Source organism: Barbus barbus (genome assembly GCF_936440315.1).
Source record: "Barbus barbus genome assembly, chromosome: 32".
NCBI lineage: Eukaryota > Metazoa > Chordata > Actinopteri > Cypriniformes > Cyprinidae > Barbus > Barbus barbus.
In genome coordinates this window covers 14,176,773-14,320,951 of record NC_136760.1, presented here as the reverse complement: position 1 = coordinate 14,320,951, position 144,179 = coordinate 14,176,773, and the positions used below count along the sequence as shown (strand labels likewise).

The following is a 144,179-nucleotide window of genomic DNA, read 5'->3' as shown; positions in this document are numbered from 1 at the left end:
ATTAGTAAATATAAGTCACTACAGACTTGTGTCAGTCCTCAGTGATCTCTAGGCTATATATAGATTATAGACATATGATTTTATGGATAAGTGTTTCTGCAATGTTTCAAATCTACATGTCCTTTCCAACTCAGCAACTCATTTATCATCTAGAATGATTTTTCCACTGTCATTCATTTGCTCTGAACTCATAATTATTATATTTTTGATTCCACTTGAAGGGCACAGAAGTCTCCTGAGCTATGAATGAAGAATTCTGAATAACAAAAAACTTGCACATACTGTTGCAGCTCTTTGCTTATGCGTTGCCACATCTGGGACATTTTAATATTTCTGGCAGTATAACAGTGTGAGGAATAACACCTTTATTCAATATTTGCCTAGAATTGATTATTAGGGACATTAAGTTTATAGGGTTAAATATGGTGGTGACTCATAAAATGTATTCAATATCAAATAGAAAAGTAGCTGTAAATAATACACACAATAAATGTAACAATAAACACTCTGCAAGGACACATTTTAAAAGGAAGATAATACATTTTGGTATTATTACTTTTTCAAGTTTTGAAAATCTGAATGACTAATTGAATTGAAATGAAACCAAAATTGTGAAATGGCTTAGTGGTGTTATGCGTCGGGTGGTTGTGGTAAATAAGGCGCTCGAAGGAATCAAACAAAAGGAGTATTCTTTATTAAGTGGCATCAACACACTTCTAGACATTAACTAACTTAAGAACGGACAGAGGACTAAGGGAAAACTCAAGACTTATAAAGGGATCGGGCAAACAAGGAAACAAGATAATTAATCTAACACAGGTGGGGAAGATCATTAATTAACAAAACTAGGTCAGGAACTAAAACAGGAAGAACCAAATATGGGCAAAACCAAACTGAACAGAAACGTAACAGATATCGCCCCCCTCCCGGAAGGTGCGTCCCGCACCGTAACAGTAACATCGGGGAGGGGGGGTGGGCGCCCTGGGGGCTAGAACAGGGCCAGGACAAGCAGGAGACTCGGGAAGCCTCCAGGGCGGATCAGGAGACTCAGGGAGCCATGGCGGGACTGGAGACTCGGGAGGCCATGGCGGGTCAGGAGACTCAGGGAACCATGGCGGGACTGGAGACTCGGGAGACCATGGCGGAACTGGAGACTCGGGAGGCCATGGCGGGTCAGGAGACTCAGGGAGCCATGGCGGGACTGAAGACTTGGAAGGCCATGGCGGATCAGGAGACTTGGAAGGCCACGGCGGATCAGGAGACTTGGACGGCCATGGCGGATCAGAGAGCTTGGACGGCCATGGCGGATCAGAGAGCTTGGACGGCCATGGCGGATCAGGGAGCTTGGACGACCTTGGCGGATTAGAGGGCTTGGACGGCCATGGCGGATCAGGGAGCTTGGACGGCCATGGCGGTATTATTCCTTTGGGAGCCCAAGGTGGATCAGGGAGCTCAGTGGCCTTGGCCCTTGGCCCGGCCACACAGGAGGAGACTATATGCCCCCCCCAAAAAATTTTTTTTGGACTGTTCCCCTCTGGGGGCCACACTGGAGGAGCAGGCTCTGTGGGACGCTCAGGAGGAGCAGACACTGGAGGGCGCTCTGGAGGAGCGGACATTGGAGGGCGCTCTGGAGGGGCGGACACTGGAGGGCGCTCTGGAGGAGCGAGTGCTAGGGGGCGCTCTGGAGGAGTGGACTCTTGGGGGTGCACGGGAGGCGCGGAGCTGGACAGAACCAGCGGGGAGACGAAGGAGAGCTGGACGGGACCAGCGGAGACGCAGGAGGGCGCTCTTGTAGCGCGGACACCTGAGGGTGCTCTTGCAGCGCTGACATTCAAGGGTGCACGGGAGGCGCGGAGCTGGACAGGACCAGCGGAGACAAAGAAGAGCTGGACGGGACCAGCGGAGACACAGGAGGGCGATCTTGCAGCGCGGACACTTGAGGGCGCTCTTGCAGCGCGGATTCAATGGGACGCTCTTGCAGCGCGGATTCAAAGGGGCGCTCGGACAGCGCGGACTCATGGGGTTCGGGATCGGCACTCATGGCCGTGGCTTGAGAGCTGGACTCTCGGGGTTCGGGATCGGCACTCCTGGCCGTGGTTCGAGAACTGGATTCTCGGGATTCGGGATCGGTGAATTCTCTAGGGTGCTCGGGAGGTGTTGAGCTGGACGGAACCAGTGGAGACAAAGGAGAGCTGGACATACTCACAGCCCGAGCCGGAGCAGCATCTTGAGGGTCTCTCCCTCCAGGGAGCTGGCGAGGGCGAGAGGCGCAAACGCTAGCACAAACTCCACTGGATCCCTGATGGTGTGGGCCAACTCAAAGAATTGCGCCAGTTCCCCCATATTCAGTGTAGGTCCGTTCTTCTGTTATGCGTCGGGTGGTTGTGGTAAATAAGGCGCTCGACGAAGGACTCAAACAAAAGGAGTATTCTTTATTAAGTGGCATCAACACACTTCTAGACATTAACTAACTTAAGAACGGACAGAGGACTAAGGGAAAACTCAAGACTTATAAAGGGATCGGGCAAACAAGGAAACAAGATAATTAATCTAACACAGGTGGGGAAGATCATTAATTAACAAAACTAGGTCAGGAACTAAAACAGGAAGAACCAAATATGGGCAAAACCAAACTGAACAGAAACAGAACCGTAACAAGTGGAAATGATGGCCATAAATATTTGTACTGTAATTTTAATGTTGTAATGTAAAATAAAATAATAATAATTTTTCTAAATACACTTTATTTTACAGTTAAAAATTACAATACTGATATTTCTTATTTTGATTTTATTCTATTATTTTTAATTATTTTTATTTAGTAATAATAACACATCTTGTCATAATTTATCAGTTAATTATTATTATCATTTTACAGTCATACTGATAATATATAATGCAAATGTTTGAACAAATTGTGCAGCCCTACAGCAAACTTGTTTTTTTTTTTAAATTGCATAGAAATTTAGAAATTTTGATCCACCCCACCCCCCCAAATTGTGCAACCCCATAAACCCATAAGAAGATATGAAATATGTCAAATGTTCCCCAGAAAAAGGGAGCTTTTTTCCAAGCACATTTGAAATTATTCTAAACTTTCACTGACAATACAGTGTGACACTGAAGAATAAAGGTTTGGGTGAAGCAGATCTGGCAAGCGGCCATATTTGTGTAGTTTCTGGAACGTGAGACAGCAAAAGCTCCAGAGGACGGCTGTAGTGTTATCATGGCAGATCTACCACAGAGCAGGACTGTTCCAGTGCTCACTGTGAATGTTATAAACCCCTGAACTCTCTCTCTCTCTGATTGACTAGTCTATAAATAAAAGCTTGTAAGTGTGAGAGGGTCACACGCAGTGTGTGGTTAAAACGCATTCCTGGTGAATCTTGGCTGAACCCAGATTTGCTGTTCGAGGTTCCAGCCGCAGAAAACAGAGCTTCTCTGCTGGTGACAGATGGAGAGGGATGGAGGGTTCGGCAACAGCTCAAGGTGAATCAGAGGACAGGCCAGTGAAAAACCCAAGAGCAGGGAGTTACTTTCCTGCTACAGACGGTACACCTCGGCTTCTCTCGCGGCGACAGTGTGATGTAAGGATGAGACCTGGCACTCCTGTCCTTTAACCCCCTCTCTTTCTTTCTCACTCCCACAAAAGGAGACGAAACAGTCCTTTGATGGTGACAATGAAAGATGGCCGATACTAAGGAAAACACTCGGCTATGATTGATCATTTGATGCATGGCCTCAACAAAAGTGAAAATGGATGATAAATGCACCAGCAAGCACACGGGGGTAGGAGGACATGTGAAAAGAAGCAGCTAATGGAAGCATTGAAGCAATTGGTTTGCAAACTGGTGCTGGACACACTTGTGCCAGCCTGAAAGGATCATTAAACATGTGCCGAGATACGTGCCAACAATAGAAAAAATAACAGATGAACTGTTGGATTGTTGAAATGTAATGCCCACTAGGCCACAAGTTTGTCTAAAGGCATTTTCATCCATTAAAAAAACTCTTTTGGGTGTAGAACTGTTTCCTTATGTCACTAATTAAATGAGAAGTGTGTACTTTTTTAAGATTTATAAGAACTGTCTTCTGTCATGTTTTAATATACAGTGCCCAGTTTGTGTACAATGCCCAAAATCCAACAGTAATCCATACATACATATCACAATAAAGGAGTTGTTACCTCTGTTTCAAAGTTCAGCAGCAACCCATTCACCAGTGATTTGAGTTTGGGGTGGGACTATCTGTTGACCAACTGGAGAGAGTGTTCAGGAAACCTGTTTGAAACATTTATTAGTTTTGCATTTCTGATTGTTGATGCTATCGGTGCAGAAATTACACACTTTACCGAAGTTCTTTGCTTGGAAAAAGTCAAAGTTGTTGTTACGAGTACATGGAGAAATACTAAACTGTAGTGATGGTAACAATCTTGGAACTGCTTTATGGTCATGCAGTTCTGGGGAATGATCCAATCGTGATAGTGCTCTGTAAAGTGGACCTCACAAGAATTAGAAATTTGGCTAAATCAAAGTGGTTAAAAGGGGGTTCATTAATTTTACTCGGGCATGGTTTCTGTAGAGTTATTAATAGGTACTAAGCACACAATACTGTCCAAACCAATAATCACATCACATTTATTTTTATAATAAACATTGCAACAGTCATTTAAATTCATGAGTTTTGAGCATAATAAATTATATTAGTTTAAATATGCAATAATATATTTTATATATATAGGTAAATATATATATATATATATATATATATATATAATTATAATTATAATGATTTATATAAATGCACATGGATGTATTATATTCAGTATATTAAAGTATGGTGTTATTATGTATAATAAATCATAGTAATCCAATGTTTTAATGTATATCTCTAGAGCTAATTTAAATTAAATGTATAATATATTTTATATAAATTTGCATGTATTACAGTAAATAAAAGTCTTTTTTATTTATTGGCATACAAAAAATATGATTAAATATTTTTATGTATTTTATATAGTTAAATATATATTTAAGTTTAAATAAATAATAATATATTGTATATAAATTCAAGTGGATGTATAATGCATATGAAAGTATGTTTATTGGTTTTTTTATTTGCACAATTATATGAAGATATAATTGTGAAAATTAGATTATATTAATAATAATTTATAATAATTATACACTTTTAATGTAATTTATAGTAATATATATTATACATAAATTCACAGGACATATAATATAGAGTATGGAAGTATGACAGTTGAATTGTTTATTTATTTGCATGATTATGTTAATAATCCATATTATTTAGTTCTAATGTAATTTTGTTAAATATATAATTAAATTTAAAATATACAGTAGCACTCATTTCATAATAACACAATCTATGAAAATATTTAACTGACTATATTTATATTTTATACTTATATAACTATATATTTTTTTATTTTCACAACTATATAATGTCATCATATTTAAACCTGCATGACACATTTCCTGTGTTTAAAGACGCATTTCAAATGAACAAACTTTTACCTAATGAGAACGCTGCATAAAGACCATGCAAATCAGAACGTGGCTATATAGAAAATGAATGGATGTGCAAAGAGCCCAGTTTTTTTTAGTTCAGGTATAATCGACTATGACGACCAAAACGTTCTGGTCTGTGTTATTCAGAGTTCAAAGAGGTGACAGTTTAACGTAGAAAACAATGAAGCAGAAATGATCTATGTGCTGCGGTCTCCATGAGAGCAATGCTGAAACCATCTGAAACCGTGCCTCTGTATCTGCCTCGGCACTTCCCCGAGGTGGACTGTAGTTAACCCCTGACCACGACTCCTTTCACTCCTTGTTCTGACAAATCAGGGCCTATAAAGTTGAGTATTAAAGCCGATTTATGGAGGAGAGCGTCTTTCATTGCACCACCTAAATAGTCCCTGAGGCTCCTGAAGATCTGAGGATGCCGTCTCACACCACGTTCAGAGCACCATTATGACATCGGCACGTATCAGACTGCTTTGACGCAGACATAAAATGCAAACGAGCGCACCGGGGGGGGGGCTTCAGTTCAAAGAAACAGGGACCTGTCCTGATAATGTGTCTCCGCTTTTCACAAGCAGGCGAGGTGTCACGCGACATAATACATCCCATAATAACTGAAAGTGTGAAATGCGGCTTCGCAGATTGCAACTGCAGACCTAATGCCAGTCACAAGCGAGATAAGAGAGGGTCGGATGGGAGGGGACAGACTGAATGACTAGACTTGGACCGTCACCTCTCTTGTTCCTTTGTGTCCTTCTGTCCCATCTCTACCCCCAGCCCTGGTTCAACCTGAAGGGCCCCAGGACAATTCACATCTCCAGGTCTGACAGGAAACAAGGGCCATGGTGCACAATGCTTAATGATGGCACTTAGCAGGTACCTCTTCAGACGGCCCTGTGCCAAGTGCCATAAACGACACTCTTTTCATATGGAGCCATTCCCCCATTTATCCCATTTTCCCTGCTGTTTCTCTTTGTAAATTTAACTGAGACTTTGCAATAGCTGTAACACGTAATAAGAGCTGAGAAAAGAAACAGATGCCTATTTTATATGAATTTGCAGAGTTTTGGAAATAATTTTAACCCTAAACTTAAAGCACTGTTTGTTCTCTATAATACCTCAGAGTTTGTCATTTTGTGAGAAACTTTTAAACTGCACTTTAGGGGTACAACAGCTTGTCACTAGTGCACAAGTCTGTTAAAATATGAATCTGGTTTAACTATTTTGATTAAGTTAAAATAATGGGGAAGCATATGTTGACTTGACTAACTGATAATATCATCTTTCCTTGTGAAAAAGAAGGACTTCAGTATATCTTACTATGTAATTTCATAATTACTTTCATTATCTTATATCTATGTTTGAAGTGTGCTACCAAATATACTGACAAGCATTTTTGGCAAAATAAAATATCTTTTCTATTGAAACTTGTATGTAAAGTGTATTTGTAACTACACAGTTGCAGTTTAGTACATTTAAAATATAGTCATTTTGAATACAATATCAAATAACACACTGCAGTTAAAATTATAATCAAGAACTTTATCAAGAACACTTCAAAATAAGTGTACTTTTTTGAAGCATGACAAATTTTTTTAATTAGAATTTGGCATTATTACAAAATGTATTACAAGTAAAATGTAAACTATTACAAGTGTACTTAAGTATGTTAAGAAACAGTCATGAAAATGTGTTCTATTTAAGTATGCTTTGTATTTTATTAATAATGTTATCTGCAAGTACAGTTAGGATTTGAAGCACACTACAATTGCACATTCAATACAATTAACAGCACTTTATTCACTTTGTTTTAGTTAAGCATATATTACTGCTCTGGTACTAATATGCATGTTTTAGGGGCTAATTTGTATAAAAAATATGGGGATAAATAGTTTTTTAAAGGTATATTTTTTGCACATTTTTCTGACAGTAAGTAATATCGAGCAAATGAGAACTCAGAACTTATTACCATTATGGAGGCAATTTAGCACATTAGAAAATGTTTTAAAAGGCAGTTGCTTTTTTAAAAAGCCCAAGAAGTTACCAATGGCCTGCTTGTAAAGTGCTCCGTACATGATGAAGATCAAGAAGGGTGAGAGACTGGACTCGATGAGTGCTAAATCACGCTACGGCATGAGAGGATGAAGCATTGCTCTTTAATAGGCAATAAATAAGAATTAGCATCAGTGGGGTTATGTTCAGGTCAAGAGGGGTCTGAGCAGGGCTGTGGAGTTCACTGATAGACTCCCTGGCCCTGACTGGATTCCCAGCTGTGAGCGCCAGCGGCCCTCATCTGTCCCTGTCTGTCTCAGCATGAGCTCATCTCAATGTTCCTCACCACACCTACCACACCTACCACACTCCTGCTACCTCCAACATCTACACCGGCCAGAGAGTGGGGTTCAGAGCTTCCCCTTCAGTCCCCTTCACGTAGCTGGTACTTCACAGTAAACATGAACAGGTGACATCTGCTCATTTTAAAAATGTCAATTCAAGGATTGCATGTCCTGATACTCAACTGATACCAATTGCTATTCATTATGCAGATATTAATGATATTATTGTCATTGGTTATTAATTGAATGTAAAACACTGTAGCAAAATTTATTCAGTCTTCTTAAATGAAAATGAAATTAAAATAATTTTTTTTAAAAGGAATAAAGTTTTCATAAACCAAAATGTAATAGAAATGCAATAAGTAAGCATTTAAAGCTTAATGAATTGCAGAAAATTATGGAGAGAATAAAAAAGGAGAAGAACATTGGAATGTTTATAATGCAGTATTTTTAAATGTTTTAAAAGAAGTTTCTTATGCTCACAAAAGATGCAATTATTTAATCAAAAACACAGTACCAATATATAAATATAAAAATATAAAATATTAATAAATTTTAAATAATTGTTTTCTGTTTTAATATATTTTTAAAATGTAATTTATTTCTGTCAGCAAAGCTTCATTACTTTTCAGCATCATTACTTTAGTCTTCAGTGTCACACGATCCTTCCGAAATCATTCTAATATGCTGATTTGCTGCTGAAGAAACATTTCTGTGAAAATCATATTTTTTAACAGCATTCATTTAGAACAGAAATCTATTATACAATTCTTTATTGTTACTTTTGATCAGTTAATTCATCCTATTAATTAAAAACTTGACCCCTAAATTTTAAACAACGGTGAATGAAATTATTATAATTAATTTTACGGCATATATCATGAAATAAATCCACAGTCATAAATAACAACAGCACTAAACTTATATTGTTGCAATATTAATTGTTATTAATTGTTGGTTTTAATGTCTTTATATTTGGGCTCCCATAAAAACCAATAATGTGAGAGTGATGACTTGTTCTTACTTCAAAATCTGATAAAATGTTTACCAAAAATAGCCATAACCAAATTCAAAGATATTATTGAATCATTAACCCCCTCTCAATGCATTTTTCATAAATTTGGAGTGCCCAATATCTGTTTATTCTCAATCTGACCTCAGCAAAATCAGAACTGTAGTTAAAGTCATGAAATTTCTTCAAAGTGAAGCCTTTCAGGTCATGCATGGAGGTTAAAAGTCTGGTTCAAGCTGCTGACACAGTCCAGGCAGTGATAGTGTACAGAAAGACTCAGCACTGAATTTTGCTGAATTAAAGACAGGCCTGAAACGGAGGGACAAATGCGGCACTTGTCAGATGGGCCGGATGAAGGATTAGGTGGTCGAGGAGCCAAGCAAAGCTATCCACCATTAGAGTTTTTCTCAACTGATAAGTTACACTTCCAAAGCAGCCCCCGTCGCTTCAAACCCTCAGCGTACAAGTAATAACTCATCGTTTTTGATCATTAAGTCAGAAGATGGTGTTAGAAAGCATTCAAGCCTCCCCAGTAGAGCCAAACCGTGTTTTCTTTTTGCAATGACGGATGTCGAAAATAAATGGCGCTGCTTGCTCGGTCTGGCATGGGAATGAACCCGAAGAGTATCGGAGGAGAAGATAATGGTAGGTTGGATGAGGGTGAAATGTTGCGAAGCGTTCCTCTTGTGAAGGAGGTAATGGGAGATAGAGGTAACTCTTTCAGCATATGTGTGTCTGTGTGTGTGTGTGTGTGTGTGTGTGTGCATGTGTGCACACAAATGTCACAGACACAACACTCTATATTGCCTCTGCCCTCCCAATGAACTGGGTCAATCTTCCTCACTTGCTTTCAAAGTCCATAGCAGCTGTTCATAGACAGTCTTCTGATGGGAACAGCAAATTAATCATTTTGCTACAAGCTTTTTGTGAGAAGCTCCACCGCTATCTGTTTCCACATACCGAAACGACTTCACATACCTCTACCTGCGATATTGTGCTCTTTACAGGATTAGCAAACTCATTACGGACCAGACGCTTCAGTGAACCTTGAGAAATGTCCTCGTAAAGTACCCTCAGTAAACAAAAGCGTCACGTATCTAACGCCACTAAAAAGTCAGAATGTTCAGTTCCTTATAATGGATTCAGTTTATTTAAATTACATTAATAATACTTGATTTTGATTGGTCAGTCATAGCATTTATTTTGTGTTTAACTGACTATTGTTGGAGGCAACTGATTTCCTAGTTATGCTACTTTTTTTCTTCTAACATAAATCATTTATTTATCTACGTTTACCTATGTGAATAAGTGGGATAATATCATAAACCCCGAAGTAAGATGGTAACACTTTTGCCTAACACTAATGCATTAACTAAAATTAACAATAAGCAATTCATTTGTATTGTAATTCATACAGTATTTATGAATCTTTGTCAATGTTATTTAAAAATACAGCTGTTGCATTGTTAGTCCAGTTAAATAGTATTAACAGATACATTTTTTTAATAAATGTAGAAATTAACTAACATTAACAAATGTTTTAGAATTAGTTTTCATTGCAGGGTCATAAGGCTAATAAAATAAACCTTGTTATTAACAAAAATGTACAGTTTTAAATACCAGGGCATTGCAGTCAGTTCAGATTTTACAATGAGATACTTGATGTAGAAGCTATTGTTATTTTAACATGTCAGTGCATCCCTATGAGGACAGAGAAAAACAGCTGCTTGTGTGTTAGCAGGTAGGGAGTGAAGGGTAAAAAGTCAGCAAGGGTTCATGTGCAGGCCAAATGAATGAGGACGGTGGAGGGGAGGACATGACAAAATGAAGAGGTAGAAACCAGCAGCATCAGGTGTTTCACTTTCCACTAAATGAGAGTTTCATGAGCTCTCTTTCATTGCTCAGTTAAGGAAAAAAATGAGATTAAACAGAGAATCCCCTGTGTCTCTTATATTTCTATGGAGTTCTCAGTAATAGTTGTGTCCTAAATTACATAATTGTGCATTTATATGAACTCCACATATATAGTGGATGACTATTGTACACTTCTTCCAGGAGTTTACACTACTTGCACAACTTATACTACACTGTATACTACAAAAGTGCATAAGTATGCAAATTGGGACATGTCTATAATGTCTCACAATGTGCAGATCTTCCAAAACGCCACAGTTGGAAATTTTGATACAAACAATTCCCTGAGCCAATGATCTGAGCCATATGATCGACATTAACTTAATAACTCTTTCCTGTCTTTCCATTGTCTTAAGTCTCATCTTTATTTTTTCTGTTAAGAGAAAAGTCAATGAGGTTACAAGGTATGGAAGTGCAATAAAAGAGCAACAAAAGTATGAGATCCCATCGATCACATCCATTGATTACACTATTGTGAATGACTTGTTGAAAGGTTGAAATGTACTTAAAATATCTCCAAGACACATACATTTGTACTTTAATTTTCAATGTAACACAGCGATAAAATATGAATATAAAAGCAATAGCATAAAAACATGTAAACCTGTATTTACAGGCATTTCCAAAAATCTGTCATACATTTCTCATTGCATTAAAAGAAAATGTTTTGTAATGGCATTCTGAGAATGAAACACTGGTCATTAAGAGATATGAACAGAAATGTTTTTTTGGGGGGTAATCTCAGCACAATAAACTGTCTGACAGAGGGTTTGTGACTTGAGAGAAGACACTAAACACAGAGACACACGGACTAGACTCTGTTTTATCAGCAGTGCTGAAGACTCTCCGTCTGCTCTCAGTCTCCTGAGGCCTGGAGGAATCAGACCTACTGCTTGTAAGTCAAGATGTGCAAATTAATACAATGATGTGTAAATTAACCTGCAATGCTTTTCTCATTCTGACAAGAAGAAACATGACGGGAAGATTCAGCAAAGAGTGCAAGATGACAAAAATATACAAATTTGACATTCAAAATAAGAAAATGTTATCCTTTGTCAAAACGAAGTCCACTTATAGTTTTACTGTAGTGTTATTTGATGTTACATTTAACGTTAATATACTTTAAATGTACTAAATTGCAAAAAACATATATTTAAATACAAGCCACTGATTAGCCCGAGATCATAAGTTAGTATATATCCTACAAGTTATTTGAAATAATTATGAATTGAATGAGGAGCCACTGAATTGTGGTTATTGACATATTTATTCTCTCATTCATAACTATACGACAGGGGAGAGGTTTCCACATCTTATCTGGATGAAGTTCGGCCTTGTTATGGCTCCTGTGACCTCGGAGCAACCCTACCTGTTCCACTTCTGAAGTGTGCAGGCATTTATATGAAATGGAATGTTACCCGTGTAATTATTTTCACAATAATTGTATCGCTGTTCTCCACAGAAGTTTGTGTTATTCGGGAAAGAGCGTGGGTGAAAATACTGCGACTGCAAAACAACTTGAGTCCTGACAAAGTTCATGGCTAGACTGAACTTTTGAACTTTCAGTGGTATGTGGCTTTGTGCTGGAGTTCAAATCAAACATTTAGGCTTGTAGCATTAAGATGCAGTAGTAGATTTTCTGAGGTCTCACAATGATCTCACAGGCTATCAGCCTTTGATTTGCCACTGAATGCCAAGTGCGCTGGGCTAAACATCTACAAAACGCAAACATCCCTTAAAGGAAAAAGAACATTGTTTTGTGTATGTGGTGTAATGTAATGCGTTTATGCGGTTTAAGGTTCAAAAAACACATTATTTTCCACATACTGTACATTATTGTTGCTTCTCTACAGTGGCATGCGAAAGTTTGGGAACCCCTTGCAGAATCTGTGAAAATGTGGATAATTTTACCAAAATAAGAGAGATCATACAAAATGCATGTTATTTTTTATTTAGTACTGTCCTGAGTAAGATATTTTCCATAAAAGATGTTTACATATAGTCCACAAGACAAAAAAATAGCTGAAATTATTAAAATAACCACATTCAAAAGTTTGGGAACCCTTGGTTCTTAATACTGTGTGTGGTTACCTGGATGATTGAGGGACTCAAACGCAACAATTAAAAAAGGTTCAAACATTCACTGATGCTCCTGAAGGAAACACGATGCATTAAGAGCCGGGGGGTGAAAACTTTTGAACAGGATGAAGATGTCCAAATTTTTCTTATTTTGTTGAAATATCATATTTTTCCATTTAGTACTGCCCTTCTGACGCAACAGAAGATACTTGCATGTTTCCTGGAAGACAAATGAAGTACAATTTACCTTGATCTTCACATTCAAAAAGTTTTCACCCCCGGCTCTTAATGCATCGTGTTTCCTTCAGGAGCACCAGTGAATGTTTGAACCTTTTTTAATTGTTGTGTTTGAGTCTCTCAATCATCCTCAGTGTGAAAAGGTGGATCTCAAAATCATACAGTTACTGCTGGAAAGGGTTAAAATATGCAAAAGATGCTGGAAAACTGAAGATTCTGCAGGACCTGGAGGATTTTTCTGAAGAACAGTGCTCAGTTTAACTGTTCAGAACAAACAAGGGACTCATGAACAACCATCACAAAACAAAAAAACAGTCGTAGATCATCCAGGTAACCACACACAGTATTAAGAACCAAGGGTTCCCAAACTTTTGAATGGGGTTATTTTAATAATTTCAGCTATTTTTTTGTCTTGTGGACTATATGTAAACATCTTTTATGGAAAATATCTTACTCAGGACAGTACTAAATAAAAAATAACATGCATTTTGTATGATCTCTCTTATTTTGGTAAAATTATCCACATTTTCACAGATTCTGCAAGGGGTTCCCAAACTTTCGATCCCCACTGTATGCCCAGTCTTGCTGAAACGTGCCGATTTTTACAATGCTCATCGTTCTGAGAAGCGAGGCCTGCTCTGATTGGCCAGCTATCGAGTGCATTGTGATTGGCCGAATACCTCAAGCGTGAGGCGGAAATGTTACGCCCCTTACTGTATTGTGATGCCATGTCCTGGCGTGATGACACTAAAACAATAAAACACATTATAAACGAGGCATTTGTTGCATCCAGTGGGGACATAATTACTGATTATAATGACTTATACTGCCTTTTTAAAAACATTACCACGTCTGTATTTGTGATCGGAGAAACGACAAACAACAAGCACTACTCTACACAGCTCAAAACTCGCGTTTGAATAGTCAATGGCAAATTCTTTAAATATGAAAACATACTTACAGGCTGTGGGTCAGAAGCGCCAGGCTGTCCTTGCAAAGTTGGAATTGCCCCACTTTATAGAAACAGCCTTTGAGCACAGCTGGCAGGCTACTCAGGTTCAGGAAATAGTCCTCCGTAAAATGCGCTGCATACACTCTAATATTTGGGTTGAACTGTTCTGGAACAGTGTTGTAAATACAACTTAACCACTGATTTCTAGTTGTGTCCTCTTTTGGAAGCCCAAACAAAGTACTTTCGCTTTCACAACGAAACACAGCGTCTCCAGGACATGGCACTGGGGGCAGCAACAATACTACAGCGAGAATAAAAATCACGCCCCCTATATTGCGTATACATTTGGGCGGTGTTTTGCAAATCTTCCCATACCGTGACGTAGACATGTGGGGGCGTGTTTGAATGAGCCATTTTAGGAGGGCGTGGTCGAGTCTTAACTTTTATAAAGAATATCTCTTTGGTTTTGAGACTTTAGTCTTTGCAACTTCAGGGATCTTATCTGTGCACAAACAGCTTGTAACACTCCGAAGAGGAAGGAAAACTTGAAGTCGCATCATATGACCCCTTTAAGATTCATTGCTGTTATTCATCAGAGCTGCATGAGCTCAGGCACATAAATCTTTACTCAGAACCCCAAAACCCAATTAGTGAGCCATTAATTTGAGTATTACAGTACATTCAAATTCAAATTTATTTGTCACATACATATACATACATAGTACGACATGTAGTGAAATGTATTGTACGACTGTCCAACAAAATTAAGAAAACCTCAAGTTTACAAAAATACAAATAGAAAATAAGTACAGTAAACATATATATAGAAATAAACTAGCAATAAAATAAAATAGAATAAAATAAAAATAGATATGAGAATAAAAACAGAATATGAAGAATAAAAATAGAATATGATTCTATATAGATTCTATAAAAATAAAGTGTATGTCAGTGATAAAGTGTCCGTGTGCTGTGCACTGCAGTAAAGTGTATAGTGAGTAAAAGGAATACTAAAGACAAATGGTATGTAAATCCCACTCATTTATCCTCACGTAACCTTCTACAACTGAGACTGACATTAGTGCAGATTGTAATTGAAATTGTGCAAGTGAAAGTGTGGGGTGATGTGATTAGAGTGGAGAGTGGTTAAGACTCCGAATGGCCTGCGGGAAGAAGCTCCTCCTCATTCTCTCTGTGTTCGCCTTCATGGAGCGGAAGCGCATCCCTGAACGCAGCAGAGAAAAGAGTCCATTGTTGGGATGGCTGAGGTCCTTCACTATCTTCCTGGCCCTGGTCAGGCACCACTTGCTGTAGATCTCCTGCAGGTCAGGGAGCTCGGTGTGGATGGTACGTTCTGCTGAACGCACCACCCTCTGGAGGGCTCGTCTGTCCTGCATAGTGCAGTTCCCGAACCAGGAAGTGATGCTGCCCGTCAGGACGCTCTCGATGGTGCAGGTGTAAAAAGTCTTAAGCACCCGAGAGGGAAGTCTAAAGTCCCTTAAGCGTACAGACGCTGCCTGGCCTTCTTCACCAGGGTGCTGGTATGACAGGACCAAGTCAAGTCCTGCGTGATGTGAACACCCAGGTATCTGAAGCTGTCCACTCTCTCCACTGGAGTCCCGCTGATCGTGGTTGGCTGGTATGACCGCTCCTGCTTCGTACTGAAGTCCACTATCAGCTCCTTAGTTTTGCTGATGTTCAGGTGTAGACTATTCACCTGGCACCAACTCTCCAGGTTCTTAATCTCCTGTATGTAGGCCGTCTCGTCGTTGTCTGAGATCAGGCCCAACACAACAGTGTCATCAGCAAACTTGATGATGGTGGTGGAGTTGTAAGTGGCCACACAGTCATAAGCGTACAGTGAGTACAGCAGGGGGCTCAGAACACAACCTTGAGGGGCTCCAGTACTTAGGGTGGTGGAGGATGAGGTGTGTTTACCCATCCATATGGCTTGCGGTCTGTCCTTCTGGAAGCTGGAGATCCATTGGCACAAGTATGTACTGAGACCAAGGACCTGCAACTTGGAGGTGAGTGTGGAGGGAATTATGGTGTTAAACGCTGAACTGTAGTCCACAAACAGCATTTTTACATAATTCCTTTTCTGCAGTCCAGGTGACTTGTTGTGGTGTGGAGGAGGTGTGAGATGGCGTCCTCCGTGGAGCGGTTATGTCTGTACGCAAACTGTAGTGGATCCAGTCTGTCTGGTAATGATGCAATGATGAAGTCTCTGACCAGTCTCTCAAAGCACTTCATCACCAATGATGTGAGGGCTACAGGGCGATAGTCGTTGAGGAAGGTGGACTGGGGTTTCTTGGGGACAGGAACAATGGTGGACTGCTTAAAGCATGAGGGGACTGTAGACTGTTCCAGGGAGAGGTTGAAGATCACAGTGAACACCGATGCTAACTGGTCAGCGCAGGCCTTCAGAACCCGACCTGTGATGCCATCTGGTCCTGCTGCCTTCCTGATGTTCATTCTCCTGAATGCTCTCCTCACGTCATGCTCCGTGATGGTGAACACGTTGTCCTCACCGGCTTTCTCAGCGTGCATGCAGTTAACACTGCTAGCGCCGCTAGCGTGATTAGCTGCAGCCTTGAAGCGAGCATAAAAAGTGTTCAGCTCGTCAGCCAGAGAAGCGTCTGCATTCTCCGATCTGGAGGGTGGTGTTTTATAGTCCGTGATGGTTCTGAGTCCCTGCCACAGGCTCCTAGAGCCACCATGTTGGAATTGCGACTCAAGTTTCCTCCCGTAGCGCTGCTTCGCCTCCTTCACTGCTCTGCGCACGCTGTAAGATGCAGCCTTGTAGTCATCCATGTTCCCGGTGATGAGCCCTGTGTTGTAGGCAGCGGAGCGGGATCTCAGGGTGTCGCGGATGGATTTATCCACCCACGGCTTCTGGTTGGGAAACGTCCTGATGGTTTTCGTATTTTTCGTATCATCCATTAGTTTCTCTATAAATCCCACAACCGCTTCCGTAAACAAGCTGACGTCATCAGAGCTGTGCCGGAACATGTCCCAGTCTGCGTCATCTAGCGCATCCTGCAGAGCGGCCACCGATTGGTCCGTCCAGCGTAGGACCTCCCTCTGCACCGGGGCTTCCTGTTTCAGCCTCTGTTTGTAAACAGGCATGAGGAAGATGGTGGCATGGTCCGATTTCTCAAACGGTGGTTGTGACTGTGCCTTGTAGCTGTTCTTGTATAGGGTGTAACAGTGATCTAATGTCCTTTCGCCCCTGGTGGGGCAGCCCATGTGCTGATGGAAGTTCGGCAGTGCACGCTTGAGGTTGGCACTGTTGAAATCTCCCAAAACAATGAGTGCGGCGTCCCGGTGCTGTGTCTGGTGAAGGTGTAGTCTCTCATGTAAATTCCATATCGCAGTGTCCGTGTCCGCTTGAGGTGGAATGTAAACGGCACTGACGATGACCGAGTTAAATTCCCGAGGGAGATAAAAAGGGCGACATTTGATGGTCAGAAGTTCAAGATTCAGTGTGCAGGAGCGTGAGAGGGGAACAATGCTTGCGCTGTCGCACCAGTGTTTGTTCACCATCAGACATACTCCACCTCCCCTAGTCTTCCTCGAGTCCAGCGTTCTGTCCATGCGGTAAACCGAGAAGAACTCGGCCGGCTGGATGGCGTGGTCCGGTACCGCTGGGTTCAGCCATGTCTCGGTGAAGCAGAGAAGATTGCAGTCCCGAATGTCCCTCTGGAACTTGACTCTTGCCCTGAGGTCATCGAGCTTGTTATCCAGCGACTGGACATTGGCGAGGACACTCGGTAAGGGAGCGCGGTGTGCGCGTGCCCTCAGCCTGTTCCTGACGCCGGCTCGTCATTGTTTATTGTGGTATTATTTAAATGATAATTAAGTGATTTTCCATTTAAACTGTCTTCATATTTGAGAATTTTTCCTTTGGGGATTTTATGTTTTGTGTTTGTTTGCTACAAATCTTTAAGAACTTTTTAATAAGGCAAGAAAATTAGTCTTTTCAAGTTTTATGAGTCTTTTCAGGGCTGGTTGAGTAACTGAGATATGTTTTAAAGAGAAACTGAAGCACTAATGTATGTTTGTTCAGGTTTATATGTAGGGATGCCGCAAACCTCAGAATGAGCAGCTTGAGGCCGCTGTGAGGCATGAACTCTGAGGACTGTTTGAACTTGTCTTAAAAGTGCGTCAGATATTGCCGTCAGAAGGCCATAATAGCAGATGTTGTCTCAGACAGTCAATCATTAGTTCCCACCTCAGCGGATCGCACTGTAATTGGTTGTCTTACGTCTTGTCTGGGTGTCTTGAGGTGTTTTAAGGTTGTGTCAAAAAAAAATGCACTTGGGAGACAAGTGGATTCAGTGTTGGTATAATTGCTGTTTTTGTCTTATGGTTGATAAAAGAAATTACACTTATAATAATAAGTGTATTACCAGAATATTACCATTTTCAAGCCTTTTTGCCAAGGATTACACAAGAAAACTCAAGTAGAGCGTGAAAAATTAATTTCTAATGTTGCATAAGCATTTATTAATGATAAAACTATCATTAATTACTTCACAATTAGTTAAGGTTGGTTAACACATTAAATAACATTTTAGCAGTAAGAATTACAGCTCAGATCCATTAGATAATATTAACAGACAACTTTTGATTTTGATAATGTATTAGTAAATGTTGACAAATTTTACATTAACTAAGATTAATAAATGCTTTGAAAAAGTTTTCATTGTTAGTTCTTGCTAATGTAGTTAACTAATGTTAACAAATGGAACTTTATTGTTAAATGTTAACAACAAATGTATTAAGTTCAGTTCAAATCATTTTAGGGAATCAGTTCAATCAGACAGTAAAATTCAAATAACCAGTTAAACACAAGATTGACTGATTAATTTGACCCGCCATAGTCGTTATGTGACTTTAACTGAATACCGCACTTAATCACTATGTTTTTCAACAGTTATACAAGTTAGACTGCTTTATTAGTTTTATTTAGTTTTTATAAACACACATTTGTTCATATATAATGTAACTGTAATTCAAATAAACTGCATTGATTGCAAAAACTGTCATCTGAAAATTATTGCCTGAAGTATTGTCCCTTAAATACACCTAGCTTCCTTTTCTTAGTAACTTTTACTTCAGCTAACTATTTTTCTGAAAGGTATTGTACACTACTTTAAATTATGAGCTTGTGTCTTGAAAAGCCACAATTTCTTACTAGTTTCCTCAACTGGATATAAAGCCAAAACAACCTCACTAATGGTTATAGTCATGCAACTTAACCTGAAAGCCACAGGTAAAAGCAATAAATCATCTTCACTTCGAATAGGCTCCTGATATTCAGCTGCCTATACTGGTCTTCTTTCCAGAAGATTTAGGGAATTTGTTTTCACTTGTTGGATGCTAGCATTGATGACCTTGGTGTTATTCTAAGGACTAAATGGTGCATGCTTACTGTTTACGCTGCTGGTCGAGTCAGAAACCTGAGTCGCGTCTGCTTGACCAGAATAAAGCCACCTCTTGAACTGTGTCGGGTGCGGATATATACATGCTCAAACATCATTACATTTGAGCACAGCTTCGTTCTCTGATACCTTGTTTGACAAAAGCTCATGCACAGAATCTCATCAACGAGAGAGGTTTTCATATCTTTGTTCGCTGTGATTTCAAACTTGTTGTGACTATATTGGATGATAACTAAGTAGATTTGGATATTGTCATGGAGAAAATGTAACTGGGGTTTGCCTGGGCATAACTTGACACCATGATGAAAGGGTGAGATATTATTGCTATGCAGTTGCTATAGGGTTGCTTACTGTCCCATGCATGTTCACCCAAAGATGTACTCACTCTTACATCACTCACTAAGACATTCAAACCGTTGCTCTTCTACATTTTTGGCCTGTGTGAGAATATTTTTGGTCAACTTTCTTTTATGGGTGAAGATATATGCATTCAAGCTTCACATTTTATTGGTTCTCCAGTTAAGGAGTTTTGGTTCCTTACCTGTCATCTTTGGTGTAATAGTAATATTATAATATTAAGCCAACATACACTTGTTACATATGCTGCCGGACACAGAGGTAAGTGTTAACACAGTGACTTTATTGACAGGAATCGTGCAGAAGATTAGTGGAGCTGGTGATAGGAGGTGAGTGCAGGTCTTGAGAGTTCGGCGAGATCTTAGGCGTGAGTTGATGAGGTGCAGGTACATGTGATCAATTACAAGGTGCAGGTGAAAGTGATTGCAATGATGCTGGAGACGGGCCATTCTGTGACATTACCTCCCCCTCCCGGAAGGCGTGTCCCACGCCGTAACCAAATACCGGGGGGGGGGTGCCCTGGATGTCGGTGGAGGAGTAGGACACTGGGGAGGCATCCAGGGCGGAACCAGAGACTACGGGAGGCCATGGCGGGACTGGAGACTCGGAGGCCATGGCGGGACTGGAGACTCGGGAGGCCATGGCGGGACTGGAGACTCGGGAGGCCATGGCGGGACTGGAGACTCGGGAGGCCATGGCGGGACTGGAGACTCGGGAGGCCATGGCGGGACTGGAGACTCGGGAGGCCATGGCGGGACTGGAGACTCGGGAGGCCATGGCGGGACTGGAGACTCGGGAGGCCATGGCGGGACTGGAGACTCGGGAGGCCATGGCGGGACTGGAGACTCGGGAGGCCATGGCGGGACTGGAGACTCGGGAGGCCATGGCGGATCAAGCGACATGGCGGCCATCCATGGCGGATCAGAGAGCTTGGAAGGCCATGGCGGATCAGAGAGCTTGGATGACCATGGCGGATCAGGGAGCTTTGTGGCCTTGGCCTCTGGCCTGGCCACCCGGGCCGTGGCTATATAGCCCCCCACCCAAAAAATTTCTTGGGGAAGTTCCCTGTGGGACGCTCTGGAGGAGCGGGCTTTGTGGGGCGCTCTGGAGGAGCGGGCACTTGAGGGCGCTCTGGAGGAGCGGGCTCTGGGGGACGCTCTTGAATCACGGATTCTTGAGGGCGCTCTTGCTGCATGGGAGGGCTGGACGGGACCAGCGGAGACGCAGGAGGGCTGGACGGGACCAGCGGAGACACAGGGGGGCGCGCAGACAGCGCGGACTCCCGGGGATCGGAATCGGCATTCCTGGCCGGGGTCTGAGAACTGAATTCTCAGGGTTCGGGATCGGCACTCCTGGCCGTGGTTTGAGAACTGGACTCTCGGGATTCGGGCTCGGCGCTCCTGGCCGTGGCTAGAGAACTGGATTCTCGGGGTTCGGGATCGGCGCTCCTGGCCGTGGCTTGAGAACTGGATTCTCAGGGTTCGGGATTGGCACTCCTGGCCGTGGCTTGAGAACTGGATTCTCGGGGTTCGGGACCGGCGCTTCTGGCCGTGGGCTGAGAACTGAATTCACGGGATTCGGGATCGGCACTCCTGGCCGTGGCTTGAGAACTGGATTCTCAGGGTCGGGGATCGGCACTCCTGGCCATAGTCTGGGAACTGGATTCTCGGGATTCGGGGTCGGCACTCCTGGCCGTGGTCTGGGAACTGGATTCGGGATCGGCACTCCTGGCCGTGGTTTGAGAACTGGATTCTCGAGGCTCGGGATCGGCACTCCTGGTCGTGACTGGAGAACTGGATTCGCATGTTGCAGGCGGCGGAATCTTCATCGCCACGGGTGGTGGCTGGACTGCAGGAACCTCCTCTACAGTTTAAGATTGTTGTAGGGAGCCCGGGGTAGTGGCAGGTGGCGCTCGGAGGAACAGGTAGTTATCCAGACCGCCCCAGAAGACGGTCTTTAATGTCCCATCCGTCCACGATACGTAGTGGGAGAGCCAGAGGAAATCCTCTACATAATCTTCAATGGGGCAGCCGTCCTGAGACATCTGGAGCAGTTCATCCTTGAGAGATTGGTAAATGCAGTCCATTATTCTGTGTTGGTCCGATCTTCTGTTACATATGACAACGGAGAGGAGCACAGGAGGTAAGCACAAACAGGTACGGAATTTCAGAGGTTACACTCAACAGGTCTGGTAGACGATCGGGAGGTTCACGTTGCATCAACGAGATCGGACAACACTAGTGGCTGAGGTGTGTGCTTTCATGTGTTCCTTGATGACGGTGATGAGGTGCAGGTGCGTGTGATCAATTACAAGGTGCAGGTGAAAGTGATTGCGATGACGCTGGAGATGGGCCATTCTGTGACAACACTATTGTATGAGAACTAAATTTTAACTAAAAGAACTGAAACTTAACTGAAACAATATTGAACTAAACTAAGCTACATATTGAGATTATTATCGTTGGTAGAGCTGCACTATAGCTGAAATGTAATTTTTTATAATTCATGAATTTTACAACATTTGTTATTTTCCCGTTTATCTGCTTTAAAACAGTCTGTATTTTATAAATTATTATGTAAATAATGTGACTTAAGTTCAATATTTACTGTTAGAAGTTAAAAAAAACAAAACAAGTATGAACAAAAGTAATAGTGATTCTTGTTTTACTTTTCACACCAATAAAAAAGGAACAAACTGCAAGACTGTTGAAAAAAGATCTAAAAATGTGTGTAAATGTTTTCTGGATGATGTACTTTATACCTAATGGAGGTTGCATGCTTCATTTGCTCTTTTCTTGTACAAGTGGCTTTTGCATGCTATTTTGAGCTCATTTTCTTCATCAGTGGTAAACCAGACCTGCAAAAGTTCCAGCTCACGAGAAATGGATAAATTAATGTCTCACTGAGGTCATGCCTTTTTTGTAAATGACTGAACTTTTCCTGACCCTGGGTACCCGTGAAAAGCCCCCTCTTGATTATAAATAATAGCAATGGGCTGCTAATAGTTAATCCGATTGAAAGCTGGAAAAGTCTGATATGATTCGGCAGGAGGGCAAGAGGGCAGCAGACGTGTAAATGCTTTTAGAAACGTTCTCATTGACCCTCGTGGTAATGAAAAAGTCATTTTCACTTCAGTGTTGGAGAGCCAAATCAGTCAGCACGGTTCACACATCTTTAACACTTCCCCTGTGGAGTATGTTTAGCTGAAATTACATGTTTTTGAATAAACCTATAACCTTCAGAATAAAACAGACATGTTATGTAACAGACATGAACAAAGCCACAATTCATGTGGATTGTGCTACTAAGTCAAATAAATATACTAAAATGTATTTGAAATAGATTTCTTTCATTTTAAGTTTACTACAAATACATTTACATAAATATGTACTTTTGGTATACTAAACTGGTATACTTAAAGTCTGCTAAATTGGAACAACTAGTTTTGTACTTAATGCACTTTAATTGTGCAGATGTAGTGGTGGAGTGCGACTAAAAATATATTTGGGGAATATCTGATTGTGTAAATTGGAACTATTGCAAGTATACTTAACGTAGATTTTAAATATCTTGCATTTAAAGACCAATATTATTCAAAGACAATACAGTCCTCATGTAGGCTTAATATTAAGAAATGTGCATTGTGCACAAATAGTAGTACTCCAAAACAAGTTTAATTAAAATGTATATCTCAATAAGTCTCGAGCAATATGTAAGTAAATATGTTAATAGATTTGAACTATACTTAGTATGAAATGAAAGTATTTAAAATATATTAATTTTTTACTAGGGAAGTCATATTTATATAGTGCTTTATACAATACAGATTGTTTCAAATCAGCCTTACATTAACAAACAGGACAATAGCAGTGTTCATTTTGAAGAATTCCTCAATTATAAAACAAAGCTCTACAGAAGATGATAATATTGTTATTCAACTCAAGTCAGTTCAGTGTTGATTCAGTTATGAACTCAGTAACAAAAATATCACAAAGTCCATTAGTTATGAAGTTGTTATGAAACAAGTTCATTTCAGCTATAAGCAGCTCTACAGGAGGAAATAGTGCTTGACTTCAAACTTTGTTCTCATCTGATATATCAGTGGAGTTTAATTGAAAATATTGCTGAAAAATACTTGCCTTCATTACTTTAAACGATCAAATGTTCAATATTTGTCTGATGGACAATAAAACAGGTGAACAAATCCCTTGAATTTGCAATGAAACGGGGACTTGAGTCATACTAATATTTAACAGAAACCAGCAAACCAGAAACACCTTATAAAAACATCCAACCAACCATATAGGAACACTAAAAACAATTATAAACACCGTAGCAACTGCAGTGCCACAGTACTGTGACTTTTGCACAGGCATCGCTTACATTTTGTGCAGAAAATGTAAAAAAAGAAACTTCTCAGCTAAAAATGCTCCTTTTGTCCTCTTCCCTTACGCTAAACAACAAGCAGTTCAGTGTCTGAGGGAAAACACCCTGCAATTACGCTGATTTACTCTGTGTTCAGTTCAAGGGAGTGAATAAAAACAGGCCTCTTTCATTTGCTTGCTATAAATTCTGTATATACGCACAAATTTAGAGAAAAAATGGCTCTGGGAATAAAAAGTTTTGTTGTCGCCCCTAGATGTCAAACAATAGGCCGGACAGACGTTCTTTACAAGGTGATAGGAGGAAAAGTTCAGCTATATCTCTCCCAAGGCCTGGACCTGCAGTGATAGGGTGGCTGAACATAAAGGTGTCAGGCCTGCGGCGGGACGCATGTAAATCAGCAGCAGAGAAAAGCAGAGAAATGGCCGAGAGAGGCATCTGCCAGCATCTTACCGCCTTCTCTGTCTCTCATGCCGTGTCACACAAGGACAAGTCCCTTCCACATGACCCCTGTGCGCTGGGAGACGCGACCCCTCCGGGGGTAATGAATTTGCGCAAATTTGCAACAGCTTACGTGGGACGCCTATGGGGGTCGTTAGAACAACCATACGGCAGAGTAATGAGCTTTCGAGACAAGCTATAGGACAACAATAAAGACAACTATACTGTAACATTTTTCGTTTGCATTATTACTCAAAACAGAGAAACAGCACCAGTAATAATAAAATAAAATAAAATAAACAGATGCATAACTTTCCTCCCACAGTAACACTTGAATGATGATTTCTATTTATCTACAAACATGTGGAAAGAAGTCTAAAAATTTTTAGTTTTTACTTATATTTCTAAACTTATAGTAAAAATGTTAAGGCAATCACATGTTAAGTGATAGTTCAGTAGATAACCCTGTAAAGTCTGACATATGATTTTTTTTATTTTATGGAACAGTTTATTGAACCTTTAGACATTTTGTTTTTAAATCATATGCTATTGTTAGCAAAATAATAATAAAAAGACTGCCAAAAAACAGACTTTTAAGGCTCACATATAGTGAGAATATGGAGCTCACTTTTATTCAGAGTCCCTAACTGCAAAAATATGCAATTTGTTGATATTTATATGGCCAAAAAGTTCTGGTAGCTTGTAATGATGAAATGAGATCTTTATACTTTCATGAAATGTATATAAATATCAGTTGCCACTCTATATCTCCCAGTAATCTTAGTAAAATTATTTTTAAATGTTTAGTTTCATGATCAAAGCTCTGTAGTTTTTAAAACATTTACAGCAATGCAATAATTATAATTCAGAGATGGACAAATAAACATTCCACAAAAGCCTGATTTATTATATTTAATACTCCCATTTTAACATGATTTTTCTAAAAAAAATAAAAAAAATAATGTATTGATAATCAAGTAAATCTAAGTTGCTTTGGTCCAAAAAATATTTGTCTTGAAATATTATTTTTATATTTACTCTGTATGTGTGCCATGACTTGAAGCTGGAATCTTTCACAGCTCTACTAAGACAACAGACGTTGTTCCACATCCATCTACTTCCAGACACAGAGAGCTGTTTGGATGTTTAATCTAATTGGCAAGGATTGTTTTCTGTGACAAAGATCTCTTCAAACTGTTTGACTCAAAACCATCATCCTTATCTGGACCCACATTTGGTCTGTTTCTTTAATGTCAGGGCCTCCAGGTACTTTGCATTTCATAATGCTTTAGTTGCCAATAAGATCTCAGTGTTCCTGTTTACCTAGAAGACCTTTTCAGGCAACATACGGATTCCACTTTTTACATGAGAAAGGATCAGGACATTGTCCAGAATGTTCAGTCTTAAAATTTGCATATGCTTTGCATGTGAATAAAATTCTACTATTAGCATCGACTTATTGCCAGTAATGAAAAGTCTGTTGAAATTTAAAAACTTGTTTTATTAAATAAAACCCATATGATAAAGAGCAACTAACTACATTATAAATATACATTATAAATATTATATTTAATACTCCCATTTTAACATGATTTTTCTAAAATCATGTTAAAATGGGAGTAATTCTGAATGGGAGTAGAATTACAGTGATCCATGAAAAAGTAGTGCCCTCGCTTTTGCTTTCTTGTATAGACTTATATACACATCTTTTATATAAACAAAATATAAAATATCCAATACATCACAGCTCATCTAAAAAACATATGTACAAAGTTTATGTTAGTTCAGGACTAATTTCTGACGTAACTACTGAACTTGGTGGGGAGATTGTCCACTGGGTAAACGGTCGGCCCAGTTTTCATTGTCGGGGGTCCATTCAAAAGAATCCAATTGCACTGCTGTGTAAGCTCAACTAAAAAGATCTTGAGTAACACTTTGGCGAATTCTTTGCCCACACACATCCTGGAACCGCCTCCGAAGGGGATGTAGTTAAACCTGGAGCCGTCCTCCAGGCCTTTGCTCATGAACCTCTCTGGTTGGAACTCATCTTTGTTAGGAAACACCTCAGCAACGTCATGTGTGTCACAAATGCTGTAGATGACGTTCCATCCTTTGGGTATCTGGTAACCCTGAAGGAAAATTAAAGAAAGATTTTGTGTGAAATACACCATGGGAGAACATTTAGAATATTAATGATCAAGCCTTAAAATTCAACTTGCATTCAGTTCAAAGGTTTTGAGTGCCACTCTGAAGCCTCCAGGGACAGGAGGGTTGATTCTAAGAGTTTCTTTAATGACACATCCAGTGTACTTCAGTTGTTCCAACAGCTCCATACTTAATGTATTTCCAGGTGAATACATGCCCATTTCAACCTGCGAATAAAAATTTGTCCATTAGCCCACACATTGCTTTAAACGTGCCTCCAAATTGAGAAGAACTCAAAAGTTAAAAGTTTTGGATCATACCTTCTCCTCAATCTCCTCTCTGACTTTCTGCACCACTTCTGAATTCAGACCCAAGAACATCACCAGTGAGGTTGCAGTGCTGGCTGTGGTCTCGTGACCTCCAAACAGAAGCTCAGTAGCAGCTTCTTTCATTGCCTGAGGGAAACACACTTTATTATTGATGTTCCCTGACTGGATGTCACTTACTTAATATCTGATAAGTCTAATGAGAAATAGTTACCTGCAAACTGAAGGGCTCATCACTTCTCCTGCTGTTCTCAATCAACAGCTGAAGAGCATCTTTGTGTTTTTGCTCGTTTTCATTGTCATCATCTTGAATTTTCTTCCTGATGTTCTCCTCGATTTTGGAATGAATGAAATTGCGTGCTCTCAGACCCTGCCAAACAAATTACAGGTTGTTATTTTCTCACGTTTATTTCACATACTGAAAACGCATCTTCAGACTGTCATTCTTCAGTAACTTACCCTGTACAAGCCACTGAAGGGAACATCAATAGGCAGGGAGAACAAGTTTTTGATCATTTCCTCAAAAGCTTCCACCAGTTCCTGCTCATCTGTCTTGATTTGCTCAGGCTTGAAACCGAGAAGGATTCTCATGGCTATACGAAACATGAGTCGCTTCATCTCTGGGTAAACCAGCACACATGTATCTCTTTGCAGCCAGTCTTGTATGGCACTCTTCACCTCCTCCTGGATAACTGGAATGTAGTGCTCAAGAGCATCTCTTGAGAATGCTCTCATAATGGCCTAAGCAGAACATTATATATGAAAAAAAAAAATCAGTGCATCTTCGCAAACATTTTTTTTCTCATTTCAATGCAAACAATGAATCTGGGGTTTACTGGAAAGTTTAAGATTGACACTGTAAACATGAGAATATTCTTGAGAAACCATCTGAAGTTCCTAAAAAAATCTGCAACTTCTAGGCTAACTTTTGAAGATGCCTCAAATATTCCATTGATCAATCAAAGAACATCTCAAGTGCCTCAAAACTTTTCAAACGTAATGGCTTTACAGGAGGAACGACTGACAAACTGACAAAGTTCTTGCAGAAGTTCCTCAGAGAACATTGTTGTAATATTGAAAGAAATTTACCAAATACTACAATTCACATCATTAATGTAACTTAATATACAAAACACAAAAATAGCATGCTTACCTTTTTCTTGTTTTTGTGTTGAGTGCCATGAACATTGGAGAGCGTGTCAGAGCCCAGTATAGTTCTCACTGATGCTGGCCACTGAACAGAAACCAGCTTGTGTTCGCCCAACAGAATCTGCCTCACGTTATCAGCTCCCATCACCCTGACAGTCGGGTTACCAAAGAGGTGCGTTTTATAGATGCATCCGTATTTCTGGCGCTTCATCCGGAGGAACTTCCTTCTCTGTGTGTAAGGAAAACGCGTTATTGGCACAAAGATTCCAAACGCACATTTTGCTCCACATTTATCCGTTATTAAAACAACAAAACATTAGAGGGCATCGCATTTAGCTACCAGATAAGCACATTCGACTGAACTTGTACAAATGGCACTAAAAGCGCACGCGTACCTGGAGGATCAGCTGGAGCGTTTCTCCAATGAAGGGTAAGCCCATGGTACCTGGCGGCAGGGTACTTCCACAGTTCGGATCGACCCGGCGAACCAATAACATCTCCCACAACTTAACCGCGGCGAGAAAGAGCAACACGGGGAGCACGATGGTGCAGAGAAAGGTGACTATGAGCGTGTACAGCCCCATGGTGAAGCGCGCAAAGATCGCAAAAGAGCTTCTGGAGAGGAGACGCGTCTTTACGCACAGACTGAAGGCGTCCTCGCTTGTGCGCCCTTATATATCCATTGCGCGCAGGTCTCCTCCTGTTACCTTCCTCAGATAAATTAGTTCACACAAAGTTCATCTTTAATTGTGGTGTCATCTCGCCCCGCCCACAGGGCAGAAGCTGCTCCAAACTCTGAACCATTTGTTATAGGCACATTTTAATACCACCTCCTGTAGCAGGCAGACAATCCAGAGATTTCACTTTGAAAAGGTGTTAATTCCCCCGACACAAAAGAAAGCATCCGAGGCTCTTTTGTTGCCAATATTCCCGTCGTTTACACTCATTGCTCTGGGCTTGTGTGCCATCAGAAACGCCGTAGAGGATTTAATTGAGGAGCTTAACTGTGAAGCTCTACTTTTACATTTTAATTCCCTTAAATGTCCCTCTTTTTGTATTTCTTTGGCGTGGGGGTCCTTAAAAGGCCATTACAGAGTTTAGAAAGCTTATCTACACGTATGGAATGGAAAATGGAAAAATATTTTTTAATATTAAACATTAAGTATAATATTTCTTATTACATTTTTATTATGCTCTCTGTAGATTTTGAGTTTCTATTTATATAGAAACCTATAGATGATTTGCTGTAAAAATAGTTGATTTGAGTCATTATTATCAGGTTCTGATTACAATATCAATATAGTTTTCACAATATAATAGTGAAAATCTGTGTACATCAACCTAGACATATTTAAGTTGTTGAGGTCAGTGATTAAAATAAGTTAGGACATTTGTCAGGGCTGTGTTGCTGGATCTGATCTCACATTAGACTTTAACCTGGAACCGTGCCATAGCTGTTATGCCCTGTTTTCATGTGGAGCAGAGTGTGCAGTAATATCATAAATATGATCATTGTCTCGCTGTGGGTTCAAACCCAGGTCAGCTTAAAAAGTGACGGAGCAGAGCAAGGTTACCAGTACATGAAGAGCAAACACCCACAGTCTGAATTACTGTTTTTACGACAGTCATAACCTGGAAAAAACAAGCTGGGAAGTCAGTCAGTTAAAGAGACAGGATGGCCCCAAATTTTTCCCTCTCTTCATTCTTTGATGTGTGTCTTGCCCTGCATTTCACCTTTCATCCTGTGTGATGGGATGGGGAAAACTTACGCGTGACATATCTATGTTTGAGGGTATTTTAGGCATGTGTCTGTGTAAGCAACATGTTCATATGTTAACCTATTACACAACCATTGCCATATTTATTCTTCGACATGACCTGACCGTGCCAAATGCCCTGAGCAAACCTTCAAACTTGTCCTTATTTGTGAATTTGTGCACATATGAGACTTGTTTTCCCTCGCCAGAGTCATAGCAGTGTGAAATGCTTTGACGAACCTAATAAACTCTTTTAACCTGGGCCGAAAGCAATGCAACCTGAAGTTCAAGGATATTTCACCGAAGAAAGCTTGTATAAATTCTTAGCTCTCAAATAGTGTTTTATTATTGGTATTTTTTTTATTTTATTTTTTTTATATCCAATATGTAAACTGTGATATTACCAAGTGTAGTGTTGTACTTTAATCCATTTAATCCACTGGAAACATTTGTGACCAAACTTTTCGGTTAAGTTGTTTATAGCTACATTACAAAAAGAATTGCCAACTGTAAATGAAATAGATTTTATATCAACATATAAAGCTGCTTAAAGCCCTCTGAAAGATGTGATACAGGCTATGTCACATCATGAACGGAATCATAAAACATGTCAATACACATGCAATATACATACAATTTTTAAAAGTTCTATTAATAATGTATCAGGTCTCCTAGAAAACACGAACACAGTTTTTTTTTGCAACCTTCCGTTGCAACTGTGCAATATTTATTAGCAAATAATAATAATAAATAACTGTAAATATAAATACATTTGGAAATATATGGAAAAGACTGCAGTTGGTTGCATAATGCAAAAACATGATGATTTAGCTGAGCTGGGAATGCTTATTGTGGGATTAAAACAACTACTCCTGAAAATAAAACTGAACAAGGAACTGAATTGAATCTTATATTGTTTTATTCTTTATCATTTCAGTCTAAATATATTCCCGTTCACGTTGCGCTGATTGTTATTTTCACCACAAAATTGAGCCAAATCATGCAGTAAGAGCTTCCATTACTAAAAGTATAGGCTACTCCAAAGGGAGTTGCCTAAACGCATTGCATCCACGCTGTCCGCTATTTATTTCTCACTTCGATGTTTAATAGCGATTTTGGAGAGTCATCTCTGACCATACATGGCACGGGTGAGCTGTAATATCCAGCGCTGTGTTTGTGTTGGTCTCTCAGTGCGCTGGTGACCCGCTGGTGACCCTGCAGCGCGGACCCTGACATCTCTGTGAACTCCTCAAGTTCGCCAAGCTCACTGTCCATCAAATAACGAGATACGCAGCCCGAGCAGCAGTAATTATCCACACTGCCATCTTCTGCGCAATCAAATCAAGGGCATCATTAAAGCCACTTACAGTAATGTTCTAATTGGGTCAAGATATAAACAGCCTTTCACTGGTGTGCGAGAGTAGATCGTCGCTTTTATCAGTTCCATCCTCATCATGGCTATATTTAGATATACAAAACGGCCGTGAAAAGTAGTCTGCAAGCTTTATAATGATTTCAAGAGAAGTTCGAAGTTTTAAATGAATTTGTCAGCAGTTTTCAGGACGCAAACTTTCAGGCAACCCAAATTGTTAAGAGACACTTTTATGATAAACATGTCAATTTAAATGTTTAATAAAGAGACAAATAATGCCGTTTTCGAGCAGCTGTTGTTACTGTTACCTCGTTCGCAAGCCTCTATTTAGTGCGCCCTTGCTTGTAAACTTTTTATGCTTGAAAGTGTACATATATTTATACGGAAAATGTACTTGAGGACTCAAGCCTTAATTAGGGGCGTTAGACCCCCCTCCCCCATCCCCACATAATTCGCACCTATGATGAAACGGAATCGTTTTCGATTACCATGTATAAAAATGTCTCTACCCTCAGGGTAAATTAGCTACTTTATATACCCTGCGATCATATAAAAATATTCAATGTCAGCAGCTATCAGATTATAACCCGCGCACCTTTACCTTTGTGTAGGATACGCAGCCTGCCGGAGCTACTCTAGCTGTTGTTGTTTACTCGCATTAAATGACTCACATTAGCGACACGTGGCACAGCTATAGGTAGTGAATTTGTCTTTGATTTATGAGTTTACATGACATATAGACCCGCGAACGCAGTTTGAACCGTGAGCACCGCAGGAGGGGGTCACCAGAGCACAGCCAAACAGTTCACTAAAGGGTCAGACTGAAGACTGACTTTAAGCTATATAACCTCCTGGAGTCTCATTCCGTCTTATGCATTTAAAAATACTGCTGCTATTAAAGGCTTTTTCCTTGCCAAACAAAAAGAAAAAAAAAAGTATTTCAATAAAATTCTGACTTTTTTTAATGTTGTCATTATATCTTCTGAAGACATTCTGAAGCTGAATTTTGTCACAAGCACTTAATGATATTTAAGCTGTTAAATTTCCATAAAAAAGTCATTAATTGCTGGTAAATAAAAGACTAATAGAATCCTAAAGAAAGTGAGGACACAGGAAATAATAATAATAATAACTGAAGAAAAAACTAATTAAATTAAAACTATTCCCAACAAAACATCAAAACATGGTTTGCTTTACAGAATAGAGTGAAGAGACATTTGTATTTTTGTAATACATGGAAAAATTGATTTTTTGACATTAGTGGAAGCTAGATTATAGGCACTAGTTTCGAGCATAACTGTAATGCCTCAAATAGGCTACCTACAAATTCCAAATGCAAAGAAATTCAACAATCATATGTTAAAATAAATAGTAGCCAATGTAACAGTAAATCTGCATTTTATTTGAATGTTACAATAATTTCCTCCTTCTTGGTACTGTATTCATACAGAGCATTCGAGTGCAATATGTTTCTAAGTGCACTCTGTTTAAAAAAAAAAATCTAACTAAACAGGTCTGAAAATATGAACAATGAATCTTATCTGCAAGGCTAGATGATGTGAAATGAACATGGAGTCCATTGGCAGGGTGAAGGACAGATACTGCATCTTTGGGATTGTCTTGGTAACCAGTTTCCATTCTGAGCTGCTGAGCATCAAGACTGTTCATGATGATCTTGGCCACTCCTCATTCCACCTTCAAATGGGATGTAACTGAAACATCCTGGTTTGCTCTCGGAAAGCGGTGAGGATCAAATGGAAAATGGGATCAGTCTCATGCATTTCACAGAAGCTGTATAAAACACTCCATCCCTTTGGGATCAGGAAACGCTGCACACTATATATATATAGTGTAAAAAAGATACAGCATGTATTTATTTGTGCAGTAATGCAAATTTTAATTTCTGACATTGATGGAATTTCATCCTGAACTCCACTTAGATAATTCCGTCTTCACCAGATCTTGCAGATATGGAACACTCTTATAAGTAAAGGTTCCATAAGTTTTTCACAGCGATGATGTAGAAGAATCGTGTTTGATGACAGGAGAAATGTTTGATTCCCCCAAAAAACCTTTCAGTGATCAGTTCTTAAAAGTTCTATTTTTTTCACTAAAAAACCTTTTGTGGAATGCATAGATTCCTTGGATGTTAAAGGTTCATGGAACCATATGCCAATAAAAAAAAAAATGAAGAGTGAATGTAGCTCTCCAAATCTGCGTGACTGAATGCCTTTGTCAAAATCAGTTCGCTCAGGATAGGTTCAGAATAAGAATCTTCAATCTAAGAACTGCGTTATGACTAAGAAATTGTTTTTAATTGGTTTAATGTCTCACTTTGCATTTATTCTTGTGAAGGTCCCCCAAGGAGTTAGTCCTTTATTTCAGCTCTTCACTGACATGGTTGTCGGACGTAACCGTCAAAAAAACTTTATTACGTGAGAAAAACAACTTGCAAAATAGATATAATTAAGAACATTTTTATCTTATTTCTTTGATTTATTGTATTTTTAAGCAATCTTTAATTGGCTGTTATCAATTATCTGCTTCAATCTGTTGTAACTTTCTTATTTAGGGCAAAAAATGTATATTATATAACTATAATATATATAGCGACATAAAGGGTACTTACTGAGTAGCAAAAGCAATGGATGAGGGAAGGGAAAAAATGCCACTTTTATTAAGAGTTTCATATCACAAAAAGAAATCTGGTTTTCATTTTAAAAATCTTTATCTATAGGACACAGAAGTGTCTGAAGTTGTTAAAACATCCCGTGTGATGGACCAGTGCAGGGCCCAGACCACCAGACCACCTCCATCAAGATTGAATTCCAACTAGAACTGATCCTTCTAGAGAAAATCCCAACTGGAATACTTCGGAAATTAAGTTTAGAAATATCAGCCATCATCTGTTCAAAAATAAGCATGACTTTAAATGCAGTAAAACAATTACATTGAATATTTAACAATTAACATTAATATTTAATATTAAAATAACATATACTCAACAACAGAATAAGATAATTCCCCAGAAAGAAGTTTAACATGGCTGGGTATCTTAATTTATTTTCATTTAAAAAAACATATATTTTAATTTTTTTTTTTAAATGAAACAATCTGAAGGGAACTCTTTCTATCTGAGGAGTTAATCTGTATATAGAGTCACAATGTTGTAAAGACATTAGAAGCAAAAAAAAAAAAAAAACAATGGATCAAAATGTATTTTTGTGGTGAAATTTTATTAAAGCACACAAATAAAAATGGGTGGACCTTGAAAACAACTGAAGTCACTTGGCTTTGTGTAACTCCAGGTAATGCCAGTTATTGTGATTCTGTTTGCCTCATGGAAATGTTGAATATCTGGGTGATATTTTACAGTAACTTTCATTATTAATTTGAACAAATTCCACAATGCATAACAGATCATTAGTTAATGTATATTCAAACACTTGTAACATCTGAATGTAAAGGAACTACTGATTTATTAACCATGTCTTTAAGTTATGACGGTTGTTTTAAAGTGAAACCAATATTAGTGTTGTTACAACCATAAGACAACAGAAAACTGAAATATGGAAACACCCTCAGATGACAAATGTTTTATCTTTACATTCCATTTTTCTCCAATTTTAATAAAATATTATGGTATATACAGTGGTACTTTAAATACATAAGCATACAGTTGCTTATTAAAAGGCAAACTTAAATAATCTTCAGTGCAAAATGCCTGCTCAGAATCAATTTTAAGAAACAAAATAAAAGCATGTGGATAAAGATATTAATCAGGAATTTTTCAGGACCAATTATTGCTTATTTTCACCTAAAAATGAGATTCTAAAGCATCTGAACCCACAGCTTTCATTTCACCCTGAGAAAAGAAAAAATTCTATATAATTCTGTGGTGTGTTTGTACAGTGAAATGCAGCTGACAATTTGAGATTCTTTTCAATAAAGAAGTGTAGTTTGTGCACATGAGCTGGAACAAAGTCTGCCAACGTAAAAGAAAAACGACATTCTCATGCAAATGTTTAGCATTTTTAAGTTACCTAATTTGAGTCGACTTCAACTCAAGGCAGACTGTTTCCATAGCAGTGTTAAATATATTTCAAAATATTTACAATAAAAATTTCATCCATGTTACACCAGGGAGAATTTCATCCAGGTTGCATCACCAGTCACATACACACCGCCGCTCTCTCGCGTGTAGTGTTAGGAGTCATTGCACTTTCACAATGTACAAAACATAATTCTCAACCTTTAAAAATACATTACAAAAAATTACTGCATAACTTCATCTGTTCACTTTTTTCTCTTCATTTTTGCACTGTATTTACATGATTAACCTACAGTGGTAAATATTTTGGCAGAAGACAAGGAGGATGCAGTCAAAATATACCACAGTACTTTGAGCGTTGTTACCTTACAGCCAGTTACTGGATTTCGAAAAAGGGCCAAAGCAAGAAGTATAACATGGTTTGTAAGTTACATTGTCAAACCCAGCCCAGTGTTTGGAGTTCATGTGAACAACTCTAAGAATGCTGGGACATTCCATTCACCAGACTTCTCAGCTGCTTCACCACTGTCTCGATCAATTTCTGCTTGTCACGGTCGTTCTTCCTGAACTGGGAGAAGATGTTGTTCTTTTTACTTGTGTCTTTCATTCTGGAAAAGCAAAATGAGGGGAAAATATTACAGTCCAATATATGAAGAAAATAACACAGTCCAGAAAACGGCTATTGTTATTATTTTCCACATTTTAGAATAATAGTAGCGTCAACTAAAACTACAAAATAATACAATCACGTGAATTATTTAGTGACCAAATTAAAACTATAGTATATTATGAACCAGTGTTATTTAAAAAACACTGATATGCTATTAGTTTTTGTTCATATTTTGAATCCATTTTAATTTTAGCTTAAATTTTAGTATATATATATTTTTACAATTTCAATTAAGTTTTACTCTATTTAGTTTTAGTTATTGTAGTACTTCATTAAAAACAGAAAATTTGCCTTGGTAAGTTCAATTTTTTTTTTTTTCAGTTAATGTTTAATCTTTGGACCACAAACATATTTTGCAACCCTTTTGATGATGCTAGTGATACAGAAATAACACACTTCTCTTTTAAACTCATATGTAATAATTACAACAATTCCAGTATAAATGCATATTTTTATGATATATATGCTATATCAGATGCGGATTCAATTATGCATATGCATCCTAAACGCATTTAAATACATGATCAAACAGAGATTTTTCAGTGCAGTAAAAATCATGAATTAGTAATGATGTCATATGTAAATTATTCAAATTATATTATTATTCAGCCTCTCTGTACTGTATGCATGCTGCAGTGGGTGTGGGATGAATAAATGATGATGAAATAATTTTTTACATGTAGGAATGCAAGAGTCTATTCATGCAGCATATCATATTACTATGGAGAGAGAGAAATCCATGTTGGATCTACGTACCCTCTGTTGACTCTGGCATTGATAAGTAAGAAAAAAGAAAGCGGACGAAGATTATATATTAGGTTAAAAAACAAAGCAGAGCGCCACTGTTCAAATCACTTATGTTTGAGATTCTGGTTATAAAAGTAACTGTTGTAAAGCACTCGAAGAAGCTTCAATTATTTCAGTGGAGTTTGATATTAGCATTTCTTCACTGAGCTGAAGGAAAGAGTAAAAACACTACATACTTTTCCAAAAGTGCTAGCGCAGTGGAGGGGTTCACCCGCAGGTATTTTGAGGTGGGCTGTCCGTAGTCTGCCAGGTACGTGGACCAATCCCACACCATGAACAGATCTAGAAGCTGAATGAATTACAACAACAACAAAAAACACAGTGTGTCAAAATCAGAACTTTATAACTTCTACCCCCGGTTTCACAGACAAGGCTTAAGCCTAATGCCAGACTAAAATCTAAGTCTGAGCTTTTTCAACAGAAAGAAACTTGCTCTGACTGATCTTAAAATATATCAGTGCCTTTATTTTGTCACCAGTAATGTTTTTTCTAAGGCATGTTTATAAAATTAACTTAAATGTCCTAATTGAACTCTGGCTTAATCCTGGTTTAGCCCTGTCTGTGAAACCAGGCCAAAATGTTTTTAATTTTATAACTTGAACCAGAACCAACAGAATAGGTTGTAACACACTGAAAAATAATAAAATGAATGTAATTGCCACTTGTTTTGATTTAGCATACAATTAGGGCTGCCACACTTCTTGAACAAAAGAATTTCCAAGGAATGTATACATTTTCAAAGATTCTTAAATACAATTTTACAGAGAATGCATACATAATTCAAGCCAAAGAAATATATCACAGCTGAGAATAAAGTGAAAAAAAAAAAATAAATACATTAAAAAAATATTTTATTCTCATGACTTTTCTAGGCCTGGTCAGGATTATTATATTTAAAGTATACTAAAACCATAAAACATTTTAATTAATTAAAATAAAATAAATTTGAACAAAAAAAAAAAAAAAAAAAAAGCATTTTCCCCCAAAATTTATTTCAGCTAGTGGCCATTTCTCATTTTCAGTTAAATTTGATGTAATAAAATAACTAAAACTTAAATAAAAATGAATCTTTTTTTTTTTTATAATTCTATAGTTTTTAAATATATAAAAAACATATAAAAAAGATTAAAAAACAAAAGTACTAAAACAGAAATTATATATATATATATATATATTTTTTTTTTTTTTTTTTTTTCAAAATATTAATAAAAACTATAATAGTATCTCAGTGATATTAAAATAACTGTTCTGGAAATTCACGGATATATATATATTTTTTTTTACTTTTTCTATAGAAGAACCCCAATCATAAGAAACAAACAATATTCAAGGCCCAAAAAAAAAAAAAAAAAGGAAAGTTGCAAGAGAAGTGTGTGAGGTCAAACACTAATGGTGGTGGTTAGTACTAGGGCACTTGTTGGGGAGCTGGGAGCACTTTAAATGCAAAAGGAAGAGAAATCCCTTCGTGACCTCCAGATAACCCACAGAGGATCTAATCCTGGCTCCACGGTGCTCTGGTCAGTGGGCTCCCTGCCACTTTGCAACTCGGATTCAAAGCAAGGCTTTGGACACATTGAACTTAATTTGCTGGAGAAGGGCCAGATCACGCTACCTCTATATATGCAAATCAATATCAATCAATGGGGGACAATTCCTGGATGGCTCGTTCATTATGGAGAGCCGGGAGAGGAGGGTTCAGGGGGCTAATAGCACTTCACACCTACTATGTGGTCCATATTGAGGAGGTCTGTTTTTCAGACCGCTATTTAGTGCTGTTTGCTGCTCCTGCTGGGCTGTGACAATATTGCTGCTAAACACAGCAAGACCCCGCGGAGCATCATGGGCAACAAGATTGTGCTTGTAAATGTCAATATTAGCAGACCTTGGGCCAGGGCGATACAGCTAAATCAATTATCCAAAACAGATTTAAATGCCATTCATGGTATGCATGATATAAGGTCATGCATTTCCTGGATACCCAACCAACGACTAGTTTGGACTGTTATGAATTAGCTCTTGATGAATATTCGCTACATGGTGGGATCCTAAAGTCCCAGACCACCCTGAAAATATCCAAGCAATATCTTAAGATTCTGCACTATATATACGTCACTATTTAGACATTATATACATTATTTGTGTGCCTTTATTTAGGATTATTATAATTCCAGAAAAGTGCATTCTCCCACAGGGCAGTCTAAGTGCACTAGTCACTGGAGCACTAATCATGACCTTTTAGGGATCTCACCACTACAGACTCACAAGCCCAACATGACCCGACAAAGTTCACAGTGAGTAATCTACAGAAAAAGTTCAGCTCTGAATATTTTAGTCAAAGATGAGTTGAAGGTTCATTTGAAGGGGACATATGTAACTATCAATTGCAATGAGCATTTATTTAGAGCTGCATTCTTCTGGTACAAGACAATGAGGGGTTTTAAATTGCAACTGACAGCATTACATTGACATTAAATAGACCCTAATATATACTGTAATACACCTTGTTTATATACAGTATATACACTGCTTTTCAAAAGTTTGAGATCAGTAATACTTTTTCCAGAAAGGAGGTATTAAATTGACTAAAAGCGACAAGAAACGCATTTATATTTTGAATAAATGCTGTTCAATCGAATGCTCTATTCAAGGAATCTTGAAAAATTAAGCAGAAGCAGTGTTTTTAACACTGATGCTCATAAGAAATGTTTCTTGAGCACCAAATCAGCATATTAGAGTGATTTCTGAAGGATCATGTGACACTGAAGACTGGAGTAATGATGCTGAAAGCTTTCAGTTTTGCCATCAACGGAATAAATGACATTTTACTATATATAAAAATAGAAAACAGTTCTTTTAAACTGTAATACATTTTCTCAATATTACGGTTTTTATTTAATTTTTAATCAAATAAATGCAGCCTTGGTGAGCATAAGAGACTTCTTTCAAAAACATAAAAAACAAACAAATTCACAGATCCCAAAGTTTTGTACAGTAGTGTTAATGGTGAATCATTCATGTAGCTCAAAACATGCAGTATGACACTAATAACTCCAGGGTCATTGTTTGATTCTTAGGGAATGCAGGAAATGGTAAGCAAGTAAGTAAATGTAAGAAACGAAGAAAGAAAACCGAATAGCTATAAATAAGAGAGAATATGAGCATTTTTGATTATTGCCTCAGTTCACAACAGAGACTTTAAACAGCGATGTTTTAAATGTTGTTTTAATTGCAAACTGTTGCAAAAAGTAGCTAGTTACTGGAAAAGCTGTATTACTGTGAACAACTGATCTATTCCCACGCTACTGAAAAAAAGAGTCAAGTTGGCATCATCGCTACTTTTAGATACTTATTCGCGATGCTGGTGAAAGCAAAGAACACAGGAAAACTTGGCGTGTTCAGAAATGTGCCTTCAGATTTTTTTTGTCTCTTTTAAGTGATGTAAGCAAGTGAATTTTTATCAGTATTAGTACAAACATCTGCAGCCATGCACAGTATCACCTACAAACAACAAGAACTTAAAACGTTTAAAACACAACGGAGTAAACAAGAGCCGCTCCATTAGCCGCTGCGTGATTGGCAGGGAGACTGTGACCTCTCTATTTGGTGTCGGTACATGCTCAAAAAAAAAAAAAAAAAAAAAAAGGCAGTAGCCTGGCATCAACTTTGTGTCTGACTGTGATAGAGCTCTAGGGCAGATCTGCGTCATAATGCATGATGTGGTTAGCTACACGGAGGGGTTGGGGTGAATAGGTAAATTCTGACGGTCAGCGCTCCACTCTCCTTATCTCTGACCTTGCCCAAGCTCACTCTGCCCGAATTGGAGCCAGAGCTCGCTGAGAGCACTTGAGAGAAGCTGTCAGCAAATCCTCCAAGAAACCAGGCGAGGATCAAAGCGGCGTCATGCTAATGGTAATCGAGAGGTCTTGGCGAGCGACCGCAGTCGTGACACGCTGAAAGACGTCACCCCGACTGGTGCGTGCCTCGCAGATCAAGCCAGAGCTTTCCCATGAACAGGTGGTGTATGTGATTCAGCATGTGGCTGGAAATTGCACCCAAAATACTGAAATTTTGTCATCATTTACTCACCCTCATGTCATTCCACACTCTATCACTTCCTTTTCTTCCATGGAATACCAAAGGTGAATTTCTGAAGAATGGACCCATTTTGTATGATGCAAGTCCACATTTATTAACATTTATATCATTTTTAAAGCGTATCATACATTTATAACATATTTCACATTTATAATTTTTTTTAGCTCTTTTGGAAAGTCATAGAAATGATACAGTTGAAGCAAATGGGAATGCAGTTTAAAATTTTTTTTTTTTTTTTTTTTTTTTTTCTCCATTCTGTCTCTGATGGAGTTTTGGTTCCCTGCCGCTGTCGCCTCTGGCTTGCTTAGCTGGGGACAATTCATTTCCAGCGATATCGTCGACCTGATTGCAATTTTTTTTTCCTTTTTTCATTTTACACTATTGACACTATTTCCTTTTTTTCTTAATATTGTGCAGTTGCTTTGACACAATTTACATTGTTAAAAGCGCTATATAAATAAAGGTGACTTGACTTGAATGCAAAAAATACATTTGTTGTATTTTCTATTCAGCACTATAGAAGTTCACCCAACTATGATGACTTGCGCTTCGGAGAAATGTGGTCCATATAGTGGCCGCTCTTTATAATGAATGTAAATAAGGACTCAGGCTGTCAAGATCCTAAAGAGCACCAAGAAGTATCATTAATGTGTTGTATATAAATGGTTTACTATATTCTAAGTCCTCTGAAGTCATACAACAGCATTATGTGAGGAACAGACCCAAATGGGAATAAGATTTAGCTTATCTTGTAATCATTGAAAACCTGATGTTAATGGCATTTAATTAAAAGAATCATAAAAGTAGACTGTTTGATTTAAAGGTATTTTGAGAAGATATTTCATGCTTTAAAGTGGAGGTGAAGAAGAAAGTGAAGAAAGAAAGTCATAGGTCTGAAACGACATGAGGATTTTCATTTTTCGGTGAACTATCCCTTTAAGAGCTTGAAAGTCCCAGTCCCCTTCGATTATTTGTTACATGGAATAGACAACTAAAATCAGGACAAGGGGGTGGGCAATTTATGAGAGAAATACAATTTTTTCCCCCTTCAACAGCATCCTAAAAACAGAAGGAATACTGCAGCATGTGTGATTTGAAGACACATTCAGCTGTCTGCTGAACATAAATAGAGGTATTAGAAACCAAAGAGATTTTAAACTGAGTGTTATTAACTCCACGCCCTACTAATACTTCCTTATTTGACATACATTTGTAGAAGAAACCTTGACATGATCCCAGTTTTACACCATTAAGCACCTCAGGCCCAGATTAAAAGTTCAAATTCCAAGCTGCACAAAAAAACAGGACCAAACGAAGAAAGAGCTCCTGATTGCATAATGAACCTCACTGCTAAGTGATTTCCCCTCCTGAAGGTAAGTGTGTTCAGGTTGGGATAATCCATTGGTGCCTGTTAATGCTATATGTTCTCCACCCTTCCCCTCAGCTCACTCACAGGGACTGTGGATCAAGATCGGTCATGTCTGCAGAGAGGTCTGTACCTGTCGGAGGTCAATGAAGGCCAACTGCAGCGTGTCCCCCTGGAACCCTGGCACGGGCTCTGAACTGGCAAACACTGTGAAAGGAACAGGAAAATAATATTTAAAAAACAATTAGTTGGCGTGGGTTGTGTAAAGACATCAAATTAAACCCCTGAATAATATTTACAAAGCATTTTTGTTACCCTGAAACATTAACCAAAACTTCATAAAGCCAACATATTGATCAACTATTTATTATTACTACATTTCTGAGACTAAAATTTCTAATGCCAAGTTGTCCTAAAACGTTTAAGCTACATCCACCAAACTTGGTTCAGACTTTCAAACTATTCTGACTTGTGTTGCTGTTTATATTTGTAACTTGACTTGACTAAGACCAGATGATCAAAACTAACTAACTAAATCTATGGTTTTCTAAAACTAGATGATCGTATCTATCAGACTGATATTAGTGATAAAACCAGCTCAGCTATGCTGAAGATCAATCAAGATCATTTCTGACTGTTGAATGCTGGATCAACCATAAGAATCAAGTATTCCAGACAGCTTTGTAATAGAGTATGACCATTTATGAGAAGAAACATTTGTGTTGTTCAGACAGTGAACTACACTGGTTTAAAGTTTGTGCACTTTTTTTTTTTGCATAGTTAAGCTGCAGTCTTCAAGTATACAAGAGGCAAAATTAAATATTTTAAGGACTAAATTCATGTTGCATGTCACCTCTGTCCTTTAGAGCAGGGGTTTTCAAACTGCGCAGCTATAAAAGCATTTCACATGTACGGGTTGAGCAGGACACAAATGCGGGGTTAATTTAACACTATACAAACATTTGCACGTGCTAGCACAACAGAATTTACAACATTTCCTATTATTTTCATGCCATGTCATCACTATATAGAGGGGAAAAAATGTGCCAAAGTTAAAAAATCTTTTGAAGAGAACATTTATTTAACATCGCAAAAGTACATTTCTGGCTCAAGTAAATTGGTCATTTCGGTTTTAAGTGTTTATTTAAAATGAGACACATCTGTTTATTATTTTTTACAGTTATGTCACAATTATTTTAATCTCCAAACTGTTTGAGATAATTCTGCTTCGCTTCTTATGCTTTGCAAAAAAAAAAAAAAAAAAGGTTTTGGGTTGTGAAGGCATTTTCTTCGCTGAACCCCGCGATGAGTTTAACAACACTCGCAGCGCGGATTACAGTTTATAGCCGCACCGGAGTGAGCGCATTTCGAGGTTTTATGGACATATTTCAAAAGACTCATTAACATCTGTAAATGAAGAAATTAAAACGTAAATATTAATAGTGAAATTTTACAGTGGTACTATAAAATAAAACGGTTATTTTACTTAAATACTTAATTTCTGCCATATTATACTTTTAATTATGATTAAGCTTATAGTAATGTCAATCATTTTTTGATCTCAAATATTTTGGTGGGTCTTGAAATAGATTATACTTGTCAAGGTGGGTCGTGGAATGGAAACGTTTGGGAACCCCTGCTTTAGAGCAAGTGCACGGAAGCCACGTGTGGTCCCATGAATCTGTATTTATGCTGGACAAGGCCAAACTACAAAAACAGCACTGGTAAGATTGGAGCTGGAGTGTTTTAAACATTTAAAAAAAAGACAGATTACTGTTTCAGTCTGAATGAAAGTGCATGTATGACCTTGATTACGTCCCAAACGTATGTGACCTCACTTTTCCTACACCTCCCTGTCAACTATCCACTGACACACTATAAATTACACGCAATTATTCAGATAAATCAGACTGTAAACTCACAACTTGGGATAAGTATTCCTATGGGTGCATCTTAACTGTCTGTGTTCTGACTAGCGTAAGATAAACTGCTGCTAATGGGACAAACCATTCAGACCTTAGAAAAGTGTCAGACATTCCCTGTCGTACCTGTGGGGTTGAACCCTCACAAAGCCTAGACATCTGTGACCCGAGGCAACAGATACGAGCATGCACACACACAGCCTTTCACTTCTGCTGACAGTGATGTAGCGTGACTGAAACCTTAAATGGCTGAGGAGAAGAAGATGTGATGCTAGAACCAAAGAACTGTCCACATATTAACATTATTGATGAACGCTGTGCTCTGACATCTCTATTGTGCCATTCAGAACCAAAGGGGCTCATGGATTTCCCCGGGGAGATATCAGAGATGAAACCTCAATGAGATCAGTTTTCAATTTTACATCAGACAATTTTAATCAGAAATGTTCCTTGAAAGAGTGTAACTCAGATAACTACTTTTGAGAACAGCTGATAATATCAATAATACCTGCTGCATGAATGCATCTAGCGTCATGCTGCGCTTCACAGAGCATAAGACTGACATGCCTGTCTGTTAAGTGCATTAGTCATATTACACTTTGAAAATGGTTTACGGTAATGCTCAAACTTTCAGAATGGATGTATTTTGTAAAAGGTCTGGTTTATTAATTAATGATTTACGGCAGATAAGATGCATTCAATAAATGATTACTATTGTTTTAGACCTCGCTTACAAAGCTGTTGCATGGCTTCAGAAGACTTAAAATAAAGCATATGGTCCACTTTTATAGTGTACAGGGACTACACTGTAAAAACCATCATAATTTTAAAGGTGAAGACTGTAAAAATGCTACTATAAAAAGGTTCTTTTACTCTATATGGTGAAAATTTGTAATAAATCTAATTGTAGTTTTTGGAAGTGAAAAAAAAAAACAATTCATCTCATAATTTACAGAGAAAAAACATAAACGGACATTGCCAGAATTCCCTGTGGGACACTTTTCATTTTAAATGTAATGTTTTTTCCTTGAAATAACTGTTTCTTCTTAGTTGTTCTATGCACATTAGCATTCTATGTTATATCTTAACATGTGTATTACCATGATTGTGTTTTGTATTTGTGTATGACACTGTGTGCACCTTGTATGTATTAATATTTACTTCAGCCTGGGAAAAAACTGCTTGCTGATTAGCTGGATTCTACATGTGGCTTTTTTTATTTGTCCCCCCCCCCCCCCCCCCCCCCCCCCAGTGTATTAGTGATTAGTATTTCAGTGGGTTGATATAATAATGTAATATAAAATAATGACAAAACCTTCATTACTGGGTGGACTATTGAAATGAACATGGAGGTGGCATGGCAAATACGCAATTATTAAAGACGCACTACTCACGCTCACACTGCATGACATCCAGGTTGAACTGCTGAATGGCTCCCATGCTGATCTGTTTGAGCTCAGTATCCAGCAGCATCTGCATCAGTGATGTAGCCAGGTGTTTACAGGCAGACATACACGCCGTCTGCGCCACCTTACCCTGAGGAACAGCACACAAACACACCAACAAACCGTTAGGACAGGTGTCCTCAGCTTCACACGGCATCAGTGCTTTTCTATCTCAAAGTCTTAATTAATTCAGAGTATGAACCAAAGTTAGTATCAGGGATTGTGCCACTCTAGGAACATAAAATAATGGATAATTTAGAAGTATCTCTGAGCAATTTCACCCTAAAATATTGCTCCAAGCCCATATGATGTTTTCCTTATATAATCTTCTCATTAAAAAATGAGCTAATAACAATACATAATTTAGAATCCCAACTAATGAATCAATACGTATTGTGCCTAAATTAGATTCAAATAAGTACATTATTTTACTGAATATGCACTATTTAAATATTTCAGACAATATAAATCATGTACAAAATCAGCAGGGGATCAAATCATTTTTTTCCCCACTGTATATTGTCTGTTTACCCACTGACAAATAAATGATCAGTCTATAATTTTAATGGTAGGTTTATTTGAACAGTGAGAGACAATAACAACAAAAACCCCCCAGAAAAATACGTTTCAAAAAAGTTAAAAATTGATTTGCATTTTAATGAGTCAAATAAGTATTTGATCCCGTATCAATCAGCAAGATTTCTGGCTCCCAGCTGTCTTTTATACAGGTAAGGAGGTGAGATTAGGAGCACTCTCTTAAAGTTGTCTTGGCCGTGTGTTTTGGGTCATTGTGATGCTGGAATACCCATCCACGACTCATTTTCAGCCCTGGCTGGCTTCAATGCCCTGACCCTGATGGTACATGGCCCCGTCCATCGTCCCTTTGATGTGGTGCAGTTGTCCTGTCCCCTTAGCAGAAAAGACAGCTGGGAGCCAGAAATCTTGCTGATTGATAGGGGATCAAATACTTATTTGACTCATTAAAACGCAAATCGATTTCTAACTTTTTTGAAACGTGTTTTTCTGGATTTTTTGTTGTTGTTATTCTGTCTCTCACTGTTCAAATAAACCTACCATTAAAATTATAGGCTGATCATTTCTTTGTCAGTGGGCAAACGTACAAAATCAGCAGGGGATCAAATCATTTTTTCCCAAGTGTAATTGTTCAATTGTAAAAACATGAAATAATAATTTATTCAATTTAACATTTATAATATGGTCACTTATTAAATACTGATCCAGTGACAATGTGCAAGCTATTGTGTTCAACTCAATTCTGTATTTTAAGAAAAGCAGAATTATATGTATTTCAATGCTGGTGTGACCATTACCTTGTGCATGGGGAACCAGAAACTATTTCAGCAAATAAGAACAAAAATATATACAGGCAATTTTAATCTTACTGTCACTAACACTAATTACAAAAGTGCATTATGATTCACTGCAAAAACAAAAAATGCAAATATTGCAGGCATTTTTTTGATAAAAGCTTCAGCAAATTCTGAAATTTTAGGGTGTACAAATCTGAAAGAAAAAAAAGCCAAATCCTGGTGGGACTCATATACAGTATATAGACAGAAAAATTGTGTAGGATTCATTTAAAAACAATTTCCAAATTTGCTATTAAATATAACTCCATTTCATTTTTCCCTCGAAACTGAAAAATCTTTTTCATTTTTCAAAATCAGTAGCTGCGTTTACCTTTTAAATTGCGCAAATTAAAATTGCTAATTGAAAATACGCCTAATGGAAACATTGGTTAATGGAAACGCCGTCATTTGGCAATACTTTTTTGTCGACATTTATAAAATATCGCCAAAGTTTTACGCAAATGTGTAATGGAAATACACCTACTGTAGCATATATGACTGCTTATTTCTATATTATTTAAAGTGAATGTGAATGGGTCTGTCAAGAACTAATAAAGACAAAAAAGGGAATAAAAGTGGTCCATATGATTCATACTCTATGTTTAAGTCTTCTGATAGTGTTATATCATAATATAACTTTGTTTGATAATATAGCATAATATAGCTTTGTATGTGCAGCTCCAGTCACCATTCACATTCAATTAATTTTTAAAAGATAAGCCTGGTTATTCTTTAAAAATTCCTCTTTTTTGTTCCACTGAGGACAGAAAAACATTGGGTTTGGAACAACTTGAGGGTGAGTAAATAGTGACAGAAAAAGTGAACTACTTTTAGGTGAATGTATGAAAGTAAGCACATAGATACCTTTGGAAGTGCACGTTTATTCATTTCCATAATTCATAAAACCATCCTTAACACCTAAAATCTAAATCAGTGGAAGTAATGACGCAAAATGGAGATGACAAAGGTTTTCCACCTCTTGAAAATCCACCATCTGATGGATTTAAATTGAGACACAAACACACGGAAACATCTAGTCTCACATCTACAGCAGTCGTTCATGCAAGCAGACACGCTCAAAATGAGCAGGGCTGTAAAGAGGAAAAAGGTGAAAGACCAGTAAAATCCGGAAATACCAGACGACAAACATTCAAACACACGTAAAACTCATGCAACAGCTGCTCCACCAGTACATGCAAAGAAATGAATAAAAAAATTCCATTTAGTTATTCTATCCAAAGCAAAAATTGCAAACAAATCCCTTCATAAAAATGAACCCCCTGTTATTATCAGTGATGATATCCATTAGACACCTCACACTATAAACAAGACTAAATATTTCACTTGTATTATTTTATGTCTAAGCAACATAAAACACTCAAGCACCACAACCAATTCTGTTTAACAAGCCTATCAGAATTAAAAAACCCCAAAACAATAAATTCAGAATGCATGGACATTATTCTATATTTCTAGAGATATAAAAACATTTTGAAAATCAGGACTATAAAAGCAGGCCCTCTAAAAAATTCATGACATTTAGAAATCTTTAAGATGCTCTCTGAGACCAAAAAAAAAAAAAAAAGAAAAAACACACTTAAAAAGACGCTTATATAAATGCAACTATTTTGCACAAAAAATGCAAATGTTGCACCACAAATATAAGTCCTAACCAGGTAAGAGGCACATGTTATTATATTTAATAAAAAAAAAAAAAAACACAAAAAATAGTTACTTGAAATAAATGAATGTTAACTGGAATAATATATATTTCAAATAGTTTCATTTATGTAGAACGAAAACTAAAATCCAAATGAATAAAAACTATATAGGCAGAAAAAGACTTATAAAACTAATAAAAATGGCAAAAACACTAAATTACTAAAACCTCAACTTAAATTAAAATGGAAACGGGAAATATAAAAATGAAAACTACTTCAAAATATTAATAACAACTATAATAGTATCTCCATGATACTAAAATAACTGATGTGCACTGGATTTGACTGGGCCGAACCCATCACAACGCCGGAAATAAAAACTGAACTGGAAATAGTGATTAACAAAATGGCTAGCCATTTGTCTCATCCCACTGTGTTAAAAAAACCATGCATCCCGTCTCATTAAAACGTGAGCTGAATGGCTATTATGTTCTAAAACCCTTTCTTGTGCTTTCATCTCTTTCAACCACAAATACAATTTTTATGGCCTATGTTTATACTAAATCAGCATATATTAAATGAATTGGTGTGAAGTGAGTTAGCTGTGCTAACATACAGATTATGTAACATTTGAGTATACTTGACATATAATGACATCTAGCTGTCCTGATAGGGTAGTAGGTTAGAATGTGTCATTATGCAGCATTCATAAAGCAACATTCTGAATTGAGAGACACTCATTATTGAGACCATTTAAAAGAAAGATCACCTTAAAAAAGTTTTGTCCATACAATCAAAGTCAATGAGGTTTTGGACCCATTTACATTCATTTAATGGGCAAAAATACTCAAAATAATTTATTTTGTGTTCCGAAAAAAGAAATAAAGATTTTTGGAACAACATAAGTTGACAATTTTCATTTTTGGGTGAACTGTCCCTTTAATGCGGTGACTAGTGCTAGTGAATCTCAAGTAAGAATGGCACACGTGTTCTGCAGATACTGGTATCAGCGTCAGACAATAATGGGCAGCAAATCAGGGGCAGCATGCCAATCGATCTGGATTGCATTATGCATTGCAAGTGAAAAGGAAAGCAAAACAAGGCTGGCAGCAAGTCCACAGAGCTGACATGAACATGCAGTTTTAATGTGTGTTTTTTTTTTTTTTTTATTATTATAATTGTTCTCTTCCTCCTCTAGGGTTCGAAGAGGGTCTACTTACCGACATCGCAGCATGATCATTGTTGTTATTCTGAGTGGAAACCCCAAGAAAATAAAACACGGACCGGGAAAGAAAGTATAGCGATAATAAATGGACAGACAAAGGAAAATCAGAAAAACCAAGCATGCCTGGCAGAAAATAAATCAAGGAATACATTCACTTACAGGAAAGATGTTACATTGTAGAGAAACCAAAGCATAACCAATTTAAACTGGAGGTTAAATTAATTTGTTTAAGAGGACAGGGCAGCTGAAGAGAAACGCAAGCAAGCTGTATCATTCTCAGTGAATGGATGGGCTGGGAGTTGTCTGTGTTGATTATGTGCAGGACTAGACAGAGATTTGATTGGTTTTGGGAACGGACGTCGTATGTTTGTGTAATGACACCTATAACACCAAACAAGACATTCCTGTGCACTTATGCACTGATTTACACCTAATATCAAACAGTGGAAAGTCAAAAGAGAGGCATAAACTAGAAACAACTTCCGCCCAGGTATGACCATCTAAACACCTATAAATGCAACACTGATTGAAGGCACACATACAATAACACACATTACATGAACTCACGGGTGAAGAATGGTCACAAATTCATGGTGAGACTGCGTATGAATAGGATGGTACGGAACTTACTGGAAGGTGTGTGAAGACCTGGAAGGTGCTACGCAGGAAGTTAATGAGGTCCATGAGGTAGCCGCTGGCCCTGCCGTCTGACTCTGCCATGCCCCATTCATAATCAGCCAGCTGAATGAATTCATCAATCTTCTGGTTGAGTTTGGTGTATATTTCTCCTTCGGCTGCATGTCTGGCATCCTAAAAATAGAAACCATGCATTCAAAATTTTCCTGAAGTATATAACCAATTACTAAATGAGATGATTTTAAACAGTATTGAAACAATAAATGTTGCAACCATTAAATGTACGCTTTTTTGTTTAACTTTCAAAAAAAGGAAATGCTCCCTTTCAAATGCAATTCCAAGAAAATTGCATTTGAGATTCAAGAATTCAAGAATACACTTCTTGGAAAATTCCTCCAGAAGTGTACAAACACTGGTACAACCAATTGCCAACTGAATCCAGAGATGCATTTAAACAGTACTAAAACAAAGACATCTGTTTTACTTTTGACACTACAATCAAAAATATTCACATGCATATCAAATGGCAAGTATATTTTTCATATTAAATGGTAAAAATTTCCTATCAAATGCAAAATTAAAAAAAAAAGCAATGAAATGTCGAAAATTCCTAGTTGCACTGGAAATCAACTGCCAACTGAAGCAATAAATGTTGCAAACACTAAATCGTCATGCAACAATCAAACATAATTTGCATAGATATCAAATGGTAAACATTTTGTGGATCTCAAATGGTTAATAATTATCTATCAAATGCAATTCCAAGCTGCAAAACAACAAAACGCGAAAAAAAGGTGAGGGTTAATACTTATGCAATGGAGTGTAATCAAACTTGAGCAATGCTAACATGCTTTTGTGCGTTTAATGAGTGAAAAGAGGTCACCTGATGACACCTTAATTTTGACCTCTGTCATATATGCTAGCTTTTACAATTAAAAAAAATTTCTAGTTATAATAATTGGTAAACATGTGGTGGATCTTTAACGGATAAAAAAATCCTTATTAAATGCAATTTCACGTTGTAAAAACAAAACGAGGAAAGGGGTGGGGGTGAATACTTATGCAATTCATTGTAAACAAACTTGAGCAATGCAAACATGCTGCTACATGTTTAATGTTAAAAAGAGGTCACCCGATAACACCTCCGTTTTGATGCATTTAACACATTAGCATCAAAACAAGCTCTGTATGGAGTTTGTGAAGCCTGAGGCGGCTCCTGTTCTGTGCTGTCGATGACAGCTTTACTCTGAGGGAACCACTCCAGACGGCTGCTCTTTGATCACAGTGAGCCCATGGCGGTTATACACTCGAGTGAAATGTGCAATTAAAGAACATGTCTGTGAATGACTTTTACCTTGAAGGTGGAAAGCCCGTAGAGTCTTGTGGTATGAACCGTTTCCGGGGAAACATTGGTGATGTTCGTTATAAAATCCTCCAGGTATTTACACGCGTGCTCTAAATGGGTGGTGTTGATGATAATTTGAACTAGCTGAAAAACATAATAGAAAGGAAGGCATACGTCATTTTCGAACTGAGCTTCGCAAACAGAATGGGGCAATTAGTCACATTAACATTACCTCGGTTAATCCTATATGTGTTTTTTTGATGAGATTTTGTAAGCAGCTGCTCAACGTCCTCGTCAGTAGCAGGTTAGTGGATTTGCGAAGCATGTCGTCAATCTCGGTTGAGCTGAAACACAAGTTAACCGAGAAATATGATCAATCTTTGCACAAAGACATTCTTTTTAATTATGTCTCATAATATAATTAGGAGACACAGTCGACAGGACCCATTATTAACCCTTGCACGGATTGTTAGCTCATGCACATATATACTCAGTTTTCTGACGCATAGAAGGTTAAATTATTCTTAAAGGCTTTGTCTGGACAACCACATGTTATTTTCTTGATCAGGTGAACCTAAATTTGATTATATATTTGAATGGCAATCATTAAAATAAATCATCGCACACCATAACAGTGAACTCAACATAATTGACAGTCAATTATTATAGTCCTTGACAATAGGTTTTATTGTAAGGCAAGGCAAGGCAAAGTTTATTTATATAGCACATTTCATGCACAATGGTAATTCATAAAAGGAATTAAAATAATCATAAAACATAATCACAACAATAAAACAAGGAATTTTTTAAAAATGATTTAAAATGAATTAAAACAGTTAGGAATAAAAATTATTATACATAAAATACAGAACAATCAGTTCGGGTGTAGCACAGCGCTCATTCAGTAAATGCACAGCTAAAGAGATGGGTTTTGAGTCTAGATTTAAATATGGCTACTGATTTAGCACATCTGATCTCTTCTGGAAGCTGGTTCCAACTGCAGGGAGCATAATAGCTAAAAGCAGATTCCCCTTGTTTTGAGTGAACCTTTGGTATGTCTAACTGACTTGATCCTAATGATCCGAGTAGTCTGCTTGGTTTATATTTAGTGAGCATATCTGTCATGTATTTAGTAGGGCTGCCCCCTAATAGTCGACTAATCGTTAGTCGACCAGAAGATTCCAAAATTTTATTAGTGGAAAAAAAAAAAAAAAAAATACACAGGTAAAGTCACGCAGTTTGTGGTGGACAGATCATTAATGGCGGTAATACAGTACATCAGGCAGGACATCCAAACGCTTACCTATCATTCATCAATCTCAAATATGGCTTATCATCTGATATTAGCAACTTTACATGACCACTCAATCTAATGTTAACCTAGAGAAATGTGCTCTGTTCAAGTGTCTGTGTGGCGTGTGGAAGCTGAACAATAGCGCTCACTGGAAAACAGATGGAGGCGCCGGTCCGCTCACTTGCTCTTAAAATACTCCATTTTTGGTCATACAGATAAGAGTAATACATCTTTCAAATCTGTAAAGATTCTACGTTTATTTGTGTGCACTCACAATAACAGCAAAATATGCTTTTGAAAAATAATGAAAGCAAACAGGATGCGCTTTCTGCCGTCTAGGTCTCTGTGAACTTGAGCACGAAACTCTGTGTATATCTTTGCTTTACAGACATTAAAAATATCTCTATAGAGAGTGAAATGTTTACTTTCAAATGGAAAACAAATATTCTCAGATTATGTAATACGTCTGAAACATGCATAAAGGCGCGTCCTCTACTGCGGAGATGAGTCAATGTTGCCGACTTCATCTCTTAAACCGAGAACAAAGAAAGCACTAGTTTATAAAATTATTAAAATGTTAATGCAGCCTCCTCACTGTTTTTCCCTGACACATTCATAATCATTACTTCTGCCGGTGCACTGTGGCAATCTTTATGTGTGTGCTTGAGCGCTTATTAGGCTATGTAGGCAATTAAAGGCTCATTATAATGATTTAAATGGTTTATTAATAAACGTGGGATTAGTCGACTAATGCTTAAAATGAACGACTACTAGTCGACCGGAAAAATCCTTAGTCGAGGGCAGCCCTAGTTATTAAGGTCCTAGGTAATTTAATTTAAGGACATTTAGTCATTTATAAACGAGTACTTTAAAGTCAATCCTAAATGTAACTGGAAGCCAGTGTAAGGACCTGAGGACTGGTGTGATATGCTCAGTTTTTCTGGTTCTTGTCAGAATCCTGGCAGCAGTGTTCTGGATGAGCTGCAGCTGTCTAATGGGCTTCTTGGGAAGGCCGGTGAGGAGACCATTACAGTAATCCACCCTGCTGATGATAAAGGCATGAACAAGTGTCTCCAAGCCTTGACTGGAAACAAAACATCTAATTCTTGCAATGTTTTTGAGATGATAGTCTGCTGATTTAGTTATTGCTTTGATATGACTACTGAAACTAAGGTCTGACTGCAGAATCACACCAAGATTCCTGACTTGATTTTTAGTTTTACTGTAGATAAAATACAAGAATAAGACAAGAAAGTAATAAGACAAGAAAAGGACACTTAAAATAATGTGTCCAAAATGTCCACCACAAAAGAAAAAAAAAATCATCATGATGCTTGATGCATGGTGATGAAGCATTTATTAGTTGTTCAGTTAGTAAAAAGCTTCTTTTTTTTATTTTAAAGAACATTTGAATTTTAAAAACACTTATTTAGACTTTAAAAATAAATTTAATACAGATAATGTCATATTTTATTAATATATTTATTATGTTATTAATATAGGTCAGGCTATTTCAAGAAAACAAACACAGGATGCGCAAAAGATTTGCGTGAGATTATTACATGGTTTCCCTTGGATAAAATATGATTTTTCTAAAGGAAATTGTTAGAAAAAAATTACTGTCATCAATGGACATGAAATTTGCCTTTTCTGGCATTTTTCACCAAAAATTTCAATTTATTTCAGTAGGACAGATCAGAATTGACAGGATGTGAAATGGGAGAGAGATAGGGGGTGGGACCGGGAAAGGTCCTTGAGTCGGGTTTCGAACTCAGGATGCCTGTTGCGCAACGGCGCTGTATGTCGGCATGGTGCCCAAGGCTATCGGCGGCGACTGATATGTACCTTTTAAATTTTAAAATTACTATACTTCACTATACTATATTTCAGTTTATTAAAGATATGTGGTATCAGGTCACCAATTTCCTATGCTATACTATTCCTATGCTATGCTAGCTTTTAAAGGGGTCATATAATGCGATTTCAAGTTTTCCTTTCTCTTTGGAGTGTTGCAAGCTGATTGTGCATAGATAAGATCCCTGAGGTTGCAAAGACTAAAGTCTAAAGAGAATATTATAAAGTCTAAAGAGATATTCTTTATCAAAGTTAAGACTCTGCCACGCCCCCCTAATACGGCTCATTCAAACACGCCCCCACATGTCTATGTCACGATGTGGAAATATTTGCATAATGCCGCCCAAATGTTCACGCAAAGAAAGAAGGCGTGGTTTCAGTAACCGCAGTAGTGTTGATGAAGCCATGTGTGTTTCTAGTCGAAATCAAAAGCACTTTATTTGGCCTTCCGAAAGTAGATGCATTTAGGAATCATTAAGATTACTTGCAACAGAACAGCAATGCATTTTATGGATGACAGTTTCAGAAGAGGAGGTAATTCTGACTTTGCTATGACAATCTGGCGCTTCTGAATCTGTGACTGTAAGTATGTTTTGTTATTAGTTTAAGAGTGTGTGTGTGTGTGTGTGTGTGTGAGAGTGAGAGAGAGAGAGAGAGAGAGAGAGAGAGAGAGAGAGAGAGAGAGAGAGAGAGAGAGAGAGAGAGAGAGAGAGAGAGAGAGAGAGAGAGAGAGACAGGGTCACATCACAGTGGAGTCAGCTGCCTTAATCACGGCTTGTGTACTGTAAATATATACAAGCATCCTCACTGTGTCTGTCCTGTGACTCAGTTCCCCTTTCGGGCTTGAACTGATGGTAAAACTAAGGACATTATTAACTGTCTTTACATTTATTTTGAAAGATGAAGCTCACGATTATGGAAAGGGGTGTTACATTTCCGACGAGTGCTTGCGGTGTTCGGCCAATCACAATGCACTGTGCCAGTTGGCCAATCAGAGCAGACTGTGCTGAGCAGACGACGCATTTGAGAAAGGCAGGGCATAGAGAAACTACAATAATGCACAGTATTTGAAAAATAATGTTTTTTTTAACATTAAAGCATGTCAACATTCTGTTACACCAAATACACAAAATAATGATCTTTAAAAAAAGCATCATATATGACCCCTTTAAGTCAACCATAACATTTTTTGCTCTTTCTTCAGACATGCATCTTTTAAATTTAGAACAATGTTTTATGTATATTTATTTATTTATTTGTCAAGTAGACACCTAAAATGACACTACTTGAGCAGGAGAGAGAAAATTCAAATACAGCATAGCATTATGGCAGTTGACATGCTACACTGCTATTTGCCAGAAAAATTAGCTTGTTAGCAGAAAGCTACATTGCTTTGAAAACAACTACGCCACTAAGAAATTTATTCACATCTCTACTTTTGTAGATTATGCCCAAAAATGATTTTTCTTCTGCAGAATGCAAAATAATTTTAAAGAATGCCACGGTCAAAACAACATTTGAGCCCCATTGACTTTCATTGTACGCACAAAAACACTTGGCGAGTATAAAAATGGTGACAGAATTTCCATTTTTTCCCTCTCTTTAACCAAGCACAGTATGCTTGCTGTCTGCACTCATTAGTACTGACCGGGTCCACAACTAGCCCTACTGCTGCCCAGCACGCTTGTAAGGTGTGAGTGTTTACAGGACACTGCTGGTTGGTGTTGATTTTGCGGTTGGGGACTGTGTGTCTCAGTGTGAGGTGTTGATTAGGAGGGAGTGATCAGGTAGAAAACACTCCATGAAGAGGTGCAGAGGTCGCTCATTATCGCTTGCTTAAATAACAAAGAAACCATTAGAGAGGAGTGTGAAATCTGCAGTCATTTGCATTGATTAGTGGAGGGACAGGAGGGGAAAAGACTGTGTTAGATCAACCCATAAGTGCTCTGACAGCCTCATGTGGGTCTCCTCACACTCTTCTCACTGCTCAAAGCCAAAAACCGTTTGGCTGGTATTCTGTGCTAATGCCTGGGCAAGCGTCGGTTCAGCCACTGCACCACTTTGGTGAAAAAGGGACAATAAGATGAAAGTCCACTGATATGCATTTTTGATGACCTATATAAAGCCGATATATATCACACCATTCCTTTTAAGACTGCCGTTCGTAACTTTTTTGTGTTCAAAATTTATATAAGCGAGTGCATCATTAATCCATTTTCCAAACAGTGTTTTTGGCTTATCCTGAATCATTACGTTACACTTATAATAAGTTCGGACTATTTCATACTGGTACTGGTGGAACCACTACAGAGTAGCCCAGTACCTGCGTGATCCGTCATAGACATAAACAGAGAGAAGTAGCTCCGGCTACAATGTTCTTCCACAAGACACATGCAGTTCTGTTTATTAACTGCTAGAGCACCAAAAGTTACGGCTGCAGCTTTAAAAGGTGATAAGTAACACATGCAACAGTGAAATTTATATTTATTTTACATATTTATAACCCAGTTTCCACTAAACACTAACACATTTGGTAAATATATTCATTCTGGGACTATTTTGACATCATACGAGGCACTAATTTGTTCAATTAATTCGCCAAAATGGCTTTCTTGGAAAAAATCTGTCAGAATATTCATTAACAGACTGATTTCCGAATTGATTTTCAAACTAGAAATCATGTGAAAAAATTTATAACACATTTTTCAATTTAAATAAAGTAAATAACATGCTGCAAATGTTTAATATCTAAATTAAAAATCATTTAAAAATAAATGAATATACCCAAGTCCTTCTTTAAAAACTAGATTCGATTATTCTTCCCTTTCTATGGAATTATAAGAGTTACAGAATCAAAAAAGTTCATCTTTGTAAACCCAAACATGAGGGGGGTTCGGCCCTTCCAGATTTTCGCCTATTACTGGGTTACTCATTTAAAAGTTGCCCCAGATTGGCTTCAGAAAGAGCAGGATTACCGTCATCCTTATGATCTTGGAGCAGTGCTACTCTCCCCAGTGATATTAGACCAGCAGTTAATAGTATTGTCATAAAGAGCCAGTTACGTGTTTGGAGACAGAGAAGAGAATAGCTTAAGATAAAATCATTCTCTTTCTTAATTACAATTGCAAATAACTGTAATTAACTACTGAAAGAGTTGTTACATGTAGCAGAACTGCTTCTCAATATTATTAACTCATCGTTATATTTAGGTCACGTCCCAAAACCATCCAAGCTGGCGGTTATTAAGCCTCTTATTAAGAAACCACAACTAGATCCTAATGAACTGGCAAATTACAGACCCATTTCAAATCTTCCGTTTATGTCTAACATTTTAGAAAAAGTTGTGTCTGCTCAATTGTGCTCCTTCTTGCAAAAAAATTATTTCTATGAAGAATTTCAGTCAGGTATCAAGCCCCACCATAGCACAGAAACTGCAATTTGTAAAATTACAAATTACTTTCTTCTTGCGTCAGACCAAGGCTGCATCTCATTGCTAGTTTGACTTAATCTTAGTGCTGCGTTCGACACTTTAGATCATGACATACTCATAGATTGATTACAAAACTATACGGTTATTCAAGGGCAGGCTTTAAGATGGTTTAGATCCTACCTGTCCGATCGCTACCACTTTGCTTATTTAAACGGTGAATCATCTCAATTATCACCAGTAAAGTATGGAGTGCCAAGCTTCAAAACATGCTACCTGTTTCTGATGGAGAAAAGCTAGCTTATGCATTCATGACCTCTAGACTGGACTATTGTAATGCACTGCTAGCTGGTTGTCCTGCAACTTCAATAAACAAGCTACAGGTAGTCCAAAATGCAGCGGCTAGTCCTTACCAGGTCAAGAAAATATGATCATGTTACCCCAATTTTACAGTCTCTGCACTGGCTACCTATTAAGTTCCGGATCAGTTTTTTCTAAAAAAAAATTAGTTAAAATATATGACTATTCAATTTAAAGATAGAAAATAAAATGTTGCATTGAAATTTACGTTTATTTTACATAATATATACTAAAGTCAAAATAATTTGAAAAAGGCAAAAATGATTTGAACTTAAAATCTAGCAAGTACAGCAAATTATATTTTCTCTCATTTTACATACAGTAAACCCTGAATATGACAGTACTTCAGAGGATCTAAAAGTTGGATTCTAAAAGTTTGCAAAGTATGTGGCATTAAATATTTCTGAGATATTCAACACCTTTTTATTTTTGTTGAATGCTGACAGCATATGAGAAAGTATTATAGCGCTTACCTTTGTATTATTATTAATATAAAAGTAAACGCAATAATATTTTTTTCAAATTTCATTTACTTTCTTTGTTTAACAGTTCAGTCTTATAATTTATAAGACAGTAAACAGTTAAATAAAGACAATAAACTAAATAAAATGGAGAATGAGAGTTCAGGTGCTGGCGTTCTCAGCGTTGCCAAAATAAAAAAGCCTTTCTTTTGACACTTGTTGGACAAAGAGAGAAAAGTAGCAGCTGCTACAGTATTTAAAAAAAATGCCAAAAATAGGCCGATAAATATCAGCATTGGTGATCCACTGCTCAACCATTAATCTCTGCTGCTGAGCAGTGGCTACTCGCCTCGGAGGGACCGTGAGAGGTAAAATCCTCCAGCTATGTGCACTTCTAACCCTCTGGTGGTTTTAAAGACAGTTCAAAACCGTAAATGAGGGCTTCCCATGGAGAAGGTCATGTCACGATAACAGCTTCACAAGTCAAATTCTGTTTCTAGATGTCTTCTTTTTGGTTGTTTTGCTAAAAAGATTCTACATCCAAAGTTGATTTTCGATTAATATTTGCATTTTGTTCTGAACAAGAATAAGAACACTGGATGAATGAGACTGAAAATTGCTGAATGTCTGCTGTCTGTAGATTCATGGGTGTTGTGGATTCTGCTCACCTGCGATGGAGTGACTCGGAGAACTTCAAGCTGGCGTAAATAAACTCCTTCACTTGAGAGTAGATTTGAGGCACTGACTGAGACATGGGCAGCTTCTTTGGAAATTGTTGCTGATTAATAAACAAGAAAGACAATAAAAGGTGATTCATGTCCAGACAACAAGAACAGATATTCACAACCCATTTTCCAAGAAATACTAACACTTTCTTTTGTGTTTACTTGTGAATCACACTGGTGATTCACAAGTATATATATATATATATATATATATATATATATATATATATATATATATATATATATATATATATATATATATATATATATATATATATATATGTGTGTATATGAGACTCGAGACAAATTATCCCAAATAATTGGCCAAAATGGCTTTCTTGGAAAGAATCTTTCAGAATAATAATTTAGTCATTTAGCTGACTCCTTTATCCAAAGTGACTTAAGCAATCAAAATCAACAAAAGAGCAATAATATGCAAATGCTATAACAAGTCTCAGTTAGCTTAAAGCAGTACACGTAGCAAGTTATTTTTTTTATTATATAAAAAATTACAAGAAAACAGACAGAATAGAAAAAGAATAAGAGCAACAAAGGGCTAAGCAAGTGCACGACACTGACAAGGTATGCGAAACAGATAATAAAATAAAATAAAATAAAATTTAATTAAAACTGCTGAACGAATACAGCAAGGCCCCGAAGCCCATTCCAACTTAAAATAATGGAAAAATTAAAAATTAAACTAAATAAAATTTTAGATTCAAGAGTAAGACAGCGTTTTAGTGCCACGTCAAAAAAAAATATCCAAGACCACGAGATCAAAGTCATAACATTTCGAGAAGAAAGTCGAAATTACAAGAATAAAGTCAAAATATTACGAGAATAAAGTCAAAACACCATGAGAATAGTCAAACTATTGAGAACAAAGTCGAAATACTACAAGAACAAAGTCTAAATAACACGAGAATAAAGTCAAACTATTGAGAACAAAGTCGAAATACTACAAGAATAAAGTTGAAATAACACGAGAATAAAGTCAAAATGCTTTGAGAATAAAGTCAAAATATTACGAGAATAAAGTCGAAATACCACGAGAATAAAGTCAAAATATTACGAAAATAGTCAAAATATTACGAAAATAAAGTCGAAACACCACGAGAATAGTCGAAACACCACGAGAATAAAGTCGAAACACCACGAGAATAAAGTCAAAATATTACGAGAATAAAGTAAAAATATTACGAAAATAAAGTCGAAACACGAGAATAAAGTCAAAATATTACGAGAATAAAGTCAAAATATTAAAAGAATAAAGTCGAAACACCACGAGAACAAAGTCGAAACACCACGAGAATAAAGTCAAAATATTACGAAAATAAAGTCGAAACACCACGAGAATAAAGTCAAAATATTACGAGAATAAAGTCAAAACACCACGAGAATAAAGTCGAAACACCACGAGAATAAAGTCGAAACACCACGAGAATAAAGTCAAAATATTACGAGAATAAAGTAAAAATATTACAAAAATAATGTCGAAACACCACGAGAATAAAGTCAAAATATTACGAGAATAAAGTCAAAATATTAAAAGAATAAAGTCGAAACACCACGAGAACAAAGTCGAAACACCACGAGAATAAAGTCGAAACACCACGAGAATAAAGTCAAAATATTACGAGAATAAAGTCGAAACACCACGAGAATAAAGTCAAAATATTACGAGAATAAAGTAAAAATATTACGAGAATAAAGTCGAAACACCACGAGAATAAAGTCAAAATATTACGAGAATAAAGTAAAAATATTACGAAAATAAAGTCGAAACACCTCGAGAATAAAGTCAAAAATATTACGAGAATAAAGTCGAAACACCACGAGAATAGTCAAAATATTACGAGAATAAAGTAAAAATATTACGAAAATAAAGTCGAAACACCACGCGAATAAAGTCGAAACACCACGAGAATAAAGTCGAAACACCACGAGAATAAAGTCGAAACACCACGAGAATAAAGTCGAAACACCACGAGAATAAAATCAAAATATTACGAGAATAAAGTAAAAATATTACGAAAATAAAGTCGAAACACCACGAGAATAAAGTCAAAAATATTACGAGAATAAAGTCAAAATATTAAAAGAATAAAGTCGAAACACCACGAGAACAAAGTCGAAACACCACGAGAATAAAGTCAAAATATTACGAGAATAAAGTCAAAATATCAAAAGAATAAAGTCGAAACACCACGAGAACAAAGTCGAAACACCACGAGAATAAAGTCAAAATATTACGAGAATAAAGTCAAAATATCAAAAGAATAAAGTCGAAACACCACGAGAACAAAGTCGAAACACCACGAGAATAAAGTCAAAATATTACGAGAATAAAGTCAAAATATTACGAGAATAAAGTCAAAATATCAAAAGAATAAAGTCGAAACACCACGCGAATAAAGTCGAAACACCACGAGAATAAAGTCGAAACACCACGAGAATAAAATCAAAATATTACGAGAATAAAGTAAAAATATTACGAAAATAAAGTCGAAACACCACGAGAATAAAGTCAAAAATATTACGAGAATAAAGTCAAAATATTAAAAGAATAAAGTCGAAACACCACGAGAACAAAGTCGAAACACCACGAGAATAAAGTCAAAAAATTACGAGAATAAAGTCAAAATATCAAAAGAATAAAGTCGAAACACCACGAGAACAGTCGAAACACCACGAGAATAAAGTCAAAATATTACGAGAATAAAGTCAAAATATCAAAAGAATAAAGTCGAAACACCACGAGAACAAAGTCGAAACACCACGAGAATAAAGTCAAAATATTACGAGAATAAAGTCAAAATATCAAAAGAATAAAGTCGAAACACCACGAGAACAAAGTCGAAACACCACAAGAATAAAGTCAAAATATTACGAGAATAAAGTCAAAATATCAAAAGAATAAAGTCGAAACACCACGAGAACAAAGTCGAAACACCACGAGAATAAAGTCAAAATATTACGAGAATAAAGTCAAAATATTACGAGAATAAAGTCAAAATATCAAAAGAATAAAGTCGAAACACCACGAGAACAAAGTCGAAACACCACGAGAATAAAGTCAAAATATTACGAGAATAAAGTCAAAATATCAAAAGAATAAAGTCGAAACACCACGAGAACAAAGTCGAAACACCACGAGAATAAAGTCAAAATATTACGAGAATAAAGTCAAAATATCAAAAGAATAAAGTCGAAACACCACGAGAACAAAGTCGAAATATTTCGAGAAGAAAGTCGAAACACCACAAGAATAAAGTCAAAATATTACGAGAATAAAGTCAAAATATTAAAAGAATAAAGTCGAAACACCACGAGACCAAAGTCGAAATATTTCGAGAAGAAAGTCGAAACCACGAGAATAAAGTCGAAATGTCCATATAGAATATCCATCAGCATAATAGTTTGATTTCTGAATTACTGGATTATTGGCTGTTGAAAATTCAGCACTGCCATCACAGAAATAAATGACATTTTAAAATATATTAAAACAGAATTCGGTTTGTTTAAAGAGACTTTCTTTCAAAACCAATACAGAAAAAATACAGAAAAATAACAAAAACATAAAAATCTTAATTATTCCAACCTTTTCTATCTCTGCATCATGGAAGGGGAAGCGACTGACCACAGCCATATACTCCTCTTCATTTTCCACTGGAATGGGGCTATAGTTGTCCTGCTCAAAAATATCCCTGTTTCAGCAGAGGAAACATAGATGTCAATGTATAACACAGAATCACCCATATCAATTCACTAACACCGAAAACAATGCAGTTGTAGTTCAGCTCACCTGAAAACCAGGGCCCATTTTTTGAGCAATGTTTCGTTGTACTGATCTCGAACCTCAAACAAAAGGTCAAAAAGTCTGTTGACAGGGAAGCCATAACCCTACAAAACAAAGGCAATTACAGAATCAGAATGAGCCTTATTGCCAGGTATGCTTACACATACGAGGAATTTGTTTTAGTGACAGAAGCTCCGCAGTGCAACAGAATGACAGTAACAAGACAGATAATACAAAGAATAATATACAAATATACAAAATAGACATGTATGTGCAGGTATGTTATGTGCAAATCTGAAATGTAAATAAGTATGTTTTAAATAAATAAATGGATGATAGTGTTGTGTGTTCCACGTTTTATTGTCAAGTGCTCAAGAGATGTAAGTGTTCAGTGAGTAAGCAGCAGAAATTATAGCTCAAGTTTATAAATATCTTGACACTGTTTGATATAAATATTAATAAAAAAACAAAGTGTAATTCAAGTGAAATCAATAGATATGCTTTAAACAAAACATAGTTGGAGAATACCTGTAAAGTGTCTGCAAATATAACTATCAGGTTCTTCAGTTCTAGGACCAGGTCGGGATCATTGCAGTAGGACTAGTGGCATAAAACAAAAATCAATAATAATGATAAGAATGACAACAGAATGGTGCATCTTCACATTAGCAGTGTTTATAACATAAAGCATCCACGGGTGAATCTTTGAAAGAAATGTGCAGGTCATGTTTCACTCCAAAATAAAAAGAAATAAAATTAGCTAAATTATTTTACAAGATTTCAGAAGTGAAGCCAATTTATCATGCAAAAAAAGAAAAAGAATTATATATATATATATATATATATATATATATATATATATATATATATATATATATATATATATATATATATATATATATATATATATATACACATACATATATATATATATATATAAAATCAATTTTCCATAAAGAAATTTCCAGATTTATTTTTAAACTGATAACTTTTTAATGTGTGTGTGTGGAAAACTGGATGACATTTGTACTTAATTAAATGTATTATTGCAAAATAGATTTTCTTTCATTCTTTTAATTTTGGTTTGAAATATAAGCCAGACATTCTTTCATTTGAGTCACCCCTAAAACTGCACAATAAAACCTTGTGTTATCAATCCATTCAAACAGAGGATCCAAGATCCACTGAATCACCTTTCTGCAGACCAGATTAGTTTAGGTTCAGCATTTCCCTCTAAATGGGTAACTCACAGCCAGTCACTCATTGATCAAATACACTTGTGTCTTAATGAGTCTTTAGAATACATTAGCATCTAAATGAGGCCATCCGGCCCTCCCCCGCCACTGATGGAGGAGGCCTGTCCGCGAGGTTAAATAGGAGAGAGCAGTGCTTGACCCAGGTAGGGAAGTGATGACTGACAGGATTAGTCAATGTCTGAGCACACAGGCCTGCCCACCCACCGCCGTATAAAACCCCACGGCACCGTGCAGCACCGCTCCAATCGCCAAGCATCTGTGATGTGATAAGTGTCCAAACTCAAACACACTTCATTACATCATTAAAAAAAAAGAAGCTATTTGAGACTTCTATAACAAGAACAGACCCCAAGTTAAACATGTCTGGATGAACTTTTGCTATTAGCCTCTTTTAATACACACTATTTACTTTATTAGGTAATTAAAAACATAAAGAATACTATAACCCCTATAATATGCAGTTATTGTGTTATATTTTAATAATATCTGAATGTTAATAACATTTTCCATTATTATCTTTCTTTTTACTTTTATTTAAATTGGAACTGGTTTAAAATAAGTAAAAGGTTAATTCGATTTTGCCAAATTCTATTATTTAAATAAAAAGTAAATAAACAATAGTACATCTCAATATTAAATACATTAATATAAATACTAGAAATATCATTTAAATATAATAATAAAAAAGTATAAAAATAATACAAATAAAAAGAGGGATGTTAAATACGTTTGGGGTGTGTGTGTGTTTGTTTGTGCGTATATATATATATATATATATATATATATATATATATATATGTGTGTGTGTGTGTGTGTGTGTGTGTGTATATAGATAGATATATATACGCATACATTCATACAAATATTTTCCAAATATATACTGCATGTGTGTGTATTTATATATACATAATATATTTGCATGTCTTGTGTATATTTATTATGCAAACAAAAACTTCTATTTTGTATTGCTGCCCCAGGTTTTGGAACTTAACGCATTTCTCAATCAATTATTGATGAGTGTTCAACTAGTTAATGATTCACGGTTAACTGCAGATGTGAGTTATGCTATGAGAAACCACTATCAACATTAACATACGGCTGGCAGCAGCTTTAGCCTCCACAAAGATCTCCAGAGCATTTAACCATGAGCCAGACGAGTCTCTTCCAGGTTGGTGGGGTCTGATAGTGAGGGTGGTTGTACAGGAGCTGCAGGTTTGATTTACAGCCCCTTGCACTAGTGTGATTCTCTTGTTAAACATTTAGATAGGGCGCAGTGGCCTGCCTCTCAGACGCGGGTAGTGAGTGCGTAAATCACACAGTTAAATAAGCGCTGGTCAGACTGCAACACACACCGTCACTCCACACTTCAGGACGTGATGTACTTCATTGACAAGCATTTGGACAAGAACACAAACACACACGACCCCTAAAACAAAACAAAGATCGTAAAATATTTTCATAGGATACTATTTAAATTCCATTACTTTAAATTATTTATAAGGTTATGTGTGATGTAATTATTAAATTATATTATTTAAATATATAATTATTTTAAATTATATGTCTATTATTATTATTGTTTAATATATTCATGATTTATATTTATATCTTTTTATTTAAATAATATAATTTCGCAAAATCTAATTAAACTGGAACTTGTTCAACATAAGTAAATGAACAAGGATATAAAATATAACACGATAACTGCAATATTATAGTGGTTGCGTTAAGAAAAATATATTCAAGCAATTCCTCATGATACACACATCATATTTTCATATATCATCATATTAGTAATTTTTTGGATGGTTTCATAAAAAAAACAAGAAAATAGCTTTTGTGAGTGTATAATTGCAGCCTGAAAGTATGTATTTAACTGAGTTAAGCACTTAAGGTTCCCACGCATTTTAACCAGTGAATCACCATGACTTTTTGTTCTTTAATTATTACTAAGATTTTGAAACATTTTTATAGAGATTTCTGGTGTCCGGTATCAAATCTGGGAATTAATACATTTAAATGACTGTAATGACACATCTACAATGATTACTGGAGTACATTTTACAAGAAAATACTACTTCAGTCTTTCTACTTCAAAATTGCATGTTTAATATGCTCCTTGCCGTTTCTCTGCAATTATTTGTGAAACTGACTAGAATTTCTGAACGAAAATTGTTTCAAAGTAAATCCTACACTAATTTGTTTTCAGCGCAGGCAGCTCAGGAGCTAAGAGGGCTTTAGTCGTGTCTGTCAGTGAAGTTTATTTTCAAAACAAGGCATTTGGAATGATAATTGGAAGCATTTCCTGGTGAGCCCTTTCAGTGGCGATCCATTCAATCTGATCTAATGGAGAGGTCAGTTGGGCCTAATGAGGACAGATTGCAACAATAAACAGCAGATTAACTGTGAATATTCTACACTGCTGGGGCTGAGAGTGTGTTTGGAGGGCCAGTCAGTTGTAAATCAGTGAGGGATTATGCAAATACCCTGCGGCTGAAGCTCACAGCCTGAGTCCTGCGGCCCGAACAAAGGGGCCAAGCCTGCTCTCTCTCACCGCTAGCTAACTTTCAATCACAAAAAAGAGACTCGGGCCAGAGCACAGTGGAGAGAGAAAGAGAGGGGGATGTCAAATCCTTGCATGGGACTCCTTAGTGCATCCCCTGCAGTGCTCGGACTCGCTCGGGTCGAGTGAGTGTGTGTGTGGGACTCACGGAGTGTGTGCGGAGCACTGCGATGATTTTGGACAGGGCCATGTTCCACAGCTCGTCTGTGAAGGCTCTGGTCACCAGGCCTTGTGTGGCGTGTAGTATGTGATCCTCCACCACAAAGAACCTGCAAAGCATGATGGGAGTTGGCATTACTTGATCAACTTGAGAAAACTACATAAATAACTTCACAAATAAATCCAGATTTAATTTACCCGACAATCTGATTAAAGTACTTCCTGTAGCCCTCCACTGTCTCGTGCTGAAGTGAAACACATACTATTACAAAATACATTAAAACAAATCAAACTACTGGGATTGTACAAAGAGAAAAGAATACTAACCATGTTAGACTGAGGCTGCAGTACTAGTCTTGCTTGTTTTTTTCTTTGCTTCCTATAGTAATTTTCAAATGTCTCCCTGTCTCCCTATAAAGAAACAGAGCGTGGCATTAAAGTGTTTAAAAAACAAATTAATATCCATTTAATTTCATTCATTCAAGAGCATTCAACTTGCACAGCATGTAATTGTGCATTATACCCCAGAGCAAACTGTTTTTGTAATTAATCAGGTTAAGGCACACAAGACACGGAATGTTTTTTTAATGCAAACCAGTCAACTGTACCATCACTGATTGACTTTAGCAATTCATTTTCAATATCACTCGTTAAGTTGAGCAACACCCTAGCAATCATCCAGAATACCTTAGCAACCACATAGCAACACCTTAGCAACCACCCCGGGTACCCTAACAACCACATAGCAACACCCTAGCAACCATCCAGAATACCTTAGAAATATTTCTAAGCCATATGATCTAACAGACTGTATTACTTTTAAAACTTTCAATTTTTAAGCTTTAAAACTACATTAAACTACATTTCAGACTGAAAACCATCAAACTTTTAAAACTTTTTAAGAAAAATTTCAAACTTTCTGGTCAGGCTTTCTCAAGCCAGCTTCAAAGTTTGTCTTGACTAACTTTTTTATCTAGTTGTTGTTTAACGCTTTCTATTAAGCTCTTTTGTGGCGTCTCGTGACTCTTGTTTCAAAGGGGAGTCATACTCCAGGACTCTGCATCGCAAGTGCAATGCTGTATGTGGGCTACCAAGCAAGTTTACTAAATCCGAAAAGCCATACATATGAACCAGGTTATGCAATGCAAATATAAAAATTTACACATCAATCACTACGGTAACAGTATTTTGAGGTCATAATATAGTATTGTGCAAGGAAATGTGTGGAAGCTTTTATTTTTTCAATTATTTGCCCCGTTACTGTAATTTGTGTAAAAAGGAATAAAAGTGGTTGCCGTTTTGCTGCATCTAGTGTTCGTTTCAGCTGTAAACTGAAGTGAAATGTATGTATAGGTACGTTTATATGTGGTTTGACTGAAATTTAGGCGAAATGTATTTCCAGAGAACTGGAAACATCTAATCTCTCTGAATGCAAAGCACCTGCGCCCCTTCTCTCTTCTCAGTGCGGCTGAAGAGTGGCCCTCGGCCCTTGCCAGCACCTGTGAGCGCTCGTGTAGCACAGCGGTCAAAAGCGCTCGTGTTCTCAATAACTGAACCACTGAGGGAAAAGCCCTCAACTCATCCTCCGGCCAGTGAATGCACCGCAGTTTGTGCACAATCTGAATGCCGAAGCGAAAGAACTTTTTCACTGCTTTGTTTTTACGGCGAAAAGGGGGTTACTGCTCGGTCAGTCCCATTAGATGCTGCAGTCTGACCCCTTTTGTTGGCGTGTTGAAGGACTAGGGATTAGTTCTGACCAGATGAGCAATGGCACTGAGCGCTAACAAACTCAATCTCACCTCTCCACAGTTTGTGTTTGGTTTAAAGCAAAAATAATATTGATGGCACGACAGTCAAAACTCTGGAAATCCCTTTGCTTATACAAGCCATTAATGTTCGAGGAGCCACTTTGAGAGAAAAGCCTTTCAATGAAAACGCACTGTCAACTAGAAACAGATCAACAGGAATGATTCTCAATAAAACACATTGTGTTCTGCTGCAGAACCCAAACAGACTTTCATAACATGTTACGGAGACAGGCTGTTGATATATTGGTTGTTCACTGGGTGCACGGCACATTTGTAGTAAAAAAGATGCTAGGAATTACCAAAACAGTGTAGATGTGAAGACATCGGTAGACTGGCGAAAAATCCACCAGATCCTGCGCCGTCAAGACCTTAAAAAGAAAACCAAAAAAGTTAAAGGAACATTTCCTGACCTCAGTGGCTTTACTGGCAATGGAATAAACAATGATGCCTCAACTATATTTATGATGTTTTGAATGGAGATCTTTGAATTGAACAGAGATCAAACAACATATAAATATTCAACAAACTACCATTTAAGGGCATTTAAAACATAAATATATTATTGTTTTATAATTTGTTATACAAGAAAAATAATTAGAATTTTTATGTATTGTGGTATAAGCATAATAAATTAATAAGTAATAATGAACCGTTTAATTACACAATATATATTAATACATATTGTGTGTGTGTGTGTGTATATAAATATATATGTGTGTGTGTGTGTGTGTATATATACAAATATATATATACAAATTTTATATATACTGATTTCATAGTGAAATATGTTATGGCAGTACATGGTGTCACAAAAAAGAATTATAAGAAGATTTAATAAGAAAGAAGATTTGGAACCCTTGGAAAGTTAAATGTTGACTTGTGGTAATTTCCAGATTAATACAATTTGTGTACAATTAATCAGAGCACTTAAAGTTGCAAATATTTAAGCAAAATGCACTTTGTTATAATGCACTTTTGTCTTCAATAAATTGAAGAAAAATGCAGAGTTCTGTTTGTTGAGTAAATGTGTTCAGCATTAACTAATTGGCTCTGGCCCGTGTATTTTTATTGAATCGTATCGAATCGTGTCACATTGTATCAAATCGTATCGAGACAGCTCTGTATCGAGGTACGTATCGAATCGCGACCTGTGTATCGAGGTATGTATCGTATCGCCAGGTTCTCCAAGGTATACAGCCCTAATATATATATATATATATATATATATATATATATATATATATATATATATATATATATATATATATATACACATACATACATATATATATGTATGTGTGTGTGTGTGTATATATATACACTTTAGTGTATATATATACACTAAATTGCCAAAGGTATTGGGTCACCCCCTTCTAATGAACATGTTTGACTACTAACCTTAATGTTTAAGCATATAATGATATTCTAGAGAATTGTGTGCTTCTAATTTTATAGCAACAGTTTGGACAGGACCCTTTTCTTTTCTAATATGACAGTGCCTCTGTTTATAATGGGTATATAGATTGATTAATTTCTTTTTGAACCGTGCCTTATACACAGAGGCACTGTCAGGTTAGAATAGAAGCACACTGAAGAGATAATCACCCTATACTACAATGAAGCGTTTTACTGCGTAACTCAAATCTTATACGAGATAAATAATATACATGATATACACACAAACCACCTGAAGTGTTTTGAGATCGGTAAGTTGTACCCTACCTGATCGAAAAAATCCAGTCTTTCACATGCCTTTCACATTTCACATGTGTCAATTTGAGTCTTGTTAAAGATTTAAATCCCTGCCGCCAAGATCCTCTGTCGGTCACGGATTATAAAGTCAAAAGTCGTGACGTATTGTCAAGTATGGTGACCCATACTCGAAATTGGTGCTCTGCGTTTAACCCATCCAAGTGCACACACACAGCAGTGAGTAGTGAACAAATGCACACACACACACACCGTGAACACACACCCAGAGCAGTGGGCAGCCATGCTGCGGCGCCCGGGGAGCAGTTGGGGGTTCGGTGCCTTGCTCAAGGGCACCTCAGTCGTGGTATTGAGGGTGGAGAGAGCGCTGGACATTCACTCCCCCCACCTACAATCCCTGCCGGCCGGGGACTCGAACCCGCAACCTTTCGATTACGAGTCCGACTCTCTAACCATTAGGCCACGACTTCCCCGGAAAGTGAAACTTAAATCTATAGGGGTGGTTGGATTTATTCACGCACGTTAAAATATTTACTCTTATTTACAGCATTATTTTAATGAGCTGTATATTAACTTATTGGGAGAAAACTGATAGTTTTAAGTGAAATCAAAGATTTGAGCACCCCCATATAGCCAAAATGGCATGATCATAACACCCTGTGAATATTCGACTGTGAGATTGGGATTCGAATCGGGCTCCTCCTATGGAAGCATCAAATCGTTGACTATGACTATTCGGGGTCACCTTTAATACACATACATACATACATACATACATACATACAGACACACATATTTATTACAGTAACGGTAATATATATCTTTACATTAAATATAATCAAGTAATAAGTAATTATCAATAATTAAATAATAATAATAATATATTCTCTATTATAAATGCACTAACTAATAATATAATATTTTATGTATTAAAGAAATGAGCTTTATTAACAGTATAATTCAAGTAATTATGATGTAGTAAGTAATTCCAAGTAATTTTTGATGTTGGATCACAGGAAAATGTTTGCAGTTATAAAAAAATTAATTTTCTTTGTCAAATATAATTCCGGGATGAAATCTAGACATTTTCTAGAAGACCTGGATGTTAATGCCATACATAAAGCAGGGCCACAGTATGGTGCTTTAAAAAAAGTATGTTTATTTTGGGCTCGATGATGCTAAATATCCTCAGAATGTACCTCCTCATCCATCTCCTCTTCATCCGCTGCCTCTGTGTTCAGGCCGTTGTGATGGAGGGGTGTTCGGCCATTCAGACCATATAGAGGTTTGGCACAGCTCAGAGTCACCTGCTTCTGCACCGCACTGTTAAACGTCCGGTGCTGCTGAGCCTGAGAGAACAGGGAGACCAATAATAACGTCAACAGCCTACAATCCCATTGCAACTTTAGATTTCTACATAAGTGTGCAACAAATTTAGGACACATTATCTCCATTTCAAAACCTAGTTAGGTGTCTGCATAAAACATTTTAAAGCATCACGGTTTTGCTCAGGCTGTAAAAGGTAGTCAGCATTAACATGCAAACAGCAAGCTCTGAAACCAATCAATGAATCGATTCTCCAAATGCACATTGCATGATATGCAGACACTTATGTACAGCACTCCAAATCAAATCAGAATCCATTTCAGTTAGTTTGTAACCATAGACTAGGTTTTGAAACCTAGATTTAAAACAGCCTAGTTTAATAAAATAGTTCAAATAAAAAATAAAGAAATAAAATTAAATTAAATTCCTACCTGTCTCATTGCAGTTTCACCAATTTTATCCGAGTGCTTTCGGATACTCTCCAAGAAGTCTTTTAGGTCAGACATGGAGATCTCCTTAATCTCCTCCCGGAGTTTAGGAAGTGTCTCAGCCATGATTTGGCAGAATCTGTACTGGCTCACTCTGGGAATATAAATGTTTTCTAGCTGCTCCATGGTTTTCAATGCAGAGTAGTATCTGAAAAGGAAAACAATCATGTCAGTCACCAGTTTACTAGTCCCTAAACAAACCTCTAAAAATCACTGAAACATCAATTTGATAACAGCAATGTGATGACCAATAAAGGCTTATTTTTAAGCAAAAATCTGGGTTACAGTGAGGCACTTACTAGGGTTACAATGATGCATCCATATGTATAGATGCATTGATCAAATGACTAATGATATGATGGATTGACAACACACAAACGATATCTATATTTTTAAGATGCACCTTTATTTTGACACTCGTGTTCATTGACTGTTCCACGCATATGTGACCCTGGACCACAAAATCAGTCTTAAGTCGCTGGGGTATATTTATAGCAATAGCCAAAAATACATTGTATGGGTCAAAATTATTGATTTTTCTTTTATGCTAAAAATCATGTTCCATGAAGATATTTTGTAAATTTCCTACCATAAATGTCAAAACTTAATTTTTGATTAGTAATATGCATTGCTAAGAACTTCATTTGAACAACTTTAAAGGCGATTTTCTCAGTATTTAGATTTTTTTGCACCCTCAGATTCCAGATTTTCAAATAGTTGTATCTCAGCCAAATATTGTCCTATCCTAACAAACCATATATCAATGGAAAGCTTATTGATGTATAAATCTCACTTTTTAAAAATGGACCCTTATGACTGGTTTTGTGGTCCAGGGTCCCATATAACAGAGGTGTCATCAAGTATTTGATAAGTTATAACAACCTTTCAGCTTTTAGGAAGCTCATTTCAAAGTTCATGTTATATTTGGGCTGCATTTGTGAGTTAATAAAAATGTAACTGTGTAAAACAAGCACAAAATATCATAATAAATCTAATCAAATTGTAATTGTATTGCGGCATGTTTTGAGGTATCTGTAAAAATTGTATCTCTGGCTAAGAGAATCAGTGTCAGATCCCATTATGATGAAAGTGAATGGGGCCAATCTGTACTCACTCTTTCAGCAACACATCCACAAGCTATAAACCATATGTGCATTAACATGCTTTTAGAAGAAAATTGCTTACCAACCTTTTCAGTGTAACGTCATATTAAATTTCACAAGTCTGTTGCCATAAAGTTGTTGTAAAAATGATCAACAACTTTACAGCTCAAACAAGCATTAAAACAAGAATCAATGCAGGTGTTTTAATCAAATGCCCTTATGCCGTATTCATTGCAAGTGCCTCATTGTAACTTTGTCTTTAAAGAAAACAAGAGACGGGTCACTTTTCTACTGCCATAAATGCTGTTGATTCAGCTTAATTCTTTGAACTCAGAATATTACTATGAAGTTATTCTTTCACTAAGTAATACAGTTCATATAGTTAACTTCAGACTGTTTACGGTTGATAAGCAATGTTGCAACTTTACCGCATTAATATAAAGTGTGTGGTCACAGGTGGGAGTTTATCAGCACTGAATAACTACAATACTACCACAACAAACAGAAGTTTATTAAAGGCTTGTGTTCCTATGCTCTTCACACCCAATTCATTAGATATTTTGCTTGTATTAGTAAGAGTAGTGGCCAAATTTATGAAAGTATGCCGCTATCAAGTCATGGGAAAGCATGGGGGTCTTTTTTCCATCTATATCCAAACTTAATTTCTAGTGGTCAAAAGTTTTGTACGATTAAGATTGTTTTAATGTTTCCGAAAACGAGTCTCATTGAGTCTGCATTTATTTAATAAAAAAAAAAAAAAACAGTATAAATATTTTTACAATTACAATAACTGGTTTTAATAGATTTTGATGGTTAATATTTTGTGAACCGTGATAGCCTACCATTCAAAATTTTGGGCTAAGTAGGATTTTTGAATAAATAAATATATAAAAAATAAAAGACGTGAATACTTTTATTCAGCAAGGATGCATTAAATTGATCAACAGTGACAGTTAAGATATTTATAATGTTACAAATGTTTTCCTTTATTTTTATTAAACAAATAAGGTTTTTGTGAGCATCAGAAACTTCTTCAAAAGCATTAAAATAAAATCATAATTATTCCAAATAATTAAAATATATCCGGTATATATGTAACAAGGGCTGAAAAATAACAAACTTGCACAATGCATGACCTGTGTCTGTCCATAGTCAATGTACTTAAATGCTTATTAACTTGTACCGCAGTAGCCGGTGCCTCTGAATGCTCCCTGACCTCACCGCTCTGAAGGGAGCGTGCGTCCATGTGGAAGGCCAAAGTGGCGCCCTTCCCAGCAAGTATTACATGTGAACTGAGAAAGAATCCCTGTCTGATTAGACCATGTCCCAGCCTAGTCATTAGCGCGCAGTGGCGACACAGATTAATGGAAAAACACATTACACTAATTGCCTAAATTTGGAGGAGGCCTGTCATGGGCCTGCTGGTACAGGGCAGTGCTGTGAAGAAGGGCACACACAAGGTCAATTGTCTTTGCGTTTGAATAGTTTATTTATTCATGATGTGTTATGACTAAGTAGACATTAATGGACAAAGAAGGGTCATTATTTTCAAGTTCAACGTGACCTTACATCCATGCATTCATTCTTGGAGATGACCGAACACTTCTTTATAAAAGAGGTTTAAATGCATTTTTAGATCAATTTTAATAGTTCAATTAATTTTTTAATACATAGTTTGGAGTGCACACTCTTCTATATGTTTAACCTATTACAAATTTTCTTTTTACAATTTTCCATTATATACATATAAAGTAGGACGTTTTTAATGCTAAATAATTCAAATGTCTATATCTTTTCTAAAAGAATTTAATTTTTAAGTGACTAATTATATAATATTCTGCTGTTTTGGGTGCAACCCTTTTATTGCATGATTTTCACACCATTTAAAAAAAAGAAATCTTTCAAATTGTGACAAACCATAAACAGTCTCTCACTTTTTTCAAATTTTACACTGTGGTGTTGTTGACTACACTGATCAAGCTCACACATTCAATTATTATCATATTGTAGATATTACAGTATGCAGATATACATGATGATGAGAATATTTTTCTTTAATTTAAGGAAAAGTTAGGTTTGTCAGTAACTAAAAATCAAACAAATCACTAAAATAATAGTTTTATACCGTATTTGGACCGCAAAGTACAAACCTTCAACCTATGATGCAACTTAAAATCTCATATAATATTTAAGTTTAATATCATGAGGTGGATGAAAAACATTGTCTGTTCAGCATCTTTCATTGAACTTGTGAACTGAAAGAAAAAAACTATTTTTCCAACCTATTGTGTAATACTGATGAATATGACTGATTTGCAATAAAGATAAAAACTAACATTACTCCAAATAAGTAATAAGTTACCTTTTCGATTCAAGCTGCTCCTTTAATTTGCTGTACATTTCCAGGACTGCAGAAACGTAAACAAAATACAATGTGATTTCAAGTAAAGACGACCATGTATTAAAAAGAAATCAAACCGAAACATTATCTTCATTCAGTGAACTGTAACCACTTCCTAAATACTATTTCTTTTCAAAAGAAACAGACCAAAGAAACCACAACCTAACTGCATTTATCTATAGAATCATCCAATAGGTTTCTTGATTAAACCACTGTAAAAACAAAACATTTGTTTGTCCAAGCAATTAGGAACTGTCATATCAAGTTTTAAGGCAGACAGACCGTAAAATATAAACACATAAGGACCTGGACTCATTACTGTAACAAGAAACCTGGGAACATTAGCGTTTACGGTATCTGGATCGTTTTTAATAGTCTTCTAACGACATCTCTGGGAAACAAGCACCAAAAAGTAACGGTTACAGGTCACACGGCGAGATTTTTGCGCAACTGTGGCATCTCACCGGGAATGCAGAGCTGCAGCTTCTCCACCGTGGTAGCCATGTTCCTCTGTTGAATTCGGCAGCGGATGACCTCCTCCGTTTGGGCCGTCACCTTACATAAGAGAAGGTCAAAGAGTGTGAAGCCCTCTCAATTAACGAGACAGTCCTCTCTGTGCTATTGTTTGATAATCGACATTCTTTTGTTCTGCCCATCTAACAGCAGATATACTAACAAAGCCAGACTGTGCCATACCTCCCGTCCGGCGTCTTGAAGTCTTCGATTGGTGTCGCTCACTTGGCCCTTAAAACATAATATCACTTTTGTTAGACAAATAAGCCCACGATTCCCTGTTGTAACTGCTCACCCTTGTAATCAGATCATACTTCATGAGGAGTCAAGAACAAAGGCATGCAAATTCAAATTAAATGTGCAGCGGGAACTTGAACTTTTGGTCGGAGGGGAGCTTTTATGGCCAGTAATCGCTTCTGACAGCCCTTTCTAACAGATTCTGTGACAATCTTCTCAATTTTACTTGGGATTTTTGAACTTTGGTTGTTCCTCTGGCTCTGTCAAACAATTCAAATCAATGACCCAATTGACCACTGGTCCCTTGTTGGTAACTTCAATGAGCTCTATGTGCCATTCATTGTCTGGGATAAAATGCGGAGAGCATTTTCTGGTAATTCTTGGTAAACCTCCACACCACTAGATTTATGTCGAATGTCACCTGATCAAAACAGAAAAAGTCTCATTGAAATGGTTTGTCAGCGAATGTGTTTACAGCTATATGAACTGATGTCGATATCTATGGACTTTTAAGGTAAACATCTAACCTAGCCAAACTCCTAAAATTAACACTAAATGAACTTAATTTTGGCCCTATTATGTACAAGTTCTTTTAATTTCGATATTACTGAAGTATATCAGGGCCTTCTTAATAGTCAGATAAAAAAAAATGTATAAGTCTAATAAGATATAGAAAATAAGATACTGTATAAACATAAATTTGACTACCCCATTAACAAGTTATTAACCACATTAACAAAAAAGTAAAAATGTAGCAAAAAGTACCATGTACCATGGTAGCATAACGGTGTTATTTGCAGTAACCTGATGTATCACACAAAAACTATGATATATTAAGATGGTATTCGTTCAGTTTTTACAACATTATGCAGAAACAATATTAAGATTATTATGTCAGCCTTCTGATATTAATGATCACATACCTCAATATATTTAATAATAATAACAATAATAATAATAATAATAATAATACAACCCGAATTCCGGACATGTTGGGACATTTTTTTAAATTTGAATAAAATGAAAAATAAAAGACTCTCAAATCACATGAGCCAATATTTTATTCACAATAGAACAAAGATATATAACATAAAATGTTTAAACTGAGAAAATTTACACTTTTATCCACTAAATGAGCTCATTTCAAATTTGATGCCTGCTACAGGTCTCTAAAAAGTTGGCACGGGGGCAACAAAGGGTTGAAAAGGCAAGAAATTTTGAAAAGATTCATCTGGGAGAACATCTAGCAACTAATTAAGTCAATTGACATCACGTCTGTAACATGATTAGCTATAAAAGGGATGTCTTAGAGAGGCAGAGTCTCTCAGAAGTAAAGATGGGCAAAGACTCTCCAATCTGTGAAAGAGTGCGTAAAAAGATTGTGGAACACTTTAAAAACAATGTTCCTCAACGTAAAATTGCAAAGGCTTTGCAAATCTCATCATCTGCAGTACATAACATCATCAAAAGATTCAGAGAATCTGGAGAAATCTCTGTGGATAAGGGACAAGGCTGAAGACCTTTGTTGGATGCCCGTGGTCTTCTGGGAAGTCGTGGCCTAATGGTTAGAGAGTCGGACTCGTAATCCAAAGGTTGCGGGTTCGAGTCTCGGGCCGGCAGGGATTGTAGGTGGGGGGGAGTGAATGTCCAACGCTCTCTCCACCCTCAATACCACGACTGAGGTGCCCTTGAGCAAGGCACCGAACCCCCAACTGCTCCCCGGGCGCCGCAGCATAAAATGGCTGCCCACTGCTCCAGGTGTGTGTTCACGGTGTGTGTGTGTTCACTGCTGTGTGTGTGCACGTTGGATGGGTTAAAAACACGAATTCCGAGTATGGGTCACCATACTTGGTAGTATGTCACTTCACTTCTGGTCCTCGGACGACACTGCATCACTCATCGGAATGATTCTGTCATTGACATTAATAAATGGGCCCAAGAATACTTCCAGAAACCACTGTCGGTAAACATAATCCGCCGTGCCATCTGCAGATGCCAACTAAAGCTCTGTCATGCAAAAAGGAAGTCATATGTGAACAAGGTCCATAAGCGCCATCGTGTCCTGTTGGCCAAGGTTCATTTAAATTGGACCGTTTCAAAGTGGAAAAGTGTTCTATGGTCAGACGAGTCCAAATTTGGCATTCTTGTTGGAAATCACGGATGCTGTGTCCTTGGGGCTAAAGAGGAGACTTTCCAGCATGTTATCAGCATTCAGTTCAAAAGCCAGCATCTCTGATGTTATGGGGGTGCATAAGTAGAGTATGGGTAGCTTGCATTTTTTGGAAGACACTATAAATGCTGAAAGGTATATAAAGGTTTTAGAGCAACATATGCTCCCCTCCAGACGACGTGTATTTCGGCAGGACAATGCAAAACATCATGGCTTTGTAGTAGAAGAGTCCGGGTGCTGAATTGGCCTGCCTGCAGTCCAGATCTTTCACCTATAGAGAACATTTGGCGCATCATTAAACGAAAAATACGCCAAAGATGACCACGAACTCTTCAGCATCTAGAAGCCTATATCAGGCAAGAATGGGACCAAATTCCAACACCAAAACTCCAGAAACACATAACCTCGATGCCCAGACGTCGTCAAACTGTTTTGAAAGGAAGAGGAGATGCTACACAATGGTAAATATGCCCCCGTCCAACTATTTTGAGACCTGTAGCAGGCATCAAATTTGAAATGAGCTCATTTTGTGCATAAAATTGTAAAATTTCTCAGTTTAAACATTTATGTTATCCATGTTCTATTCTGAATAAAATACTGGCTCATGTGATTTGAAATTCTTTTAGTTTTCATTTTATTAAAATTTAAAAAGCGTCCCAACATTTCCGGAATTCGGGTTGTATAATGATTTTTTTTCTTTTCCTGATAATATTATTCTACCATGGTACTGCCACAATATTTTGGAAAAAAATTATTATTTATATATTAAAAAATAGATTAATAAATTATATAAGCCTTTTGGGCTAAATTTAAATGAGTGAGGACCTTTTGAATTTTTTGGATCTACGCACCTTATAATATTGGCCTATACTGGACTTTTGGATGAGTGTTTGGCGCTACGACCTTGTTCAATAATAATCAATGCATAAATATGTTACTAATCCCTAAAATAAATGTAATTATGATTTCCACGTACCATCAGCTTCTCAGCATCTGCTCGGACCTTCAGCAGTTCTGTGATGGCATCCACGAATCCCTGATGATGGAAGTTGCACATTTTCTCAATCTCTCTGTCATGGTTGCGTATTCTGGCATCAAGTTTCTCCATAAACTTTTTGTGTGCATTGGGCTGATCATCGTAAACGGATCTATAAAACAAACATCACACATTAAACTATTTCAAACAAACAGTCTGCAGAAATATTCTTTAAAGATCTTAAAGTGTCCCATGAATGAAACCTGACAATTCAGTAAAATTAATAATAACAATTCACTTCAGAAAATGCATTATTTTTATGTAATGACAGTCCAGACCTTGTGTTTCCCCTTCAGATAACACACACACTTCAATATGCTGCAGGTGTCTCTGTGTGGTTTTATCAAACTAAGAGCATGTGCGTATCATTAGCTGTGTTATCTAGCACTGGCCTCTGTGTCTGTGTACAACAGTGAGAACTGGCGAGGTCAAGCCAACAGATGGGCCGCTTCTTCAGTGTGTTGTGAGATCACAGAGCGTGTTGCCCTCCTTACTGCTCCAGATGGCCAAGAGAGCCTTCTCTCTCAGTGAAGAACAGTCTGAGATGATTCAGGGTTTTCACTCACTTCCTGACACAGATCGAGGGGAAGTGTGGAAGGAACTGTACCAGCTGACACTGTACTGCATTACTTATCATTTACAATCAATGTGAAACACGGCCATTTTACTTCCATAAAGTATTTCAAAGCAAAAAAAGTGTTCAATTTTTTTTTTAGGACCTACCAAAAACTCAACTCACCCCCCATATCATTCGAAACATGTATGCCTTTATAAGGAACATAAAAGAAGAAAAATGTTTCAGCGTTTTTCTTTTGACACTGGACATCAATGGTGACCAAGACTGTTTGGTTACCAATATTCTTCAAAATAACTTTGTGTCATGCAAATTTCTTACAAATTTCTCAAGTACACTGCAGGTTTGTTAACGTTAACTAAAACCATAAAAATGTCACTTGAAATAAAATAAACATCAACTGAGTAAAAACTAATAAAACTGTATATCAATAATAATAAAATAACAAATTAAACAACTTAATTTAGTTGTCTTTATAGTTGTTTTTTAAATGTTCATTTTCACATATATTTAATACATAAGAAAATGTAGCTTCCTTTATATTTTAGGAAGTGGATCCCACAAAAGGATAATGTTTGGGGGTCCTTAACATTAAGCATTTAACATTTAAGCATAAATAGCCCAGCAATCTATGAACATTGGGCTAAAATGAATAGACTATGAAAAAATACAGTATATACTACACTACACAATGCAAGTAAAAACCACTAGAGTGCAGAATGGAGGGGGGGCATGAATAGTTCTCCAAGTGCGCCACCCTGTGGGCAACAAGGGAACAGTGCATGTTCAACCAATGATGCATATGCAAATATTTAACCAAACCAGCAGCCATAGATCAGTGGCTCTCATGTGGTTTACACTGAACACTGAACATGAAGTGGTTACCCAGCACAAGAACCAAAAGTGCTGTGCAAATGTTTTAAAAAAAACCTAGTTAAAATCAATGTTACCATGTATTGAATAGGACAAACAACATTCGATGGAAAAGCATGGCAGTGTATCTATCATGAACAATAGGAATGCATTATTTTTCTTGGTAACAGTGCTGGCTTAAAGTTCTGCTTCCTTGTTTTATATGACCTGAAAAAAATAACTCATAAAGGATTATGAATCGTGATGAAAATAATACATTTAAAGTCAAGTCAGGTCTGCTTTATTGTCAATTCTTCCACATGTACGGCACATACATACAGAGAATTGAAATTGCGTTACTCTCTGACCCTTGGTGCATACAGTTAACATTTAAGACACTGACAGTAGACGTTCAAATATAGATAAATACAGTTTAAACATATGTACATACAACTATACAGATATACAAATGAGGACATTTGTAGAAAAATAAATAAAGATCGATAAAGTGGCATAAGGCACATGGCAGATAGTGTGTAAACCAGTTAAATAAAAACAAAACTGTGCAGATATGTGTGTAGTGCAAGAAGAGCTTATCAGTCTGAGGACATTGTAGAAAAATAAAAAAAGAGATAAATAAAGTGGCATAAGGCACATGGCAGAATAGATAGAGTGCAAACCAGTTAAATAAAACAAAACTGTGCAGATATATGTGTAGTGCAAGAAGAGCTTATCAGTCTGTTAAAGTGACAAAAGAATAGTCTTTTCATCAGACTATCCGAAGAGGTAGTTTGCAGTCAATGCTGGATGAGGTAGTGCGGATGTGGGGAGCTGGGGGGGGGGGGGGGGGGGGGGGGGGGGGGTCGTAGTATCAAAGTTCAGTGTTGCAAGGGGTAAAAGAGGGGAGGGGGGCAAGGACGGGAGGGAGTTCAGCTTCCTGACAGCCTGATGTATGAAGCGGTCCTTCAGTCTGCTGGTCCTCGCCTGGAGACTCCGCAGTCTCCTCCCTGATGGCAGCAGACTGAAGAAGCTGTGTGTCGGGTGGGTGGGATCACCTGCAATGTGGAGGGCTTTGTGGGTGAGACGGGTGCTGTAAATGTCCTGGAGGGAGGGGAGAGAGACACCAACAATCTTCTCAGCTGCTCTCACTATGCGTTGAAGTGACTTGCGGCAGGATGCGTTGCAAGCGCCATACCACACAGTGATGCAGCTAGTTAGGATGCTCTCGATGGTGCCTCTGTAGAAGGTGCACATGATGGGGGTCGGGGCTCTGGCTCTTCTGAGTTTGCGGAGGAAGTAGAGACGCTGCTGTGCTTTCTTGGCCAGTGCTACAGTGTTGTTAGTCCAGGAGAGGTCCTCTGTGATGTGCACACCCAGGAACTTGGTGCTGCTCACTCTCTCCACAGTCTGCTGAGTGTGTACTCTCCTGAAGTCAACAACAATCTCCTTCATCTTCTCCACATTCAGAGAGAGATTGTTGTCACTGCACCACACTGTAAAAAATCCAACTTTCGAAAAGTTCTACTAACCAATGTAAAAAAGTAGCCTGAACAAAGAATTTTTAGTAGGAGAAGTCAGTTTAATTTTTTGTGTGAACTGAACAAAAATACTCTAAGCATGTCGCTAACAAAAGTTGTTTTGTTTACCTTACTTAGATACTCAAGTATTTGTTGTAAGTATTCACAACATATCAAAATGTTCTCCCAACTTTTCAAATTGAGTCATCTGAACAAACAATTTTACATTGAACAACATTGCACAAGTTCCCAGCATGCATTGAACATTTTATGTTAATTATTACTAAAATATTATAATTGTTTTACATTTTACTGGCTTAATTTATGCTCCTGCTGCTGTTGTCACTGTCAGTTAGCTGTCATGTGGATTAGAGTTCATATTTTACTGATTTCAAATTTGTTGATCCTCACCATGGTTGAGAATCGTGTGCTGAGGTACTGTATATGTGCATCTCATTGCAACTTGTTAATTACATTTGTCTATTAACATAAATGTTTGCCTTTAGTATTAAGAGACAAATGCTACCCATATTATGTTGAAGGCTTTGGAAACAAACATATGTTTAAAAGAAAGAGGATTGTTAAAAAAGATTAGCATTGCTAAATGCTAAAACATCTTTAGTTGCTCTAACAGATCTTTTAACACTCAGTAAACTAACTTTTATTCATTAGATGAACTAAAGTTTTTAAGTTGTTGGTTGCTTGTTGAGTTAACTTAAAAAGTTGAATGTGATAGGTTGCCTTATTTTTGTGAGTTAGGTCAACTTTTTTTTTTTACAGTGCACCCGGCCAGGCGGCTCACCTCGCTCCTGTAGTTTGTCTCATCTCTGTTGCTGATGAGACCCACCACAGTCGTGTCATCCGCAAACTTAATGAAAAAGTTGGAGTTGTGTGACGGTGTGCAGTCGTGGGTCAGCAGAGTGAAGAGGAGGGGGCTCAGCACACATCCTTGGAGGGCCCCAGTGTTCAGTGTGATGGTGCTGGATGTGTTAATGCCGTTCCGTACTGCCTGAGGTCTCCCGGTGAGGAAGTCCAACAGAGGTGTTGAGCCCCAGCTGGACCAGTGTGTGAGTAAGCTGTTGAGGGATGATTGTGTTGAATGCTGAACTGAAGTCTATGAACAGCATCCTGACATATGTGTCTTTTTTGTCCAGATGTGTGCTGGCGATGGCATCTTCGGTCGAGCGGTTGGACCTATATGCAAACTGGAAGGGGTCCAGGGAGGGGGGGGGCAGACTTGATGTGGTGCATGACTAGCCGTTCAAAGCACTTCATGAGAATTGGAGTAAGTGCGACTGGACGGTAGTCATTGAAGCAGGATGGAGATGACTTCTTCGGGACTGGAATGATGGTGGTAGCTTTGAAGCATGTGGGGACAACGGCCTGATTTAACGAGATGTTGAAAATGTCTGTGAAGACATCAGTGAGTTCCACTGCACAGTCTCTCAGTACACGCCCAGGAATGTTGTCAGGACCCGGAGCTTTGCATGCATTGATCCTGCTGAGGGATCTCCTCACACTGTCCAGGGACAGCGTCATCACCTGGTCACCGGGAGGAGGTGGAGTCTTCTGTGCAGTGGTGCTGTTTTGCAAAGCAAAGAAGGCATTCAGCTCGTTCAGCAGGGGGATGGTGCTGTCGCAGGTCTGTGGTGGGGGCTTGTAGTCCGTGATGGTCTGTGCTGTGTTTGTGTCAAAAGCAAAAGTTGCTGTAAAACTACTTCTGAACAGTCACAGCAATTAGCATGAGATTCATATTAAACAGTCTCGCCCAGCATAAAAATAAAGATATTCATAATAACAAAGTAGCAAAGTCTTGGACGGCTCACTGCTAGTGAAAGCGCCAGCTGGCTCTCTCTTTCAGATGCCAAGCAGAAGGCTCGGATGAAATCCAGGTTGCCATTGGCAACACAGCCTCAACGTCTAGACTGTGAATGACAACCTTTAAAATGGGCCGGCTAGCTGATCCTAGTTCGGAGTCATTTTTACCACACTGCAATATAACTGCAGGATGTTCTGAGCGACTGCTAGCAGGGCTGGGAAACTAAATTTAAAAATTCATTAAATATTTCCAAAAACTGAATTAGAATCCACAAAAGGGGCAATAAGTATTTTGAGAAAAAGAGAAAATTGGAAAAAAGTTTATTGCAAAACATGCATACAAGTATTTTGAGAGTATATGGAGACTAACGTAATTGTTCACGTCTTTTGGCACAATTTGCTTTCTGCAACTCTCTGATTGGTGGAATTTTCTGTACAGCATCATACCTTGTCACCACAAATTCATTCAAAACTTAAATAAGTCAGACGTTTTTGCAGAAAACATGCTGAACATCTCTGCAGAAATAAGTGTGTCGTTGTGAAGTGCAAGTCAAGTGGAGTAAAACAATATAATATATTCATAGAAAGAGAACGATGTGCACCAAATGAGTCGCTGTAGAAACTGAATACTTCAATGGTTGAAGTGCGCTCAACACGAGAGACAACGCAAACGCAATGACATGTGAAATAAAACGTCCTCATGTATTAAAGAAGAGTGGCTTGATTAAGTGCTGGAAATAGTGGAGGATGGGCAAAGAACGGTAACAAAACTCTGAAACGTGTACAGTCACAGAAGAGTATTGTACAAACTGTACTTCATAACGATGTTTAGACAGCTATAGAAGAATTCATGTGTTCACGTTTTTTTTATACTTAACTTACAGATCTCAGCTTAAGTTTTGCTTCAGTTTGTATTCTATTCTATCAGTTTAAATAGTTTTTTTGATAATATATTATGTTAGGGCTATATTATAAACCTGATAAATAATTGACCAATTAATTTTCATTTTTACACCAGACATCGAGTTCAAAATATCGGTCATCGGTCTATTTGATCTGTAAAAATCGGTATCGGCCCTGGAAAACACATATCGGTTGACCCCTACTCAGAGATGAAGTTCAAGTGTTCATGTCCTCATATAGTGAGAGGAGACGCAGTTAGAGACACAGAAAGCACTGCAAGCATCACGTGTGTTTGAGTTTCTGTAGTAGATGAAACTATGCCAGTCATTCATACAAAGATCCAAAACATGTAGACTTATTAGCCACATGCACAAATTGGCTGTTATCAACTTTATTTCTGCAGTGTAATAGGCTGTTAGATTTAACCATATTGAATAAAAATCCACAGCTTATCTTTATCAACATAAATTATTGCAATCTTAATATGATATCGTATATATCACCCAGCCCTAATTCGGATGTATACTTTTGCATAGTTACTTTGTGCTCAGCTTTTTTACATCCAACCCGTTGCAGTTATCTTGTCGGCCCTTTCCTGTCAGCCAAATGGAAAATGCTGAGGGTCAATTTCTACTCAAAACACGCAAAGCTTTCTAAAACCGGTACCCACATCCACTGCCTTACAGAAGGTCATATTATGCCCCATAATGGGATATCCTTTCTGCGAATCTGCAAATATGCACACAGAACTACTATCAGCAGGGCCATGTTCACAATGAGTTTCCTCCTTCCTGTTATTGAATTCAACAGACAAAGAGCAGCAAGTTACGGACAACTGCCAGGAGGTACTGAAGGAAACAGAAACCCAGAGCGAGTAAAAGTCAAGCGTTTCAAAATCAAAACGCGCCGCGGGTCTTTTATATGAATGTATCTCTGAAGGGAACCGACTGTCTTCAGAAAAGTTTCGATGACATTCAAACAATCAGACAATCAGATTGCATTTTCAAGAATAAGCCCGTCTCAAGCAACATGCTGTTGTTGTTGCACAATTTTGTTTTTTTGTTTTCTGCAGCAACAATTCATACTCTTTATCCTGGCTGAAGCACATTTGTTTCAATCTATAAGAACAATCAGCCGACACTACCAGTCAAACGTTTTTGAACAGTTTTAACGTTTTTTTGTTTTTGTTCACCAAGCCTGCATTTATTTGATCCAAAGTACAGCAAAAACTGTAAAATTTTGAAATATTTTTTACTATTTAAAATAACAGTTTTCAATTTGAATATATTTTAAAGTGTAATTTATTCCTGTGATCAAAGCTGAATTTTCAGCATCATTACTCCAGTCTTCAGTGTCATATGATCCTTCAGAAATCACTTTAATATGCCGATTTGCTGATTATCAATATTTAAAACAGTTGAGTACATATTTTTCAGGATTCTCTGAATAGAAAGACCCAAAGATTAGCATTTATCTGAAATAAAAAGCTTTTGTTACATTTATACACTATTCCATTCAAAACCTTGGAATCAGTATAATTTATTTTTTTGGAAAGAAATTATATAAATTAATACTTTTATTTAGCAAGTATGCTTTAAATGGATCAAAAGTGAATGATAAAGACATTTATAATGTTACAAAAGATTTGTATTTCAGATAAATGCTATTTTTCTGAACTTTCTATTCATCAAAGAAACCTGAAAAAAATCTATTTAGCTGTTTTCAACATTATAATAAATGTTTTTTGAGCAGTATATCAGAATATCGCCACTATTTAGCAATATTGCTAAAAATTCAGCTTTGAAATCACAGGAATAAATTACATTTAAAAATATTTTAAAATAGAAAACAGTTATTTTAAATAGCAAAAATATTTCAAAATGTTACTGTTTTTGCTGTATTTTGGATCAAATAAATGCAGGCTTGGTGAGCAGAAGAGAATTCTTAAAAAAAAAACATTAAAAATCATACTGTTCAAAAACTTTTGACCGGTAATGTATGTTAGCCTTTAGTTTGAAGTTAAAGATATTAATATTAATAAGGTGAGTCTGAGATTTGACAGTGATTTCACAGTGATTTCTTGTTTGTATGAAGGCTAAATACAAATAAAACGTGAACATTATTTATTTGTGCGGTTTTTTTGTTTGTTTTTTTAAAATAAAATATATAGTTTTATAGGATGAGGTTTCGTAAACTTGGCAAATTTATTTTTCATAAGTTTGTAGGTACAGACATCTGTTGCGGCCATTCTTGGCAGTTTTTATGAGGCTTTTTTAAAGTATAGTTCATATCGATATCGGAACTATATCGTATCGACCAAAATTAAGAAATATATCGTGATATAAATTTTGCCCATATCGTTCAGCCCTACTGAAATCCTGATTTTATCAGAAATAATAAAGCTAAAGACATCAGGATGGAAAATCATAAACTGATCAGAAGTCATGAAGCAAAGATGCCATGCCCATAATGAGTGCTACTGAAATCATGATTTTATCAGAAACATGATTATGATTAGGCCTATATCAGAAATCATGAAGCCAAAGATGTCATGATGCAGCTGAGCACTACCAAAATCATGATTTCATCAGAAAACAAAGCTAGAGATCTCATTATGGGACACGTCTGAGAGCTAATCAAATCATGATTTTCTCATTAGGCCAAAGATGTTATGACGGGACACAACTGAACACTACCGAATTCATGATTTGACCTGAAATCAAAGCCAAAAATTTCATCACGGGATGTCGCTGAGCATTAAAGAAATCATGATTTTATCTGAAATCATGTAGCTAAATCCTTATTATGGGACATAGCTGAGTGCTGCAAAAAAAAAAATAATAATTTTATCAGAAATCATAAAGATGTCATGAGATGCTACCGAATCGTACAGCCAAATATATCCTGGTTGGATGTAGCTGATCATTTGATCAGAAATCATAAAGCCCAAGATCTCATCACAGGACTTGGCTGAGCACTATAGAAATCATGAAGCCAAAGATCTCATTATATGGGACACAACTGAGAGCTACAAAATCATAATTTTATCAAATATAATAAAGCCAAAGATGTCATGAGACGGAATGTAGTTACGACTTATCATATAGCCAAAGATCTCATGACTGGACACAGCTAAGCACTACCGAAATCATGAAATTTATCAGAAACTATAAAGCCACAGACTTCATTATGGGATAATAGTTAAGCTCCATCGAAATTATGATTTTATCAGAAATCATGAAGCCAAAGATCTAATGATGGGATGCAGATGAGCACTAGCGAAATTATTTTATCAGAAAACATATAGCAAAAGATCTTGTGACAGGGCCCAGCTAGCTTACCGACATCATGATTTCATCAGAAATCCAAAGACAACAAATCTTTACTGGAACAAAAAGCATTATCATGAAATCATGATTTCTACTGAAAGATGAATTGCATGATGAAATGCAACTGGGCTGAAATCATCAAATTGTGAGGGCAATCGTGCTTTCTACTGAAATTATTCAAACACAGATCACATGAGGAGATAAATCTGAGCTCAGAGCAGAATATTAATATCCTACTCAACTCAGAATGATTTATTAAAGCCACACCCACTCATGTTTACTCAGCTTTCATTCTTCCGCATTTAAAATGTGTTTGGAAAGGGAAACGGACAAGTATAAAGAAGAATATAACTTGACAAGAGACGTTCATTTGGCAAAACTAAAGCTATTTTGCTCGGAGCTTTCCACCTGTCGACAGCTCCATCATATTCATAATGCAGTGCGACTGGGCCTGTGCTGATGTTTACATCTTATGTTATTAAGACAGACAGACACATGCTTAGCGAATTCTAACAAATAATTCACACATAACGTCCCCCAGTCGTACACGATGAATGACAGGAAAACAGCGGTGTGTGTCATTGACTGTAGATTCATCAGCAATGACATAAAGTGCATCTTTAGCAAACAAAGGCCTGCTTTCCATCCATCAGACAGAAGAACCATCACATCGCCATCTGAACGGTAAATAAGAGCAGAAGATGCTCATCTCTCACCGTAGCGTCGGCCCCACGCACGCCGTGTCCGTGCTCTCGATCTCCTGTAAAATTCGCTCATGTTCGGTGATAGTCTCCAAGCTCTCGCTCTCCGCCATGTTGGCTCTAATCGTCACAGTGTTCATTTGTGATTATGACAGTGCCGACAGAGATGCAGTAGCTCCAGTCCCCCGACAGGTGGCGCTGCTGCAGCAGCCGGGGTTTGCCAGACATGAAGCTGATAGAGGTCACTGTTTTGTGGTTCTGTCATTGAGCTAAAAGCAGAGCTAAAATGTGACCCAGTCATAAGGGTTTGTTTTTGTTTTTAAATTGAGGTTTATACATCATTTGAAAGCTGAATAAATAAGCTTTACATATCGATGTATGGTTTGTTAGGATATTTGGCCAAGATACAACTATTTTAAAATCTGGAATCTGATGGTGCAAAATATTGAGAATATCGTCTTCAAAGTTGTCCAAATTAAGTTTTTAGCAATGAATATATTACTAATCAAAAATTAAGTTTACTAAATATCTTCATGGAACATAATGTTTACTTAATATCCTAATGATTTTTGGCATAGAAGAAAAAAAAAACGCAAATTTTGACCCATACAATGTATTTTTGGCTATTGCTACAAACATACCCAGCTACTTAAGACTGGTTTTGTGGTCCAGGGTCACATATGGGCTTTTAAATATGTACACATTCATATGTATATGCACTACCATATATATACAAATGATTCAATATGTTTACTGGCAGTGTATGTATATATATATATATATATATATATATATATATACATACACACTACCAGTAAACATATTGAATCATTTTTATTACTCATACAATTTTTTTTAAATTACTTATACAGTATATTCACAGTTTGAGAAAATCAAAATAATACATCAGAAAAATTTGTTTTAAAAAATTAAATACAGATATTTATTGCTTTATTTTTGTAATGTGTTCAAATATTTTTGGAATTACTTAATTATAATTTTACAGTATATACAGTTTGAAAATTAAAATAAATTATACAATTTTTTAATATTTATTTTGTAATTATACTATTTTATTTAATTATATAATTGCATATAATTTGATTTAATATTATTGTATTTTATTGTTAATATAATAATCGTTTTCTCTATTTGACTACCATATAGGCCTAAGTCTGCATTTCATGTAACTGTGGTAAAATAACAGGTTAAAGCATCCATCAAAAGCACAATTATTTCATAATGCATAACAGTGACTCTACCTTAAAGTTGTTCCTAGGGGCAAATCTACTGACTCCAGTTCTGCAAAAACATTCCCGTACACCTTTCCTTCTCCTTTGTCCTCTTCTTGGGGACTTGTGGGAATCTTGAGACTGCTGCTGCTGCTGTACATGTCTGTTAGACTGTGTTAGACTGGGACAATCGTGCTTCCAGCAGGACATACACATACTACAGTCAGCAGAAAACTGCAGCTAAGGAAAAAGGACAGACCTTGTGATCTCTAGTACTTTGAATCCAACAAAACAGGCTTAAGTGCTGTCCTGTTAAATATTTCCCAATTGTGCTTCAAGATTTATCACACTACTGGACTGAGATCTGAATTTTATGGTACACGATACACTATAAAAAAAACTAAAAAGTAGTGTGAAAATATTGTAAAAATGCTATGTTTATAAGTTAATTTATACAGTACATTAGTAACCTTTTTAAGCTATTTGTAAGTATAAACCCTATAACAGCATGTCTTAAATATTTGCACTTGGCTACTGCTCATGAAAATTGAGAAGTGAAAAAAAAAAGAAGAACTCAACAGAGAAAGAATAAATATTTACATCATAACTGTTTGATTACATGCAAGATGAATCATCTTACAAATTACACAGATTACAAAATACTGTTCTGTTTGCAAACTTAACGGTTTCCTCTCTGCTTCAAAACAACAAGTAGAGGTTGTGACCTACCTTACAGGAAATGAGATGAACTTTTTTGTTTGTTTTTACAAAAAAAAAAGTATGTTTGCTTTTATGTGTCTTTAGAAGCAACCTGTTTTGTCTTGCTTTCACTATCGGTTTGCGGTCATGTCTTTTTTAACTATCATTACAAAAACAGTAATATTGTGAGATATTACTACAATTTAAAATAACTGTTTTCTATTCAAATATACTGTAAATGTCATTTATTCCTGTGATGCAAAGTTGAACTCAGCAGGCATTTCTCCAGTCTTCCAAGTCACATGATCCTTCAGAAATCATTCTAATATGCTGATTTGCTTAAGAAACATTTATTAGAAATAATGAAAACAACAGTGCTGCTTAATATTTTTGTTTTGAATTTGAAGCCACATTTTTGAAGGTTCCGATGAATAGAAATTTTTTCAAAAGGAAAAGCACTGCATAGAAGCAGAACAAACATTTAAGGAAAAAAATAAATAAAAAGATTTGAGTCATTTTCCATAAAATCTCATGACTTCATACATGTATGATGACAGGGGTGTGATGTCACCCATGTTTTTCTTAGAATACTGTACACATCTGTTTTATGAACTTCATAAAAAAAATGTTTTCTTTTTCTCGGATGTCAGCTATCTAACCACAATATCAAGACAAGCATATAGTCGACTTTAAAGTGTAGCCCAGGATGTATTTCCATCCGGATAATTAAACAGCTGCACCTGTGAATCACAGTGAGTTACTGAGGCACACATCAGAGAGAATCAAAAAGGCACATGTGAGTCAGTGTACGGCCCGTCACAAAGGTTTGGGAAAATTTAGCACTGAATACAGGATCAGACAAGAGCAGTTTAATCTGGGCCGGTCAGGAGCTGTGGAGCAGGGTGTGAGGGCATTCTGGGTGCAAAATGTGCCCTGGGTTGTGAAGAGGTTTTTTTTGTTGTTTTTTTGTGAAATTTAGCAAAACAAAAATACATTGTCAAAAAAGTTGTTTACATTTAAATGTTTACAAAATCATATGTAACTATAGGGGAATGGATTGTGTTGCTCCCAATTTTGAATTATTATTATTATTATTGAACATCTTTAATTCAGAGTTTTAATTCAGTAACTAGTGACACATTTCTGTTTTGGCTCAGTATTTAGGTTGAGTTTAACCACACAGTGTAGCCTGTTTTTCTCTCCTCAAATCATAATAATATAGTTTATTAAAAAGCATTTATTGTTATTAATTAGATATTATTATCATAATTATTATAATATTTTAAAAAACGAACCACTCAAAGCTTTCCTTTTCAACTTATTACTTAATGGCCATTTAATGAATAAATAACATTTGATAATAATGCCTAATGTGAAATTGCTAGTAAATCTTACAAATAATTAAAAGTTTCAAGTTAAAAGTTGCAAGTTTCACATTGAATTAAAAAATTTAATTTTTACCCATCTTCAAGAAACGGCTAAAAACTCATCTGTTCCATCTTTACTTGACCCTCTAACTCTAACACTATCTATTCTAATTGTATTTTATCTATGTCTTTTTATTAAAAAATAACAATAATAATAATAATAATTATCTGTACTGCGTTAGGCTAACCAGGACTTGTAATAGCACTTGCACGTTGTTGCTCTTTTGTTGGTTTTGATTGCTTCTTATGTCCTCATTTGTAAGTCGCTTTGGATAAAAGCGTCTGCTAAATGACTAAATAAATAAATAAAATAAATAAAAAGTAGAAAGACTGAAATTGTTTTATTTAAAACTTTGAAAAATCAGTTTTCACAGTGTATAGTCATACACTCCCAATTCAGCAAACTGACATTATTTTATTTTATTAAAGTAAAAAGCATTGCATCTTTATTTTATGAGATTCATTTATTACTACTATTCTGCATGTGACATTAGATTGCCAATGCTTCCATTTGCAATCAGTAAAAAGTTTTAAAAAAATATTTGGAATTACAGACATTCACTTCACCACAATAGTCTGTAAATGATAAATTAAATTAATTACAGTATAAAGCATTTTGGCCTGTTGATTATTTTTCCAGCCACACATTCAAATGTTTTACAATATATTATCATACACTAACAGACAAAAACCAAATCTTACTCGAGGCCAAGCACAACAGGGTATGCGTGTGTTTTAAACCATTGTTTAAAAAGTACTTTGTGTTTCAGATACTCCCACACTATAATTTGTTTTAATGAGTCACATGATGATTTCATGTCTGGTCATCTTCTTGGAATGGTGGGTGGTCTCAACACAACCTTGACTGTGTCGCCTGTGACCTGCAATGTGAAAAGTCAGTTTAAGAATAAGTGAACGTAAGACTTCTTATAGTGCAGCTGAAATTATGGAAGCATTTGAGCTGCTCACCTATAAAGCATCACATTAACATTACAAGATAAACTGTTAAATGCATGCATAATAATATAATCTCTGTCAGAATAAATGTAACTGACTTGATCTGTCCTCCAGGAGCCTGTTGCTAAAGATGGTTTGACTGGAGGAACAGGAGGTGGAGTTGGCTTGATTCCCTATAATTACACAGATATTTTTAAGTCCACAAACACAATATATCTACTTAAAAATGTTATCAGCTCTGTTCCAAAACCTATATGCTACTGAAATAGGTGTGGTCTATTTAAGTCACAGTAACAAACCAAAAACACAAGCTTTTACGAACTAGGCGAGGAGTAAAAATCATTTTCAGTGGTAATGAAGAGGAAACCGCAGATGACTCAACTAATGGGTTAGGGTGAACTTGACCTAAGATGACCCGCAAAATATCTGTGTTGTATTTTGACTAAATAAAATGACTAAACAGTAGTATGTTCTTTATTTTGGAAATGTAATTGAACAAAAGTTTTCAGTTTCAATATTACTTGAGTAAAGTACAAATTCTGTTCAATAAAATGTAAGTAATTCAGTAAAATCAAGTATTACAGCCCTGATTTCCACAGCTTAGAATGAGGAAACTATTGCAATAGTGTAACTATAGTTTTTAACTATTGACTAACAAGCAATGCTAACAATGTACTTAAATCTAGCACTAATTACAACTGAACATTGAACAAATAACAATATTTGACAAATTAACAGCATTTCACTTCAACTTTCAAATGCTAAAATATATTTCAAAATACATTCCAATCTTAAAATGCATTTTAGACAAATGTTTTTTTTATATAGATTTTAAAAACTGTAAAAAAAAATAATAATAAAAAAAAAAATTATATATATATATATATATATATATATATATATATATATATATATATATATATATATAAATAAAAATAAATAAATAAATAAATAAAACTAACCCAAATTTGTTAATACAAATATATTTTAAAATTTCTTTTAGAAATATATTTTTGGCCATTTTTCGTATATTTGGAAATATATATAAAAATATATCTGAAAAAATATTATTTTGCCATATAGCCTGACAGTCCCTGGTCACTGCTGAGCAATAGAAACATTCAATTTCCTTTTATGTTCAACAGAAGACAGAAAGTCGTACAAGTTTAAAATAACATGGGTGGATAATGGCAGAATTTTCATTATTGGGTGAAATATTTTCAATCATAAATAGTATTTTACAAAATACAAAAAGGTGGATTTCTGCTATAAGTAGTTGATCTTACCTGTTTTGCTATGGTCTGCTGCGATTGTGATGGTGACTTTTGTGGAGGCTGCAAGCAGAATAAGAGTACAAATGTATTTTTATTTTTTTCTACAGAGATGGGAAAAGACTACTTAATTCTTATCCGTCCAGGAAGAACATTATGTGTGAAACTACAAGTATTTAACCCCATTGGCCTTTTCATATACCTGATATCCTGTGCACAAAACTAGAAAGCACTTGTAAAAAATTGTAAACTACATACAGCATGCCATAACGTGTGCATTCAAATCTTTGAACAACACTAGAGTGGTGTTTGTGTAAGTACTGTAGTGATAAACTGGATTTCCACGAACAACATGTTTATTCAACTTGTTTAAACAATTAGTACTTAAAACAGAAATTCCATTCACATTTTTGGACAAGTTTTTCCATGCCAGTCTATTATTATTGTATGAATAATTTTAGATTTTCCCAGCCCTAAATGGCATGTACAAACCGTGACAGGTAGCATTACATGCTGGCAGGAAGGTCTCTTTTCATCTAGATTTCTATCCAGAATAAGCTGTAGGGTGAGTCAGATTTTGTGTGCAAAAGACAAAAGTATGGCTACGCAATATACATTTGATGCTAACCCAATTTTCTATTTTATTTCAGACTCACAGGTCTCAAATAGGGGGAAAAAAACCTACATTTCATTCCGTGAGAAAAGAGTTTTTGACTTGATAATGATAATAAACAGGCTGCATCATAATGAAGGTTCTACTAACTGGTGGAGCAGGACGGATCGGGCCCAATCTAGCAGTTAGAGGGGTACAGGGTTGAGTTATGGTGGTCCCCATGAATGTGAGCTGGCTGATCTCAGGGCGGTCCTTCCTGGCACTGTTGTTCTCAAAAAGGTTCATCTGCCCTGCAGATGGAGTTTTTCTGTAAACAAGCAGATAGATGTGACATGAATGGGCAGACTACTATAATTACATTACTCACAGCTACCCACACCTTCTGATCAATAAATTTGCAAGACCTTTAGAAGAAATCAGCAGGATGGTTGCTATGCAACATGGCACATTTGAAAAAAAAATACACAGTAATTTTCCTTCATTAAAAGTTTTACATATAAAGCATAAATAGTACTTTTGAAGAAAGTCAAATGAGATGAAGATTTCAAGAGTTATCAACATAATTTGCCATTTTTTTTTTAAGTGTAAAAAAAGATATTTTTTTTTTTTTTCAGAAAATTATGCAGAATGGTTTTATGGCCAATAAAAATATTCCTGGCTGGAAAATGTTCACTTGCAGTTCATTCAAAACCCTGGGCGTGATAAATTGCATAAAGCATAATCAAAATCAAACAACTTACGTCTTGTGGCTGACGATGGCTTTTCTTCTTTTACAGTAAAGCAAGACTCCACAAAGTGCAATTGCAAGCAGAGCGATTGCAACTGCTACTGAGATGCCAATTATCTTTGCTTGTCCTAAAAAAATTGGAAATAACAGTAGAATTTGTCAGAAGGGTACATTACTACAGGCACTACATTTAAACATGCTTTTCAGAAAAAGCTTGTTTGATTACCGGATGGCAATTCAGAATATCTGAATTCGCAGTAAGGAGGTGCCCATCCAGGTTCACAGTGGCATTGTTTTTTATGATTACAAATCTGCAAAAATTAGACAAAAATGACAAATGACTTCTTTTTAAAATTTAAATTCTTTCAAAAGACATCTTCCTATTGGTTTAAGTGAAATAGAGATTTGATCTCACCCCTCTTCCATTGCATTGAAGTGAGCAATCGTCATTACTACCGTAAACATTCAGGTCTTGGCACATATTATTGTAGCAAACCTGTTGAAACACAACCCAGAGTTTTCATTTTTGAGCCTACAAGTCCTGCCGTCAGTCTAAATAACATTCTTCTATGCTTACCTTATTGTGCCCACATTTTGTGCCAGTAGGGACCATGCTGAGGGCGTCCTCTTCAGATTTGTCCCCAGCTATGTTGCAAAATATGTCCCTGTTTATTACTAGCACAGCTTTCTGACCAGTGATGGGGAAGTCATTTCCTCCATCGCAAAAAATCTTTCCACAAAACATGTTTCTATATGAGGAATAAAAGTACATTTAATGTTATCTATGCTTGATGTATTAGGTTAGCCTTAAAAAACAGGTGCTATGACAAATATTAATGCTGGAAAAAGTCATTTTGTGAGCTTTTTTGAATCAGAAAATGAAAAAAGATGGCATACTCTTTTGAACAGGCTCTGTAGCCACCTTTGACCTTTCCACAGTGAGAATCATTTTTTCCAAATGTGTTTCGAAAAAAGCATGCATTAGCAGCCACTTTGGCACCTGGGGAAATAATCAGAAACACAACATTTAAGCAGATATGAATACTGTGTTGATATGAGTCATTATGCACAGCAGGATACTGAAATATCAAGGTAGAGGAAATCAATACAGCTTGTGAAAATTAATGAATGATGGTAAAGTAGTTGGGCTGTAGGGAATTATAGAACATTTTATTATACTGGTTCAGATTCCAGTTTCAACCAAAAAAAAGAAAATTCTATCATCACATTCTTGAAGAATGTTGGCAACCCAATAGTTTTGGTCAACACTGAATTGCATTGTATGCACAAAAAAAAAAAAAAAAAAAAAAATGATACATTTCTCTAAATATCTTTATGTTCCACAGAAGAAAGACATACAATTTGGGACAACATGAAGGTGAGTTGATGACAAATAAATTTTCATTTTGGGGAAACTTTAACGATTTTGGTGCCTTAACTGTATTAGTACTTGAAGAATAACTGCTCCTAGCTAAATGCTTAAATTAAATTATATATATTTTTTTTAAATTAACCATTTCAGGTGGGCACGCCAATGGTACTTGTATGGTACTAGAATAGACAGTTCTGTGATCAAGTCAATAACCACTCTAACTGATTTATTGAGCATGATCGATGAACAGTAATTTAAAGGTGTCTCTAGTGTTTTTGAGTCTTTTTGGAGATTTAGTACCAGTTAATATAATGTTCATAACTCAACTAATAAAGCATTTATTTTTTGCCATGGTGCTTAGACGCAGTGGTGCAGAGCACATAATTTTATTGCACTTCCAACCCTACAACCCAGATATGAACCCTGACTGTGCTTCTGAACAAAATACTTACTCTAGGTTCTTTTGGGTAATAAACTCATGCCTACCTGTTCCCCAAAGTCTTTGGCAGTGCTGGAAGTGAGTGGGGCATTGGCCATTATAGCAGTAACCCTGACCAGAGCTGCAAGGAATGCCGTTCATCTTAAAATCATTCTCTGGGCAGTGCTCTGAGAGCCCTGTGCAGTACTCTGGAACGTCACACTCATTTACAGGTGCGCGACACAAGCTTTCAGCATCTTTTATCTGGCATGAAAAAAAAAGAAAAGAGAAGCTGTAAATAACAAAAAATTGTCAACCACAACCTTTACTAGAGTTATTGTTAACACTACAGAGTAATGACTTCAAAATGAGGCCATGCAAAGGTTGCTGGTTCAGGTCCCGCCAGTGCTGTAACTTGATTGAGTGCCCCCCCCCCCCCCCCCCCTCATAAAAAGCAAACAACAACACAAAAGAAGCTTGCATGACATATATGCCACCCACACAATATATAACAAGTCAAGTCCAGCAGTTGAGTCTGATTTACAGATCCTTGTTTCAAATCTCAGTGGTGCGACTTTGCTCTCCTGGCTCACTCTAGGAAAGCACCAAATATTGCTTCAACATTTCAAACGAGGCTTCTGTTCTTCTGGGACTCAAGGAAGTCTCTTTCTTTGGCCCTGTGTTTATTCCAGAGATTTGGACATACAAAAGCCTCGAGGAAAAACCATCAAGTGTCCTAAACACTCAGTGGTCCATTGAATAGCATTTTGGACTTCCAGATTGAGGCAGTAAATAAAGGCAATATAGTTTGTGTCCCACCAGGAATCTTTTTGACACCCTTTCTCCACCCAAAAACACATCTAGAATACATCTAGGAGACATCTACATGACATTTGCAAACTCTTATAAACTCCTGAAACAGAAGTTTGCGTGACATTTTAAAACTCTTTTATGCCGCCCACACTATATGACAAGTCAAAGGCAGCAGCCCAGTCTGGTTTTCACATCCTGGCTTCCAATCCAAACGGTGCGCCTCTATCGGTGACTTTGCTCTCCCACTCTAGGAAATAATGGTGATTCAACATTCTGAATTCTGCTGACACTCAAGAAAGTACCTTTTTTGCCACAATGTTGGTCATACAAAAGTCAGGAAGAAACGTAGGTTATGTGGCGCAATGGGTAGCAGATTTCTAGAATGTAAAATGAGGCCGATCAAATGTTATGGGTTTGGGTCCCACAAGAGTCATGAAAACTCCCACCACCCCAAAAATACCTTTAAGAGAAGCTTGTCTGACATTTTAAAACTAGTACCTTTTCAGTGATTCTGTGATGACCTAATGGTTAGAAAGTCGGACTTGTAACCCTAAGGTTGCAGGTTCGAGTCTCGGTACCAGCAGGTATTGTAGGTGGGGGGAGTGAATGACTAGTGCTCTCTTCCACCCTCAATACCACAACTGAGGTGAGGCCATTGAGCAAGGCACTGAACCCCCAACTGCTCCCCGGGTACCACAGCAAAACTCTGTGTGTTCTGTGTGTGCGTGCATGCACTTGGTTGGGATAAATGCAGAGCACAAATTTTGAGTATGGGATCCCATACTTGGCTACACGTCATGTCACTTTCCATGAGGGAAAATTAGATGTTGGTGCGGTGTAATTAACTTAGATAGGGTGGTCACCTAACAAACAGGCAATCCTGAGTTTGAATCCCAGTGATACTCTGATGCAGCCTTTAAGAAACATGGTTTTCCAGCAATTTGACATTGAGCAGACAAACAGTAATTGTGCAATAACAATGTCTGTTTTTAATGGTTTTCTTCAACACTTTCATTGGTCGCACAATCAGATAGTGCTGCTGATTGTGCTCACTTAATTGTATCTGGAAAATACACAGGAGAAGACTGTCCCATCCTTACATATTGCATTTCTCATTGAATATTCTGGTTCACCTAGAACTACTTCAATTTAGGAAAGTAAAATCACTTTTTTTCCACAACTTATATTCAGCCTGTCATTCACAGCCTGTCTCTTTTCAGCCTTTATCTCTTTTTAGAAAAGAGCAGCATGAAGATTCTGCTAAACCTCTTCTTTGAAGGAGGGTGAATTGAGAGAATTTTCATTTTTGGGTGAACTATTTCTTTAATAAAGATCTATCCTATCTATTCTATGTTCGTAGTGCAATTTTCGTTTGAAAAAAAATGAAGGCGGCCATGAACAGTTTTCATGAGAGTCACTTACAAGGCAATTCTCACAGCAGTCTCCATGAGCACATTGTGAGCCTTCAGTGAGCCTGCAGGTCATGGGATCACAGCATGGATTTTCACATTCCTTACACAAAACATTAAATCACAGTCATCAATGAGACATCGGATGTGAGTCAAAGATGATCCTACATTAATGCATTAATGATGTCATAAAAAGGATAATTTGAGCTAGATAAGGTAGGCTAGACTGAGTCACTACAGACACAGGATATGTGTGCAATACCTCCACTGTTCCGCAGTCACACTCCTCTCCAGGGTCCAGGAAAGCATTACCACAGACAGACCCACTGTACAGTCTGGATGAACTGGGGGTGTCCAGCAGGCAGCTGGGGTTGGCGTTGTCTAGAAACACACTCAGCTGCTCCAGACTACAGTCACTAAACGACTCCGGGAACAGTGTGCTAGATAGACAAGGTCAGAGCATGTCATTTTCGGACAGTGCACACTATAAACTGCTACTAGGCAGAGTAGACCACATATTTTGTTGTTTGTTTATCTAACTGCAACAGAAGGCTCACATTGTGTTTTCAGTATAGTGAAGTTTAAAGGTACAAAGAGTTTTATACACTTGCATTACTACCCTTATGAAGTAGTGCACATAATTTCAATGAATGTGCACTTGTAGTGTACTTTAAACCTTAAAAGTATTTTTTTTAAATGCACTTGAACGTAATATAATCTAAGACAGATCTGGCATCTGACCAAAGTAAAAATTGAAAACACAGTGTAATGTTTCACAAATACTGCTTACTCTACATGTTCTGTCATGATACATATGGAATTGAAATTTGATGAGCCACAGGTGCAGTGATCTTCATCATGGGACATGCCCATGTTATGACCCATCTCATGAGCGATTGTGGATGCCAGGCCTAGTGAGTTCTGATTATGATCCTAAAAAATAACAACATATAACCATTTATCCAATTACACTATGTCTTTCAAGAAAGAATCTTTATTGTTCAAATATAGGAGATAATTTGCTACCAGAAAATCATCACTAACGCAGATCATAAATACCTGATTGACTCCCCCTGAGCTTTCAGCACACATCGCAAATTTGTTTGCCAGGCCAACTGTGTTACCCAAAAAATCAATTCCACTGGAAAGTAAAATCAATAAATAAAACAGAACAATAAGATTCATTATTAGTGTACTAATGTAAAATAAAGGTATATTTTCACACTTTATAATATGCTTGCATTTGTTGACATCAGTTAATGCATAAGCTAACATTTTTGTTTTAATATTTTAATGTTTTAATATTTTATACAGAATTTATTATTCTTAGTTAATGTAAGTTAATAAAAATATATTGTTCATTGCCTGTTCAGGATAGTTCACGGTGCATGAACTAATGTTAACAGATACAACTTGATTATAAAAAAATGTAGAAGAACATGTTGAAATTACTATTAAATATTTTGAATAAATGCTTTAGCAGTATTGTTCATTGCTAATTCATAATGTAGTAAACTAATGACAAAAAATAAGCAAAGTGTAGTAAAGTATATTAAAGTGGACTAGTTTCTGTTATGGTGTATTGATGGTCTTAGTCATCCAGCAGAATAAATGGGTAACTAGGTCATACTCACGTCACAAACTGAGCGTTGTCATGCTTGACTCTTTTAAGCAGATTGCTCTTTCTCCACTCAATAAACCAACTGAGAGTGTCATCAGAAATCAAACTGACCTTAATTTGGTCATGATTTGTCCAGACCTCAAGACCCACCAGCATAACGCGGATATTAAGGGGTCGATACAACTGAGCAAAGAATACAGAGTTCACTCTCTTGCATTTCCTTATGACATTTATTAACTGATTTTCACATATCACATATCAGTAAATACTATTTGTAAGGTTAACTCTATTAGATCAAGATATATGAATATACCTTGTCAACATGATTTGCAACTTCCAGCATCCTGGGTCTGATTATGTCCATGTTAGACCCAAAGTTTCTGTACTATAAGAGAAAAACATAGCCTTTTTTGGAAATTCTTCCTTTTAGCTTTTGTATTGACCAGTAGCATTTGCCTCATTATGAAGAGAATGGTCAAAAATATTATATAAGAAAATAGACTGTATTGAATGCTTCAGCATTTTTTTAAACCCAGTTTTCTTATTGTAATATGTTCTATCAGATATTAGCATAAAAGCATCAGTCAGTGTAAAAAACAATAACAGTTGACTGCTAATAACTACAAGTTTGTGAAAACTTAAAATCTTACCTCAGTGTTATCCACCACAAGAAACAATTCCACAAATCTTGGAGTGTGAAATCGCTTGGTTTTCTGAGAGAATATATCAATGATTTAAAATCTATTCATAATTTCAATCATATGCAGAACAGCTGCTAGAATTGCGATGGAAATGTTATTACCCATCTACTGGACTTTAAGGGGACAGCCACTGGTTGTTCATGGTCATAAACGGAAGTGCTTGGTTCACCATATGAGCTTCTCTTCCACCTCAGATGTTCGTGCTTATAAAGTGCATGGTCTCCATCACTGTGGTTGGTCAGGGGCTCAATCAGGTATACTTGCTGTTTCACTCGAACAAAACCTCTATAGACAGATAACATAATGCATAAACATGGAATCTAATATTTGTGCATTTCAATTAGTACATGTATGAAAAGCATGTTGTAAAAAACATGATGTAAAAGGAGCATGTCTCAAACCTGATTCCAGAACAGATTCCCACACTGACTGAGGAATCTTCCAAATCCTGAATATGGCCATGATAGTAGCAATTGTCCTACAAAAGACAACATTTTCTGTGCTTAACTGATCATATTATATCCAGCTTAAATAAGGGAACTTCAGTCAGTCTGACATGACTTGTTCTGAATACTAGCTGGAAATACACTATACGAGATATGCTATATACTGCAGGAATAGTATGGGACATATGCTAGTATGCTGATCTGATCATATTTATTTATAAATTACAATAAAATTTAAGTTACCTTTAAATTTGGATTACTGCTCACAATCAATCCATCATCTTGATAGTATACTTCAGTGTAATTATGTCCAATGAGTTGCCTAAATTACAGTAAATATTTATTTAGGACAACCTTAGAGTATAATGGTGTATTTCATACTATTAACCATCAAAATGAAATGTACAAAAAGCTCCAAGATTAAACTCTGAAATATAATACACTCAAACGCAACACTCACCTGTTCTTTTCCAAATTAATCACATGATTTTTCCCTCCAAAGGATAATTGATATGTGAGTCTATCAGGATACGTCTCATGGCTTTGTGGACTTTGTACCTGCAGAGGATCGGAGCTGGGTAGATTACTTACAAATTGTAATCCATTACTGATTCCAAATTACATGACAAAAAATGTAGTCAGTACCGTAATCCATTACATTACACATTTAGGTAATATAATCAGATTACTTTTAGATTACTTTTGGATTACTTTTGACCTAACTCGTTTATCACATTGATTTAAACAGGATAATCTTGTATCATAATGATGTAAAAATACAAAGAGTGAGAAAATATATTCCGTTTGTGAGTTTAATGAAAGACAAACATGTAATTAAATCATAAAAATGTCTAATTAAAATAAATCATTTTACAATAACAATCAAACTAATTCACTTACTAAAAAAAGGAGAAATATTTTATGTTTACCTGCATGCCATATGACCAGTTTTTACGGCAATCCGCGTTCTATTACGGTAAGGAAAGCCCTAGCGCATGTCCTGAATGAGTTACGGGATTTACGGGTCTTACGGGTCCGAATACAAGACGATCGGCATAAATGGAAGGATCAGAGAAAATGTAGATTATATATATAGATCATATATATGTAGATCATGATTTGACCATTTTGAATCTGATCGGGACGAAGTAGTCAGTGAGAGAGATGCTTTTACAGACACAGAAACATCTCTAGTTGTGTATGGACCGATAACCCGTCAATCTGAACCTGTGTGTGTGTGTGTGTGTGTGTGTGTGTGTATGTGCGTGTGTGTGTACAGCATGTATGTATGTATGTATGTAGCCTATTTGTGAGTGTTTGTGTGTATAAACGTGTGTGTGTGTGTGTGTGTCTGTTCGGTTTATTGAATGCAATTTCAGTTATTCATATAATTATTTACAGGTGAAATAATATGACATTTGAATGTATTTTGCTTGAAAATGCACTACTTTTGCATTTTTCTCAGTTTTTTGTCCAAAATGTTGTATTTCTGATAAAAACCTATGTGCATTCAAGTGGTGATAAAACATGAACACATGAAGATAGAATAAAATAGAGGCTTGGTTCTTTCTTTTGATATATAATATGTTCATATATTCATAGTAGAAAATTTTTTGAGGGCCGTCAAATTTAGGTGAAAATCATCAAAAATGCTGGCGGTGGCTGGCAACTTTTTTTAAAACGCTGGCGGGGAAAGAGTTAACCAGTGTCAAGAGAACTGTGAACATGCAAATGTGATACTTAATAATTATCATAATTATTTAAAAATCTCAGGGGTACTTAAAGGGGTCATTGATTATGATTTCACTTTTTAGACTTTAGTTAGTGTGTAATAATTGTTATTTGAGCTTAAACAACATCTGCAAACCTTTAAAGTAAATATATTAGATGAAAGAGGTCCAGATGACAAAAAGTTTGAGAATGTCTGCAAATAAGAAATAAGGAGAATTTGTGCATTTTAATGAGTCTGAAAGACAAAAGGCTTTCAATAATACGATTAAATAACCTACTGAGTAATAATTCTAATAAAAATTAATGTGTTCATCAGTAGATGCAAACACTTCTTAAACCTGAAATGATGTAAATCCATTGGCCAAATCATGTCGCCAACTGACTAATGACTAGTATATGTGTGAATGTCCACAAAACTGGACTTTCTGAGTGTATATAAGTGGTAGACTATTTTAGAAAGGAAAATTTAAAAGATAAAAAAGAATAATTCGAGAGAATCAATAAATGATGAATAATTTATTGTTATTGTGTGAATAATATGTAATCAGTAAAAAGCAACTATAGTCTGATTACGAGTAGTTTAAAATGTATTTTACTCTAATTACAAGTACTTCATTTCCAGATTACATGTAATCAGTTACTTACTACCCAGCTCTGCAGAGGATTGATGTGTTAATCCACACACATAAACAGAACAACCCTAAGGTTGCTTTTATCCTAAAACTACAAATATATATAAAAAATTGAACTCAGGCATATCTTGCTGCTGTAACAGATCCAGGTTGTAAATGAAAGTACCTTTCTGACGCTCTGTCTTCTAGGCCTCACCACATCAAACCGCTCCACATGAGGTAGTGCATGGATACTCTCTGCCACACATCCTGATGAAGAATCACAAAATAATTTGATATTTCATAAATGCACTATCACACCCAGAAACGTTAACAGCATTCTATAAACATAAGCATAGGTTTACTGACCATGAATTACTAAAATCTGATCTTCAAAGTCTCTGCAGCACAAAAAATATTAAAATGAATTGTTCTACATTTTCTTGAAAGTTACAAGAGACTTTCCGTTAATTAACCTACTTGGGACTTGGCCAAAATACACAAATTCGTGTATATTAAACATTTCCCACATTTCAAATGAGGAAAAACAATAAATAAATTTAACTAAAAAAGCTACAAATATTAAAAATGCATTTTTTCTATCAAATTAACCTAAAGAACAGTAAAGTTCCTCCATCACAATGTATATCCTACTATTTTAGGCGTATCCCATTCGCAGGAATGTAAATAAATATAAATAAATTCACAAACTAGACAAAAGCGACCGGTTAAGTCTTCCAGCGCAAATACTTGCATTAAGGAAAAAAACATAATTAAAGGAACATCATACATACCCCAAAGACAAAGACAGAAAAGTACATGAGTTGTGAAGGCAGAACACGGCATGATTACTGTGCATTAGGGTTCATGCCAACGTTACATGTCAAAAGATAAACTTGAGATCCGCCCAAATGGGCAGCATTTCTACTTATCAGGACAAACGCAAAAACAGAATAAATATGTAGAACGACCATAAGCACTGAATAGAAGTTTTGAAAGGGGCGGAGCTTACAGACGTCACGAAGGATCGAAATAATTATTCTCAAAATCTAACTGTTATTTTTTAATCCTATTTCAATATACAGTTTCTCAGTGTTATTATGTAGATGTAAATTGATATCCATACCGCCGCTAAAATAGATCCTCGACGACGTTGTCACGTGGTAGCTAATACGTTTCTCAGCGCTGGTTGTAGGGAACCAATCACATTCGTTTGTGATTACACGATAAAGTGTTTTTTAATTGTTTTCTATAGGCCGCTGAGGTCAATTTTCATTTTTGTGTTAGGTTACATTCTTTGAAACTTATAGGATTTAGTCATTTTTCTTTTCAGTGTGTAAAACACAACCTGAGATTTGAATGCGTTTCAATGGAGCAATAGTTGATCTGGGCCTCCCTCCGAGGCCCCTGCATGAACACAGCGGTGTTTTCTTACTTAGCACCCCCGGGACACACAGCAACATATCCCGTAATGACAGTGACTCAGAACATTATCGGAAACTCGTCACGTATTAAACCGTATGTTTAAGATTTAGTTATAGCTATAGAGTTCTTCTCGTTGTATAATTGTCGTTTATTGTAGGCTACTGGACAGTAATTTATTATATTATAAATTATTAATTATATTATATACATCATCACGTTAAATGATCATACTGCCTGAGTTTGCATTTGAAAATCCTATTTCACTTGCATTTCATAACCACTAGAGGACAGAAAGATCATATGTCTGCAATACACAAAGCTTATGTGTCTCATTCAGCCATAAAACCTCTTACATGCGTTGCACATTAATTCACAATGTACATGTAGCCTATTTAGTTAGTTTGCTAGACTTTTTATTTGGTCTGTTCTTGAAAACTTGATATTTTTTGCTGTTTGCAAGACTGTTTAAGGATTTATATTTTGACATCTTTAAATGCTTAAGATTGCTTAAAATAACTAAATTTGGAAGAATAACAAATTGGGGCAGTGGTCATGATGTGAAAAGTAAGATTATTGTTTGGCCTGCTTTTTCATGCACCATGCCAGAGAATCATTCAACAGTAAATCAAGAAGAAAGAAGACAAATAACAACAAAACAGGTAGTTCCACTATGGAAAAATAAAAATGTTGGTGTGGCACTGTACTTGAAACGTAATGATTAGCTCCCTAAAATGCAGTGGTGTAGTGGTCCCTGGAGAAGTGGGTATACTCTTAATTTATACCCCCAATTTTTTAAAGCGGTCCAGCAAAGGATGAACACCATGGTTATAAAGACCATGTAAGACTAATCGTGCATATTTAGTTAACCCCAAAATGAGTAGTACATTTTCACTTAACCTTCTGCTGCCTGACTTCACAGAATGGGGATCATTATGAAATTAATATTAGCCACAGAAGACGTGTAGATTTTGCAATCAATACTGGCCCACGGACTACAGGAAGAGACAACTACAGTACATACAGTAATGATGAATTTTGAGTGAACTATTCCTTAGTCCATCCACACCACACATGAAAATTGGACAACTGTTTGCTCACCTTGCAAGTAGTCTGCTGCACCAGTATATTTACATTTACATTTAGCAGATGCTTTTATCCAAAGCGACTTACATTGCATTCAAGTTACAGTTTTTACATTTAATCAGCTCTTGCCAGTAGGCTACTTGTAAGGGGCATTTTGCAAATATTACTGGTCCTACACAGGACTAATGCATGAATATAAGATATATTCAAGATAAGGCAAACATGGTGTTTCAGCCAGAGATTAGTTTATTTTTAACATACATTAAAATATCATCATCATTCAAAGAATTCAACAATATTTTTTAAAACAATATATGTTAAAAAAAACAATATTTGGTTTAAAATATCATCATCATTCAAAGAATTCAACAATATATGTAACACAATATTCTAAAAATAACAATATTTAGTTAAATATAATGAACAAAAATATATACATTTTACAATGAATGCATGAAAACCACAGGTATATATACTCTTTTATCCAATGCAGGGTTTCTAAATAAGAGTTAACATTTTTGGTCCAAGGGACTTAACTTCAGGTAGCTAGTAGTGACATACTTGAAATACAATGAAATAACTGATTTTGAACACACAATTTATTGTCAGTGTAGGTCTTTAAGCCTATAAACAGCCTGTCTACTCCCTGTACTACAGTATATTCCAGACAGACTTGCTCTCTGCTGGAGTTTTCACAATGCATTGTCTAGAACACACAGAAGAGGCAGCACGGTGGCTCTTCAACCAGGTCCTTGTATACTTTCTAGGATCAAACTTGGAAGTAGGGGGCCCGTTGATGTTTATCATCATTAAGTTTGAAATGTTTGATACCAGTAGGACAGCCCTTTTGTCTGTGTTTATGTTGTTCATAAGGCTAAAGTTTCTCTCACACTCTGCTGTGCTTACAGGGATTGTTTTCATAAGGTTAATGAATGGTTTTAAGCCATTGGGCTCACTATTAGGCTCTTCCAATAGGTCCCGCATCCCATTCAGTGCTTGGTCCGTGCACAAGTTAAATCGCTTGCACAGCCGCTTAACTTGTTCTTCACCATGGCGGATGCTGGGGTTTGATGGCCATTTACTCTGATCAAGGATGCTGAGGTCCTTGATAGTCTCCTCTTCGAAAGACAAGCATTGCTCAAGATTGTTCACAAGGCTTTGTAAGAACTGGCCTGGATTTATAGGCTTGAGCTTTGCATTTCTTTTCAAAGCTATAGATCGATACACCCCACTCTCTTTTGCTTCTAAAGCCTCACTATATTTCTCACCTGGACTCTCTCTAAATGAATGTATAACTCTTATTGTGCGTTTCAGCAGATGCTCTGCTCTGAGGAGAGTTACAGAACGAGCCTGAAGCTCCTGTGACAGGACACTTAGTTCATGGAGTGTGTCATACATAAGCCCAAGGTCACAAAGAAATTCAGGACTTTGAACACGGTCCAATAAACCTCTGTACATTTGCTTCTCTTTGTTGGACCTCCTCTCATCAGAACAAGCATTCTTAAAGTGCTGCACAAGAGCTCCCAGTGATGTCCAAACAGCATGAACAGCCCGAAAGCTACTGGCCACCCAGCGTACATCCAAGACTCTGCCAATGTGAAGAAGTTGTGAGCCTACTTCAGCTGCTGCATCTTTCAGTTGACGCTCATTTTTGTTTGACATACTGTACAGAGAATGTAGCTTGTGCATAAATGCTTTAAAGTGATTGACAGAGTTTACCTCATCAACTGCATCTGACACAGCTAGTTCAAGTCTATGGTTCATACAGTGCCATACAAAAAGCTTTGGGAATCTCAAGGTCAACCTGGTTGCTACTCCTGACTTTTTTCCTAGCATGACGCTGGCACCATCAGTCACAAATGCTACCCAGTTTTCTAGAAGCCATTCTTCTGTAAAGCCAGCATTCGTTAAACAAGTGAGTAAACCCTCTACTATGCCATCTGCTCTCTGATTTTCCAGTTCAACAAGCTCAAGGAATATGAATTCAGGGCTTTCTTCTTGAACTGATGCTTTAATTGAAACTGTCATGACAGCTTTGTGACTTAAAGAAGAGGCCTCGTCAATTATGACAGCTAACTTACACGATGATGCTATAATGCTACTGACGATTTTGCTCTGCATCTCACTGGCAACATGTTTGATTATTTGTGTAGCACTGTAACGTGAATGAAGTATCGAGCCCATTTTTACGCCATTCAATTCTTGCAGCTCAATGAGGCTCTCATGGTCAGAAAAGGGTCTGTTCTTTTTGGCCAAATGGTAGGCTGTTCGAAACACAGCTTCAGTTTCCTTCATGTAGGACTCAGTCATAGCCGCCACTGCATTCTCAATGACCGCTTCCTTCTGTTGTTCTGCCATCTTCACAGCTTGAGTGTGTGCCTTAGACAAAGCATGTTTCCTCACCTTATTTCTCAAGGCTGATAGACTTGTCTCTCTACTTCCCTGGACAGACGCCTGAATTTCAAAGTTCATCCATTCTCTTGAGAGAGATACACCTTGCTCCTTGATGATCCCAAGGGAGTTCACACTGCTACAGACCAGACACCCTGTGAAGCATAAACCAACAATGTAACTACTGTATTCACAGTTGTATGTGTGTAGTGTCCATTTCTTCCACATACAAGCACACAAACACACACACACAGTATATTTCTCCGTCCACTGTTTTAGAAGCTGACAAAACTAACAATCTACCTAAGCTTACCCAATTTTTTGTTTTTGTGTCCTAACCAGGGGTTTTTGGACGTAAATTCTTCTTTTTGTTTGGCTGTCCACAGGTCTGGCCAGTCATTATTGGTGTCTACAAAAAAAACATAAGGATTGAATTATGGGCTATAAATGTAACAACAGAAACAATTACCATAACCTGAACATTACTGAATTTAGTTCATTGACTCAAGAATTTCAAACAGCCTCACTAACAAATTAATTGGAACCTACATGTCAAAATAATGGACGCATTCAAGTAACTGAGATGCATATTATATTGAAAGAAGAAATAAAAAAAACAAATAAATAAATAATAATAATAATAATAATAATAAAGTGTTTAACTTCATCTTTCTCTCCCCTTCCATGCATCAGTGGAGGTTTAACTGTCACAAACTGACAATAGCATGCTTTTAGCCTACATTCAGCAGGGGTGTAATTCAATGCGGACAAAAATCAACAAACAATGGGAAATCTAAATTTATTTGTCATTGAATCATTTATTCAAGAGATTTGTTCAAAAACACTTAATCATCCAGTAATAAAACAACTGGTCTTTATGAATGAGTAATTGAATTATTCATTAAAATTGATTTTTCAAATAATTAAAATGTAAAAAATTAAATAGGCTGCAGCAATTAACATTTTGTCAGAAGTTTGTTATAGTAAATCACATGCTTTGTTGTTTGTGCAGAATCGTGGGCCAATCGTGATTACTGTTTTTCTAAGCATGACTGACTTTTTCTCCCATGATATACAATGACGGCCATATGGTAATTTCGAGGCTGAGCCCTAACTTATGTTAACAATTTACAAGGTCATCATGTTATTAAAAAGTGCTCACCTTGGTTAACGTCTTCAGCTGAAGAGGCAGCATCTCTGTCGTCGGCACCCTCTCTCAGGGTGGACGAAGGGGGCGTGGGCGCCGGCTCGGGTGCGGTCGCTTGACTCACGTTAGCCGCGGTACTGTCTAACAGCACAGTTGTAGCATCGCTATCGTTAGCTGAGCTGCTGGCTAACAGCACCGATGTAGCATTGCAAGGTCGTTTGTAATTCTGAAAACAAATTTTTGTTTGAATAGTTCTCTTCATCTTTCTTATTAATTGAAATGGCGTTGAACATTGCTAAAATGACAGGCAGCGAATCAGGTAATGATTGACAGTGCTCTGATCCAATGGCGTTGGAGATTGGCAGATTACCGTGGGGTGGGGCGGTTGCTATCATATTTCAAGGGAAGCCGGCTCCTCTGGGTTGTTTTTAGGGAATATTTGCATTTATTCACAATTTGATTGGGTTAGCTACTCATGTGCTGATCTTTAATTTTTTTTCGCTAATGCAAGACACTACTGAATAGGGTGACCAGATGAGATTGGTTGAAATTCGGGACGGGGGGTAATGAATAATAAAGATAATGAATTTCAAACGAAAATGACTGAACCAATCATGTTTTTATTAATATAAGTAGCCTACATATACATATAATTTTATATAATATAGAAGTAACGTTAGGCTATTTTTATACTTCAAACTGAAGTTAATGAACCAAAAAAAAAAAAACAAGATGCTGCAGCCAATGAGCAGCCGGCGGGGGCTGGTTGCCAGGCTGCAGGATGACTCAACCTCGCTCCACGGACAGTTTTTTATGTTTTATCAGACAATAACTATTTAAGATTTTGCTTCAGTATAATTTTCGGGACAATTAGAGCGGGATTCGGGATTCGGGACAGCAGCTTAGATTTCGGGACTGTCCCGAATTTTTCGGTACATCTGGTCACCCTACTACTGAATGATGCGCATCAGACGGGATTTAGAAGTGGGTATACGGAATGCCGACTGATAAAGAAGTGGGTATACGCCGTATACCTGCGTATACCCTCCACTACACCACTGCTAAAATGGGAGACAAGTATAGAAAGAGTCTTTACAAGAAATACATTTGTAAAATAACAGAAAGTAGTGGCAGCTCATTACCAGAACATTATCCATTCATTTTATGGACAGCTCTAAAACACAACACAATACAGTGTAAAATTCAAAATACAGAGAAAACACCTGTAAAAAAAATATTTTTAAAAATAGATTTAGCATTGTTATATTCATAAAAGTTACATTGCTTCAGCTATGAATTCTTGATGAGCAAAATGTTTTTTTTATTAAATGTCCCTTTTAGTCTCTTTTCCGCTTGGATTTTTTTCAGTTTCCTAAATTGCAATAATCATGAAATTGCAGCTGGTATTCTCAATGTGTGATTCTCTGACTCATTAAATGTAGAATATGTCATCTTAATTCACACAAAGATTTGCAATCAGAGACAAGTCTGTTTAACAAGCTGTAGATGACAAATGGTCCTTTTTAGGAGCAGACCATCATACGCACAAATCCTGCTGTTGTCAAAAATATAAACGATACATCATATTACGAGATCCTTTCAGAAGGCACAGTGTGTAATAAGTGTTCTCCCAAGTTGATATTTTATTTCAGGTAGTTGCCAAAGCAGCATTTCTTATTTTCATTTCCTTTAAATTAAGGGGAGACACTGCAGGCAAAAACACAGTTTTTCATGCACCTGTCAAATTTGAGATTTTGGGCTTTTTGGTTTTTCATAAAGTATTTTTTTCAGACTAGTGGAAAGAAAACATCCAAAAGACACTAAGTGTTTCTTTTATAGCACTTTATCTATTTGTGTCAATAGATTTCAATTACAATACATATTTTTAAAGGCTGTTTTCTCAAAATGAGTTTTACACTGAGCCATATATCTCCACTTCAGTAGCACTTACACAACACCAAACTTTACATCTTTATTCCTCTCTATATCCTCAAGGGTTTTACAGAGGGATTTGTTCATATATAATTTGCTTGATTATATACAACATTTTATTCCCCCCAAAATTGTGAAAATTTATTGTTTTCTGTCTGTTCTAAGTATTTTCTGAATTATGGAGTGACAAAATGAGATACCCAAAATTCCCTCTGTAAAAACTTTTGACTCTAATATGTCAATAAAATGAAGAATTTTGAAACCAACTTCATCCAGTGTTTAGATTTTTGTTCTGGAAATGTATGCAAATTAGTGCATATTTAATTAAATAATGCCTCATTTGCATATTTAAACCTAACATTTTAGAAAGCTTGTAGTGCAAAAGATGTTTGCAATTATCAATGTCATCAATCAACTAGGTAAGTAAGGTGATAGCTATTAGTTATTTTTTTACCCTATTCACCTGCAGTGTCTCGTCTTAATGCACTAAAAAACCTGAAATAAAATGAATTAAAACTAACTATAACTATATATATATATATATATATATATATAAACACACACACACACACACAGACAACAACGACAACAAAAATTACAACAAAAAACTAAAAATATAATGAAAATGCAAAATACAAAAATAAAAGCTAATTAAAACAAAACAAAAAAAACTATAGTATCTCAGTAATGCTAAAAAAAATGGTGTTGGTGTTGGCACTGCTATTCAGATAGTGTTACTAAGGCTTTTAATGGTTCTTTTATACAATTTCAGACTGATCATCTTCTGTGGCACAGCTACTGAACTGCCACAGAGGAAGTGTTTGTTCTCAGGCCTGTTTCACACTGCTCTCAAAAGCAGCGTGTATTTATTTCACAGCCAGTATGTTAGCACTTTAGATCAGTGCTTCTCGACTGGTCTTACTTCAGGAGCCAGATTTTACTTGAGCTATCAAGTGGCATACACAAAATTAGTTATCTGACAAAAGTAAGCAAAAAAAAGTAAAGACATAAAAGAAAATCTAAAACGTTTGCATGGGTGTTTGTTTGTTTTTTTGTTACATTTCTCATATTATATAGTGTGAATGTGGAGCTCTAGCCTATTTGAGAAGAAAAAAAACACCTACATTTTATTCAGAGGTGTATTTCAAATGTACTCACCTTGGTGCACAATTGATGGCAAAATTAAGATTTGCAATGCAAAAATCATTGAGATCTTTTAACAGGCCTATAGCAGACTACTTATATAAAATGCATGAAGATGTCACTCTGTAGGCCTATAAGCTAATATTTAAATGCTTTATTATAATTTTTTTTATCAAAGTTCTATAACTTTAATTGTGTGGTGCAAAACAATGCATGATTGAGAGATATAGCCCTACAAATAAACGTTCCTCAAAAGCCTGATATTTAGGCCTACATTTTAACATAATTTTGATGCATAATCAAATAAACCTGCTTCAGTCTAATAACTGTACATCTTGAAATATTAATATCAATATAAAATTGATTCTTATTAAACATTACGCCTAGGCTACATGTGTCAGTCCTCTGTCATGTGCCTCTTGTTTCCATATTTGGTTTGTTTCCTGTCCTTGTTATATGTGATTATTATTTAATTCTTGTCCAGCCGTGTTTGTCTGATTAGCTTTGATTATACTGTGCATTTATAGTTCTGTCTGTTCAGTTTGATTTCGTCTGGTCTACTTGTTACTCCCCGGTGTGCCTGTGCCTGTGCCTGTGCCTGTGCCTGTGCCTGTGCCTGTGCCTGTGCCTGTGCCTGTGCCTGTGCCTGTGCCTGTGCCTGTGCCTGTGCCTGTGCCTGTGCCTGTGCCTGTGCCTGTGCCTGTGCCTGTGCCTGTGCCTGTGCCTGTGCCTGTGCCTGTGCCTGTGCCTGTGCCTGTGCCTGTGCCTGTGCCTGTGCCTGTTATTGAGTTACATCCTCGTCTGCGTGTTCCTCGTTCCTCCCTGCTGTGTGCACCGTGACAACATGTTTCACAATTTTGAATCTTCCTTGCCTTCAACTGGCTCATTTTGTCTGAATTTATCTCCGTTTTTAGGAACTGAGTCGCAAATAAGTTAGGTACCAAACAGGTTTCCCCTCAGCACTTGTTTCACATGCTCTAGCTGGACTATCCTGAAATATATATTTTTATTATTATTGCTGATTTGAAATATGTTGTTGAAATGTTTCTAAAATTAGGCTCTACTTGCAGCTGCTTGCAGTTTGTTTTTGTTTTTTGGACAGGGCATCTAAAATGATGATAGGAAACTATGGGTAGTTTGTACTCCTGCAGAATAACGTCTCCAGGTAGGCTAAGCTACCAGTTATAGAACTTTAAATTAAATAATTTTATCAACATTGTTTACCTTCCTCAGATAGTGGTCATTTCTGGCTTGCCTTGCGCATCCAAAAAACTGTCCAGTGAGATGATATACTTGAGGATACTTCCTGATTTGCTTGTCATATGGTGTGTTATGGCGACTAGCTTTTTGGGAGTCTTTTCCCAGCTTGGCCTAGGCCCCATGTGCCTGACAGCGGGATTAAAAGGACATCACATTCTTCACAGATGGGTAAAGACTTCCAAAGCTGCAGCCTTGAGGATTTAGGCTAGAGAGGCTATACTTCTGTTGCCTCTCCTGAAAACATATATGGAATCTCACACACACTTGGTCACACAAAGTACTGTAATGTAAAATATAATTCGCCAGGATCATATAAAATTTTCTTTTCACAGCATATGAGAATAAAAACCATTTTCCTTCTCTTGTTAGTATTTTTGCTAAAAGCTTACGGGGGCAGTATTATGGAGTAGCTCATATGAGCAGATATGGTATACATCCAACATATGGACTTTAAATCTATATAAAATTTAAAGGTTGCATTTTTATGAAGTGTAAGTTGTAGCCAGTAAACATTACTTTTTTAATTCCTTTTGACTTTACTTCTAATCATTCTTAATAAAATGTACTTGCAGGTATCATAATATTAATGAAAAAAGGCCACTTAAATGTAGTTCACTCAAAAAATAAAATTCTGTCATCATTTACCCACCCTCAAGTTGTTTCATACCTGTGACTTTTTTTCTTCTGTTGAACACAAAAGGAGATATTTTGAAGAATGTTGGTAACCAAACAGTATTTTTTCCATGCTATGGAAGTCAAAGGCTACCAGCAACAGTTTGAAGTACACACATTTTGATATAAAGCACATATTATTAATTATTATTTAAACTTTAATAGTCTATATTATTCAATATTACGTTATATTTTTATAAATTGTATAATTATATCGATATAAATTAACTGTACTAAATTGCAATTTCATCATAACAAATGTGTATATATGACATATAGAAATGGCATTCGACAAAGTCTATTTTTAATATATTTATATCTCAAATATAGTAGAATTATGAAATTACATATAAAGATATACTAAAGTTCTACTTAAGCGGGTCAAAAAGCATTCTAAAGTTCTAATAATTAAAACTAATTACATTTAATAAAAATGTAAATTATAACATTTCATTTAATGCAATGTACATGTAGTCAAGTGTCTGAAAATATTACATTTAAGTTATAATTAGTATATTCTGTTAAAGTATATTATTTCCATAATAAGAATTATTTTTCAAAGTATGGTACAGTGCATATTTTTTTCCACAAGGGTATATAGTAATACTGACAGCTGAAATTGCTTCTATGTCTATGTCTAATGCCTCAAGAGCATGAGTTCAAAACAAGAGCCCTCTATTTAAAAAAATCCCCATCATTTCATTTACCAAGCCAACAAAATGAAATGTGCCCCCATCAATGACCCACTCATCTTTACCCTTCTATTGCACTGACTGTGAATCCAGGATGCCAAACATATTGCATGCTACAGAAAAACCACATTACAAATTCAAATGTCTCTGACACTGCAAGATTGCAGCGTTTGCAAAGCTGTATGAGATGCATCTGTTTCTGCTTCGTTGAGGAGTAAATTCATGAGTCTGAGTCATTCCATTTCAGATTTTAAATTGATATACAGTTTCATATCAGCTTCTCACTATTGAGAGGAGGCAATGAATGTTTTATTGTGCTGGTTCTGTAGATGACCTGACACGTCACCAACCCTATTTGTTCTAAAATTAGAACACGGAAGAAATTGCACTGATGAAAGAATCATTCATTTGTATTTAAAAGCATTTCAGTGGGAATAGAGCTCAGTATATTTCTGGGAATTTATTTCTTGGCAAAATAAACTTTGTGAACTTTTAACGTTATAAAAAGAAGTTAAGTATTCAGGTCAAAAATAAACCTAAATTGTAAAATATTCAGCAGGCAAAGGCATAGTAACATAATCATGTGCAATTATGTTAATGTGCCTGACTTTTACTATTAAACTCACATTTATATGCAAATCTACTCCTTTGTGTCAAACCGTATTCTCCTGCTTCTGTGCAGCTCTTTGCAAATGATTCCAGCTCTGTTATTGTTACAGAAGAGGTACGGAGACAGAAATAAGGTTTAACAGGTTGTTTATTTGAACCAGCAGAGAGATAGAAGCAGATGAATTGAGGTGAGTACTTGACTTGGGATATTGAAAGGATAAGCTGGAGGGTAATCTTCGGTCTTGCTTTTACAGGCATCCCGGAGCAATGGGCAGAGTGGCGGAGACACACACACCGCAATCATGGAGCTGAATCAGAGAAGTCACTGGAGCAGGTAGACGAGGAATCCTAGGAGTATACACACAACAGGCAAGTACGTCAACAGGTTAGTATCACAGACAGGTAGCAGAACTAGGCTTGGGGTAGCACTAGCAGTCCTCTTCGCATTAACGAGACCGGATGTCGAGTGTTTGGCGGTGTGTGTCTTTATAGGAGGCAGTGATGAGGGACATGAAGTGCAGGTGTTCGCGATCAAAACTCAGGTGAGGGTGTGCGCAGTGATTGGTTGGTGGCAGAGCCTGGCTGGTCTGTGACATTACCCCCCTCTCCACGGCCCGCTTCCGAGGGCCAAGGACCCCGACGCCGTGGCGGTCTGCCTCTTCCTCTGGGTGCAGGTTGTTCTGGGTGGTTGGAATGGAACTCAACAAGAAGAGCCGGATCAAGGATGTTGTCCCGAGGTACCCATGACCTCTCCTCTGGACCATACCCCTCCCAATCAATGAGGTATCCCAGTCTACCGCCTCGGCGTCGGGAGTCCAAAACCTCCTTCACCTGGTAGATGGTACCGTCTTCTAGGATCAACGGGAGAGGGGGATCTTCCGTGGGGCCAGGCTCTGTGGGGGAAGAAACAGGAGAGTGGTATGGTTTAAGTAGAGAGACGTGAAAAGTCAGGTGAATTAGGTATTGTGAGGGAAGTTGGAGCTGGTAAGTGACTGGGTTGATCTGTCTTACAATGGGGAAGGGGCCAACAAATCTGGGACTCAATTTCCTGCAGGGTAGACGCATCCGGATGTCCCTGGTTGACAGCCAGACCTTCTGACCGGGTTGGTATAGGGGAGCTTCGGATCTACGAAGGTCGGCTGTCATCTTACGTCTACGCACTGCTCGCTGTAAGTGGTGGTGAGCGGCGTCCCAGACCCTCTCGCTCTCCCGGAACCAGTGATCAACCAATGGTACTTCCGACGGGTCGCCCGACCAGGGGAACATGGGTGGCTGGTAACCGAGTATGCACTGGAACGGAGTCATACCGGTGGCTGGTTGGCGCAGTGAATTCTGGGCATACTCGGCCCAGCCAATAAACTGATTCCAGGAGTCCAGGTGGCTATGGCAGAAAGTTCAGAGAAAACGGGCTACCTCTTGAATCTTCCTTTCCGTCTGCCCGTTCGTCTGGGGATGGTAGCCAGAAGATAACCTGACGGCCACATCTAGGAGTTTGAAGGCCTTCCACACTCTCGAAATGAACTGGGGTCCTCTGTCAGATACGATGTCTTCAGGAATTCCAAAGTACCGGAAGACGTGATTGAACATCAATTCTGCCGCCTCCATAGCGGTGGGCAAACCTCTGAGAGGAAGAAGGCAGCAAGCCTTGGAGAAGCGGTCGACTATCACAAATATGCAGGTATTTCCGTCTGAGGGGGGTAGGTCGGTGATGAAGTCAACTCCTAGATGTGACCAGGGGCGGTTTGGAATGGGCAGAGGAAGAAGCTTGCCTGCAGAAGCTCCCTGTTGCCGATGTCGTAATTCCTCTCCGCCGGGCTGAGCTTGCAAAACTCAGGTGAGGGTGTGCGCAGTGATTGGTTGGTGGCAGAGCCTGGGTGGTCTGTGACAGTTATGGTTGATTACAACTCTCAGGTTAAATTATCATAAACTATGCACCTCTTCTTTGACTTAATTACTCTAAAGTCCCATGTTTAGACACCGTTTCCGTTTTTTATTGGAAAAGATTTGGAGAAATATAGCATTACATCACTTGCTCATCAATGGATCCTCTACAGTGAATGGGTGCCGTCAGAATGAGAGTCCAAACAGCTGATAAAAACATCACAAAATTCTACAATTAATCCACACGATTCCAGTCAATCAATTAACGTCTCATGAAGTGAAAAATGGTGTGATAGTGATAATCAGTTAAAACTTAACTTCAAAAAACGTTGTCTTGTTTGAATCAGGAGAGAAATATGCACAGAACAAATGCTGTTTACAAGCGGAAACAGTCCAAAACAGTTCTAAACCAATATGTTGGTGGATTTTGATGTGCGGGAAAACAGCAGATGGACTTTTTAACTGGACAAAATGTTATTATGGGTTATGGACTCTTATTTTAACCAGAAATGATGGTTTAAAGTGAAAAGAAAAAAAAAGATTCTTAGCTTTTCACTTCACAAGATATTACGTGATGGACTGGGGTTATGTGGATTACTTGTGGATTATTGTGATGTTTTTATCAGTTGTTTGGACGCTCATTCTGATGGCACCCATTCACTGCAAAAGATCCACTAGAGAGCAACTGATGTAGTACTCATTTTTCCAAATCCGTTCTGAGGGTGGCCTCAGAAATTTTCATTTTGGTGGGAACTATTCCTTTAGTGTTGTTCCTTATATTGCCATTTAGCTGGTCAGTTGGTACTATTCATTAATGACAGAAGAAATAAAGTTGAATAGCCTTTTATGTTGTTTCTGAAGACCTTCATACAGAATCTTTCCTACAAACCACTTCATTCCATTTTAGGTGGACAATTAAACTGATCGAATATAAAAAGGACCTTTGAAAAGAACCCTGACACAGGGAACCCTGAATGGACTGACACATTCAATTAGGCTCAGCATCTGGACTGAAGCGATACGAGGTGAGAAGCCCATTTCTTGTTTTACAGATGGATAGCTTTAGATGAGAGAGAAAGAGTAACTGCAGCCAAAGACTGACAAAAAACAAACTATAATTTATTGAATATGTGTAGCGCCCTCATCGCCTGATGAGGGGAGATGTGAATAGTTAATAAAACACAGGACACAGAGCTGCTGCTTCACCATCAGAGTCTTTGTATTTTCTGATAAACATATAAAGCATTGCAACACATTTTATCAAGTTTTTTTCCATCTCAACATAGCTGAAACATGAGTGACGTGAGAGTGTTTAAACTACATGAAATATATTTTTAACTGGCAACATGTTCATGGTACTTTCCTTTAAAATGTTCTTTCAAACATATGAACAGTACAGGTATTCAAACACTTTATACACCCTTTTTACCAATTTAGAATATTCTCAGAGTTTCTTTTAGGTTTCAGAGAACTCATAACAGTTGAATTTAGACAAATAATCATTTTATAGATGCATTTTATATACTCACATAATGAGAACATGACTTAATGAACTGTTATAATCGATTCGATGAACACATTTTAACTGATAAGCTCTTCGGAATGCCATCTGCATTTTTTAAATACAGGAAAGTATATGAAACATTAACTATTTAACTATTAGGACACATTTGTAACTGATACCGTTTTTGTCACATTTATCACAAATGTATTATATCTGTATTTCGCTAAAATACATTACATCGCAGTCATTGACTTCGAGAACACGTGTCTCCATCATTAGCATGGAATGTGTGATTAGCACACGCTGAACTCGATAAACTTTTAAATATCCGAAAACCTACGGTGGCCAAGAGGGCTCAACGCGCTGCAACTTCAGAAAACACATGCAAATAGAAAAAAACACCAGCAAATAAAGAAAACATCTTTATCATTTTGACAGCACATGCACTGCAAATCCTCACAACACATGCAAGTTAAGAAACGCTGCAAATCCTCACAACACATGGAAATTAAGAAACGCTGCAAATCCTCACAACACAAGCAAATGAAGAAACTCTGCAAATCCTCACAACACATGAAAATTAAGAAACGCTGCAAATGCTCACAACACATGCAAATTAAGAAACGAGCTGCAAATCCTCACAACACATGCAAATTAAGAAACGCGCTGCATGGACCACAATGGAAATGTTTCAAGGGGACCCAAAAAAAGTGACAGACCAGCTGGGATTTGCTTATTGTGCAGTGGCTATTGGTTGAGTTGTTGGTGAACTGAAAGGTGAGTGTTTTTTTGTTGTTGTTGTTTATTTTAACACCCTCATTGCATGATTTCTTTGTCTTTTGGATATTATTAGATTAATAATGACAAATTACACGATTAATGTTATTATATAAGATGGCTAATTTAATTTAATATCCTCAACTAAATATAATTTCAAGGTTAATGAAAATAAATTCGCAATGCTTCATTAATTGTTAAAACCAGGTCAAAATAAAAATGACAATAAGAATAATATTTTAAAATGTATTCAGGCCCTTTTAGTAGGCTAATGAAAGAAAGGACATTTGCATGTGTTGTGAGGATTTGCAGCGCGTTTCTTAATTTGCATGTGTTGTGAGCATTTGCAGCGTTTCTTAATTTGCATTTGTTGTGAGGATTTGCAGCGCATGTGCTGTCAAAATGATGAAGATGTTTTCTTGATTTGCTGGTGTTTTTTTCTATTTGCATGTGTTTTCTTGAGTTGCAGCGCGTTGAGCTCTCTCGGCCACCGTAGAAAACAACAACATATTGATCCTTTAAGGGATAACATTTGCATTTCTCCTAACGCCTACACATCAAGAAGGCATTCTTTTGACATTTTCAAGACTTTTATACCTGATAAGGGGAGATGTGAATAGTTAATAAAACACAGGGCACGGAGCTGCTGCTTCACCATCAGTCTCTCTGTATTTTCTGAGAAGCGCGCCCCCTCCCCAAACAGGTGAACACTTCCAAGGAAAGAACAATCAAGCAATCAATGAAACATTCAAGGCTGAGCAGGGAACATTAATAGTCACAGATAAGGCCCTATAAAGTGCATTCAAAAAATGCATTCACTTGTATTAAATTCAGTGTTACTCTAACATAATTTATTTACATTTTTCCTTCGTTTTACACATTTATTTATTAATGATTATTTTCCATTTTATTTATTTATTTATTTTTTTAATCACCACATATGCTCACAGGTTTCTCATCCATCCTCAAAATACAAAGCGGAATGTGGCAGCAATGAACACCCACACCGAATAACAATGACTGCGGTTATTGCAGGAAATTTCGGATCATTTATAGACTGCCTATATGAACATGAACAGCCTAAAATATTAAATATTGCAGTGTTTATTCGCTGCATCAGGTGTGAATTATTAAGCTGCAATATAAGACTTTGAATTATGCTTTTAAAGCCACACCAAATTACATGTTTTGTCACCGACATTCCTTTTGTTTTGAAACAAGATTGAATTGTTGACAGAGCACAAGCTCTCTGAGGCACTACATCCATTATGGCACTCATTTGTTTTCAATGACTGACAGGAGCCCATTTGTGCTAGACATTCAATTTAAATAAATGTAATCAAAGGACACTCTTGAGATCTTTTAGAGCAAAATAGTCCTTAGTCACTCTATTTTCCCTGCTATAAACAGTTAAAAATGTAAATTATGGTAATGCATTAGGGTTATTCAGTATGCTTGTGAGAGAAAAAATTCTATAATATATTTGCAAAAATAGAGCTAGCTTTGCTGTGCTTCGGGTGAGCTTTGAAATTTGAACTGTTTTATCTAAAATGAGACAACACATTATTCAAATGCAATGTTAAACATTTAAGCACAGAATATTAAGAGATATTAAGAGAGACTATTATATGTATCATGTTATCGATGTGTGCACATTTTAAGCTTAAGTGGTGGCAACACTAAATACTATGTTTCTCTCAATAAAATGAGTCAAATGCAGAGCATTACACAGCTTATTTGGGTATTTATAAGTGATGCTTGTGTCAAATTTACAATAATCAGCACTCATTTCCAATGTATCTCTATGCTACTGTATCTTATCTGGGTCATTCTTCATTTGTGGTGGCAAGTGGTGTCCCTCTACTTTAAAACAGTTGAAATAAACTTTAAATACCAATAATAAAACAAATTGTTGCATTTTTGTATTCTGTAGGATAAACACAATTTGTGCACTATTAATAATTACATTTTTGTTTTAAAATACATATTTAATTGAGTTTGAGAGATTACATTTGTAACAAAATATGCATGTTCCCGCCATACCTCAGAGAGGTTTCATGGAATGTAATTGCAACAAAATAAATTTTTTAACACAAATAAAGTGGTTATATTGTGAATATAGATTTGATTTAACATGTACAATTATATTAAATAAAAATACATATTTTGTAATATTTAAGAAAAAAGTAGTGTCCCCCAAATTCATGTCTGTGGTGTTACATCAATGGACGTCGTCCTTTTAAGAAACGGGGGAGATCTATTTGGACTACTTCCTGTGTGTAAAGGTCATTGCAGGTGCTGGTTGATCTGAGGGGTGCATGGTGAGTACATTCTTTCTTAATAATTTTCTTAAAGTTAGCTAAATTCCTGACAATTTCATGTGTCGCACTTTATTGGTGTCTGTGGTGTTATGTTGATAACTTGCAGATTTTACAAATTTTAATCAAAATTTTGATAAATACATACTTATTCATATCTCCAAAATATCCCCTGATCTTTAAATCATCATGATGGCAGCCTCCATTTTAGAAAAGTCTGGATTTAGGCTAACTTGTCTGTGGTGTTACTGTCTGTGGTGTTACTGCCTATCCTGGTAACACCACAGACTCTATAGTAACTCCACAGACAACATACAACCAGAAATGTTGTATTTTTAATAAAAAGATGTTCTGATTTTTTTTTTTTTTTTTTTTTTTATGTTTTGTTAAGTCTGTGGACAGTTTTTTTTTTATTCTCTATTGAAACATATTACACATTGTAATTGCAGCACAATCCATTGTGCAGACATGTTTTTGAGAGAGTGAAACACTCACTGTGAGAAACAGTGTTTATGTAGTGTTTTAATAATATTTTTTTATTCAGTTTTTCTCTAAATGTTCTTTTATCAGAGAAGATATAATCCTACTCATGATGAATTTCAGTATTTTGCTCAATAAACTTGAAATTGTTAAACCGTTTATGCAATATTACGTCTGTGGTGTTACTTCAAAAAATATCTGAAATTTCTTTCCTTCAGAGCCATTTGATCATATAATTTAATGTTTTTAGACTGTAAAGTGGTTGTAATATTTTAGAATAAAGACTATAAAAGTAGCACAGACCATTTTTCCTGCCCTTTTTATGTATATACACATTTTTTAAAAAACGAAAATTCTTCTTTGGCAAAAATAGGGGCCAAGATGAACAATTAAGCATTTATTTTGAAAAAAATTATTTAAATGATCAATGCAACTGAGTCCTTACAGTAATTTTTGTATTTATTAATTATTACCTAAAGTTGCATATCCCTGCTCATTTTAGAACAAACCAAAATTTTACTTCAAATATTGGTAACACCATAGACATAAGTGGTTGTTTCACCAGTTTTTTATTCAAATTATTTAAAAATCTAAATGTTATTAAGCTTCAGTTTTAATTGATATATAATATGAAACTAATTTTAAATGCATAGCATTACATTTTATTAAAAGAAAACAAACATTTTTAAAATTTCTGCCTCTCATTTGCCACCCCAATTGAAGAATGACCCATCTGCATTAATTTCTAAACAAATTACGCACAGTCAATTTTCAGTTAATGAAGTGAAGCTGGCATAATTATAGTTTCTGAAATATAGCCAGCATGCTTTCACAGATCACAGAAAATCTTTTGCACTTGAGGATAATCTTAGAATGCCATTTGTCCGGATTAATGTGAAATGAATTTAATTGCACAGAAAATTGTGGAGATGTGTTTGTCAAAATCACAGGGTTACAATTCACTTAGCGAGTGTACATCTCAATCTTATAGTGACAACAAATTATCATCTGTTTTAGTCACGCTAGCAGAATAAGGAATTAACTAGAATAAATATATTAATCTCTAACCGAGTAATTTTCACATGAACAAAAGCCTTAATTTGTCATTAAATTTGTAATTTTCTTTTAACTTCTGGTGCGGTGATACAGTCATAATATATAGCAGTAGGAATATTTATTATTTAGCATTCTTCAGATTTCTGCCGGGGAGGAGTTGGTAGGAATAACAGACAACCACATGTCAGGGCTAAAGCTTCTCAGCGGTACCATTAATCTTGACTTGAGCCACACACTCTGGGTTTGTCTGTAAATCCCACCACAATTTTCCACTCATATGGACTGATTTCAGAACAAGTCTGGTATTCATTTATTTAACTGAAAATAATAACAAAAGAAGACAACAAAATAGCCAAGATAAATATATAATTTACATTAATACTTATAATAATAACTTTGATTGATAACTTTTTAAAACTTCTTTAATTTATTAGCAATATTACATTATGCATTATAAGTCTAAGCCAACACTGGGAAAAAAAGAGACATGCCAAAAACTCTCCAAATTCAAATTATGCTGGAAATAAAAAATGTCTTTAATTATATTAAAAAAAGCAAATCATAAATAGATGCAAAATAGATGCAAAATCATAAATAGATGCAAAATATTATTGTGTAGCAAAGAAACTTAAAAAAATATATTTAGACTGAAATGTACACGTGCTCTATTAAGCAGCATGTGATGTTTGATAATGACCTATTAATATTTCCATCTCTGTCTGTACATTCCCATGCTACCCAAGTCAAATGCTCTCACACACGGTCGTCGAAGACACGCTTTTACTTCTGGTCAGTTTGAAAACAGGGTAGCTCCTTGTTTCCGAAGCAAATCTCCTGGATGAGCCAGAGTTGCGCTGCTAGAGTTTAGACGCGGAATTTCTAATTGAATTTTTATTGGTCAGACTCAAGACCGAAGACATCTTCTCTCTGTAGCTTTCTCTGAACCTTTTGGCCGATCTGTACAAGTTTCCAATAAAGCAGTAGCAGAGGGGATTGAGGGACGAGTTGGTGAGACCCAGCCATTGCGCAAAGGGTCTGCTCTGGAGAATCCAATGATGCTCAACGTTGCTCAGCTCGTCGTTTCGATCAGGAGAGCTGGGGATGTTGGAATCGATCCAGATGTCCAGGGCGTAGAGTGGCAGCCAGGAGAAAGTGAAGAGCAGCACGAGCGCTAAGACCATTTTGGCGATCCTATTGCGCGTTTTCAGGCGCGATGTCGAAGAGGTAAGAGCGAGCTGGTTGGGATCTGATATTGATGCTGTGCCTCCTCTACTCAGTTTCCAACCGGTCAGGAAGCAAATGATTAGGTTAAAGACCACAGGGAATCCATACAACGCGCAGAAGAGTAAAAAGTTGTAACCCTGGCGCAGTTTGACTTTAGACCAGCTTTCCACGCACACGGTCACGGTGTGCAGCCCGTCCAGAAGGGAAAGCGTCTTAGTTGTGTTCATGAAAAATAACGGCAAACATAACGCGGAAGACACGACCCACACCACAGCTATCATGCATATCATCCTGCTGGCCGTGAAGAAAGACCTGGCGTGCAGTGGACTGTGGACGCTGTAGTATCTGTTCAGACTGATCACGGCCAGACTCAGAACGCTTGCAGAGACTGACACCGCCTGAACGAACGGCACAGCTCGACACAGAAAGTCTCCAAACACCCAGGCGTTATACACCTGATGTCCTAAGTTAACCGGCATGCAGACACACACCACCATCATGTCGCACACCGCCAGGTTGACCAGGAGTCTCCTGGTGGCTGAAGCTCCAGACAAGCGATTCCTCCGGCGCGTCAGGACCCACAGAGCCATGATATTCCCCACCAGTCCTGTCACGAAAGATATCACATACATTACCATTAAAACTATAGTGTCCGGTTCATGACCCGCAAACAGAAAGTCGATGGAGAAAGGCGTCAAATCACGAGTGGTCCAGTTCTTCCGATGCTCCCAAAGAGAAAAGTTGTTTGGGAAGAAGCGTCCGAATGTGCTGTAAATGCTCGAGGTGTTCATGTTTCCTCTGTGTGCCATTTCATCTGACCATCCGCTTCTTGAGGAACTCCATAACGCCCCCACCCTCAGGTATATAATAAAAGAGCAATGATTCGCTGAACAAGAAAAAAAAAAGACTCAAATATTCCATAACATGTTAAATCTCATAATGATGTAATTAAAATATATATTGCAGCTTCAGTGTACTTCAGCATCTATCTATCTACATTTGGTTAGTAACATAGACAGAGGTGATATATATATGTGTGTGTGTGTGTGTGCGTGTGTGTGTGTGTGTGTGTGTGTGTGTGTGTGAAATGTGAGGTAAAGTATGTGACCACCCTGCTGCGTAGAGTTTGAGTCATAAAAAATATTAAATTATTTGTTTATATTTTGTTATGTATGTATGTATGTCTATGTCTATTTACATGTGTGTGTATAAGTTTAATTTAAATTAATTTAATGTGTTATAATGAGTTTGCACTGGACAGTCCAGCTGCGTTTTCCGAATTCTGGTGGCAGTTGAGAGAGAGTAGAGTTACCGTGACAACTGCAGCGCATCCTCAGAGGACCGCTTGGGCAACCACTAACTCTTGTCTCTGTCTCTCTCATTCACTGTCAATGTTAGTTACATTTATCAAAAGTCAATGCCAAACTACAGTTTACATGCTTTAATGTGTTAATAATTTGTTTAAATTGATCATTTGTGTAATTGTGTCATTTTAATACCTGTTTCATAGAGAAGTTTATCGTTTGTGTACTACCTGAAATACTTACCTGAGTAGTTGATCTGAGATATTTGAGTAAATCCAGATGTGTGGAAGATCTACAACATTTCTGTATATATGATTATATATTTATTTGTTTACTGTGATTTGATTTGAGTATTTATATGTGTTAATGTTTATTAAAGACAACAAAGAGGACCGCTTGGGCAACCACTAACTCTTGTCTCTGTCTCTCTCATTCACTGTCAAGGGAGTACTACAAATTTTGGAGGCACCGCTGGGATTTTTATTGGGTGGTTCATCTTCTTGATCAGCAGAGCCCCACCCTGTAACATTCATACTTACCTACAAGCAGCAGTTTGAGGCAGCTAAGTGAAGTGGTACTGCAAAACGGATTGAGCTGTGCATGCGCCTGAGGTACAGTGACTACTAGAGGCAGCAAAGTCAAGTCAGTGAGGTAAACGTCCACTTTCATCACACTGTCAGCCACTGCAGATACAGATGGATACACTTCAGAGCCTTCATGATGAAATAGGTGACCGACTATGTGCACTAACACGAGGAAAGCTCATTGAACTCTGCCAATTCTTAAAAATCTCTGCAGAGGATATTGAAAACACAAATCGCCTGTCTTTAGTAAACCTCCTCAGTAAACATCTTTTAAGAAAAGAATTAGAAGAGCTGGAGGATGGAGGCATGGCCGAGCTTCTCAGCATCAATGAGAAATTAAGTGATTTGGTGATGACTGATATAAAGGAAGCTGAGCTGAGAACAGAGTTAAGACCACCTGAAAGAGGAGAGAGTTTAGCTCAAAAGACAATTGAGACAACTTAGCAATGCATCTGAATCATTGTCTGCCACGTATATAAGCCCTGCTGTGTCACAGAGTATGCCAAGAAGACAGATAACAACTGACAATGCACGTGGTGATTCTACATCTGCGTTTCAGGGACAAATCACGCCAGCAATGTAGCACAAAGACCTTAAAATTTCAGGCCTCATTGGTGAGCCAGGTCAGAAGGACCGATAATCATTTTCAAGTCTTGCACGGCAAATAGAAAGTGGGTTAAATAAAGGCTACCTTGAGCAAGATATTATTGATGCGGTCATCCGAGCGATCACACCTGGACTTCAGTTGCGTAGTTATCTTGAAGGCAAAGCAGACCTCACACTTCCGATATTAAGAAGAATTCTCCACTCTCGCTATCAAGAGAAAAATGCAACAGAACTATACAAACAGCTCAATGCAGAGGCCCAACGTACTAAAGAAACACCACAAAGCTTTCTCATTCGTGTTCTTGATCTGAGACAGAAAATTCTGTTCGCTTCACAAGAAGATGAGTCTGGCTTAAAATATGACCCGGCTTTAGTTCAAAACATGTTCCACCATACCGTGTTGACTGGCTTACAGAATGACCGTATTCAAAGTGACCTCCAGCCATTCCTGTCTGAACCCAAAATTTCAGATGAAGTGTTGTTGGAGAGATTAAATGTTGCATGTTCCCATGAGACAGAAAGACAAAATAAACGAAAGTCCGAATGCAGTGCATGTCACACAGTTAAATGAATCAAAACATCAATCAAAACAGACAAAAGTTGACCTAATGTCGCAACTGCAAAGCTTAAGCAGTGAGATAATGCAAATTAAAGAAACAATCCAACAGCCCTCACCTGCTTCTCAGTGTTTTGCTGTCAGTAACAAGGCTCCAGTGATGACGACGACTCATCAGCCGCTACAAGATGTCTCACAAAGTTACCAGCCAGTAGCAGAGTGGAATAAATAGCTGCCAAACCAAACATGGGGAATAAGTCACCCAACGTATGAACAACATCAGTATCCACTGCAGCCCCACCACCCTAAATAACAACAGAACTCAGTTTCACAACAACAGTATATGGCATCACAGCCTCACAGTCTGCAACCATGTTCAGTGCCATTACAGCAGCCCCTGCTACATCCAACGTCAACACAGTATGCAACGCAGCCATCAAGATATGCTGTTCCCCCACAGCCTTGCCCACCACAGTTTTTAATACAGCTTCCCAACAGTATACAGCAACATTGCCACTACCACAGTACCCTCAGAAGTTTCGACAGCCACGTCCCCCAAGGACAAGACAGTGCTTTTATTGCCAGCAAAGGGGACCAGAGGAACTATGCACTCATTGTTTTCGTTGTGGTAGCAGCGAGCACTTTTCAGCAGGCTGCAGAACCAGAGGCGCAAGATTTCAAAGTAGAACACCTTTAAACGGAAATGGGTTGCCTCCACGGGACAGGGAGTGACCCGAACAGCAAGAATGTCCCATCAACGTCCAAAGCAGCACTTTGAAAATGTAGAACAACAGTCTGAGTTGTCTCAACTTGATCACATTTTAACTGCTTCATGTCAAGTTAACAAATACTCACCTGTCACTTCTCTCATCGGCAGTAACTGTCTGGTAACCTGCTACTTACAAGGACACAAAACTGAGGCGTTATGGGACACAGGTTCTCAAGTATGTTTTGTAGATGAACAATGGAGAAACAAGTACATACCTGAACTGAAATTGAAGGACATTACTGAGGCAACAGAAGCTCCAGATAGCCTGCAGCTTGTGGCAGCTAATGGGACCAGTATGCCTTATGTTGGATAGGTAGAGATAACTTTCAAGATTCAAGAGATTCAAGAGTTTTATTTGTCACACACACAATTATACAGAGTATAACCAGCAGTGAAATGTAGGTCAGGTCCGCTCCAAGGACAGTGCAATTATAAAGAATACAAATATTAAGAAGAAGTACAAACATAAAATAAAAGATAAGATAAAATAAGATAAGATAGGATAAAAAAATATAAATATAAATGTGCAGGTCAGTATGTTGTTGACAAATAGTAATGAGAGGAATGTGCAAAAAATAATGTGCAAAAAGTTGTACAGGGTATTTGAATAGCAGCAATATGAGGTAGAGAAAAATTATGAATAGCTTATTGATATATGATATTTACATGGAGAAAAAATTATGAATAACTTATTGATATGGTGATATTACATGGAGTCAAGTGATATTATGACACAGAGTTAGAGTTTAGGAGCCTGATGGCCTGGGGGAAGAAGCTCCTCCTAAGTCTCTCAGTTTTTGCCATCAGGCTACGGAAGCGCTTACCAGATGGAAGCAAAGTGAATAGACGGTTACCAGGGTGATTAGAGTCCTTGAAGATTTTAACAGCTCTACTTTTGCAGCGTTTGAGGTAGATGTCCTGCAGAGAGGGGAGAGCAAACCCTGAGATGCGCTCAGCTAAGCACACAACTCTCTGTAGTGCTTTGCAGTCCTGATTGGAGCTGTTTCCATACCACACTGAGATGCACTGAGTCAATACACTTTCTATGGTCCCTGAATAGAAAGTTTTCAGGATTGCTGGTGAGACCCTGAATTTCCTCAGCTGTCGCAGATGGTACAGTCTTTGCCTGGCTTTCTTAACCTGTGATTGGATGTGTGTAGTCCAAGTCAGGTTCTCGGAGATGTTTACGCCGAGGTACTTGAAGCTACTCACCCTCTCCACAGGGGTCCCACTGATCCTGAGAGGAGAGTAGGGCTGCTGCTGTCTCTTCCTAAAGTCCATGATCAGTTCTTTAGTTTTCCCCACATTCAGAGAGAGACAGTTGTCCTGGCACCATGATGTGAGTCTCTCTACCTCATCCAAGTATGCGGTCTCATCGTTGTTGGAGATGAGGCCCAGAACCACAGTATCATCAGCGAATTTGACAATGGATGTGGAGCTGTGAGAGGACACGCAGTCATGCGTGTAGAGAGAGTAGAGCAGGGGACTCAGGACACAGCCCTGTGGGGCTCCTATGTTCAGAGTGATGGAGTTTGAGGTGAACTGGCCAACTTTCACCACTTGAGGTCTGCCGGTGAGGAAGTCTTGAATCCAGTCACAGAGTGAGGAGTTTAGGCCGAGGTCAGTGAGTTTAGATGCCAGCTTGATGGGGACTATAGTGTTGAAAGCTGAGCTATAGTCAATGAATAGCAGCCTTACATAATTCCCATTGTTGCTGTCCAAGTGTGTGAGGCAAGAGTGGAGAACGTGAGAAATGGCATCGTCCGTGGATCTATTTGGGCGATAGGCAAACTGAAGAGGGTCCAAAGTATCAGGGATGGAGGAGCAGATGTGGCTCTTTACAAGTCTCTCAAAAACCTTCATGACTATAGATGTGAGGGCAACTGGGCGATAGTCATTCAGGCAAGAGGGTTTATTGTTCTTTGGCACAGGGATAATAATGGATTTTTTTAATGGAGTGGGAACTCCATTCAAATTGGCTTCCCCTGTTGATAGCGTAAAAGAGTTAGTCATTCCTGTCCTCATCTTAAAAGATCAAAGTTTATCCAAACCAATCATCGGCTACAATGTGATTGAACAAGTGATGAGACAGAGTGAAGCAAGTGAAGATAATGAAGTGAGTAAAGGACGTTTGCACAAGATTGTCAAGTATGCCTTACCTGGCATGAAGAAAAATAAGATACGGATCTTCATTAATCTTGTGACTACTGAGAATCCGGGTGAATTTTTGGTGAAAACTATGAAAGACCCTGTGAACATACCAAAACGCACAATTATGCAGATAGCGTGCCAAGTTAAAATGCCATATATGAAGCAAGACACTGTTTTCTTGTTTGAACCACATGTAAACCCACAGTGTACAGATGGTCTAGAACCTCTGGAAACCCTAGTAACTCTTCAGAAAGGAAGTCGTCCAGTGGTCAAGATCAGCATACAGAACATGATATCAGGCTTGCAGGGAAAACTGAGCTTGAGACAATGCAGTCAATAAAATCTGTACCACCAACTGCAGTATCACATTGTGCAACAATAGCCATTATCAGTGAGGTTAAAAAAAACACCAATGCTGATGTAAGCCACTTACCTTTTCACCAGCAAAATAAAGTAAAACAGCTACTACGAAAAGAATGCCATTCATTTTCAAGGTCAGATGACGATATTGGGTGCATCAAAGATCTTCAGCTAAGTATCTCTCTGACTGATGATACGCCTGTTGTCCGCATGTACACTTCAGTCCCCAGGCCACTGTATCAGGAAATGAAGGACTACCTGCATGACTTAATTGCCCAAGGCTGGATTGAGAAAACCCATTCTCCCTACTCTTCACCAATCGTATGTGTTCGTAAGAAAGATGGCAGCCTTAGGTTGTGCATTGACTATAGAGACCTCAATAGGAAGACACTACCTGATCGCCAGCCTATCCCGAGAGTACAAGACATTCTAGACAGTTTAGGAGGTAATGCCTGGTTTTCAGTATTAGATCAGGGCAAGGCTTACCATCAAGGTTTTATGTCCCCAGAGAGCAGACCATTGACAGCATTCAGTACACCATGGGGTTTATATGAGTGGGTTCGAATTCCCTTTGGCCTCATGAATGCACCTGCAGCATTTCAGCATTTCATGGAAGAGTGCTTAGAAGGACTGAGAGATGAAATTTGTGTGCCCTACTTGGATGACATCCTGGTTTTCAGCAAGACATTTGATGGACATGAATGAAATGCAATGAAAAAACCGTTGCAACGTTTACAAGCCCATGAAGTAAAGCTGAAACCACGAAAGTGTGATATGTTCAAGAATGAGGTTCGCTACTTAGGCCGAATTGTTTCCGCAGAAGGCAGTAGAATGGACCCTGCAGACACTGTTGCAGTAACAGCACTTAAATAGAAAAGATTCAATCGGACTATTATGCAGATGCTGAAAACTCTCACAGAAAAACAGAAACTGAATTGGAAAGAGGAACTGAATAAGCTAGTTTTTGCCTACAATTGTACTAAAAGCGAAGTGACTGGATTCTCACCTTTCTACCTCATGTTCGGTCGCTCTCCAAGACTTCCAGTTGATGCGTTGTTTGGCCTCAATCCAGACAAAGGTTGCGTCGACCACAGTAAATATGTGGAGAGGTGGACAAAGGGTATGCAAGAGGCTTATGAGATTGCCAGTGAGCACGCAAAGAAGTGTACTGAGAGAAACAAAAGAAATTATGACCAAAAAGTAAGATGTACTAGTTTATATCCTGGTAGCAGAGTTCTGGTGAAAAATCTGGCTCAAAAAGGGGGTCCAGGAAAACTTTGAAATTTCTGGGAAGATGAAGTCCACATCGTTATTCGCCGGGCTGCTGAAGATACTCCAATCTATGAAGTGAAACCAGAACAGGGCATAGGCAGATCAAGAGTGTTGCATCGTAATCATCTTCTCCCCTGTGATCACTTACCTCAGGTTACCACACAGACTCAAAATGCCACACTGAAGCGAAAACACCAACAGAAAATCACAGCTTTACCTATTGAGAGAAGGGAGGAACATGAGCCAGAGAATGACAGTGAAAGTGATGACGAGTACTATGTCCAAGTTGAACCCTACCAGTTCAGAACACAGCCAAATAGTCATCATCAGATGGAAAAGGAAACCACATCACAACTGTTACATACTAGTGAGAAATCATCAGTTCAGTCAGAACAAATGCTTGAGTTGACAGTGTTGCCACATCTAGCTGAACAGGAACAAGATGTAATAGAATATGTTGACTTACCTGCTGGAGAAGAACACTTACCTGCTGAGGAACACCGCTTACCTGAACAACATTTACCTGCTGGAGAACACTGTTTACCTGAACAACACTTACCAGTTGAAGAATGACGATTACATGATCAACATTTACCAGAACATCACTTACCTGCACAGAGGAATCCTGCAGATGAACCATCTAGAATCCGACAACGACGACCACCAAAGAGGTTCACATATGAACATTTTGGAACCCCTACATGCTACAGTGTACAAAATGCAAGAAATGACTTTAATCTACACCCCATACATACATGGACACCAAATATGAATTCTTGGGTACCAATGCAGATTCATTATTCTCAGCCCTCACTTATCTATTATCCAGAAAATTAAAGAACCCCAATGAACCTTCACTTGACCAGGTCTCAGGTGGCACTGCAGAACTGTACTGACAAACTGCCATCATATTGACACTAACTGCATAACTGATTGCACTTATCTGTTGCCAACAAAGGGACTGTGACACTCATAGAATGAACTGTTAGATAGAATGAAAAAAACAAAACATGGACTGTTTAAAGGCCTAGACAAATTAAATGAACTGAATGTCCTGAAACTTTCCTTGGAGCACCTCGGAGAATGGCTTGAAGTATTTGTTGCACTTGAACTTGACTATTTCCTGTATGGACTTGATTCTTAATGAACATTCCTTAGTTTCTTGATTCTGGGACTGTTGTTTGGGGCACTAGCTCATTGAACTTGAATTCTGAAAAGCTGATAATCAGCTAACAAGGACTGTCTGTAAAACAGGAACATTATGAGTGATTATTGAATGTATGTACTGAATGTAAAAAAAAAAAAAAAAAAAAAATTGAGAATAAGTATTGAAAAACATGTGACCTGGTACCTTTACAAGTGTGAAGTGAAATGATATGGACTGGTTTAGAACTTTGAGTGTATTGATGTCGGGACGACATTTTATTTTGTTGGGGAGAGTGTGACCACCCTGCTGCGTAGAGTTTGAGTCATAAAAATATAATATTATTTGTATATATTTTGTTATGTATGTATGTCTATGTCTATTTACATGTGTATATAAGTTTAATTTAAATTAATTTAATGTGTTATAATGAGTTTGCACTGGACAGTCCAGCTGCATTTTCCGAATTCTGGTGGCAGTTGAGAGAGAGTAGAGTTACCGTGACAACTGCAGCGCATCCTCAGACAACAAAGAGGACCGCTTGGGCAACCACTAACTCTTGTCTCCATTTTGTCATCCAGCAAAAACTCGTTGAAAAGACGTTGAAAAGACGACAGTGCCAGATGTCTAAACAACATCAAAATTTGGTTGAAAAGTGAAAGGTGAAAAGACGTCTTTTTCGGGTCGTGGAAAATACGTCTATAAAAAGACGTCCAAATTATGTCTAAATGTGGTTGTAAAGTTGAAGTTGAAAAGACGTATTTTCAGGCCTAATTCCAATCGTGAATTCATGATTATATTTATATTTCATATTCATAATTGCTGTCAAAATAAGATTTTTAAATACAATTTTTAAATTTGCGATACATTTTTAAATGTTTAAATAAGACATTAAATACATCTTTATAAATATAAAAATACAAATACAAAAGAAACACATTCCTGATCACATCTTAAGCCTGCATTTGATCAATTATACCATAAAAACTGTCATTTTGTGAAATATAACTACAAAAATAAGTGTTTACTATATGAATGCATTGTAAAATGTAATGTATTCATGTGAACAAAATTTTCAGCATAATTACTCCAGTCCTGTGTCACATGATCCTTCAGAAATCATTCTAATATACTGATTAACTGCTCAATAAACATTTCTGATTATTATCAATGTGGAAAGCAGTTGTGCTGCTCAATATTTTTGTGGAAACTGTGATATTTTTCAGTATTCTTTGGATAGAACTTTCAAAAGAGCAGTATTTATTTTAAACTGTTTTTTTTTTTTTTTTTACAATTTAAAGACTTTTAAAGCAAATGAATATTTTCTATATAAACAATTTTTCAAAACAAATCTATAAAATATTGAAAATATTTATAAAAAAGTGAAAGTGACGTGACATATGGTGACCCATACTTGGAATTCGTGCTCTGCATTTATCCCATCCAAAGTTCACAGCAGTGAACACACACACACACACCGTGAACACACACCCAGAGCAGTGGGCAGTCATTTATGCTGCAGCGCTCGGGGAGCAGTTGGGTGTTCGGTGCCTTGCTCAAGGGCACCTCAGTCATGGTATTGAGGGTGGAGAGAGCGCTGTATGTTCACTTCCCCACCTACAATCCCTATCGGCCCAAGACTCGAACCTGCAATCTTTGGATTACGAGTCCAAATCCCTAACCATTAGGCCACGACTTCCCCAAACAATGACTAATTATAACCACATTAGAACACATTTCATCCAAAAATGTAAATTCTGTTGTTAATTACTTACCCTCATGTCACTCCAAACCCATAAGACCCTTTTGTGCAGAACACAAATGAAGATATTTTTAACAGATGCCTTATGTATGCAAAAACTAAAAAAAACCACAACAAAAAAGTATGTCTTTATTCACAAAATCTTTATGTGTCCAACCATTTTCACAAAATCACTATGAGATGGCCAGGTGTCACTCCAACCCAACACTGATCATGGTGCTCTTGTGAAGGTGTTATTTTATAAATAAAAATGGAATGCTTTTTGTGCACACAAAACATTCACATCCCTTCATAAAATTGAGGTTAAACAACTGGAGTCACATGGATTAATTTAATGATGCCTTTACTACCTTTCTGAGGCTTGAAATTGGTAGTTGCATAAACTGTGAAATAGAGGGGCAGAAATCTCTCGAAAAAGATCTACATTTATGTTTCAAAGATGAACAAATGTCTTAAAGGTTTGGAACGACATGAAGGTGAGTGATGAAAATTTTTGGTTTAACTAACACATTAGGTAAATCTGTTCCTTCAGAGGCACCAGTAGATCTCTGCATGATCTCGGATCTTCTGCTTCTTCCACCATCCCAATCCTGGCTTATTGAGCCATGACAGAAGCCTGGCTGTTTTTTCTCCAGCATCTGAAGTGAGAAAGAAAACAACCAAAATGTAAATGTAAAAAAAAAAAACAAAACAAAAAAAAAACAATGGTTGTCCAAAATGTAAAGTATACACTTGAGTTTTCCCTACTGTTAGGGCATTTCCACCTCTGGGCACAAAAGGCATACAGCATGAGTTACAGCATGAGAACAATTTGCACTGGCACGACCACCGCATTGCCCCTGTTATAAATGTGCCGGACACAGAGGTAGGTATTAACACAGTGACTTTATTGACAGCTTTGGTGCAGAGGATTCGTGTAGCTGGGTGCGTGAGGTGAGGATTCTCAAGAAGTCGTGCGTTGTGTCTTGTGTTGTGATTCTGATTGTGGTTTTGTGTTTTCCAGGAGCGAGGAGCAGAGCAGACGATAAGGACAGGAACACAGACACTGACCACAGCGGCGGACGATCTGAGCACAGGAGAGACAACGGGGTGGAGAACAGGAAGTACGTATTCAGAGGTTATACTCATCGAGTGAAGTCCGTAGGAGTTGAGTCCACATAGGATCAACGAGATCAGACAACTGCAATCTTCTTGTTTAATGGCGATTAACTCCTAAGGAGCATTATTGCCACCTACTGTGCTGGATGGCAAATTAACCTTGGGTGATAAGTCTGAAGTTTAAAACTGTTTCCTTTTCCTTCTCACAAATGGACCATTGACTATCTATCTATATTTCCTTGTTGAACCTTACTCTATCATCCCACATACATCATCATTATTCAACATACCTGCAATAGAGGTTTCATTGAGCTTCATCCGGCGCTGCGTGTTCAGCTCCTCCGTCCACACTCATCCCCCATGGCGGGTTCAACGTTTCAAGCATACTATATTCTAAATCCCAAACCTGAATCATATATAAACGCAATTAGTGCTCTATATATCTGTCTGTCCATTAAACCTTTTCCTCATTCTTCATTCTAAAGTAAAAAGTCGTGACGTATTGTCAAGTATGGTGACCCATACTCAAAATTGGTGCTCTGCGTTTAACCCATCCAAGTGCACACACACAGCAGTGAGTAGTGAACAAATGCACACACACACACACACACACACACACACACACACACACCATCTCCCTGTGCTACTACTGTCCCATCTATTTTGCCACTTATTCATTAACTTTCTCTTTAAAATCGATTTTGCCTCCTTTTTCCCTATAGGTACTTTAACATCCACCTCCCTCTTGTCTAGTGCTTTTTTTGCTAGTTTATCAGCAACTTCATTACCAGATACCCCAACACGTGCTGGTACCCAACAGAAATACACCACTATTCCAGCCTCTTTCAGTCTGTATAATGATAAATATACTTCCAATAACAAATCTTCTCTGTCTGATCTTGCATGTACTATACTAATTAAAGCTGAAGAAGAATCTGAACATATTACAACTTTATTTGGTCTGACTTGTTTGACCCACTGTAGTCCTATTATTATAGCTGTTAACTCTGCAGTGTACACGGACATCTCATCAGTCAACCTCAAACTAATCTGTTTTTTAAAATGTGGAATATATACACCTAATCCAACCGGACAACTGCAACGACTGTGGTGAGTGCCTTTATACGATTCTTGATGACGGTGGTGACGAGGTGCAGGTGCGAGTGATTAGAAGTCAGGTGAAGTGGATCGTGGTAGTTGATTGGGTGGAGAGCCTGGCCGTGCTGTTACAGCCCCACCTCATAAGCACTGCTATTTGTGTGGCATATGAGAAACATCAAACAAAACAAAAGCTAGTGAAACCATGCTACTTGTTTGAGCTGTGCAGCGCGGACCGTTTATCAGCTCGGATCAGCACAGCGCAAACAAACTTCTCCGAGCTCAGAACAGGTTTACTTAGGAAGCAGTGTTGACTTTGTGTTACTGCACAGTGCTGTACAGATCCAGTGAGAAGCACTTGAATTCGCTGCAGAATGAATTATGTTGCCGTAAGCTCTAGTGAAAAACATTCAAATTCTGCACAGAAATCTGTTAAAAACAGGTCAAACAGCACTGACATAGAACCTGTAGTAACGCTAACTATAACCATGGTGTTGTGCAAATTGTTTAATTTCATTTCATTACATTACACATTAAAGGGTTTGTACAACCTTTTGAGAGAGAAATTCGAGCACTATTAAGTATTTCACACAACTATTTACAACACTTTAAACTCTAAAAATGATATAATTTGATTGTTATTTTTAAAGGGATGACCAAAATATACTTTGTGGTAAACAAACACTTTTGTAAAATAAAAAAGGGGGGCAGTAGAGGAACACTTATAGGCTTATTAGTTATTCATTTCTACTTTTTACTTTATATTTAGAAATTATACAATCACTGTTATAAAATTTTAAATCATAAAGAAATACCATTTTGTAAAAGTTTTGCTCTTTTTTTTTGGGTATGGAGAAAGAAAAGTCACAAAGTGCCTTGAAAAACACAAACTTCTCTTTGACTGGATCACAGATAAAGCAAGAGAGCACCTTTTATAATCCCTGAAGTTGTTGGTCAGTTCCATATTGACACAGAACAGCCAGAGAACCACACCAGCCAATCCCAGCGCACTCCCTCTCCTGAATTCTAATCACACACACCTGTCTCACATCAGCACACTCATCAAGTTGGCCTTATAAGCAGTTTCTTCACCTCACTTCAACGTCCGGTCTCGTTTACACGCAGTGGACTCCTGCCCTACGAAAGACAGCTTTAAGTAATATCCTTCCAGTGTTGTTTCCTGTACTTACCTCCTGTGTTCTCTCCAGCATGTTTTCCTCGTCTCCGGTCTCCATACTGGTGTGGTCTCTCTCTCTTTCTCTCTCCATCCCATCCATCCACGATCTCCTGGTCCTGTAAGACAAGCCTACCATCACCTACCTCAAGATATCCAAAGTTATATTGCTCTGCATACTCCCCTGATCCCCTGCTTTTTCTGCAGTGATTGCTCAATAAAACCATTTAACCATCCTCTCTTTGTCCCGGGTATACTTCCGTAACACATAATACTACAGAAGAATAATGGTACATTTAATAAGGGTAGAATGTTAATTTTCTATATAAAACTTACATTTTGCACATCACTGTTAATAAAAGTACATTTTGTGCTTCCAACTCAAGCGCAGTGCTTTACTGTCAAATGTGTATTACCAAGAACTAAGTGTAATATTACCAGTAACTACACTTTTTTAATGCAAAACAATACTTTATTTTGAAAAACCCCACACACCACCCCCAGCGCTACCAAATCTGCTTCTGGCGCCACCATCTGTAGAACTCAAAAGTCAGTCTGGAGTTATGCTATATATGCATTGCAAATGTGGTACAATTATAATTACTATGCAAGTACTAAAAGTCAGCTGCTGAAATGTTAAAAGGATAGTACATAAAAACCGTACCGGAATGGTGAGCCTAAAATGGTTATAAAAACCGAACCGAATAAATACTAAGAATGTGTGACATTCAAAAAAATTGTACTTACACAACAAAAGATGCAGTGACCTGTGGCCGAATGGCCTTTGGTTTTATGTAGCTGTGATTGACACACAAACAAAAGGGAAGAAAACATTATAGCATCACTGAATAGGAGTCAAATATTGTATATTTCTCTACAAATTAAAGTGTACTCATTGCTCATTATCAACTAGTCAGTATGTCAGGGGTTCTCAACTGTGGCCCTCAAGATCCACTGCCATACAAAGGGTGCGTCTCAATCAGCTTTCACGAGTTCACACTTACATATAATAATAACAGAGTAAGTTTATGCGTATTTGGCGTGCTGTCCAGGGGGAGGGCTCCGAGCTCGGTAATCATTCCAGAGCCCGGGGTACTCCCCTCGACCGGGGAGAGGGTACGAGCTCGGCATTTAGCCCAGACCCAGAGTGCTCCCCCCCGAGTGCTCCTCCCCGTGCTGGGGTAGGGACCGGCTGAAGGTGAGGAGTCGGGGTGGTGGAGGGATGTTGGAAGACAAGAGATAATGACGGTAAGACTGCTTAGTTATTTATAGGGATTCTCTCTCGTGCTGATTGGATAGGTGGTGTAATTGCTGATGATGAATTGGCCGTGTTAATTATCTGCGCGTGCTCCTCCCGAAATTTGTTAATAAAACATCACTTCACGAGTTCACACTTACATATAATAATAACAGAGTAAGTTTATGCATATTTGGCGTGTTGTCCAGGGGGAGGGCTCCGAGCTCGGTAATCATTCCCGAGCCCGGGGTACTCCCCTCGACCGGGGAGAGGGTACGAGCTCGGCATTTAGCCCGGACCCAGAGTGCTCCCCCAAATGCTATTATTGCAGGACAGCAGCCGAAGAGGGGCTTGATAACCCCCCAAAAACTTGCATGGCTTAGGCTGAAGGGATGCTGGATACTGCTGTGGTAGTGGTACTTCTGCGGAATCTGGAAGTAGAGAGGGAGGTAGAGATGCAGGCTCCTGCGGGAGCAGTCACTGCTGCGGCAGTGGAGATATATAGAAAAGGCTCAGGGCTCCTGCGGGAGCAGTCACTGCAGCGGCAGTGGGGAAATACAGATAGGCTCCTGCGGGAGCAGTCACTGAATACAGATAGGGCTCCTGCGGGAGCAGTCACTGCAGCGGCAGTGGAGGAATATAGAAAAGGCTCCTGCGGGAGCAGACACTGCAGCGGCAGTGGAGAAATACAGCAGGGCTCCTGCGGGAGCAGTCACTGCTGCGGCAGTGGGGGAGTATGGACAAGGCTGGAAGTAGTGCTGTTGGAATGAATGGGGTGGGGATGGGCCGTTGAGGGAGGATATAGGTGATGTAAAGGGGGGTTGGCTATGGAGGGTCTGACGTTCGGGTTCTTAGGGATGTATATCATTAGAGGGGTAGGCCGACTAGTGTTTGGTGAGCTTCCTTGATGTGGGAGCGGTCTGATCGAATATAGCTTTTAAAAGCTTCTGACGACCAGCGACCAACCGCTTGAATCTGCTGCTGGGAAAGGC

General features: G+C 37.3%; 4 protein-coding genes across 7 annotated transcripts; all 4 read right to left on the bottom strand.

The window, feature by feature from the left end:
- Nucleotides 1–26,494: 26,494 nt before the first annotated feature.
- Nucleotides 26,495–28,908, bottom strand: LOC306852170 (cytochrome P450 26A1-like; the record flags this gene model as incomplete). The annotated part of the gene is made up of 7 exons (XM_079388841.1): nucleotides 26,495–26,833; nucleotides 26,924–27,076; nucleotides 27,170–27,304; nucleotides 27,390–27,545; nucleotides 27,635–27,916; nucleotides 28,329–28,553; nucleotides 28,720–28,908. The coding sequence occupies 7 exons, from the start codon at nucleotides 28,906–28,908 to the stop codon at nucleotides 26,495–26,497; spliced, it is 1,479 nt and encodes a 492-aa protein (XP_079244967.1).
- Nucleotides 28,909–34,677: 5,769 nt separating this feature from the next.
- LOC306852399 (exocyst complex component 6-like) lies at nucleotides 34,678–91,887 on the bottom strand. Of its 4 annotated transcripts, none has more exons than XM_079389168.1 (23): nucleotides 91,693–91,887; nucleotides 80,677–80,848; nucleotides 77,477–77,524; nucleotides 77,245–77,335; nucleotides 76,742–76,787; nucleotides 73,220–73,424; nucleotides 72,662–72,811; nucleotides 70,052–70,120; nucleotides 68,272–68,355; nucleotides 68,143–68,189; nucleotides 67,934–68,054; nucleotides 64,495–64,566; nucleotides 63,973–64,070; nucleotides 63,769–63,874; nucleotides 60,111–60,220; nucleotides 52,279–52,390; nucleotides 52,056–52,190; nucleotides 50,696–50,875; nucleotides 50,061–50,090; nucleotides 45,759–45,900; nucleotides 42,576–42,649; nucleotides 37,158–37,270; nucleotides 34,678–36,112 (listed from the first exon to the last, which is right to left on the bottom strand). In XM_079389168.1, the coding sequence occupies exons 1-23, from the start codon at nucleotides 91,821–91,823 to the stop codon at nucleotides 35,980–35,982; spliced, it is 2,469 nt and encodes an 822-aa protein (XP_079245294.1). In that variant the 5' UTR covers nucleotides 91,824–91,887; the 3' UTR covers nucleotides 34,678–35,979. The 4 variants fall into 4 exon arrangements, with proteins under 4 accessions (XP_079245294.1, XP_079245295.1, XP_079245296.1 ...); XM_079389169.1 differs by lacking the exon at nucleotides 91,693–91,887 and adding an exon at nucleotides 90,446–90,620; XM_079389170.1 differs by lacking the exon at nucleotides 50,061–50,090.
- A 2,219-nt stretch (nucleotides 91,888–94,106) lies between these two features.
- On the bottom strand, nucleotides 94,107–107,456 carry LOC306852247 (zinc metalloproteinase/disintegrin-like HR1a). Its single transcript, XM_079388958.1, has 23 exons — nucleotides 107,273–107,456; nucleotides 106,666–106,748; nucleotides 104,597–104,694; nucleotides 104,380–104,458; nucleotides 104,092–104,168; nucleotides 103,792–103,975; nucleotides 103,640–103,702; nucleotides 103,303–103,374; nucleotides 103,003–103,172; nucleotides 102,428–102,509; nucleotides 102,159–102,301; nucleotides 101,631–101,808; nucleotides 101,382–101,471; nucleotides 99,215–99,410; nucleotides 98,254–98,356; nucleotides 97,934–98,105; nucleotides 97,772–97,852; nucleotides 97,583–97,667; nucleotides 97,370–97,484; nucleotides 96,780–96,936; nucleotides 96,032–96,079; nucleotides 94,844–94,918; nucleotides 94,107–94,669 (listed from the first exon to the last, which is right to left on the bottom strand). The coding sequence occupies exons 1-23, from the start codon at nucleotides 107,322–107,324 to the stop codon at nucleotides 94,613–94,615; spliced, it is 2,460 nt and encodes an 819-aa protein (XP_079245084.1). The 5' UTR covers nucleotides 107,325–107,456; the 3' UTR covers nucleotides 94,107–94,612.
- Nucleotides 107,457–127,705: 20,249 nt separating this feature from the next.
- LOC306852717 (neuropeptide FF receptor 1-like) lies at nucleotides 127,706–128,863 on the bottom strand (the record flags this gene model as incomplete). Its single annotated transcript, XM_079389784.1, has 1 exon — nucleotides 127,706–128,863. The coding sequence occupies one exon, from the start codon at nucleotides 128,861–128,863 to the stop codon at nucleotides 127,706–127,708; it is 1,158 nt and encodes a 385-aa protein (XP_079245910.1).
- Nucleotides 128,864–144,179: the final 15,316 nt, after the last annotated feature.

What these genes read in the sequence shown, in the direction of transcription:
- LOC306852399 (XM_079389168.1), bottom strand. Translation starts at nt 91,823, where the DNA reads ATGTACAGCAGCAGCAGCAGTCTCAAGATTCCCACAAGTCCCCAAGAA. An exon ending in AGGTCTTCACACACCTTCCA is followed by an intron (nt 50,091 to 50,695) that starts GTAAGTTCCGTA and finishes GTTTCCACTCAG; the next exon opens with AATAACAACAATGATCATGC. An exon ending in CCTTCATTGACCTCCGACAG is followed by an intron (nt 37,271 to 42,575) that starts GTACAGACCTCT and finishes TAATTCATTCAG; the next exon opens with CTTCTAGATCTGTTCATGGT.
- LOC306852247 (XM_079388958.1), bottom strand. Translation starts at nt 107,324, where the DNA reads ATGCCGTGTTCTGCCTTCACAACTCATGTACTTTTCTGTCTTTGTCTT. An exon ending in GACAACGCTCAGTTTGTGAC is followed by an intron (nt 102,510 to 103,002) that starts GTGAGTATGACC and finishes TTTACTTTCCAG; the next exon opens with TGGAATTGATTTTTTGGGTA. An exon ending in TTCAATGCAATGGAAGAGGG is followed by an intron (nt 97,668 to 97,771) that starts GTGAGATCAAAT and finishes TAATTTTTGCAG; the next exon opens with ATTTGTAATCATAAAAAACA.